Source organism: Schistocerca americana, chromosome 3 (genome assembly GCF_021461395.2).
Source record: "Schistocerca americana isolate TAMUIC-IGC-003095 chromosome 3, iqSchAmer2.1, whole genome shotgun sequence".
NCBI lineage: Eukaryota > Metazoa > Arthropoda > Insecta > Orthoptera > Acrididae > Schistocerca > Schistocerca americana.
Genome location: NC_060121.1, coordinates 52,989,999 through 53,134,177, shown reverse-complemented (window position 1 = coordinate 53,134,177; position 144,179 = coordinate 52,989,999). Strand labels below are relative to the sequence as shown.

Below are 144,179 nucleotides of genomic sequence, written 5' to 3'. Positions count from 1 at the left end.
ACTAATGTTTAGATCAGTCACCGTATTTCATAGTCGTGGCTCATATTAAAAGCATCATCCTTCGATGAATATTGTAGTAACATGGTTCACGTTTTCCATCGCACTTCACATAGAGTAGACCGGGAACCGTCTCCTAGGCATGCCCAATGTGAACTGACTGGGCACGTCCCGTGCTGCCTGAGTTGTTGTTCTGCTGGCAGAGGTCGCTGACAAATTCTTGCATGCCCTCTGGTGGACGGGACTCTACTTATGGCAACTACCGTCCGTGACACGCTGTGCCGAAGTGCGCCTCCCGCGATCTTTCTGGTGGCTACTGCACTCCTTGTTTGGAGGGTGAAGCCACTGTGATCCACTGTGTCGGAAGGTGGAGTGTCGTGCAGGAGCGATGACCTCCACGTCCATTAGAATGCTGGAGTCGAGGGGATCTGCCAACCCTCGAGCCGGAACCTTCGAATACGGTTGGAAGTGACCCACACAAAGAGGCCCCCGTTGTCCCACCACCAGAGCCCAGGACAGAACCGGAGACAAGCCATCGAAATCTGGATCCTGGTCCACCTCAGGAGGGGCAAGACACAGTGGCGGCGACGATGGGGAATGGACGACCACAGGTGATCCATCGTCCTGAGAAACCAGGCCTGTGACGGGGGCCGGCTCTCACTGGGGATCTCGAATGATGGCGATGCCGGTGCTGGAGCTACTGGAGGCTGCCAAGGCTGAGAACCATCAAAGTGCGGCAGAGTCGCAGGGGGGAGAGGCGGTAGCGTCCACTGAGAAACCAACACGGGTGCTGGCAATGGAGAAGCCAGTGCCCAAGGTGTTGGAGGGTGGGTGCCCAAACGTGGACCTAGCTGTTTTTTGTGACGACGTACCTCCCAGTCCCCTGCCTGCAAGGTATAGAGATGGCGGCTATTTCGGCGCAGGACCATCCTCGGTATCCAATGTGGATTGCGAGCAAACCCACGTGCCCAGGCCAACATACCCGGTGGAAAGCCGGGTACTCCGGTTTGTGAAGACTGGTGAGGACCAGGCCAGAGGAGGTGCAGCAGAGACCTAGGTTTGCGCCCATGGAGGAGCTCTGCTGGGATGCATTCTCCCTTTCGTAGAACAAAATAATTACGAAGAGGGTCCGAGGCCCGGCCTGGAGGTTGGGATGACCAACCCCGCTGAATGAGGTGAACTACTTGCTGGAGAACTGGGTCAGCTGCCGTTTCCCTGGCAACTCTAGAACTAGCGATCTGGAAGCCATCAACCGCTTGGCGGGACACCACATCCAAATGAAAACACCTAATCTCCTCTCGATAGAACTTAGGATCCGGGCACACCGGAAGATGAGAAAGAGCGTCTGCGATGGCATGCTGCCCGGTAGGGCGAAAATGAATGTCCTAATGGTACTTAGAGAGGAACAAGGCCCAGTGCTGTAGTCCTTGGGCTGCCCCATCCGGAATCTGAGAGGCGGGGCCAAATAATGATATTAATGGCTTATGGTCAGTGATTCACTGAAACTTCGTGCCATACAAGAAAGGCTGAGACTTGGTAACAGCATAGACAGTGGCCAAAACATCTTTTTCCACCTGGGAGTAATGGGCCTGCATGGGACTAAGAGTTTTAGACACAAACGCCAGTGGCTGCTTGGAACCATCCGCATTGCGATGGGACAGGACCACCCTCACCCCATACTGCGAAGCATATGTAGCCAGGACCAAAGGTTTATGGGGGACAAATGTAGCCAAACACGACGCTGACATGAGGAGGCCCTTCAATGACGTAAACGCTCACTCACATGCAGTCTACCGATCAAAATGAACACCTTTGCACAGAAGGCAGTACAGGCAGTGGGCTATGGTGGAGGCTCTGGGAATGAACCAGTGGTGATAGGCAATCTTGTCTAAAAATCTTGTAACTCCTTCAGCGAAGCAGGCCCCCGAAGGTCAACGATATCTTGGACTAAAACTTCCTAGCGGCTGGACACCATGCCAAGAGATGGTGTAGACCACATACTCAATGGATGGTTGGAAGAAGTTTGACTTACGAAGGTTGAAACGCAAGCCCACGGACCGGAATTTGAGAAAGAGGGTGGGGAGGTTGTGCAAGTGTTCCGTCGTGCTGCGGCCTGTGATAATTACATCGTCCAGGTAATTAATACAATGAGGGATTGTCAATGTGACTTGCTCAAGATAACGTTTGAATATCGCTGGGGCACTGGATATTCTGAAGGCCAACTGCTGGTATTGGTAAAGGCCAAACGGGGTGTTGACGATCGCCAGCCGTTTGGAGTCCTCATAAAGTGGTATCTGATGATAAGCCCGAAAGATTGATTTTCGAAAAATATTGGCCTCCGGCAACGGCAGAGAACAATTCATCAGCACAAGGTAAAGGATAGGTGTCCACCACCAATTGGGAATTAATGGTGGCCTTGAAACCGCCACAAAGGCGTAATTTTCTCGAGGGTTTCCTGACAATAACTAGGGGTGAAGCCCACTCACTAGAAGAAATGGGAAGAACAACTGCAAGGCTGTCAGCCGGTGTAGCTCTTCTTTTATCTGAGTGCGGAGAGCCAAGGGGATCTGCCTCGCGCCTAGAAAATGCAGGTGAGCCTACGCCTTCAATGTTAAGTGAGGTTCAAAGTCTGAAACACAATCCAGGCCCTCCTCAAAGATATCCTGCAAGTCCGAGATCAAAGATTCCAATGATTGATAGGGAAAGTCTTCGGAGACCAACTGTATGGTGTCAGCGATAGAAAAACCGAAAGCTTGAAAGGCATCCAAGCCAGAAAGGTTAGCGGAGCTCGCAACACTGACAAAATAAAAGTAAATGAATTGTAAGTCGGTAGTGAATTGACCCAGTAGGGGAATGAACTGTTTACCATAACCGCGTGGACGCCGGTAAACTGGCGCCAACGGGGGTGACCGAAGGTCAGAGAAAGTCTGTGCATTCAACAAAGAAACTGCCGCCCCCGTATCTACTTGCAGTTATAGTCGGCGAGATCGAACTGACACCTCGGTAAAGAGTTTGTGTTCCGATGCGTCCAGAGCCTGACCCAATGAAACTTCCTGAATGTCAACGTCCATGTCCGCTATACCCGCTTCCTTTGATTCTTTTGAGGCTGAGCGGCAAACTTTAGCAATGTGTCCTTTTTTATTACATGTGTGAGAAACGGCCCGACGCTAGGGGCACTCTGACCGATCATGATGTATATAGCACAACGCACAGGACGGTAACAGGGGCCGGCGGCCGGTTGTTGTTGTTGTTGTTGTTGTTGTTGTGGTTGTTGATGGTGGTTGTTGTTGTTGTCAGTGTGGTTGTTGTCAGTGGCTGAAAAGGAGAAAAATGAAGACTGGGTGTGATGGTGGAATGGGGGCTGATCAGTGCTGGAAGAAGAAGGTATGGATGTATGAGAAAAGTGAAAAACTGAGGTGCAGGTCAGGAGGGTCTTACGAACATAGAATATGTTGCAGGGAGGGTTCCCACCTTCATATTTAGAAAAAGCTGGTGTTTGTGGGCATGATCTGTATGTCTCAGGCAGTGAAGATGTCATTGGAATGAAGGATGTCCTGTTGGGCAGTCTGCCCAGCAGCAGGGTATAAAAATTTTTTCTTGCCCTGTTGGTAGGATGCCGATTATGTGGACAGCCAGCTTGTTTGTTGTCATGCCAACATAGAATGCAGCACAATGGTTGCATCTTAGCTTATATATCACATGACTGGTATCGCAGGTAGCCATGCCTTTGTTGGGATAGCTGGTGAATGGGACCGGACTGGAGCAGTTGGTGGTGGTGGTGGTGGTGGTGGTGGTGGTGGTGGTAGGATGTATGGGACAGGTCTTGCATCTAGGTCTGTTACATGGATATGAATGATGGCGTAATGGGTTGAGAATACTTCCTAAACACTCATCTCGTTCAGGTTCACTGAAGACATCTTTGTGATCCGTATCAAGATTGAAGACGCCCTATTCACATCCCACCGAACCTCAACAGCTTCTCCCCCTTTGCTTCACCTGGATCTTCTCAAGACAACAAGCCACCTTCATAGAAGTTGACATCCACCTCAAAGATGGCTTCTTCACTGCTTCTGCCCATATCAACCTACTAACCACAAGTGATGCCTCCATTTTGACTACTGCCATCCATTCCATACCAAGAAGTTCCTTCCATACAGCCTATCCACCCACAGTTCTCACATCTACAGTGATTAGCATTACGCTACGAAATATACTGCGGGTCTCAATAAAGCTTACAAAAACAAATCTCCTGTGCCTTGTATTTGCAGTCTCCCACAACCCCCAAGTCTCTCTGTCTGGCCACAGGGGAGCATTCCTTTCGTAACTCAGTACCACCCAGAACTGGAACAGCTGAATTAGTCACCACCAAGGTTTTGGCTACCCATCATTGTGTTCTGAAATTTGACATGCCATGCCTGCTATCCTTCCCACCCCTCCCACAGTGGTTTTGCTCCATCCACCAAACCTACACTATATAATTGGCCATCTGAAAACAACTCCTGTTCCCAACACCTTACATCATGGTTCATATCCCTATAACAGAACTAAATGCAAGACCTGTCCCATACATTCTTCCACTGTCACCTACTCCAATCAGGTCACATACATCACCTACCCACCAAAGACAGGGGTTCCTGTGAAACCAGTCATGTGATTTACAAAGTAAACCGCAACCACTGTGCAGCTTTCTGCATGGGACTGACAAGCAACAAGCTGTCTGTCTGCAGGATTGACCACTGACAAACTGTGGCCAGTAAACAATGGGACCACCTTGTTGCTGAGCATGCTGCCCAACATGACATCATTCATTTCAATGACTGCTTGACAGCCTGTGCCATTATGGATTCTTCTCACCAACACCAGATTTTCTGAACTGCACAAGTGGGAACCCGGCCTGCAGTATATTCTTTGTTCCCATAACCCTCCCGGCCTCAACCTTGCTTAGTCAGTTTCCTCATGCATTCTGAAACTTCCCTGTCTCCATAGAAGAAATGTTTTCACACATGTGGAGATAATGGCTGGTAATGAGTATCCAATGATAATGTATGTACAGTATCACTGTCCCTTTGTTCATAAAATATTTCCCATTAAGATTTTTGCTACAGTTTGTTCCCAGACCAATATGTTTTTGTTTTATTTATTTATTTATTTATTTATTTATTCATTCTGTGTGATCTGATGGTACGCAGTGTGTTGCAGGTGTCAGAAAATGACAGTTAACATTGTTAAAATATATTAACATGGGCCCATAGTATCCTAATGTATTATATTGCTCAATGTTTTCAATTTAATAGAAATGGCAAGATTACTGTTCTAAGTATTCATTTACAGAGTAAAAACAGTGACACAATAAATATGACTTCACAGCTTTGCTAAATTTTATGTTGTCCCCAATGGACTTAATATTTGTGGGAAGATTGTTGAACAGTTGGAGGCCCATGTGGAAGGCTCCCTTTTTAAACAGTTGGGTGTTTGTACGTATAACATGCAGATTTGCATTTTTCCTGGTGTTGTGTTCATGAATTTCTTTATTTTTTATGACTCTGGGGTCATTTGGCACTATGTGGTTTCTGAAAAATTTTAGAGGCTCGAGAATGTAGAGGCAAGGCAGTGTCCACCTTTCTCAAGATGGGTCTGCAGGAGTCTCTGGGTTTGCTCCCAGTAATAATCCTCATTGCTCTCTTCGGGATTCTGAATGTGCTCAGAGCAGTTGGAGAATTTCCCCAGAATATTACACCATATTTTAGGTGGGCTTGTATGTAATCGTAGTACATGCTGGTTAATGTTTTCTGGCTTGCACGATTTCAGTACACTCAATGCATAACAGCCAGTAATAATCCTGGCATTTACCTCTCCTGTATGTGTATTCCATTTCAGGTTATCTTGAACCCACAGACCCAGGAATTTGAAAGCATTGTTGGTATCTTTTGGCTGATTATATACAGTGACAAATGACTGACAGGAATTTGCATTTTGTGTTGTGTGAAAGTTCATGGAATCTGTCTTTTTGGTGTTAATAGTTAATATGTTGATTTTAGCCCATATGCTGAGGTGTTTAGTGGCCAAGTTCACAGCTTTTTGCACAGCCTCTGTATTCTCCCCTTTGAGAAGTACAGTTGTGTCCTCAGAAAATATTATTATTTTGTGTGCATCAACATTCAGGCTAAAGTCATTAATACACAGGAGGAAAAGTAAAGGTCCCTATACTGAGCCCTGTGGAACACCTTGCTTTACAGTTTTATTACTTGATAGTATTTCGGTTATTAAGTTGCTTTGTCTGTTAGTGTATTTCATGCTGACTCTCTGCATCCGATTGGTTAGGAATGTAGCAGTCGAGTTGTTTGCAATTCCTCTGATACCACAGTGTTCTATTTTTTCCAGTAATATTTTGTGGTCAACAGTGTCAAAAGCCTTTGACAGATCCAGAAATATGCCTGTTATGGGTTGTTTTCTATCTAACAGTTCTAATAGCGTATTTATGCAATCATATACTGCAGTGTAAGTAGATTTGTTGCTTCAGAACCCTTGTTGAGCCAAACGTAATAAATATATATATTTTTTTCAATGAAGTTCGTTTTTTGGCACATTATTTTTTCAAAAACTTTAGAAAAGCAGGATGAGATTGAGATAAGCCTGCAGTTATTCATATCTTTATCATCACCTTTTTTGAAGACAGGAATTACTTTAGAAAGTTTCAGAGCTTCAGGGAAGATACGTGCCTGTAAAGAACAGTCACAGAGGCGAGTTAATGGTTCAGCAATTGTGTGTTCACAATTTTTGATTACAGCTGCTGGGATACCATCAATTCCAGCTGAATATGAAGTTCTTAACTCTCTGAGGTCTTTTGCAACATCATTTTCAGTGACTTTTGTAATGAAAGTTGACTCTGCGCATGTGTGATATTTTTGGTTTGCTGGTTGGTAATTTGTGTTAGGATTATTTTCGACCAATTTTTCAGCTATGCTCATAAAGAAATTGTTGAAAGAGTTCACAACAACTTCGGGATTAGATATAGATTCATTGTTGAGTTTGATTTCTATGTTTGTGTGTGAAGCTTTCATTTCCCCTCTTTCCCATTTTATGATATTCCACATTGCTTTTACTTTATTGCTGGATTTGTCAATGTACTCATCATTTTGCATCTTTTTAGCTTGTCTTATCACTCTATTTAGGATACATATGTAGTTTTTATAATATTCTGTTAGTTGGGGGAGTCGCTACTTCGTTTACATAACATATGGAGTATTCTTTTATGTTTGCAAGAGATTTTTATAGCTGGTGTAATCCAACTCTTATTTCTATTATTATTATCTTCACTTTCTCAGACGTTAAGTCCGGTTGAAAATGGAGTGACGCGGACCTTCATCAAGCGTCACTTCCTTTTAACTGTACGGTATGTGTTATATTGCATTAGGGAACTTTCGGGTAATAGAACATGTATCAATAATTACGGATTTCTGTAATTGTATATATAAGTTTGGATGTAGCTGTATTGCATTGATGTACTGGTGGATATTGTGTGGTATGACTCCTGTAGTTGATAGTATAATTGGTATGCTGTCAACTTTATCCTGATGCCACATGTCTTTGACTTCCTCAGCCAGTTGGATGTATTTTTCAATTTTTTCTCCTGTTTTCTTTTGTATATTTGTTGTATTGGGTATGGATATTTCGATTAGTTGTGTTAATTTCTTCTTTTTATTGGTGAGTATGATGTCAGGTTTGTTATGTGGCGTTGTTTTATCTGTTATAATGGTTCTGTTCCAGTATAATTTGTATTCATCATTCTCCAGTATATTTTGTGGTGTATACTTGTATGTAGGAACGTGTTGTTTTAAAAGTTTATGTTGTAAGGCAAGCTGTTGATGTATTATTTTTGCGACAGTGTCATGTCTTCTGGGGTATTCTGTATTTGCTAGTATTGTACATCCGCTTGTGATGTGATGTACTGTTTCTATTTGTTGTTTACAAAGTCTGCATTTATCCGTTGTGGTATTGGGATCTTTAATAATATGCTTGCTGTAATACCTGGTATTTATTGTTTGATCCTGTATTGCAATCATGAATCCTTCCGTCTCACTGTATATATTGCCTTTTCTTAGCCATGTGTTGGATGCGTCTTGATCGATGTGTGGCTGTGTTAGATGATACGGGTGCTTGCCATGAAGTGTTTTCTTTTTCCAATTTACTTTCTTCATATCTGTTGATGTTACGTGGTCTTAAGGGTTGTAGAAGTGGTTATGAAATTGCAGTGGTGTAGCCGATGTATTTATATGAGTGATTGCCTTGTGTATTTTGCTTGTTTCTGCTCGTTCTAGAAAGAATTTTCTTAAATTGTCTACCTGTCCATAATGTCGTTTTTTTTTATGTCGATAAATCCCCATCCTCCTTCCTTTCTGCTTAATGTGAATCTTTCTGTTGCTGAATGTATGTGATGTATTCTAAATTTGTGGCATTGTGATTGTGTAAGTGTATTGAGTGCTTCTAGGTCTGTGTTACTCCATTTCACTACTCCAAATGAGTAGGTCAATATTGGTATGGCATAAGTATTTATAGCTTTTGTCTTGTTTCTTGCTGTCAATTCTGTTTTCAGTATTTTTGTTAGTCTTTGTCTATATTTTTCTTTTAGTTCTTCTTTAATATTTGTATTATCTATTCCTATTTTTTGTCTGTATCCTAGATATTTATAGGCATCCGTTTTTTCCATCGCTTCTATGCAGTCGCTGTGGTTATCCAATATGTAATCTTCTTGTTTAGTGTGTTTTCCCTTGACTATGCTATTTTTCTTACATTTGTCTGTTCCAAAAGCCATACTTATATCATTGCTGAATCCTTCTGTTATCTTTAGTAATTGGTTGAGTTGTTGATTTGTTGCTGCCAGTAGTTTTAGATCATCCATGTATAGCAAATGTGTGATTTTGTGTGGGTATGTTCCAGTAATATTGTATCCATAATTTGTATTATTTAGCATGTTGGATAGTGGGTTCAGAGCAAGGCAGAACCAGAAAGGACTTAATGAGTCTCCTTGGTATATTCCATGCTTAATCTGTATTGGCTGTGATGTGATATTATTTGAATTTGTTTGGATGTTAAATGTGGTTTTCCAATTTTTCATTACTATGTTTAGGAACTGTATCAATTTACGATCTACTTTGTATATTTCCAATATTTGTAGTAACCATGAGTGGGATACACTATCAAAAGCTTTTTGGTAATCAATGTATGCGTAGTGTAGCGACCTTTGTTTAGTTTTAGCGTGATATGTCACCTCTGTATCTATTATCAGTTGCTCTTTACATCCTCGTGCTCCTTTGCAACAGCCTTTTTGTTCTTCATTTATAATTTTGTTCTGTGTTGTATGTGTCATTAATTTCTGTTTAATGACTGAAGTTAATATTTTGTATATTGTTGGTAGGCATGTTATGGGGTGATATTTAGCTGGGTTCGCTGTGTCTGCTTGATTTTTAGGTTTCAGATATGTTATTCCGTGTGTAAGTGTATCAGGGAATGTGTATGGGTCTGCAATGTAACTGTTAAATAATTTAGTTAGATGTGAATGTGTTGAGGTGAACTTCTTTAACCAGAAATTTGCTATTTTATCATTTCCAGGGGCTTTCCAATTGTGAGTAGAATTAATTGCTTGGGTGACTTCATGTTGCAAAATTATCACTCCAGGCATTTGTGGTATCATCTTGTATGTGTCTGTTTCTGCTTGTATCCATCGTGCATGCCTGTTATGTTGTACCGGGTTTGACCATATGTTGCTCCAGAAGTGTTCCATGTCTGTTATGTTTGGTGGATTGTCTATTTTAATGTGTGTGTTATCTATTGTCTGGTAAAATTTCTTTTGGTTTGTGTTGAATGTTTGGTTTTGTTTCCCTCTATTTTCACTTTTTCTGTATCTTCTGAGTCGTTTGGCTAATGCTTGTAATTTCTGCTTCTTTTCGTCTAATTGCTCTGTCGCTTCTTGTTGTGAGATTTTACCTAACCTTTTTCGTTTTTTTTCTGAGATTTCATTTCTTATAAATTGTGTTAGCTGTCCGATGTCTTTTCTCAGTTTTTCTATTTTGATCTGTAGCCTGTGTTGCCATGCTGGTTTTGTGGGTTTCTTCAGTGTGTTGGTTGGTTCTGATCTCTGCCTAGTGTGTATATTTAGTGTAGTGAGTGCTCCTATATAAACCAGTAGTTGTAACTCTTCCATAGTTGTGTTTTCATTTATTTTGTTGTGTATGATTGTGTTGATAGTTTTTATTGTTGTTTCGACTTGTGGGTTATTTGGTGGTCTATGCAAGAATGGTCTAATGTCTGTATTTGTGTCTTTGTATTCTATATATGTTAGCTGAAATTTTTCTTCTATATCTAACATCTGTGTCACTTAGTGTTCTATTTGTGCTTGTTCTGGTGGCTGTCTTAAGATTTCGTTTTCCTCTGATTGTTTAATTTGTGCGTGGTGTTCTTTGTTTGTTTGCTCTGGGATGTTTGAGTCCATTAGTGTATTTTCTTCTTCTTCTCATTGCACATTATTTTGTTCCAGTATTTGTTGCACTTGTTGTTTGATGTTTTCTAATTCTGACTGGGGTATCCTGTTATTTTTTATTATTACACGGATCTGATCAGCTAGTCGTCGTTCTGTAAAAAATTGTAATTCTGGGTATCTGGTAATAAATGTTGTGTATACTTGTGATCTGTATCCAGTTGTGTTGGTTCCTAGGTTTGTTGCTTGGTAATAACAGAACATGAGGTGTCAATTAACTTCATCTGACCATCTCATCCTCTGTCTTTGTTTTCCTTCTAGGGTGGTTGCAGGAAGCATATCCTGCAAAACACCTCTATTTGGATTTAAATCATTTTCCAGTTGGCTAGCAGTGTCGTTACCATTGTGGGCGGGCATAAGGTTCAAGCGTCGTCCCCGACCATGACAGCGCTTGTCCGAGGCTTCTTTAGTTCTGTCCTGAACCAAGTAATCACACTAAAAGGGGGGTTAGCCCTATTAGTGGTTTGTTCTTTTCGTTGCCTTTTATGACTGGCAGAAGATACCGGAGGCCTATTCTTTTATTATTATTATTATTATTATTATTATTATTATTATTATTATTTATTCTTACTGGATTTTGTGGAAAGGCCTCTTCAAAGTGGTGGATCATTTTGTCAAGAAACATGTTGAAATTCATGTTGACATCATTGGCTGTGTACATATCTGTCCACTTTTCTTTACTAAGGAGGGCATTTAGCTTGTTAAATTTCTCTTGGGTGAAAAACCTTAAAGTTTTAGGTGCGATTGGGTTTGAGGTATCTTTGCTAACATCGACCTTTAGAATGACAGCTTGGTGGTTGCTGAATCGTGCATTGTATACTCGTAGAGTTGGGTTAAGTTTATTTCTATTAGCAAAAATTTAATCTAGAGCTGTCTTGGATGTGGGTGTTATTCTAGTGGGCTCATTTACAAGGTCATGCAGATTAAAAGTTTTTGCACAGTTAATCAATGTTTCCCTGTGTCTGTTGTGGGTGAGAAAGTCTATATCAAAGTCACCACACACAATCTCAATTCCACTGATTTATTGTGGATAGAAACAAATCCATTTGTAACAGAAAATCATTAATACTACTGGAAGGGGGATGGTAAATAGTAGCTACAATTAGATTTAGATCTGTAAGCTTTATGGCTGCACATTCAAAGATCTTGTCTGTTCCTATTTCCTTTAGGGTAGGAAGTGGGCTATATTCAATGTGTTGATTGATGAAGATGGCAAACACACCATGTCCATCATCTGATCTGGAGTGGTGTTAACCCAATTTAAATTTGGTAGTGAGATTAATTTAACTACGTCAGTGCAGAGCCAGTGCTCTGCTAGGCATACTACTGAGATATCACTGAGTTCACTGGTCAGCAAAATGCTTATGTCATCAGTTTTGTTGCTCAAGGATTAGACATTGTGATAACAGATATTCAGGTCTGAGTGGGGTTTACTCAGGGGGGCTTGAAGTCATATTTACTGTGTCACTGACCTTTAGTTTAAATTGTGCTGTATTCTAGGTATGTTGACTTCTGAGCAGCTGTGCTGGTTCTGTTGTTTGTCCTTGGCAGCCGACTCATCTTCCAGGTGGGCCTGAAAAGTGTCCACATGCACTTCACACTGCTGAGGCATCACATTGACATTTTGGAGGGATGTCTTCATAATGTTCACCATCACATTATTGATCCTTTCCGGTTCCTGACATTTTTGAGGAGTCAGGGGGTTTGTGTTTCATCTCTGTGACTTTGTGACCCATTTGTCTAGTGTAGTTTGCACAGTATGACCACTATTACTCTTTTTATTTCCCATCTTGTTTGTCTTTATCCAATTGCTTATTAGCATCTGTTTATGGTTTCTGACTTTTGGTTTCTTATTGTCCCCCATAGTTGTCAGGAAGGCCAGTCTATTGCAGATAATCTCCTTGCCACATTTGTTTAGGTGTAAACCATGTGTTGTGAAGTGGTTTCTGGCTAGTCTCTCTATTTCAAAGTTCATAGCAATTCTTTTTTTGAATGCATGTTTTGCTAAATTCCGTGCCTGTATCAGGTGGAGGTTTGCAGTATTAATTTTACTATTTAAATTTTGAACATCATATCTCCTGGGTATAGGCTGGATAATGATATTCATTTTGTGACTTACAGCGAGTTTTGGTGCCAATGGTTCTACCACATGCTTCAACATTAGATTGAGAAGTTTGTGTATGTTGTTAGAACCTGTAACATGCGCGTGGGGCACACAATACTCATTAAAGCCTGTACTATGGTAAGTGAGCGGGCTTCACCTTACGAGACAGGATTTTCGTATAGATACTGACCGCGTGTACCTGAATGGTGGCAAATCAGACTTACACCCACTCTGTAATATCAATGATCCGTCAAGTAAGTTCAAAATGGAATTACATGTCAGTATGGAACAAAAGTAATACTGAAGATGCTACCAATTTGATGATAATACGGTCGCCAGCCTAATTAGGCATTAACTGAGCTTCTTCCCTGTAGAAGTTGCTGTATATTCATGCAAAACAACACACAGTAACACTGCATAATATAGTAAAATTTTAGAACCAGAAAATCTATTGAACTGATAGTTTCACATTCTGTACTGACATGGAAAGACCATAAATACATAACACCACACTATAATGTATACTACAAGACTTTATACTGTCTATTAAACTGATTAAAATCGGGCATAGATTACCCTAGAAATAGCACTTTCGAGCCACACACAAAATGTCAATTTTAATAAATATAAAACACTGATAAATTTAGGCTTTTATATTGACTTTAACTTTTGCTGGTCAAACCAATTTAGTAGACTTCAAAATTCAAATGAATAAAAAGTGGGGGGGGGGGGGGGCAGTGGGGGGGGGGGGGGGGGGGAGTGGGGGGGGGCATGAAACTGTTTTGATCACTATATTAAAATATTGATTACTGAAATTATCATGCGTTCAAGATTTTCAGTATATGAGTTAGTACACTTTTTATCTTACTTGCTTCTCATTTAAATACCTTTATATCTGTCTCAAAATAATTAAACTTCATTACTATTTCAATATTAAAGTTATCTTTCAACTTCGTTAGACCTTTGTTATTCTTTTACTGGTTCATTAACAAAACAGTTCTTTAAACACCATTCTAACATAACTAGGTCTGCAAGTAATTATTATTAACACAAAATTTAATTTTTCATTTTGGGACACTCGGATTCCACATTTGGAAAGGACCCTGTCTAGGTTAGTTGTGAGGATAATTAAATGAGGAGAAAGTTCTGGTAAAATTTAGATTATTATTGAATAGGTCCATACAAATACACTACTAAAAGTTTCAGCCTGCTTGTATCAATGCGTCGGTTGGCGGGCAGCGAGATGGCGAGCCACAGAGCACACATACAACCACAGCTATGGCTCTTGACGTATCGGCACTGTAATTCTTCTTAGCGTCACAATACTTTTCCATTTAGTGCCTATGGAATTTTTTCATGCTGTGTGGGCTTTGGAACAGTATACCCGAGGCTCAGTGAAACTATATCTTCCAGGGGAGCCTCCTCGCTACAGAAGGTGTTGCTCAGACCAATGTCAAACTCCAACTACTACTGAGCCCATTGTGCCGTGCAGTGCCCACGTGCATTTTCCCGCGCTTGCCTGCCATTCACCTTTCACCGCTCCCTTACAGACGTAGTATTCACCCGAGGTTTTTCATTCTACAAATACTAACACATTGCTTACGTATGGACCAGACACACAGTTACCATTTTAAACATCTTACAACAGTCTCAATATTTGTTACACTTCAATTCAGTCACAATATTGCTTCACATTTGACATAAACATTAATATTCACATTGAAACTCGTTTACAGTTTTCCTAACACAATGACATGAAACAAAAAAGAAATGAAATCAGAACATCAATTACACTAGTTTATTGAAAAATCAGAAGAAAAAAATTACTTATGTACAATAGTACAGCGTCGTTGTTGTTACAATCCCCCTATTACAATCAAAGTATCACGTGTACTGAAGTTTCTTATCAAATTTTCTGTGTTCTTTATCACCTCTTTTAGTGGGGCGCCAGGTTTTACTATGCCTTTCACCTTATATGAGGGCCCTAGTTTGTCTTGCAGTATTTGAGCACAGGCCCCTCCATCACTGTCACTTAATATTAGTACTTTCATTTTTTCCGAGATTTTCTTGCTATATAACGTTCTGGAATTTTTCGTTTTTGTCCAGCCACAGCTTGAGAAATTCTGTTTGTCGGTGGGTTACTCATACACTTTGTGGCAGATTGTTCACTTTGGGTTAAATTCTGTGTAAGATAGTGTGCAATATAAATTGACATTGCTAGCATCTTGCACCAGGTGGTTATCAGAAGTTACACTTTTAAAATCACTTTCTGGATCCATTTCACATAGGTCAACCCCCACATTAGCTTTGTTTTCCATTGCAGTTTGTTTACATGCAGATTTTATAGAGCTATTATCACACGTGGTGCTAGACAACACACGATTTCTGAGCATTGCATTCTGAAAATGATTTACAGCTTGATTATTGCTTGTAGTATGCTGTCCTGTCAAATGCCAGTTTTTCTTACCGATATGTACATTTGGGGTGCGGATAACGAGTTCATTGTTTGTGGTTTTATTGGTTACTGCCACTTCAAGTTCATTACACTTCACAAATAGTTCATGATACTTCACCAGTAGGCTTTTATCCTTGAGGTTGAGGTCCATTGTTTCTTGTTTCAATGATGTAATTATGTGGTCCTGCATTTTTAGACTATTGTTTACTTTGGATTCAGTTGCTAGTATGATGCACTGGTTGCATGTCCACTGTTTTTCTCTGTTAAAGTATTTCAGATTAACTTTGACACATTTTTTGTGGTACCAGTAATTACTGCCGAAATATGTTGGAACAGTTTGTATTCCTGCTTCACGCCCCTACAAGAAGTCTGGCAGATAACTGCCATTGGCCACCTACACTCATGGTCATATGTCCCACCTCTTGTGGATGATCCATGCACAAGGAGAGAAATGTTGCTCAGGTAGCCATAACGTTGGTACTTCGTTGCAACACAGAAGGCACATGATAATGTTGTGCAAGTGAAGCAGCTTCCTAGTGCAAGCAACATAAAAATAGTTCTTATATGCTCTAAGGTTGTCACTAATATGAGAATCATTCTTTAAGGTGTCAGGTGAGCACTGCAAGTTGGACTGGTGAAGTCCTCGATTCCAATGTTGATGTTGTGCTCAGAGGAAAAGTTGTCTATACAGCAGCAAAAAATATGACAACTGTCATCCTCATGGAGGTGATGGCAGTGCCATCCAGGAGGCACAGACCTGGAAGAATAATACAGGAATCAGGCCACATCATCATTGAAGGAGGATGGTGAGATGGAATGACACAGAGATAAGGGCTACCCAATGGAACACAAGACACTGGTAATACGTTTCCAGAGACAAAGAAGTAATGAAAATAGCACAAGAAGAGAGATGTTCCTGAGTAGCCAAGGGGAACAGAGAGTCATTGCAACACATTTTGTGTGTAACAACATGAAACAGGTTTCTAGTGAAGACAAGGTAGCCGGCCGAAGTGGCCGTGCGGTTAAAGGCGCTGCAGTCTGGAACCGCAAGACTGCTACGGTCGCAGGTTCGAATCCTGCCTCGGGCATGGATGTTTGTGCTGTCCTTATGTTAGTTAGGTTTAACTAGTTCTAAGTTCTAGGGGACTAATGACCTCAGCAGTTGAGTCCCATAGTGCTCAGAGCCATTTGAACCATTTGAAGAAAAGGTAGAGAATGCCCTGATCCAGTGAAAGATATTTGCTACTATGATAACTATTCTTGAATCTCCAGTACAGCCCTCAGTCTGTAACAACTGAGAAGCACTGCTGTAGGCACCTAAAGTGTAGGTTGCACTGGTGACACAAATATTCAGGGCTGCTTTCTTATTAAAATAGCCATGGCACTCTGAAGTAGATAGTTGATGTAGAGTTTGTGACTTGGGTTGGCTGGTAAGCCACTGTGCTGTGATCAATGAAGGCTGTGCAGTGCAGGAGTACTGGAAAATTGTCCAGTGTTATGGGCCCCTGTACACAAACTATGCAGTGTCTGTCATGGGCAAGATGAGCTGCACTGAGTTTGTTCCAAGCCTCGTAACATGACAGCAACAGAGCCCTTTGTTGAATTTCACAATATGGCATTGTAAGGTACCATCCAGATGGTACACCACCCACTTCCACCTCATTCCTATTATGTCTACTGCTCCATCCTGTTGCCATACCCATCAAAGTTCTTCCTGCCTCACCTCTACGAAGAAAGCACCTGAGAAATACCCCACATCATCCGCCATGCATGTACCCATCTCTAAGTGAAGAAAGGAGGGTTGCATTGTATTTGTTTGATGTAGCACTTTGACTGCATGAACAGCAAAAATGTGGTAAGTGACAACCATTTGTGCTATTACTCTGTGTGGGGTATCCCTGAGAAAAATTGATGATAATTTTAAATTTGGGGATGAAGTTTTCTGCATGTAACTAAGTGCTCTCATTGTAAAATACTGGACGAATATAATGTTTGCAAATGCCTGCAGTGAGTGAGGCTTTGTACACAGTCATACACACAGTTCCTAACTGTTACACATGCCACAGTGAGTTAATCCTGTAACATAAAGTTGTATGTTTCAATAAGCACGTTACTACAGGATTGTAAAATTAGGTCAACAATTATGTGAAATTTTGACAGTAAAAATTTATTTGCCCCTGGCAGTCTTCAGAGAGCAGCCACCAACTGGAATAAAGTTTTGACTTTCTGGAACTCAGTTAGTAATGTTCTCTGTTGTACATATTTGAGTAGATAAGATGCTCAGTTATTCACTGATCAATAGGCACTCTAAAAGAATGAAATAATTCTGTTCCTTATCATGTCACATTGTAACATTCTTAGTTAATCACATGTTTGTTTTACCTTTGCAGATAAAGTAGTTTTTATATTAACACGCAATTTCTTTTCTTGTCAATCAGGCCTCATTGAGGAGCAAGGCCCACCTCCTATTGCTCAGGTGAGTGAAAGTAGAGGGTAGCACCCGTGAGAATGGCAGAGTTCAGGTGAGTTTCACCAGTAGCAAAACAAGTATGGTTTTGATGCATGTAATAAACACCACACTGTTTCCTGGCTCTCCTCATCAGCCCAGGATTTTCATCCCTTCTGTGAGCTGCCCTTCACAACCCCATTTTAATTAATAAACTTCTTTCTGTGTATCCTATTCGTCTCCACTTCATCCTCATTGTTTTTTGCACTCCACTCCACTCCTTCCTGGCCCCCATAACCTTTGCAACTTCATTTACACTGTTAACCAAAATGTTATCTCAAGTCCATTATCACAATAAAATTGTCTACTGAACAATCCAGAAAATTTCTCAAACAATATTTACATACTAGTGACAGCTCAACTTCATGTTTGTGTCCTGATGTAATGGCAGTTGTCACTGTGCTAGCAGATGTTGAGGCTAGGTACATCAATGACCCAGAATGAGGTAGCATGGAATAAACAACTCAAATCAGCAGGTACGGTGAAGCCTCATAAAGCAACTATTGTTGTCCCAGTCTGTGGAAATTCTTCATACATCTGCAACAGTGTTCATCCACAAGAGAAAAAATTCCTGAAGTGAATAAAAGTGTAAACCCATTATATGAACTATAAGATGACATTATTGCTGCAGCCATCATTCATCGGTACTATAGACATTGCGAAATATGTAACTGTAACCAAGTGATAGGTTACACCACAGTAGGTATGATATCTACAGTTGTCTAAAATATTTAGATGTTGCAATTACACATCAAGTACCTTTCTAAAATGATAGTAGAGTAACTCTTCTTGCTGTTATCATAGCCAGACAAAGTTAAAAAAATCTTCAAGAATATTTTTGTGGCTGTTAAATAGATAACTTGTGCACTTCATAGAGAGGTCTTCTTGTCTCTGGGTGTCAAGACTTTAACATATGTAGCTTAGTAATTCAATAAAACTAACTTCGTGTTTGGTATCTCATGTACCACAGATTGTGCTGAGTGAAGTAAAAGTAAGTGTGTAGCTACTTTTGCTTTTTGGGATTTGCTTCCAGTAATATTCAGATAGGTCTCTGACACATGAAATAGAATCAAATGAAAATCTTTCGATAGTCATCCAAATCTTGTACTGACTTCTGTATGCTGATAGGTGTCCATCGTGCAATGACTATACAATCAACGTGCATGCTGTCTGTCATAAGAATTTGACTGTACAGTGTCTGCCACAAGGAGTGAAACTCTGAGGGCAAGGGCTCATTCCACATTAACTTATGCTGCCATAGACATTGCAAAAATATCTTAAATGTAATCACAGTGGAACTAATTCATCCAAAAGGACCAAAAATGTTTGATGTGTCACACAGTAGTGTGTGTTTTGTGAATCTGTAGATATTAGGTGCTGGTTTGACATTGTTTACAATTTTAAAATGATCATCAGCTGGTTGCTAGAATAAACCTGGAGTTCTAATATCCTCATCATTATCAAGCAGAAAAGTAGTTGCGTTTCTTGCACCACTCATTGGGTATTTTTGAATAGTTTGGCACTGTTGCTGTATCATTTCCTTGGTGAACATCCGCTTCTGATCAGTATCTTCAGGAGATATTGTTGGAGCTCAATTTCAGCCCTTACTGTATCACAACCTGAGATACAGTGGTCCACGTAGAAATGATTATTGAGAATGTTTGCTGCTTCACTCTGCTCACTCTCTTTGCGAGCTATTCGTAACAGACACTGTGCTGCAACGAAGGGTTCACAAGTCATTGTGTATTCCTGAAATGAAGCAGATCTATCACTCCCCCACAATATTCATGGAAAGTGTGATCTTTAATTGCTACCAGAGCTTGTCGATACATAATTTCCATGTCCACTGTGAAGGCAATGCATTGCATGTGGAAGTATAATCTTAAAGAGTACAAATTATATTTCATGTTTGGTCCTACCATTGGGAGACTGTTTAGTGACAAATTAGTATTCCATTTGGCAAGTCAATCAAACATTAGTGTTGCTTTAGTAGTTGAGCTTGTTTTTTAAAGATAGCTGATGTGGCGTGTTATCTGTCATGACTACTATTACCATATGTCTTAAATATTCATACTTCCTGAAACTTCCTGGCAGATTAAAACTGTGTGCTCGACCGAGACCCGAACTCGGGACCTTTGCCTTTCGCGGGCAAGTGCTCTACCAACTGAGCTACCGAAGCACGACTCGCGCCCGGTACTCACAGCTTTACTTCTGCCAGTACCTCGTCTCCTACCTTCCAAACTTTACAGAAGCTCTTCTGCGAACCTTGCAGAACTAGCACTCCTGAAAGAAAGGATACTGCGGAGACATGGCTTAGCCACAGCCTGGGGGATGTTTCCGGAATGAGATTTTCACTCTGCTGCAGAGTGAAAATCTCATTCTTCATACTTCCTCATAAACTCTGTGTAGCTTTCCACAATCTTTGATTATCTTGCTAGTGTCTGTTCAGTTTAAGAGAATCATTTTGATTCATTGTGGAAAGAATGGCATAACAAACGCACCTCTTCCTGAAATGGATGACGAACAATGAATCTATCTTTTGAATCTTCAGTTGTGTGTTCCAGGAAGTGTGAGTCACATCGCTGCTCTTCTTCTGTAATAAAGACATTGATACCTCACAACTAGGTTTGGAGCAGCTTTAAGGAAAAGAAATGGAATGTGGACTCACATATTTTGTCCCTTGTTATTTTATGTAATAAACTTAATTACTCAATAAATTCACCAAAAAGAGCAGACTAATGGTTCCTGCCCAGAGGTCACGCTCTACCACAGCATGTGTCAAATCAGCAACTTCACTTCCCTAGAGCCACCACAGTGCGACTAGTGGGGGCAGCAGACAGCCAGTCAATCTGTGTGCCACATGACGATGGAAGCGCCACCATGGCAAAATGCAAACATACCTCTGCTCTAGGCCCAGGGAAGTAGAACACATCATTTTCTGCTGACACATATCAATGGAAACAGTAATCTACACAAATAAAGCTTCACCTAATAAGGGCCAGGAAGTAGAAAATATGAATGACTGGCACAACTGACTAGCGATACAAATTAACACTCCTTAAAATTTGTATTATTCAGAGGCAAAGATTTCAGCAAGTGCTGATACATTAGCTCAAGCAAACACATGTACCGAGATTGATTTTCCTCTGACACAGATTGTGTTAGAGTAGGTTCCTTTCATGAGACAAACAATCAGTTTGCACACAATGTCCGTATGTCTTCACGCAGGTTGCCACTATTGGTCCTCATGTGATCCAGCTCAGTTTGCCCTCACCGATTCGAACTTCAGCGGCATCTCAGGACACACATGCACAATTACGCGTGTGCATCAATCAAAGATCTTAGCTTGCGACACCCGATCGAATCAATATCGTCAACCTAAGTAGTTAGTGATACCAGTAGAATGCTGTGCCACTGAGATTAGAGATACTGTGGTTCAGACATGATTTGATCCTTCTGTCATTCACAGTTTCTTCAAGAAAGTCAGTGTAAGTTTTCACAGAGCACAACACAAATGGCTACCTTGACAAAATTCTGTGCTCTACCATTTGATACTGCTTTGACATACATAACCCAACACAGTTCTTTCTTGAAACACAGGATGATCAGTTCCTATGGAGATAGTCCTTGCCTTCTGAATGTACAAACAAACTTCTGGTCCCAGCAATATGTCGATCTTGCAAGGTGACCAAAATTCTGGATCAACAATTTTTATACTCATCAAATTCGACACATTGGGATCGAGATGAGATCTCAGTTATCTTCAGGAACATTAAACAGACAGAAGGTATAATGAAGACGTCGACTTGAACAGAGATGCGCTGTTTTGTTTCTGGTATGTTTCCATCTGTTCCTTGAATGGGTGCTCTACTTAGCCATTTGTGAAGTCAGAGGCACTATGCGCATGCATCAGATATAAATTGTGTCTGCAAGTCAGAAGCTGAGAGAGCATATGTTTTTCATGTGCCACTGCTATCTTATAACCATATTGTCATTGTTATAAGCAGCACTTGTATGCCAGGGATGACTTAAGTGAGCAATAACACAATGTACTTGATGGATAAACACCATTGTGTTTGTGTTTTATGTCACTAGGACAATCCTACCTTGTTCCATTTTGTGTGTTTTATTTCTGTGTGGTGTCATTTTTGACAAGCATGACAGCATACAGATGTGCAACTAGAAGTGCTACGAACACCCTTAAAGCAATTGGGGAAACAGTTTGTTGTGCATCACATTAGGTTTTTTGTTCACTACACACACCTTGCCTGAATTTTCTGCACTTCTGCAAAGTATGAAGCACGTGGCACATGAAAAATGCAGCACTAGCAGGGACTAGATTCATCTCAAATGCCCCATGTGCTTGGCGTTGCAGGTGGTCTGCTGTTTATTTACATATGTGCAGTGCCATATTGGTCAGTAGCCTTCACGATTTCAGATTTTCTTTTACTGTAGAGAAAAGCCTATCTCTTTCCTAATGTCGGAAAGCTTTTGAAACTCCGGTGGGATTTAAATTCTGTTCTTACAGACTGGTCAACATTTTCTACAGATAAATGAGATATAATTATGTCTTGCAAGGATACAAATAGTTGTAATGCCATCAGCTCATGAACATTGCTTGAAGTAGTCCATGAAGTTTACTTGCACCTTTCCAGTCACTAAAGGGAGCACCAATAGGTTTTTCAGATGTGCTGACAGAATCAATCTAGGATTATTCTATGTATTGCATACCGTATCAACAGCTGCATTAAAATTAGTGCTAGTCACCGGAAGATGGGTGATCATATTGTGAGCAGCACATATTACTGAACTAAGCAAATGGTTATTTAGCAGTGTCCTATAATTCCTCATTATTAACCAGAAGACTCATAAATGTACAAAAATGCCTGAACTGCTTTACATAACGTTTGAATGATGGCAGTTTTATGATGGGCAACTTGATGGTACATTCTGATGCAGTAAAGTCAGATCCCTCACTGGGGTCTCACAGTTGTTTATTGACTTCACACGTGGTGCACATGGGGCAATACAGCCAGTTCTTCTTTACTGGCTGCATTTGTCACCCTGCTCTCCCTCTCTATCCTTGTTTATTTCCTGTTGCCCCCTCCTTACCCTTTCTCCGTGTTCCGATTCAAATTGACATGGCTATGCACCTGCTTTCTTGTATTGTTTACATTTTTGTTCCTTCTTCCTGTTCATTCATCTTCTTGGTGTTTAGGTCCCCACTTGAGGTTTGACCTCCACTTCAAAATTTCCTGTTTTTTAGTGTGAGCCACTTGGGGAACAACTCCCTCCCTGGCATCTGTGGTGTGGATTCCTCCCCCCTTCTCCGTCATTCCCTCACCCTTCCACCCTCTAGCCTCCTTCCACCCTCAAGCCCCCTTCCACCCTCCTAAGTCACCAGAGGGTTGAGGCTATTACGTACCCATATGGCTGAGCCCCCTGAAAACACAGGGATCGCACTCCTGATTCCTGACTCTCCATGTATGGCAAGTTGTGTTTGCTTGCCTTCTCAGAGCATTGGAACCCCCGGCAGTGGCTGCCATACCAGATTGCCCTCGCTGTGGCTCAGTGGCACCCTTGTGGAGAGCCCCTGGTCAGAGTGGCTGGTATTGGTGGGATGCTTGACACATGAAGTGTATTTAGATGCAAAGTTCTTTCTGATCTCAGAAGGAAATTTCTATGAATTGTGAACAATTATTGAATGCAACTTCATATTACACAGCAACTTTTCCTTCCCTGACTACACCATTGGAGTAGGGCCAGGCTTCCCTACCTTTTTTTCACATTTGATAGAGTGATGCTTCTGTCAACGACCAGTAAGACAACACATTCTGAACACAATGCATTGTTACCAATGTGATCATTATGACCACACTCGTATGTCCTGGTGACACGCAGCCAACTGTGTAACCTGGCTGTCACCTCCTCCCTGCTGCAAAAGATGTAATGGTGACCATGCCAACTCCTCCTGAGTTGGTCTCGTGTACCTCGATGATCGGGTGTCCAGGAAATCTGGGACAAGGAAGTAAGCCTGTGTTCTACCATCAGGCAGTTACAGTACTGTTCTTGCTACATCTCAGTTCATGAAGGACATGGACATCCAGACACGTGATGAGAAATACAGCACTGTGGTTGTAAAATCACCCAGTGTCGTAGTAGCAGCCCCGTCTTCTTCTACTCCTCCAACTCCCCCTCCCCCTCCTCCTCCTCCCCCTCCTCCTCGTCGTCACCCTCCTCCTTGTCGTCACCCTCCTCCTCGTCGTCACCCTCCTCCTCGTCGTCACCCTCCTCCTCGTCGTCACCCTCCTCCTCGTCGTCACCCTCCTCCTCGTCGTCACCCTCCTCCTCGTCGTCACCCTCCTCCTCGTCGTCACCCTCCTCCTCGTCGTCACCCTCCTCCTCGTCGTCACCCTCCTCCTCATCGTCACCCTCCTCCTCGTCGTCACCCTCCTCATCGTCGTCACCCTCCTCCTCGTCGTCACCCTCCTCCTCCTCCTCGTCGTCACCCTCCTCCTCCTCCTCGTCGTCACCCTCCTCCTCCTCCTCCTCCTCCTCCTCCTCGTCACCCTCCTCCTCCTCCTCCTCCTCCTCGTCGTCACCCTCCTCCTCCTCCTCCTCCTCGTCGTCACCCTCCTCCTCCTCCTCCTCGTCGTCACCCTCCTCCTCCTCCTCCTCCTCCTCCTCGTCGTCACCCTCCTCCTCCTCCTCCTCCTCCTCCTCCTCCTCCTCCTCCTCCTCCTCCTCCTCCTCGTCGTCACCCTCCTCCTCCTCCTCGTCGTCACCCTCCTCCTCCTCCTCCTCCTCCTCGTCGTCACCCTCCTCCTCCTCCTCCTCCTCCTCGTCGTCACCCTCCTCCTCCTCCTCCTCCTCCTCCTCGTCGTCACCCTCCTCCTCCTCCTCCTCCTCGTCGTCACCCTCCTCCTCCTCCTCCTCCTCGTCGTCACCCTCCTCCTCCTCCTCCTCCTCGTTGTCACCCTCCTCCTCCTCCTCCTCCTCGTCGTCACCCTCCTCCTCCTCCTCCTCCTCGTCGCCCTCCTCCTCCTCCTCCTCCTCGTCGCCCTCCTCCTCCTCCTCCTCCTCGTCGCCCTCCTCCTCCTCCTCCTCCTCCTCGTCGCCCTCCTCCTCCTCCTCCTCCTCCTCGTCGCCCTCCTCCTCCTCCTCCTCCTCCTCGTCGCCCTCCTCCTCCTCCTCCTCCTCCTCGTCGCCCTCCTCCTCCTCCTCCTCCTCCTCCTCCTCGTCGCCCTCCTCCTCCTCCTCCTCCTCCTCGTCGCCCTCCTCCTCCTCCTCCTCCTCCTCCTCCTCGTCGCCCTCCTCCTCCTCCTCCTCCTCCTCGTCGCCCTCCTCCTCCTCCTCCTCCTCCTCCTCGTCGCCCTCCTCCTCCTCCTCCTCGTCGCCCTCCTCCTCCTCCTCCTCGTCCTCGTCGCCCTCCTCCTCGTCCTCGTCGTCCTCCTCCTCGTCCTCGTCGCCCTCCTCCTCGTCCTCGTCGCCCTCCTCCTCGTCCTCGTCGCCCTCCTCCTCGTCCTCGTCGCCCTCCTCCTCGTCCTCGTCGCCCTCCTCCTCGTCCTCGTCGCCCTCCTCCTCGTCCTCGTCGCCCTCCTCCTCGTCCTCGTCGCCCTCCTCCTCGTCCTCGTCGCCCTCCTCCTCGTCCTCGTCGCCCTCCTCCTCGTCCTCGTCGCCCTCCTCCTCGTCCTCGTCGCCCTCCTCCTCGTCCTCGTCGCCCTCCTCCTCGTCCTCGTCGCCCTCCTCCTCGTCCTCGTCGCCCTCCTCCTCGTCCTCGTCGCCCTCCTCCTCGTCCTCGTCGCCCTCCTCCTCGTCCTCGTCGCCCTCCTCCTCGTCCTCGTCGCCCTCCTCCTCGTCCTCGTCGCCCTCCTCCTCGTCCTCGTCGCCCTCCTCCTCGTCCTCGTCGCCCTCCTCCTCGTCCTCGTCGCCCTCCTCCTCGTCCCCGTCGCCCTCCTCCTCGTCCCCGTCGCCCTCCTCCTCGTCCCCGTCGCCCTCCTCCTCGTCCCCGTCGCCCTCCTCCTCGTCCCCGTCGCCCTCCTCCTCGTCCCCGTCGCCCTCCTCCTCGTCCCCGTCGCCCTCCTCCTCGTCCCCGTCGCCCTCCTCCTCCTCCTCCTCGTCCCCGTCGCCCTCCTCCTCCTCCTCCTCGTCCCCGTCGCCCTCCTCCTCCTCCTCCTCCTCCTCGTCGCCCTCCTCCTCCTCCTCCTCCTCCTCCTCGTCGCCCTCCTCCTCCTCCTCCTCCTCCTCCTCGTCGCCCTCCTCCTCCTCCTCCTCCTCCTCCTCGTCGCCCTCCTCCTCCTCCTCCTCCTCCTCCTCGTCGCCCTCCTCCTCCTCCTCCTCCTCCTCCTCCTCGTCGCCCTCCTCCTCCTCCTCCTCGTCCCCGTCGCCCTCCTCCTCCTCCTCCTCCTCCTCCTCCTCCTCCTCCTCCTCCTCCTCCTCGTCCCCGTCGCCCTCCTCCTCCTCCTCCTCCTCCTCCTCCTCCTCCTCGTCCCCGTCGCCCTCCTCCTCCTCCTCCTCCTCCTCCTCCTCCTCCTCCTCGTCCCCGTCGCCCTCCTCCTCCTCCTCCTCCTCCTCCTCCTCCTCCTCCTCCTCCTCCTCGTCCCCGTCGCCCTCCTCCTCCTCCTCCTCCTCCTCCTCCTCCTCCTCGTCCCCGTCGCCCTCCTCCTCCTCCTCCTCCTCGTCCCCGTCGCCCTCCTCCTCCTCCTCCTCCTCCTCCTCCTCCTCCTCGTCCCCGTCGCCCTCCTCCTCCTCCTCCTCCTCCTCCTCCTCCTCCTCGTCCCCGTCGCCCTCCTCCTCCTCCTCCTCCTCCTCCTCCTCCTCCTCGTCCCCGTCGCCCTCCTCCTCCTCCTCCTCCTCCTCCTCCTCCTCCTCGTCCCCGTCGCCCTCCTCCTCCTCCTCCTCCTCCTCCTCCTCCTCCTCGTCCCCGTCGCCCTCCTCCTCCTCCTCCTCCTCCTCCTCCTCCTCGTCCCCGTCGCCCTCCTCCTCCTCCTCCTCCTCCTCCTCCTCCTCGTCCCCGTCGCCCTCCTCCTCCTCCTCCTCCTCCTCCTCCTCCTCCTCCTCGTCCCCGTCGCCCTCCTCCTCCTCCTCCTCCTCCTCCTCCTCCTCCTCCTCGTCCCCGTCGCCCTCCTCCTCCTCCTCCTCCTCCTCCTCCTCCTCCTCCTCGTCCCCGTCGCCCTCCTCCTCCTCCTCCTCCTCCTCCTCCTCCTCCTCCTCGTCCCCGTCGCCCTCCTCCTCCTCCTCCTCCTCCTCCTCCTCCTCCTCCTCCTCCTCCTCCTCCTCCTCCTCGTCCCCGTCGCCCTCCTCCTCCTCCTCCTCCTCCTCCTCCTCCTCCTCCTCCTCCTCCTCGTCCCCGTCGCCCTCCTCCTCCTCCTCCTCCTCCTCCTCCTCCTCCTCCTCCTCCTCCTCCTCGTCCCCGTCGCCCTCCTCCTCCTCCTCCTCCTCCTCCTCCTCCTCCTCCTCCTCCTCGTCCCCGTCGCCCTCCTCCTCCTCCTCCTCCTCCTCCTCCTCCTCCTCGTCCCCGTCGCCCTCCTCCTCCTCCTCCTCCTCCTCCTCCTCCTCCTCGTCCCCGTCGCCCTCCTCCTCCTCCTCCTCCTCCTCCTCCTCCTCGTCCCCGTCGCCCTCCTCCTCCTCCTCCTCCTCCTCCTCCTCCTCCTCCTCGTCCCCGTCGCCCTCCTCCTCCTCCTCCTCCTCCTCCTCCTCCTCCTCCTCCTCCTCCTCGTCCCCGTCGCCCTCCTCCTCCTCCTCCTCCTCCTCCTCCTCCTCCTCCTCCTCCTCCTCGTCCCCGTCGCCCTCCTCCTCCTCCTCCTCCTCCTCCTCCTCCTCCTCCTCCTCCTCCTCCTCGTCCCCGTCGCCCTCCTCCTCCTCCTCCTCCTCCTCCTCCTCCTCCTCGTCCCCGTCGCCCTCCTCCTCCTCCTCCTCCTCCTCCTCCTCCTCCTCCTCGTCCCCGTCGCCCTCCTCCTCCTCCTCCTCCTCCTCCTCCTCCTCCTCCTCGTCCCCGTCGCCCTCCTCCTCCTCCTCCTCCTCCTCCTCCTCCTCCTCCTCGTCCCCGTCGCCCTCCTCCTCCTCCTCCTCCTCCTCCTCCTCCTCCTCGTCCCCGTCGCCCTCCTCCTCCTCCTCCTCCTCCTCCTCCTCCTCCTCGTCCCCGTCGCCCTCCTCCTCCTCCTCCTCCTCCTCCTCCTCCTCCTCGTCCCCGTCGCCCTCCTCCTCCTCCTCCTCCTCCTCCTCCTCCTCCTCGTCCCCGTCGCCCTCCTCCTCCTCCTCCTCCTCCTCCTCCTCCTCGTCCCCGTCGCCCTCCTCCTCCTCCTCCTCCTCCTCCTCCTCCTCCTCCTCGTCCCCGTCGCCCTCCTCCTCCTCCTCCTCCTCCTCCTCCTCCTCCTCCTCCTCCTCCTCGTCCCCGTCGCCCTCCTCCTCCTCCTCCTCCTCCTCCTCCTCCTCCTCGTCCCCGTCGCCCTCCTCCTCTTCCTCCTCCTCCTCCTCCTCCTCCTCGTCCCCGTCGCCCTCCTCCTCCTCCTCCTCCTCCTCCTCCTCCTCCTCGTCCCCGTCGCCCTCCTCCTCTTCCTCCTCCTCCTCCTCCTCCTCCTCCTCCTCCTCCTCGTCCCCGTCGCCCTCCTCCTCCTCCTCCTCCTCCTCCTCCTCGTCCCCGTCGCCCTCCTCCTCCTCCTCCTCCTCCTCCTCCTCCTCCTCGTCCCCGTCGCCCTCCTCCTCCTCCTCCTCCTCCTCCTCCTCCTCCTCCTCCTCCTCGTCCCCGTCGCCCTCCTCCTCCTCCTCCTCCTCCTCCTCCTCGTCCCCGTCGCCCTCCTCCTCCTCCTCCTCCTCGTCCCCGTCGCCCTCCTCCTCCTCCTCCTCCTCCTCCTCGTCCCCGTCGCCCTCCTCCTCCTCCTCCTCCTCGTCGCCCTCTTCCTCCTCCTCGTCCTCGTCGCCCTCTTCCTCCTCCTCCTCCCCCTCTTCGTCCTCGTCGCCCTCTTCCTCCTCCTCCTCGTCGCCCTCTTCCTCCTCCTCCTCGTCGCCCTCTTCCTCCTCCTCCTCCCCCTCCTCCCCCTCTTCCTCCTCGTCCTCCCCCTCCTCGTCCTCGTCGCCCTCTTCCTCCTCCTCCTCCCCCTCCTCGTCCTCGTCGCCCTCTTCCTCCTCCTCCTCCCCCTCCTCGTCCTCGTCGCCCTCCTCCTCCTCCTCCTCCGCCTCCTCCGCGTCCCCCTCCACGTCCGCCTCCCCGCCCCCCCTCGCCCCCCCTCGCCGCCCCCACCTCCCCGTCCCCCCCCCAGCTGTCCACACCCCTCCTCTACAGCTGTGCAAACAAGGCACAAACTTTTGACTCACAGGTGAAAGTCATTTGCTACACAACTGACGGGCCAGGAAGGATAGAAGGAACACTCTCATGAAAACTTTCCATGTTCCTCCAAACAACAAACATCTGAGTCTTCCTCTACCAACCAGAAAGGCAAACGATCTGCTTGTTTATCAGCTCGGAGATCCTCCTTGGTGGTGTCATTACATGATATCCTTGGCTGACTGACCTCCTTGTTGCCGGTATGCACCTCCAGCAATTTTTCTGCTCTGGATTCCAAGGACGGACAGAATAGACAGAATGAGAATGCCGACATAGAGGCAGAATCTCCAGCCTCTGTGACCTGCGCCAGTGAGCCTTCGAAAGCTGCTACTCAATAGCCACTGAGGTGATACCCCTCCATTTTGTCCCTTTTCCACTTTCCTAATCGTGGCACTCTTCCAGTGGAATTTTTGTGGCCTTTGATCCAACAAAGAGGAATTATGGCTGCTCTTGGAATCATAGTCTCTACTTGTTCTCTGCTTCCAGGAAACAAAATTGCATGCTCACGACCTGCGTTGAACTCTCTCGTTTATTTCCAGTCTGCTTTGACATCTGCCCAATCTCACACCATCACCCAGGGACAGATTCTATGTCACGCAGTGGAGTCATGCTGTTTATTAAGGATGAAGTTCATAGTCTTCCTGACTACCTAACTTCAAGCTAATCCTGTCTGCCTTTTACTTCCTCACCTCGACTTTTCCATTTCTACTGTTTACATCCCTAAGTCACTGGACAGTCAGCTTCCAGCTTACTGGCCAACTCCCTCACTCGTTTCTGCTGCTCCCCTTGGGACTCTCCCAGAATCTGTCAGAAAGGTGCCCTCTTCATTGTCCTCCTGTCACCCTAACCTCATTTGGCTTACTGTGGGAGTACCCACATTTCTTTCACACTCCATGCACTCCTACCCCCATCTGGACCTCTCCTGCACTGCCGAATTTGCCCTGATGATGATCTCATCATTATGTATGGTACGAAATCAAGCGACCATTTCCCATTTGCTATCCATTTTCGGACTCCCACCTCACCTACATGCACACCCAAATGACATCTTTCTAAGGATGATGAGAGATTTAATGCTCCCTGGCACCCTTGGAGAAACAGTATTTCCCCAGTTATAAATGTAATCATTACTGCCAACAATGTTCCATTCTTGCACCTCAACTTTACCGTGCAATGTAACAGTCCCTCAGTTGACTGAGCCATGTTGGGACTCAACTCACATGCAGAGATGTGCTCTCCATGTTTTTAACCATCATTCTATGATGACAAACAATGTTCATTATAAACAATTGCACACACAGTGTCGTCGCACCCTTCAGGATAGCAAAAAAACTGACTGGATTTAATTTACTAGTTCTTTTAACAGTTCCACTCCCCTTCTGTTGTTGTGGACCAACCTTAGATAGCTCTCTGGCACCAAGACCCTTCCACAAATTCCTGTCCTGATAGCAGCAGATGCAGCCTTGACAGACCCAATCACTATCTCCATGATCTGTGATTTTATAATTGTCTGTTATTCATTTCCCTTTCCGTGATCCTTTTGACTACTACACCAGGTCATAGTTGAAGGGTGTTTGATCCAGCAAACTATGTTGTACCTCTGTGTTGGTCTCTGGCAGTATCCTTACAGCAGCCTTCAAACATCCAGCAGCTATGGTCTGCATTCCCACCCTGTCGACTTGCATTTTGTGGTCATCTTTGTCCTACTCTGTGACCGTGGCTGTCTGTGGCAGCTGGCAGCTCTAGTGAATTTATAGTGTTAAGTTCAATTAAAATTCAATTATTTTGTGATTCTTAACTTGGATCATTATGCTGTTTTCATCACTCTCACATTAATAAAATTCCATATATATCTACTTGTCACTGCAACTTATTCGTAATCTCTATCAATATTTAATTTACCAACTTACTAACACTTAGATGAGCATGTGCAGTGAGATGACATACCACTGCCACATGTCAAGGTGTTTGATTTACACTTAAATTAAGCTGATGTAATGTTATTCAGGCTTTTAATTTTTTTCCAGGAGCCACAAGAGGTGCAGGCAGAGGAGGTAGCAGCAGGTGAGATTTTCACTTTCTTCAGTAGCTTAATTACGTGTTAAAGTTATCACTTTAATGTTGTCTTGTGTGGCACACATTTTTCCATCTTTTTCTTTGACATTAATTCTTCATTGGTGGTGTGCTAAAGTACATCAGTGAAACAGTTGTTCAGAATTTTATGCTTGAACCTGACACTGGATATTAATTACGTAGTACATAATTCATACTGAAAATTGGCAGTGCCTTTGTAACTACAAGAGATTGGTCACAAATGTGCAGTTGTGTTTCAAATGTGTACTGTGGTAGATTGTGTGGAAAATGTGATAAAAAAGAAAGAAGACAAAGTTTTAAGTACCAAATTTACATTTAAAAATACGTCATTGTAACAGTGAGAAAAGTGAGTAACCAAAGTGAGGGTTGTAGGAACATAGAGTATAATGCCTGGAGGGTTGTCACCTTCACAATTTGGAAAAACTGGTGTTTGATGGCATGATCTGTATGTCTCGGGCAGTGAAGCAGTCATTGAAATGAATGATGTCGTGTTGGGCAGCCTGCAAACTTGTTTCTTGCCCTGTTTGTAGGTGGCCCTTTATGTGGACAGACAGCTTGTTTGTTGTCATGCCATCATAGAATGCAGCACAATGGTTGCAACTTAGCTTATATATCATGTGAGTGGTTTCACAGGTAGTCCTGCCCTTGATGGGATAGCTGGTGAATGGGACCGGACTGGAGCAGTAGGTGGTGGTGGTGGTGGTGGTGGTGGTGGTGGTGGTGGTGGTGGTAGGATGTATGGGACAGGTCTTGCATCTAGGTCTGTTACATGGATATGAGTGATGGGGTAATGGGTTGAAAATCCTTCCTAAACACTCATATCATTCAGATTCACTGAAGACATCTTTGTGATCTGCATCGAGATTGAAGACACCCTATTCACATCCCACCCAACCTCAACAGCTTCTCCCCCATTGCTTCACCTGGACTTCTCAAGCCAACAAGCCACCTCCATAGATGTTGACATCTACTTCAAAGATGGCTTCTTCACTGCTTCTGTCCATATCAAACCTACTAACCACAAGTGATGAGTCCATTTTGACAACTGCCACCCATTCCATACCAAGAAGTTCCTTCCATACATCCTATCCACCCACAGTTCTCACATCTACAGGGATGAACATTGCTCCTTGAAATAAACTGGGGGTCACAATAAAGTATACAAAAAGAAATCTCCTGTGCCTTATATTTGCAGTCTCCAACAACCCTCCAAGTCTCTCTGTCTGACTACAGGGGAGCATTCCCCTCATAATTAAGTACCAACCACAACTGAATTACATTCTCCACTAAGATTTGACTACCCGTCATTGTGTTCCGAAATTTGAAATGCCATGCCTACTATCCATCCCACCTCACCCACAGTGGTATTGCTCTGTCCACCAAACTTATATATAATTGGCAATTTGAACACAATGCCTGCTCCCAACCCATTACATCATGGCTCATATCCCTATAACAGAACTAAATGCAAGACCTGTCCCATAATTCCTTCCACCGTCACCTATTCCAATCATGTAACATACATCACCTACCCACCAAAGCCATGGTTTCCTGTGAAACCAGTCAAGTGATTTACAAAGTAAACTGCAACCACTGTACAGCTTTCTGCATGGGACTGACAAGTAACAAGCTGTCCATCTTCAGGAATGACCACTGACAAACTGTGGCCAGTAAACAAGTGGACCACCCTGTTGCTGAACATACTGTCGAACTTGACATCATTCATTTCAATGACTGCTTGACTGCCTGTGCCATTATGGATCCTTCTCACCAACCCCAGCTTTTCTGAACTGCAGAAGTAGGAAGCCTGCCGGCAGTATATCCTTTGTTCCCATAACCCTCCCAGCCTCAACCTTGCGTAGTCAGTTTCCTCACCCATTCAGGCCATTCCCTGTCTCCATAGAAGAAATGTTTTCACACATGTGGAGAGAATGGCTGATAATAAGTATCCAAAGATAATGTATGTACAGTATCGCTGTCCCTTTGCTCATAAAATATTTCCCATTAAGAAATTCACTACAGTCTTTTCCCCAGAACAATCTGTTTGTATTCCTGCCTCACCTCTCTACAGGGAGTCTCGCAGGGAACTGCCATCTACCACCACACTCATGGTCATATGTCCCACCTATTGTTGATGATCCACGCACAAGGAGAGAAATGTTTCTCAGTTAGGCATAATGTTAGAACTTTGTTGCGACACAGAAGGCACATGATAAAGTTGTGCAAATGAAGCAGCTTCCTGGTGCAAGCAACATAAAAATAGTTCTTATATGCTCTAAGGTTGTCACTAATATGAGAATCATTCTTTAAGGTGTTAGGTGAGCACTGCAAAGTTGCACTGTTGATATCCTAGATTCCTATGTTGTTGTTGTGCTCAGAGGAAAAGTTTTCTATACAGCAGCAAAAAATATAACAACTGACATTCTCATGGAGGCAATGGCAGTGTTAAGGAGGCACAGACCAGGCAGAATAATATAGGAATCGGGCCACATCATCATTGAAGAAGAATAGTGAGGTGGAATGACACAGAGGTAAAGGCTACCCAACGGAACACAAGACACTGGTAATAAGTTTCCGGAGACAAAGAAGTAACAAAAATAGCACAAGAAGAGAGATGTCCCTCAGTAGCCAAGTGGAATAGAGCTTCATTGCAACACAGTTTGTGTGTAACAACATGCAGCTAATGAAACAGATTTCTAGTGAAGGCAAGGTAGAGAATGCCCTGTTCCACTGAAAGATATTTGCTACTATGATAACTATTCTTGAATCTCCAGTTCAGCCCTCAGTCTGTAACAACTGAGAAGCACTGCTGTAGGCACCTAAAGTGTAGGTTGCGCTGGTGACACCAATATTGAGGGCTGCATTCTTATTAAAATAGCCATGGCACTCCGAAGTAGATAGTTGATGTAGAGTTTGTGACTTGGGTTGGCTGGTAAGCCACTGTGCTGTGATCAATGACGGCTGTGCAGTGCAGGTCCAGTGTTATGGGCCCCTGTACAAAAACTATGCAGTGGCTGACATGGGTAAGATGAGCTGCACTGAGTTTGTTTTAGGCCTCTTAACATGCCAGCAACAGAGAGCCCTCTGTTGAATTTCACAAGATGGCATTGTAAGGTACCATCCAGATGGTACACCACCCACTTCCACCTCAATGCTATTATGTCTCCTACTCCATCCTGTTGCCATACCCATCAAAGTTCTTCCCCCCTCAGCTCTATGAAGAAAGCACCTGAGAAATACCCCACATCATCTGCCGTGCCTTCTTGTGGCTGTATATACCCATCTGTAAGTAAATAAAGAAGGGTTGCATTGTATTTGTTTGATGTGGCTGTTTGACTGCACGAACAGGTAACTGTGGTAAGTGATAAACAAATTTTTCTATTACCTTGTGTGGGGTATCCCTGAGAAAAATTCATGAAATTTGAGATTTGGGGGTGAAATTTTCTGCGAGTAACTAAGTGCTCTCATTGTAAAATACTGGACGAATGTAATGTTTGCATATGCCTGCAGTGAGTGAGGCTTCGTATACAGTCATACACACAGTTCCAAACTGTTACACTTGCCACTGTGAGTTAATCCCGTAACATAAAGTTGTATGTTTCAATAAGCACGTTACTACAGGATTGTAAAATTTGGTCAATAATTATGTGAAATATTGACAGTAAAAATGTATTTGCCCCTGGCAGTCTTCAGATAGCAGCCACCAATTGGAATAAAGTTTTGGATTTCTGGAACTCAGTTAGTAATGTTCTCTGTTGTACATATTTGAGTAGATAAGATGCTCAGTTATTCACTGATCAGAAGCACTCTAAAAGATTGAAATAATTCTGTTCTTTATCATGTCACATTGTAACATTCTTAGTTAATCACATGTTTGTTTTACCTTGGCAGATAAAGTAGTTTTTATATTAACACGCAATTTCATTTCTTGTCAATCAGGCCTCGTTGAGGAGCAAGGCCCGCCTCCTATTGCTCAGGTGAGTGAACGTAGAGGGTAGCACCCGTGAGAATGGCAGAGTTCAGGTGAGTTTCACCAGTAGCAAAACAAGGTGCTCACAAATTTCATCAGTCCAGGGTTTTCAGCCCTTCTGTGAGCTGCCCTTCACAACACCATTTTAATTAATCAACTTCTTTCTGTGTATCCTATTCATCTCCACTTCATTCTCATTGTTTTTTGCACTCCACTCCACACCTTCCTGGCCCCCATAACCTTTGCAACTTCATTTACACTGTTACCCGAAATGTTATCTCAAGTCCATTATCACAATAAAATTGTCTACTGAACAATCCAGAAAATTTCTCAAACAATATTTACATACTAATGACAGCTCAACTTCATATTTGTGTCCTGATGTAATGGCAGTTGTCACTGTGCTAGCAGATGTAGAGGATAGGTACATCAATGAACCACAATGAGGTAGCATGGAATAAACAACTCATATCAGCAGGTACGATGAAGCCTCATAAAGCAACTATTGTTGTCCCAGTCTGTGGAAATTCTTCATACATCTGCAACAGAGTTCATCCACAAGAGAAAAAATTCCTGAAGTGAATAAAAGTGTAAACCCATTATATGAACTATAAGATGACATTATTGCTGCAGCCATCATTCATCTGTACTACAGACATTGCGAAATATGTAACTGTACCCAAGTGATAGGTTACACCACAGTACGTATGATATCTACAGTTGTCTAAAATATTTAGATATTGCAATTACACATCAAGTACCTTTCTAAAATGATAGCAGAGTCACTCTTCTTGCTTTTATCATAGCCAGACAATGTTAAAAAATCTTCATAGAATATTTTTGTGGCTGTTAAATAGCTATGTTGTGCACTTCATAGGGAGGTCTTCTTGTCTCTGGGTGTCAAGACTTTAACACATGTAGCTTAGTAGTTCAATAAAACTAACTTCGTGTTTGGTATCTCATGTACCACAGATTGTGCTGAGTGAAGTAAAAGTGAGTGTGTAGCTACTTTTGCTTTTTGGGATTTGCTTCCAGTAATATTCAGGTAGGTCTCTGACACAAGAAATAGAATCAAATGAAAATCTTTCGATAGTCATCCAAATCTTGTACTGACTTCTGTATGCTGATAGGTGTCCGTCGTGCAATGACTATACAATCAACGTGCATGCTGTCTGTCAGTAGAATTTGACTGTACAGTGTCTGCCACAAGGAGTGGAACTCTGAGGGCAAGGGCTCATTCCCCATTAACTTATGCTGCCATAGACATTGCAAAAATATCTTAAATGTGATCACAGTGGAACTAATTCATCCAAAAGGACCAAAAATGTTTGATGTGTCACACAGTAGTGTGTGTTTTGTGAAGCTGTAGATATTAGGTGCTGGTTTGACATTGTTTACAATTTTAAAATGATCATCAGCCGGTTGCTAGAGTAAACCTGAAGTTGTAATATCCTCATCATTATCAAGCAGTAGAAGTAGTTGTGTTTCTTGCACCACTGAGGGGATATTTTTGAACAGTTTGGCACTGTTGTTGTACCATTTTCATAGTCAACATCCACTTCTGATCAATATCTTCAATAGATATTGTTGGAGCTCAGTTTCAGCCCTTACTGTATCGCAACCTGAGATACAGTGGTCCATATAGAAATGATTAGTGAGAATGTTTGCTGCTTCACTCTGCTCACTCTCTTTGCAAGCTAATCGTAATAGACACTGTGCTGCAAGGGAGGGGGCACATATCATTGTGTATGTGATTTTCTTTCATTGGTATTCCTGAGGTGGTGCAGATCTATCAATCATCCACAATATACATTGGAATGTGGGATCTTCAATTACTACAGGAACCTGGCTATATATATTCTCCATGTCTACTGTGAAGGCAATGTGTTGCATGTGGAAGCATAATCTTATGGAGTGCAATTAATATTTCATGGTTGGTCCTACCATTGTAAGACTGTTGTGTGACAAATTCGTATTCCATTTGGCAACGCAATCAAACACTACTCTTGCTTTGGTAGTTGAGTTGGCTTTTTTAAGAACAGCTGATGTGGCATGTAATATTAAATGGCATGTATCATGACCACTATTACCATATGTCTTAAATATTCATACTTCCTCATAAACTCGGTATAGCTTTCCACAAACTTCGATTATCTTGCTAGTTTCTGTTCAGTTTAAGAAAATTATTTTACTACATTGTGGAAGGAATTGCATAACAAACTCAGCTGTTCCTGAAATGGAAGACGAACATTTAATATATCTGTTGAATCTTTAATTGCGTGTTCCAGGAATTGTGAATCACATTGCTGCTCTTCTTCTGTCATAAAGACATTGATACCTCATAACTTGGGTTGGAACAGCTTTAAGGAAAAGAAATGGAATGTGGACTCACATATTTTGTCACTTGTTATTTTATGTAATACACTTCATTACTTACAAACATTATTATTATTATTATTATTAGTATTATTACTATTACTATTATTACTACAAATTAATAAATTTCTTACAGTCATGATACTCACAGTCATAACTTGAACAGGCTTAATTAATTAGAAGCCATATTTTGTCAATTGTACCATTGCAAACGGGGCAGGAAATTGGAAGTGCACAGGTCACAAAACAAAGAAAGGTCACACCAATTGGGCAGGTTCAACAAAAATATTATGAGTCAAATGAATTACATTGAAAGCATTAAATGTGCTGATAACTTGCATCTTTTGTAACTGTTAGACTCCTGAATAACATTCATCCAAATTCAGGAAGATTCGCAAGTCACACCACTGATTGTAGCTGTTGGAAGGCCTCTTAGCAATGTTTAACACTTTACAAAAAGGAAGAACAACCCTTAAGCAGTAACCCATGCATTGCAAACAAACATTAAAAATGACCTTTAATAAATATACAACTGTCCAAATTTCAGAACAAACAGAGAGCTACAGCAGAGCGCTATCAGAGTCAACAAGAAACAAGCAGCCAAATTTCCCAAGTGGAGTTAATTAATGACTACGCACCAGGGTAACGGTCGACAGTTTATACTTTTAACTAGCATGGTTTAAACTTAGCGTGTTGTTTACCGAGTAAGGTGGCGCAGTGGTTAGACACTGGACTCGCATTCGGGAGGACGACGTTTCAATCCCGCATCCGGCCATCCTGATTTAGGTTTTCCGTGATTTCCCTAAATCACTCCAGGCAAATGCCAGGATGGTTCCTTTGAAAGGGCACGGCCGACTTCCTTCCCCATTTTCCCTAATCCGATGAGACCGATGACCATGCTGTCTGGTCTCCATCCCCAAGCAACCAACGAACAAACCAACTTAATGTGTTGAGATTTAGTAGTAAGAGATAAAGGTTTAAGCGAGCAGTGAAGGGAATAATGAGGAGGAACCTCAGGCTTGGAAAATCTGCCTTAATCTCCCGATCTCAATAAATTCACCAAAACAAGCAGACTACTGGTTCCTGCCCAGAGGTGACACTCCACCATGTCACATGTTAAATGAGCAACGTCACTTCCCTCGTCCCACAAAGGTGCGACTGGCAGGGGCATCAGACTGCCAGTCTATATGAGTGCCATGTGATGATGGAAGTGCCGCCATGGAAAAATGCAAACATACCTCTACTCTGGGCCCAGGGCACTGAAACACATCATTTTCTGCTGACACACATCAATGGGAACAGTAATCTGCACAAATACAGCTTCATACAATAAAGGCCAGAAAGTAGAAAATGTGAACGTATGGCACAACTGACTAGAGATACAATTTAATACTCCTTAAAATTTGTATTATTCAGAAGCAAAAATATCAGCACTTGTTGATACATTAGCTGAAGCGTACACATGTACCGAGATTGCTTTGCCTCCGACACAGTATACTCCTACACTTTCATGATGCATGACCCGGAACACAAATTACAATTAATAACATTGACGGATGGTCGTGCACTGAAACACTCATAGGTGCATTAATATTACAGATGCAATTCCAGATAATACAGACATGACCTAACTAAAAAATATAACATATCAACTCGAAACTTGACTCAGTTGCGAAGGAGCAGTGCCTTGCAGGATTCCAGCCAGGGTATTATTGCATCTTACCCCCACATCCCATGAGTAATGGACCTTGACATTGCTGGGGAGGCTTGCGTGCCTCAATAATACAGATAGCCATACCGTAGGAGCAACCAAAACGGAGGGATATCTGTTGAGAGGCCAGTCAAACGTGTGGTTCCTGAAGAGGGGCAGCTGCCTTATCAGTAGTTGCAGGGGCAACAGTCTGGATGATTGACTGACCTGGCCTTGTAACACTAACCAAAATGGCCTTACTGTGCTGGTGCTGGTGCTGGTACTGCGCATGACTGAAAGCAAGGGGAAATTACAGCCGTAAATTTTCCCGAGGGCATGCAGCTTTACTGTATGATTAAATGATGATGGCGTCCTCTTGGGCAAAATATTCCAGAGGTAAAATAGTCCCCCATTTCTATCTCAGGTCAGGGACTACTCAAGATGATATTGTTATCAGGAGAAAGAAAACTGGCGTTCTATGGATCGGAGCATGGAATGTCAGATCCCTTAATCGGGCAGGTAGGTTAGAAAATTTATAAAGGGAAATGGATAGGTTAGACTTAGATATAGTGGGAATTAGTGAAGTTCAGTGGCAGGAGGGACAAGACTTTTGGCCAGGTTAATACAGGGTTATAAATACAAAATGAAATATAGGTAATGCAGGAGTAGGTTTAATAATGAATAAAAAGATGGGAGTGTGGTTAAGCTACTACAAACAGCATAGTGAATGCATTATTGTGGCCAAGATAAACACAGTCCATGCCTACTACAGTAGTAAACGTTTGTAAGCCAACTAGCTCTGCAGATGATGAAGAAATTGATGAAATGTATGATGAGATAAAAGAAATTATTCATGTAGTGAAGGGAGACGAAAATTTGATAGTGATGGGTGACTGGAATTTGATAATAGGAAAAGGGAGAGAAGGAAATATAATAGGTGAATATGGATTGGGGGTAAGAAATGCAAGAGGAAGCCGCCTGGTAGAATTTTGCACAGAGCATAACTTAATTATAGCTATCACTTGGTTCAAGAATCATAAAAGAAGGTGGTATACTTGGAAGAATCCTGGAGATACTAGAAGGTATCAGATAGATTATATAATGGTAAGACAGAGATTTAGGAACCAGATCTTAAATTGTAAGACATTTCCAGGGGCAGATGTGGATTCTGACCACAATCTATTGGTTATGAACTGTAGATTAAAACTGAAGAAAATGCAAAAAGGTGGGAATTTAAGGAGGTGGGACCTGGATAAACTAAGAGAACAAGATGCTGTACAGAGTTTCAGGGAGAATATAACGGAACAACTGACAGGAATGGGGGAAAGAAATACAGTAGAAGAAGAATGGTTAGCTTTGAGACATGAAGTAGTGAAGGCAGCAGAGGATCAAGTAGGTAAAAAGACGAGGGCTAGTAGAAATCCTTGGGTGACAGAAGAAGTATTGAATTTAATTGATGAAAGGTAAAAATATGAAAATGCAGTAAATGAAGCAGGCAAAAAGGAATACAAAGGTCTCAAAAATGAGATTGACTGGAAGTGCAAAATGTCTAAGCAGGCAATCCATAGAGGACAAATGTAAGGATATAGAGGCTTATCTCACTAGGGATAAGATAGATACTGCCTACAGGTAAATTAAAGAGACCTTTGGAGAAAAGAGAACCACTTGTATGAATATCAAGAGCTCAGATGGAAACCCAGTTCTAAGCAAAGAAGTGAAAGCGGAAAGCTGGAAGGAGTATATCGAGGGTCTATACTAGGGCGACGTACTTGAGGACCAATATTATGGAAATGATAGAGGATGCAGATGAAGATGAAATGGAAGATACGATACTGCGTGAAGAGTTTGACAGAGGACTGAAAGACCTTAGTCGAAACAAGGCCCTGGGAGTAGACAACATTCCATTAGAACTACTGACAGCCTTGGGAGAGCCAGTCCTGACAAAACTCTACCATCTGGTGAGCAAGATGCACGAGACAAGCAAAATACCCTCAGACATCAAGAAGAATATAATAATTCCAATCCCAAAGAAAGCAGGTGCTGACAGATGTGAAAATTACCAAACAATCAGTTTAATAAGTCACGGATGCAAAATACTAACATGAATTCTTTACAGATGAATGGAAAAACGTAGAAGCTGACCTCGGGGAAGATCAGTTTGGATTCCTTAGAAATGTTCGAACATGTGAGGAAATACTGACCCTATGACTTTTCTTAGAAACTAGATTAAGGAAAGGCAAACCTACATTTCTAGCATTTGAAGCTTTTGACAATGTTTACTGGAACACTCTTTCAAATTATGAAGGTGGCAGGGGTAAAATACAGTGCGCGAAAGGCTATTTACAATTTGTACAGAAAACAATGGCAGTTATGAGAGTTGGTGGACATGAAAGGGAAGCAGTGGTGGCGAAGGGAGTGAGACATGGTTATAGCCTCTCTCAGATGCTATTCGATCTGTATATTGAGCAAGCAGTAAAGGAAACAAAAGAAAAGTTTGGAGTAGGTATTAAAATGCATGAAGAAGAAATAAAACTTTTGAGGTTCACCGATGACATTGTAATTGTGTCAGACAGCAAAGAACGTGGAAGAGCAGTTGAATGAAATGGACAGTGTCTTAAAAGGAGGGTATAACATGACCATCAAATAACCAAAACGAGGATAATGGAATGTCGTCGAATTAAGTCAGGTGATGCTCAGGGAATTAGGTTAGGAAATGACACTTAAAGCAGTAAAGGAGTTATGCTATTTGGGTAGCAAAATAACTGATGATGGTCGAAGTAGAGAGGATATAAAATGTAGACTGGCAATGGCAAGGAAAGCGTTTCTGAAGAACAGAAATTTGTTAACATCGAGTATAGATTTAAGTGTCAGGAAGTCGTCTCTGAAAGTATTTGTATGGAGTATAGCCATGTATGGAAGTGAAACATGAACAATAAATAGTTCAGTCATAAAGAGAATAGAAGCTTTTGAAATGTGGTGCTACAGAAGAATGCTGAAGATTAGATGGGTAGATCAAATAACTAATGAAGTGGTATTGAATAGAATGGGGAGAAGAAGAGTTTGTGGTACAACTTGACTAGAAGAAGGGATCAGTTGGTAGGACATGTTCTGAGGCATCAAGGGATCACAAATTTAGCATTTGAGGGCAGTGTGGAGGGTAAAAATCGTAGAGGGAGACCAAGAGATGAATACACGAAGCAGATTCAGAAGGATGTAGGTTGCAGTAGGTACTGGGGGATGAAGGAGCTTGCACAGGATAGTGGCATGGAGAGCTGCATCAAACCAGTCTCAGGACTGAAGACCACAACAACAACAACACCCACATTTGATCATCGAGGAGCCATGATTTAAGCTTGTAGAGTAAGCCAGTAACTTGCCAATCAGGTTGCAAGCAATGTCTGTATGTCTTCACACAGGTGATGGCTATCAGTCCTCATGTGATCCGGCCCAGTTTGCCCTCACCGATTCAACCTTCAGCGGCATCTCAGGACCTGCATCAGACAGAGAGAGTCCCCCAAAAGCAACAACTTGCCCACTACTTACCCTCCTGCCAAATTTTCTCCAGGCTCTACTTAACTGACACACATGCATAAATGCACAATTGCAGGTGTGCATTGATGAAAGATCTCAGTTAGTAACACAAAATTGAATCCATATCGGCAACCTAAGTATTTAGTGATGCCAGTGGAATGCTGTGCAACCGACGTTAGAGATACTGACGCTCAGACATGATTTGATCCTTCTGTGCTCCACAATTTTTTCAAGATAGTCAGTGTAAGTTTTCACAGAGCACAACATGAATGGCTACCTTGACAAAATTTTGTATTCTCCCATTTGATACAGCTTTGACATACATAACCCAATACAGTTCTGTCTCTTGAACTGCATGATGATCAGATCCTGTGGAGAGAGTCCTTGCCTTCTGAATGTACAGACAAACTTCTGCTCCCAACATCATGTTGATCTTGCAAAGGTGACCAAAATTCTGGATCGACAAGTTTTATACTCATCAAATCCAACATATTGGGATCGAGACAAAATGTGGGTTATCTTCAGCAACATTAAACAGACAGAAGGTAAGATGAAGACATTTCTACAGGAGTTGATTTGAACAGAGATGCACTGTTTTGTTTCTGGTATGTTTCCATCTGTTCCTTGAATGGGTGCTCTACTGTGCACATGGTTGAGATATAAATCGTCCCTGCGAGTCAGAAACTGGGAGAGCATAAGTTTTTCATGTGCCACTGCTATCTTTTAACCATATTGTCACTGTTGTAAGCAGCACTTGTTTGCCAGGGATGACTTAAGTGAGCAATAACTCAATCTACTTGATTGATGTATACCATTGTGTTTGTTTGTGTTTGTGTTTTATGTTACTAGAACAGTCATACCTTGTTCCATTTTGTGTGTTTCATTTAGTGTGCTGTCATTTTTGACAAGCATGACAGCATACAGATGTGCAACTAGAATCCCTATGAACAACCTTCAGGCAATTGCGCAAACAATATGTTGGGCATCACATTAGGTTTGTGTTCACTACACGTGGCTTGCCTGAATTTTCTGCACTTCTGCAAAGTATGAGGCAAGCGGCACATGACAAATGCAGTACTAGCAGGGACTAGCTTCATCTCAAATGACCTATGTGCTTGGCGTTGCAGGTGGTCTGCTGTTTGTTCCCACATGTGCTGTGTCATGTTGGTCTGTAGCCTTCATGATTTCAGAATTGCATTGGTTTTAGAGAAAATAATATCTCTCTGCTAATGTTAGAATACTGGTCAACATTTTTTACAAAGAGATGAGGTATAGTTATGTCTTGCAAGGATACATTTGCTAGTAATGTCATCAGCACAGGAACATTGCTTGAAGTAGTCCATGAAATTCATTTGCACCTTACCCAGTCACGAAAGGGAGCACCAACAGCGTTTTCAGATGTGATAACAAAATCAATCTAGGGTTATTGTATGTGTTGCAAACATTATCAGAAGCTGCATTAAAATTAGTGCTAGTCACCGGAAGATGGGCGATTATATTGTGAGCAGCGCATAGTACTGAACTAAGCAAATGGTTATTAAGCAGTGTCCTATAAATCCTCATTATTTACCACAAAAATGCCTGAACTGCATTACACTACTTTTGAATGTTGGCAGTTTAATGATGGGCAACTTGGTGGTACATTCTGATGCACTCAAGTCAGATCCGTCACTGGGGTCTCACAGTTGTTTAGTGACTTCACACGTGGTGTACATGTGGCATTGCATCCAGTTCTTCTTTACTGGCTGCATTTGTCACCCTGCTCTCCCTCCTCATCCTTGCTCATTCTCCGTTGCCCCCTCCTTCCCCTTTCTCAGCGTTCTGATTCAAATCGACATGGCTAGCCACCTGCTTTCCTGTATTGTTTCCAATTTTGTTCCTTCTGCCTGTTCAGTCATCCGTTTTGGTGTTAGATCCCCACTTGAGGTTTGACCTCCACTTCAATATTTCCTGTATTTTAGTGTGAGCCACTTGGGGAACCACTCCCTCCCTGGCATCTGTGGTGTGGATTCCTCCCCCCCCCCCCCCCTTTGTTCCAGCGCCCTTCCCACCTGTAGCCCCCTTCCACCCCGCTAAGTCACCAGAGTGATGGGGCTGTTACGAATCCGTATGGCTGAGCCCCATGACAACACAGGGATCACACTCCTGATTACTCAGTTGTTCCCTCCACATGTATGGCTAATAGTGTTTGCTTGCTTTCTTGGAGCATCAGAACTCGCAGCAATGGCTGCAGTGCCAGACGGCCCTTGCTGTGTCTGGATGGCACCCTGGAGGGGAGCCCCTGGTCAGAGTGGCTGGTATTGGGGGGATGCTTGACACATGAAGCGTATTGAGCTGCAAAATTCTGGCCGATCTCCAATGCCGTTTCTGTGAATGGTAAACAATCATTGAATGCTACTTCATATTACACAGCAACTTTTCCTTCCCTGGCTACACTGTTGGAGAGGGCCAGTCTTGGCTTCTTTTTTTCACTTTTGATACAGTGATGCTTCAGTCAAAGATCAGTAAGACAACACATTCTGAACACAATGCACTGCTACCAGTGTCATCATTATGACCACACTCGAAATTCCTGGTGACACCCAGCCAACTGTGTATCCTGGCTGCCTCCTCCTCCCTGCTGCAAAAGTTGTAATGGTGACCATGCCACCTCCTCTCTCATGTACCTTGATGATGATTGGGCAGCCATGAAATCTGGGTCAAGGATAAAGATGCCTTACCAGGTCACTTGCAAATTGTCCGCTTGATAGTAACCCTGTGTTCCACCATCAGGCAGTTCCAGTACTGTTCTCGCTATATGTCAGTTCATGAAGGACATTGACATTGAGACATGTGATGAGAAATACAGCACTGTGGTTGTAAAATCACCCAGTGTCATAATAGCAGCCCCGTCTCCTCCTCCTCCTCTCCAGCTGTGCAAACAAGCCGCAAAGTCACCTGCTACACAACTGACAGGCCAGGAAGGATAGAACGAACACTCCCATGAAAACTTTCCATGTTCCTCCAGCCATCAAACCTTGCAGGTACCGGTCGGGGTTGGCCCATGCTCTTCCCAAGGGAAGTGGCGGGTTCAGCAGCGTTCGCGGCGGATATGGCGGAGGGTCAATGTGGAGGCTGGCCATGTGGCATCACCCGCTCCGCCTGAGAGTCGACTTGTGGCCGCTTCTTCAGCAAGGCCCAAGCTGGCACATGGGGGAGCGGTTTATTAGTTATTGGGAGCTCCAACATTAGGTGTGTGATGGAGCCCCTTACGGAAATAGTGGAAAGGTCGGGGAAGAAGGCCAGTGTTCACTCTGTCTGCTTGCCGAGGGGTCTCATCCGAGATGTGGAGGAGGCCCTGCCTGCAGCGATAGAGAGCACTGGGTGCACCCGACTGCAAATAGTTGCTCATGTCGGCACCAATGACTCCTGCCGTCTGGGTTCAGAGGTCATCCTCAATTTGTACAGGCGGTTGGCAGAATTGGTGAAGGCCGAAAGCCTCGCTCGTGGGGTGGAATCTGAGCTAACTATTTGTAGTATTGTTCCCAGAACTGATCGCGGTCCTCTGGTTTGGAGCCAAATAGAAGGCTTAAACCAGAGGCTCAGACGATTCTGTGGAGATCTGCGGGTGCAAATTTCTTGACCTCCGCTATCGGGTGGAGAAATGTAGGGTCCCTCTGAATAGGTCAGGTGTGAACTGCATGCAGGAAGCGGCTACAAGTGTAGTGGAGTATGTGTGGAGTGCTCATGTCGGTTTTTTAGGTTAGACAATTCCCTCTCTAGGCCCGAGAAGATGCCTACTGAGATGCGGCAAGGTAGGAGTAGGTAAAATGCAACAGGGAATAACTACATTAATGTGCTAATAGTAAACTGCAGGAGCATCTATAGAACAGTCGTAGAACTGCTCTCATTAATAAATGGTCACAATGCCCACATAGTACTAGGGACAGAATGTTGGCTGAAACCAGATGTAAACAGTAATGAAATTCTAAACTCAGATTGGAATGTATACCACAGAGACAGGCTGGAGAGTGATGGGGGAGGCGTGTTTATAGTGATAAGAAGTGCAATAGTATCGAAAAAATTAACGGAGATCCGAAATGTGAAATAATATGGGTGAAGTTCACAGTTAAAGCAGGTTCAGACATGGTAATTGGATGCCTCTATAGCCCCCCTGGCTCAGCAGCTGTTGTGGCTGAGCACCTGAAGGATAATTTAGAAAATATTTCGAGTAGATTTCCCCACCATGTTATAGTTCTGGGTGGAGATTTTAATTTGCCAGATATAGACTGGGAGACTCAAACGTTCATAACGGGTGGCAGGGACAAAGAATCCAGTGAAATTTTTTAAGTCCTGTATCTGAAAACTGCCTTGGGCAGCTAAACAAAGAACGAACTCGTGGCAATAACATACTACACCTTCTGGTGACTAACAGATACGAACTATTTGAAACAGTTAACGCAGAACAGGGAATCAGCGATCATAAAGCGGTTACTGCATCAATGATTTCAGCTGTAAATAGAAATATTAAAAAAGGTAAGAAGATTTATCTGTTTAACAAAAGTGACAAAATGCAGATTTCAGAGTACCTGATGGCTCAACACAAAAGTTTTCATTTAAGTACTGATAGCGTTGAGGATCAGTGGACAAAGTTCAAAACCATTGTACAATATACGTTAGATGGCTATGTGCCAAGCAACATCACAAGAGATTGAAAAGAGTCACCATGGTACAACAACCATGTTAGATAAGTGCTGTGGAAGCAAAGGGAACTTCACAGCAAACGTAAAGATAACCAATACCTTGCAGAAAAACAAAAATTACGCGAAGCGAAATGTAACGTGAGGAGGACCATGCGAGAGGCCTTCAATGAATTCAAAAGTAAAGTTCTATGTACTAACTTGGCAGAAAATCATAAGAAATTTTGGTCTTATGTGAAAGCGGTAGGTGGATCAAAACAAAATGTCCAGACACTCTGTGACCAAAATGGTACTGAAACAGAGGATGACAGATTAAATCCCAAAATACTAAATGCCTTTTTCTAAAGCTGTTTCACAGAGGAAGACTGCACTGTAGTTCCTTATCTACATTGTCGCACAGGTGACAAAATGGTAGATATCGAAATAGATGACAGAGGGATAGAGAAACAATTAAAATAGCTCAAAAGTGGAAAGGCCACTGGACCTGATGGAATACCTTTTCGATTTTACACAGAGTACGCGAAGGAACTTGCTCCCCTACTTGCAGCGGTGTACCGTAGGTCTCTAGAAGAGCGTAGCATTCCAAAGGATTGGGAAAGGGCACAGGTCATCCCTGTTTTCAAGAAGGGAGGTCGAACAGATGTGCAGAACTATAGACCTATATCTCTTACGTCGATCAGTTGTACAATTTTGGAACACGTATTATGTTCGAGTATAATGACTTTTCTGGAGTCTAGAAACTACTCTGTAGGAATCAGCATGGGTTTCAAAAAAGGCAATCGTGTGAAACCCAGCTCGTGCTATTCATCCACGAGACTCAGAGGGCCATAGACACGGGTTCCCAGGTAGATGCCATGTTTCTTGACTTCCGCAAGGTGTTAGATACAGTTCCCCACAGTCGTTTAATGAAAAAAAGTAAGAGCATATGGACTATCAGATCAATTGTGTGGTTGGATTGAAGAGTTCCTAAATAACAGAACACAGCATGTCATTCTCAATGGAGAGAAGTCTTCCGAAGTAAGAGTGATTTCAGGTGTGCGGAAGGCAAGTGTCGTAGGACCATTGCTATTCACAATATACATAAATGAACTTGTGGATGACATCAGATTCACTGAGGCTTTTTGCGGATGATACTGTGGTATATCGAGAGGTTTTAACAATGGAAAATTGTACTGAAATGCAGGAGGATCTACAACGAATTGATGCATGGTGCAAAGAATGGCAATTGAATCTCAATGTAGACAAGTGTATAGTGCTGCGAATACATAGAAAGAAAGATCCTGTATCACTTAGGTGCTATATACCAGATCAGCAACTGGAAGCAGTTAATTCCATAAATTATCTGGGAGTACACATAAGGACTGATTTAAAATGGAATGATCATATAAAGATGATCGTCGGTAAAGCAGATGCCAGACTGAGATTCACTGGAAGAATCCTAAGGAAATGCAATCCGGAAACAAAGGAAATAGGTTACAGTATGCTTGTTCACCCACTGCTTGAATACTGCCCAGCAGTGTGGGATCCATACCAGATAGGGTTGATAAAAGAGATAGAAAAGATCCAACGGAGAGCAGTGCGCTTTGTTACAGGATCATTTAGTAAACGTGAAAGTGTTACGAACATGATAGATGAACTCCAGTGGAAGAATCTGCAGGAGAGATGCTCAGTAGCGTGGTATGGGCTTTTGTTGAAGTTTCAAGAACATACCTTCACCAAGGAGTCAAGCAGTATATTGCTCCCTCCTACGTATATCTTGCAAAGAGACCATGAGGATAAAATCAGAGAGGTGAGAGCCCACACAGAGGCATACCGACAATCCTTCTTTCCACTAACAATACGAGACTGGAATAGAAGGGAGAACCGATAGAGGTACTCAAGGTACCCTCCGCCACACACTGTCAGGTGGCTTGCGGAGTTTGGATGTAGATGTAGATGTACAAGAGTCTTCCTCTGCCAACCAGAAAAGCTCCAAGAAATCAAAGAAAGGCAAATGATCTGCTTCTTTATCAGCTCGGGGGTCCTCCCTGATGGTGTCGGCACATGATATCCATTGCTGGCTGACCTCCTTGATGCCGGTATGCACCTCCAGCCATTTTTCTGCTCTGGATTCCAAGGACGGACAGAATGGTAATGCTGACACCTCTGTAGATCTCCTAGAGGCGGAATCTCCAGCCTCTTTGCCCTGTAGCAGTGAGCTGCCACTCAATATCCACTGAGGCGACACCCCTCCATTATTTCCCTTTTCCCATTTCCTAATTGTTGCACTCTTCCAGTGGAATGTTTGTGGCCTTTGATCCAACAAAGAGGATTTATTGCTGCTCTTGGAATCACAGCCTCTACCTGTTTTCTGCTTTCAGGAAACAAAATTGCATGCTCACGACCTGCTTTGAACTCTCTCATTTATTTCCAGTTTGCTTTGACATGCCCCCAACCTCACACCATCACCCATTGACAGATTCCACATCATGCAGTGGAGTTGTGCTGCTCATTGAGGATGATGTTCATAGTCTTCCTGACAACCCACCTTCAAGCTATTCCTGTCTGCCTTTTACTTCCTCTCCTGGACTTAACCATTTGCACTGTTTACATCCCTCAGTCACTGGACAGTCTACATCCATTTGCTATCCATTTTCTGTCTCAACCCCACCTAAATGCAAACCCAAATGACAGTTTACTAAGGATGACTAGAGATTTTATGCTCCGTGGCACCCTTCGAGAAACATAATTTTCCCAGTTAGAAATGTAATCGTTACTGCCAACAATGTTCCATTCTTTCTCTTCATCTTTACCATGCCATGTCACAGTCACTCGATTGACTGAAACATGTTGTGGCTCAACTCACATGCAGAGATGTGCGCTCCATCATTCTACACTCCTGGAAATGGAAAAAAGAACACATTGACACCGGTGTGTCAGACCCACCATACTTGCTCCGGACACTGCGAGAGGGCTGTACAAGCAATGCTCACGCGCACGGCACAGCGGACACACCTGGAACCGCGGTGGTGGCCGTCGAATGGCGCTAGCTGCGCAGCATTTGTGCACCGCCGCCGTCAGTGTCAGCCAGTTTGCCGTGGCGTACGGAGCTCCATCGCAGTCTTTAACACTGGTAGCATGCTGCGACAGCGTGGACATGAACCGTATGTGCAGTTGACCGACTTTGAGCGAGGGCGTATGTGGGCATGCGGGAGGCCGGGTGGACGTACCGCCTAATTGCTCAACACGTGGGGCGTGATGTCTCCACAGTACATCGATGTTGTCGACAGTGGTCGGCGGAAGGTGCACGTGCCCGTCGACCTGGGACCGGACCGCAGCGATGCACGGATGCACGCCAAGACCGTAGGATCCTACGCAGTGCCGTAGGGGACCGCACCGCCACTTCCCAGCAAATTAGGGACACTGTTGCTCCTGGGGTATCGGCGAGGACAATTTGCAACTGTCTCCATGAAGCTGGACTACGGTCCCGCACACCGTTAGGCCGTCTTCCGCTCACGCCCCAACATCGTGCAGCCCGCCTCCAGTGGTGTCGCGACAGGCGTGAATGGAGGGACGAATGGAGACGTGTCGTCTTCAGCGATGAGAGTCGCTTCTGCCTTGGTGCCAATGATGGTCGTATGCATGTTTGGCGCCGTGCAGGTGAGCGCCACAATCAGGACTGCATACAACCGAGGCACACAGGGCCAACACCCGGCATCATGGTGTGGGGAGCGATCTCCTACACTGGCCGTACACCACTGGTGATCGTCGAGGGGACACTGAGTAGTGCACGGTACATCCAAACCGTCGTCGAACCCATCGTTCTACCATTCCTAGACCGGCAAGGGAACTTGCTGTTCCAACAGGACAATGCACGTCCGCATGTATCCCGTGCCACCCAACGTGCTCTAGAAGGTGTAAGTCAACTACCCTGGCCAGCAAGATCTCCAGATCTGTCCCCCATTAAGCATGTTTGGGACTGGATGAAGCGTCGTCTCACGCGGTCTGCACGTCCAGCATGAACGCTGGTCCAACTGAGGCGCCAGGTGGAAATGGCATGGCAAGCCATTCCACAGGACTATATCCAGCATCTCTACGATCGTCTCCATGGGAGAATAGCAGCCTGCATTGCTGCGAAAGGTGGATATACACTGTACTAGTGCCGACATTGTACATGCTCTGTTGCCTGTGTCTATGTGCCTGTGGTTCTGTCAGTGTGATCATGTGATGTATCTGACCCCAGGAATGTGTCAATAAAGTTTCCCCTTCCTGGGACAATGAATTCACGGTGTTCTTATTTCAATTTCCAGGAGTGTATGATGGCAAACAACATTCATTATAAACAGTTGCACACACACAGAGTCTTCGCACCCTTCAGGATAGCAAAAAACTGGCTGGATTTAATTTACTAGTTCTTTTAACAGTTCTACACCATTTTCTGTTGTGTGGTCCAATATCATATTTAATTTACCAACTTACTAACACTTAGATGAGCATGTGCAGTGAGATGACATACCACTGCCACATTTCGAGGTGTTTGATTCACACTTAAATGAATTGATGAAAATTATTCAATTTTTTTAATTTTTTTCCAGGAGCCACAAGAGGTGCAGGCAGAGGAGGTAGCAGCAGGTGAGATTTTCACTTTCTTCAGTAGCTTAATTACATGTTAAAGTTATCACTTTAATGTTGTCTTGTGTGGCATACATTTTTTCATCTTTTTCTTTGACATTAATTCTTCACTGGTGGTGTGCTAAAGTATATCAGTGAAACAGTTGTTCAGAATTTTATGCTTGAACCTGACACTGGATATTAATTACGTAGTACATAATTCATACTGAAAATTGGCACTGCCTTTGTAACTACAAGAGATTGGTCACAAATGTGCAGTTGTGTTTCAAATGTATGCTGTGGTAGATTGTGAGGGAAATGTGATAAAAAAGAACGAAGACAAATTTTTAAGTACCAAATTTACATTTAAAGGTGAGTCATTGTAAAGGTTAGCTAACATTACAAATTGGAACACTGCAATAAGAAGTAAGGTTTAGATCAGTCCCCTTATTTCATTGTCGTGGCTCATATTAAAAGCATCATCCTTCAATGAATAATGTAGTAACATGGTTCACGTTTTCCATCGCACTTCACATAGAGTCGACCGGGAACTGTCTCCTAGGATTGCCCGATGTGAACTGACTGGGCACGTCTCATGCTGCCTGAGTTGTTGTCGTTCTGAGGCAGAGGTCGCTGCCAAATTCTTGCATGCCCTCTGGTGGACAGGACTCTACTTGCGGCAACTACTGTCCGTGACATGTTGGGCTGATGTGCGCCTCCCACGATCTTTCTGGTGGTTACTGCACTCCTCCTTCGGGGAGGTGAAGCCACTGTGTTGGAAGGTGGAGCGCTGTGCAGGAGCGATGACCTCCACATGCATCAGACTGCTGGAGTCGAGGGGATCTGCCAGCCCTTGAGCCGGAAACTTCGAATATGGCTGGAAGTGATCCACACAAAGAGGCCCCCGTCATCCCACCACAGGAGCCCAGGGCAGAAGGGGAGACAAGCCGTCGATCTCCGGATCCTGGTCCACCTTGGGAGGGGCAAGACCCAGTGGCAGGGACAATGGGGAATGGACGTCGACAGGTGAACCAGCATCCTGAAAAACCGGGCCTACAATGGGGGCCGGCTCTCGCTGGGGATCTCGAACGATGGCGATGCCAGTGCTGGAGCTACTGGAGGCTGCCAGGCTGAGAACCATCACAGTGTGGCTGAGTCACAGGGGGGAGTGGCGGTAGCATCCCCTGAGAACCCAACACGGGTACCGGCAAAGGGGAAGCCGGTGCCTGAGGGGTTGGAGGGTGAATGCCCAAATGTGGACGTAGCTGATTTTGGTGCCAACGTACCTCCCAGTTACCCGCCTGCAAGGTATAGTGCTGGCAGTCATTTCGGCTCAGGACCATCACTGGTATCCAATGTGGATTGCGACCAAACTCACGTGCCCAGATCAACATACCCGGTAGAAAGCCAGGTACTCTGGTTTGCAAACACTGGCAAGGACCAGGCCAGAGGAGGTGCAGCAGAGTCTTAGGTTGTCGCCCGTGGGGGAGCTCTGCAGGGCTGTGTTCCCCCTTTGGTGTGGTCCGGTATGCCGTCAGGAAAAATGTCAATGCTTCCTCCACAGGAAATTCGTGCACATACTTTTTCATCTGCGTCTTAAATGTGCACACCATGCACTTGACTTCCCCATTTGATTGTGGATGAAAGGGGGGAAAGCAAATGTGCCGAATACTGAAGCGCCTACAAAAATCCTGGAAGGTCTGCGAAATAAACTGAGGTCCATTGTCCGAGACTAGGGTTACTGGTAGACCTTCCACAGAAAAGATTTTTGTCAGTGCCTGGATTGCAACTTCTGAAGTGGTTGAGGAGCAGCAAACCACATATGGGAATCGGGAATAAGCATCAATGACAATGAGCCAAAAGCCATTGAGAAACTGGCCCACAAAGTCGATGTGAACAAATTCCCATGCCTGGGTTACAGGTGGCCATGAAGGGAACGCTGACCAGGGAGATGCCGGTTGGCTTGCACACAGGGAACAGGTGGCCACCAAGTGCTCAATTTCTCTGTCAATACTGGGCCAGTACACATGACTGCAAGTCAAAGTTTTAGTACGGAAACACCCCAGTGCCCCTCATGTAATAACGTGAAGACTTCCCTTTGCAAAATTGCAGGAGAAACCACGCAACGAGCTGTATCATCAGTAGCCAGAAGGAGAACTCCTTCTAAGACAGAGAGGTGGTCTTGCTAAACAAAATAATTACGAAGATGGTCCGAGGCCCGGCCTGGAGGTCAGGATGAGCACCTCTGCTGAATGAGGTAAACTACTTGCCGTAAAACTGGGTCAGCTGCCGTTACCCCGGCGACTCTAGAACTAGTGATCGGGAAGGCATCAACCGCTTGGCGGGACGCCACATCCAAATGAAAACACATTATCTCCTCTTGATTGAACTTAGGATCTGGGCCCACCGGAAGATGGGAAAGTTCATCTGCATTGGCGTGCTGTCCAGTAGGGCAAAAATGAATGTCATCATTGTACTTCAAGAGGAACTAGGCCCAGATCTGTAGTCTGTGGGCTGCCCTATCCAGAATCTGAGAGGCGGGGACAAATAACGATACTAATGGCTTATGGTCAGTGATTAACTGAAACTTCGTGCCTTGCAAAAAAGGGTGAAACTTGGTAACAGCATAGGCAATGGCCAAAGCCTCTTTTTCCACCTGGGAGTAATTGGCCTGCACAGGACTAAGAGTTTTAGACGCCAACGCCAGTGGCTGCCAGGACCACCCCCACCCCATATTGCAAAGCATCTGTAGCCAGGACCAATGGCTTATGTGGGTAAGAAGTATCCAAACACGGCACTGACATGAGGAGGTTTGCCCGCATCTCGTGGTCGTGCGGTAGCGTTCTCGCTTCCCACGCCCGGGTTCCCGGGTTCGATTCCCGGCGGGGTCAGGGATTTTCTCTGCCTCGTGATGGCTGGGTGTTGTGTGCTGTCCTTAGGTTAGTTAGGTTTAAGTAGTTCTAAGTTCTAGGGGACTTATGACCACAGCAGTTGAGTCCCATAGTGCTCAGAGCCATTTGAACCATTTGAGGAGGCCCTTCAACAAGGTGAACGCTCACTTGCATGCAGGTGACCAATCAAAAGCAATACCCTAGCACAGAATGCATTACAGGGGGCGGGCTATGGTGGAAGCCCTGGAAATGAACCGGTGGTAATAGGCAATCTTGCCTAAAAAAGCTTGTAACTCCTTCAGCGAAGCGGGCCACAGAAGGTTGACAATACCTTGGACTAAACTTCCTAGCGGCTGGAAGCTGTGGCGAGAGATGTAGCCCACATATTCAATGGACAGTTGGAAGAAGTTTGACTTGCGCAAGCCCACGGAACTGAATTTGAGAAATACGGTGTGAAGGTTGTGCAAGTGTTCTGATGGTTTCCTGACAATAACGAGGGCAAAGCCCACTCACAAGAAGAAATGGGAAGAACAACCGCGAGGGCTGTCAGCCGGTCGAGCTTTTTTTTAACCTGAGTGCGGAGAGCCAAGGGGATCTGCCTCGGGCGTAGAAAATGCAGGCGAGCCTACGCCTTCAATGTTAAGTGAGCTTCAAAGTCTGAAACACAACCCAGGCCCTCCTCAAAGATATCCAGAAAGTCCGAGATCAAAGATTCCAATGATTGATAGGGAACATCTTCGGGGACCAACTGTATGGTGTCAGCGATAGAAAAACCGAAAGTTTGAAAGGCATCCAAGCCAAAAAGTTTAGCAGATCTCCCAACACTGACAAAACAAAAGTAACTGAATTGTAAGTCGGTAGTGAATTGAACCAGTAGGGCAATGAGCTGTTTACCATAACCGCTTGGACGCCGGTAAACTGGCGCCAACGGGGGTGACCCAAGGTCGGAGTAAGTCTGTGCGTTCAACAAAGAAACTGCCGCCCCCGTATCTACTTGCAGTTATAGTCGGCGAGATCGAACTGACACCTCGGTAAAGAGTTTGTGTTCCGATGCGTCCAGAGCCTGTCCCAATTAAACTTCCTAAAAGTCAACGTCCATGTCCGCTGTACCCACTTCCTTTGATTCTTTTGAGGCTTAGCGGCAAACTGTAGCAATGTGTCCTTTTTTATTACATCTGCGACAAACGGCCCAACGCTGGGGGCACTCTGACCGATCATGATGTATATAGCACAACGCACAGGATGGTAATGGGCCGGCGGCCAGTTGTTGTGGTTGTTGCTGTTGTTGCTGCTGCTGCTGCTGCTGCTGCTGCTGCTGCTGTTGTTGTTGTTGGTGGTGGTGGTGGTGGTGGTGATGGTGGTGGTGGTGGTGGCGGCTGAAAAGGAGAAAAATGAAGACTGGGTGTGATGGTGGAATGGGGGCTGAGGGGGGCTGAGCAGTGCTGGAATAAGAAGGTATGGATGTATGAGAAAAGTGAATAACTGAGGTGGAGGTCAGGAGGGTCTTAGGAACATAGAATATTTTGCAGGGAGGGTTCCCACCTTCACATTTAGAAAAATCTGGTGTTTGTGGGCATGATCTCTATGTCTCAGGCAGTGAAGATGTCATTGGAATGAAGGATGTCCTGTTGGGCAGCCTGCCCAGCAGCAGGGTATAAAATTTTTTTCTTGCCCTGTTTGTAGGATGCTGTTTATGTGGACAGACAGCTTGTTTGTTGTAATGCCAACGTAGAATGCAGCACAATGGTTGCATCTTAGCTTATATATCACATGACTGGTATCGCAGGTAGTCCTGCCCTTGATGGGATAGCTGGTGAATGGGACCGGACTGGAGCCATAGGTAGTGGTGGTGGTGGTGGTGGTGGTGGTGGTGGTGGTGGGATGTATGGGACAGGTCTTGCATCTAGGTCTGTTACATGGATATGAATGATGGGGTAATGGGTTGAGAATACTTCCTAAACACTCATCTCGTTCAGGTTCACTGAAGACATCTTTATGACCCGTATCAAGATTAAAGACGCCCTATTCACATCCCACCGAACCTCAACAGCTTCTCCCACTTTGCTTCACCTGGATCTTCTCAAGCCAACAAGCCACCTTCATAGAAGTTGACATCCACTTCAAAGATGGCTTCTTCACTGCTTCTGTCCATATCAACCTACTAACCACAAGTGATGCCTCCATTTTGACTACTGCTATCCCTTCCATACCAAGAACTTCCTTCCATACAGCCCATCCACCCACAGTTCTCACATCTACAGTGATTAGCATTACGCCACGAAATATACTGCGGATCTCAATAAAGCTTACAAAAACAAATCTCCTGTGCCTTGTATTTGCAGTCTCCCACAACCCCCAAGTCTCTCTGTCTGGCCACAGGGGAGCATTCCCCTCGTAACTCAGTACCACCCAGAACTGGAACAACTGAATTAGTCGCCACCAAGGTTTTGGCTACCCGTCATTGTGTTCTGAAATTTGAAATGCCGTGCCTGCTATCCTTCCCACCCCTCCCACAGTGGTTTTGCTCCATCCACCAAACCTACACTATATAATTGGCCATCTGAACACAACTCCTTCTCTCAACACCTTACATCATGGTTCATATCCCTATAACAGAACTAAATGCAAGACCTGTCCCATACATTCTTTCACTGTCACCTACTCCAATCAGGTCACATACATCACCTACCCACCAAAGACAGGGGTTCCTGTGAAATCAGTCATGTGATTTACAAAGTAAACTGCAACCACTGTGCAGCTTTCTGCATGGGACTGACAAGCAACAAGCTGTCTGTCTGCAAGATTGACCACTGACAAACTGTGGCCAGTAAACAATTGGACCACCCTGTTGCTGAGCATGCTGCCCAACATGACATCATTCATTTCAATGACTGCTTGACAGCCTGTGCCATTATGGATTATTCTCACCAACACCAGATTTTCTGAACTGCACAAGTGGGAACCCGGCCTGCAGTATATCCTTTGTTCCAATAACCCTCCCGGCCTCAACCTTGCTTAGTCAGTTTCCTCACGCATTCTGAAACTTCCCTGTCTCCATAGAAGAAATGTTTTCACACATGTGGAGATAAAGGCTGGTAATGAGTATCCAACGACAATGTATGTACAGTATCACTGTCCCTTTGTTCATAAAATATTTCCCATTAAGATTTTTGCTACAGTTTGTTCCCAGACCAATCTGTTTTTGTTTTATTTATTTATTTGTTCTGTGTGATATGATGGTACGCAGTGTGTTGCAGGTGTCAGAGAGTGTCAGTTAACATTGTTAAAATATATTGACATGGGCCCATAGTATCCTAATGTATTATATTGCTCAATGTTTTCAATTTAATAGAAATGGCAAGATTACTGTTCTAAGTATTCATTTACAGAGTAAAAACAGTGACACAATAAATATGACTTCACAGCTTTGCTAAATTTTATGTTGTCCCCAATGGACTTAATATTTGTGGGAAGATTGTTGAACAGTTGGAGGCCCATGTGGAAGGCTCCCTTTTTACACAGTTGGGTGTTTGTACGTATAACATGCAGATTTGCATATTTCCCGGTGTTGTGTTCATGAATTTCTTTATTTTTTATGACTCTGGCGTCAGTTGGCACTATGTGGTTTCTGAAAAATTTTAGAGGCTCGAGAATGTAGAGGCAAGGCAGTGTAAGGATGTCCACCTTTCTGAAGATGGGTCTGCAGGAGTCTTTGGGTTTGCTCCCAGTAATAATCCTCATTGCTCTCTTCGGGATTCTGAATGTGCTCAGAGCAGTTGGAGAATTTCCCCAGAATATTACACCATATTTTAGGTGGGCTTGTATGTAATTGTAGTACACGCTGGTTAATGTTTTCAGGCTCGCACGTTTTCAGTACACTCAATGCATAACAGCCAGTAATAATCCTGGCGTTTACCTCTCCTGTATGTGTATTCCATTTCAGGTTATCTTGAACCCACAGACCCAGGAATTTGAAAGCATTGTTGGTATCTTTTGGCTGATTATTTACAGTGACAAATGACTGAGAGGAATTTGCATTTTGTGTTGTGTGAAAGTTCATGGAATCTGTCTTTTTGGTGTTAATAGTTAATATGTTGATTTTACCCCATATGCTGAGGTGTTTAGTGGCCAAGTTCACAGCTTTTTGCACAGCCTCTGTATTCTCCCCTTTGAGAAGTACAGTTGTGTCCTCAGCAAATATTATTATTTTGTGTGCATCAACATTCAGGCTCAAGTCATTAATACACAGGAGGAAAAGTAAAGGTCCCTATACTGAGTGCTGTGGAACACCTTGCTTTACAGTTTTATTACTTGATAAAATTTCGGTTATTAAGTTGCTTTGTCTGTTAGTGTATTTCATGCTGACTCTCTGCATCCGATTGGTTAGGAATGTAGCAGTCGAGTTGTTTGCAATTCCTCTGATGCCACAGTGTTCTATTTTTTCCAGTAATATTTTGTGGTCAACAGTGTCAAAAGCCTTTGACAGATCCAGAAATATGCCTGTTATGGGTTGTTTTCTATCTAACAGTTCTATAGCGTATTTATGCAATCATATACTGCAGCGTAAGTAGATTTGTTGCTTCAGAACCCTTGTTGAGCCAAACGTAATAAATATATATATTTTTTTCAATGAAGTTCGTTTTTTGGCACATTATTTTTTCAAAAACTTTAGAAAAGCAGGATGAGATTGAGATAAGCCTGCAGTTATTCATATCTTTATCATCACCTTTTTTGAAGACAGGAATTACTTTAGAAAGTTTCAGAGCTTCAGGGAAGATACGTGCCTGTAAAGAACAGTCACAGAGGCGAGTTAATGGTTCAGCAGTTGTGTGTTCACAATTTTTGATTACAGCTGCTGGGATACCATCAATTCCAGCTGAATATGAAGTTTTTAACTCTCTGAGGGCTTTTGCAACACAATTTTCAGTGACTTTGGTATTGAAAGTTGACTCTGCGCATGTGTGATATTTTTGGTTTGCTGGTTGGTAATTTGTGTTAGGATTATTTTCGACCAATTTTTCAGCTATGCTCATAAAGAAATTGTTGAAAGAGTTCACCACAACTTCGGGATTAGATATAGATTCATTGTTGAGTTTGATTTCTATGTTTGTGTGTGAAGCTTTCATTTCCCCTCTTTCCCATTTTATGATATTCCACATTGCTTTTACTTTATTGCTGGATTTGTCAATGTACTCATCATTTTGCATCTTTTTAGCTTGTCTTATCACTCTATTTAGGATACATGTGTAGTTTTTATAATATTCTGTTAGTTGGGGGAGTCGCTACTTCGTTTACATAACATATGGAGTATTCTTTTATGTTTGCAAGAGATTTTTATAGCTGGTGTAATCCAACTCTTGTTTCTATTATAATTATTATTTCTTTACTTTCTCAGACGTTAAGTCTGGTTAAAATTGGGACATGACGTGGACCTTGATCTAGCGTGACTTCCTTTTAACCGTACGGTATATGTTATATTGCCTTTAGGAACTTTCGGGTAATTGAACATGTATCAATAATTACGGATTTCTGTAATTGTATATATAAGTTTGGATGTAGCTGTATTGTATTGATGTACTGGTGGATATTGTGTGGTATGACTCTGTATTGATGTACTGGTGGATATTGTGTGGTATGACTCCTGTAGTTGATAGTATAATTGATATAATGTCAATCTTATTCTGATGCCACATGGCCTTGACTTCCTCAGCCAGTTGGATGTATTTTTCAATTTTTTCTCCTGTTTTCTTTTGTATATTTGTTGTATTGGGTATGGATATTTCGATTAGTTGTGTTAATGTCTTCTTTTTATTGGTGAGTATGATGTCAGGTTTGTTACGTGGTGTTGTTTTATCTGTTATAATGGTTCTGTTCCAGTATAATTTGTATTCATCATTCTCCGGTACATTTTGTGGTGCGTACTTGTATGTGGGAACGTGTTGTTTTATAAGTTTATGTTGTAAGGCAAGCTGTTGATGTATTATTTTTGCTGCATTGTCATGTCTTCTAGGGTTTTCTGTATTTGCTAGTATTGTACATCCACTTGTGATGTGATATATTGTTTCTATTTGTTGTTTGCAAAGTCTGCATTTATCTGTTGTGGTATTGGGATCTTTAATAATATGCTTGCTGTAATATCTGGTGTTTATTGTTTGATCCTGTATTGCAATCATGAATCCTTCCGCCTTTTCTTAGCCATGTGTTGGACGCGTCTTGATCGATGTGTGGCTGTGTTAGATGATACGGGTGCTTGCCATGAAGTGTTTTCTTTTTCCAATTTGCTTTCTTCGTATCTGTTGATGTTACGTGGTCTAAAGGGTTTTAAAGGTGGTTATGAAATTGCAGTGGTGTAGCCGATGTATTTATATGAGTGATTGCTTTGTGTATTTTGGTAGTTTCTGCTTGTTCTAGAAAAAATTTTCTTAAATTGTCTACCTGTCCATAATGTCGGTTTTTTATGTCCCCTTCCTCCATCCTTTCTGCTTAATGTGAATCTTTCTGTTGCTGAATGTATGTGATGTATTCTATATTTGTGGCATTGTGAACGTGTAAGTGTATTGAGTGCCTCTAGGTCTGTGATACTTCATTTCACTACTCCAAATGAGTAGGTCAATATTGGTATAGCATAAGTATTTATAGCTTTTGTCTTGTTTCTTGCTGTCAATTCTGTTTTCAGTATTTTTGTTAGTCTTTGTCTATATTTTTCTTTTAGTTCTTCTTTAATATTTGTATTATCTATTCCTATGTTTTGTCTGTATCCTAGATAATTATAGGCATCTGTTTTTTCCATCGCTTCTATGAAGTCACTGTGGTTATTCAATATGTAATCTTCTTGTTTAGTGTGTTTTCCCTTGACTATGCTATTTTTCTTACATTTGTCTGTTCCAAAAGCCATACTTATATCATTGCTGAATCCTTCTGTTATCTTTAGTAATTGGTTGAGTTGTTGATTTGTTGCTGCCGGTAGTTTTAGATCATCCATGTATAGCAAATGTGTGATTTTGTGTGGGTATGTTCCAGTAATATTGTATCCATAATTTGTATTATTTAGCATGTTGGATAGTGGGTTCAGAGCAAGGCAGAACCAGAAAGGACTTAATGAGTCTCCTTGGTATATTCCACGCTTAATCTGTATTGGCTGTGATGTGATGTTACCTGAATTTGTTTGAATATTAAGTGTGGTTTTCCAGTTTTTCATTACTATGTTTAGAAACTGTATCAATTTAGGACTTCCTTTGTATATTTCCAATATCTGTATTAACCATGAGTGGGGTACACTATCAAAGGCTTTTTGGTAATCAATGTATGTGTAGTGTAGTGACCTTTGTTTAGTTTTAGCTTGATATGTCACCTCTGTATCTATTATCAGTTGCTCTTTACATCCTCGTGCTCATTTGCAGCAGCTTTTTTGTTCTTCATTTATATTTTGGTTCTGTGTTGTATGTGTCATTAATTTCTGTGTAATGACTGAAGTTAATATTTTGTATATTGTTGGTAGGCATGTTATGTGGCGATATTTTGCTGGGTTTGCTGTGTCTGCTTAATCTTTAGGTTTCAGATAAGTTGTTCCATGTGTAAGTGTATCAGGGAATGTGTATGGGTCTGCAATGTCACTGTTCAATAATTTAGTTAGATGTGAATGTGTTGAGGTGAACTTTTTTAGTCAGTAATTTACTATTTTATCATTTTCAATTGTGTGTAGAATTAATTGCTCGGGTGACTTCATGTTGCAAAATTATCACTTCAGGCATTTGTGGTATTATCTTGTATGTGTATGTTTCTGCTTGTATCCACCGTGCATGCCTGTTATGTTGTACCGGGTTTGACCATATGTTGCTCCAGAAGTGTTCCATGTCTGTTATGTTTGGTGGATTGTCTATTTTAATGTGTGTGTTATCTATTGTCTGGTAAAATTTCTTTTGGTTTGTGTTGAATGTTTGGTTTTGTTTCCCTCTATTTTCACTTTTTCTGTATCTTCTGAGTTGTTTGGCTAATGCTTGTAATTTCTGCTTCTTTTCGTCTAATTGCTCTGTCGCTTCTTGTTGTGAGATTTTGCCTAACCTTTTTCGTTTTTTTTCTGAGATTTCATTTCTTATAAATTGTGTTAGCTGTCCGATGTCTTTTCTCAGTTTTTCTATTTTGATCTGTAGCCTGTGTTGCCATGCTGGTTTTGTGGGTTTCTTCAGTGTGTTGGTTGGTTCTGATCTCTGCCTAGTGTGTATATTTAGTGTAGTGAGTGCTCCTATATAAACCAGTAGTTGTAACTCTTCCATAGTTGTGTTTTCATTTATTTTGTTGTGTATGATTGTGTTGATAGTTTTTATTGTTGTTTCGACTTGTGGGTTATTTGGTGGTCTATGCAAGAATGGTCTAATGTCTGTATTTGTGTCTTTGTATTCTATATATGTTAGCTGAAATTTTTCTTCTATATCTAACATCTGTGTCACTTAGTGTTCTATTTGTGCTTGTTCTGGTGGCTGTCTTAAGATTTCGTTTTCCTCTGATTGTTTAATTTGTGCGTGGTGTTCTTTGTTTGTTTGCTCTGGGATGTTTGAGTCCATTAGTGTATTTTCTTCTTCTTCTCATTGCACATTATTTTGTTCCAGTATTTGTTGCACTTGTTGTTTGATGTTTTCTAATTCTGACTGGGGTATCCTGTTATTTTTTATTATTACACGGATCTGATCAGCTAGTCGTCGTTCTGTTAAAAATTTTAATTCTGGGTATCTGGTAATAAATGTTGTGTATACTTGTGATCTGTATCCAGTTGTGTTGGTTCCTAGGTTTGTTGCTTGGTAATAACAGAACATGAGGTGTCAATTAACTTCATCTGACCATCTCATCCTCTGTCTTTGTTTTCCTTCTAGGGTGGTTGCAGGAAGCATATCCTGCAAAACACCTCTATTTGGATTTAAATCATTTTCCAGTTGGCTAGCAGTGTCGTTACCATTGTGGGCGGGCATAAGGTTCAAGCGTCGTCCCCGACCATGACGGCGCTTGTCCGAGGCTTCTTTAGTTCTGTCCTGAACCAAGTAATCACACTAAAAGGGGGGTTAGCCCTATTAGTGGTTTGTTCTTTTCGTTGCCTTTTATGACTGGCAGAAGATACCGGAGGCCTATTCTTTTATTATTATTATTATTATTATTATTATTATTATTATTATTATTATTATTATTATTTATTCTTACTGGATTTTGTGGAAAGGCCTCTTCAAAGTGGTGGATCATTTTGTCAAGAAACATGTTGAAATTCATGTTGACATCATTGGCTGTGTACATATCTGTCCACTTTTCTTTACTAAGGAGGGCATTTAGCTTGTTAAAGTTCTCTTGGGTGAAAAACCTTAAAGTTTTAGGTGCGATTGGGTTTGAGGTATCTTTGCTAACATCGACCTTTAGAATGACAGCTTGGTGGTTGCTGAATCATGCATTGTATACTCGTAGAGTTGGGTTAAGTTTATTTCTATTAGCAAAAATTTAATCTAGAGCTGTCTTGGATGTGGGTGTTATTCTAGTGGGCTCATTTACAAGGTCATGCAGATTAAAAGTTTTTGCACAGTTAATCAATGTTTCCCTGTGTCTGTTGTGGGTGAGAAAGTCTATATCAAAGTCACCACACACAATCTCAATTCCACTGATTTATTGTGGATAGAAACAAATCCATTTGTAACAGAAAATCATTAATACTACTGGAAGGGGGATGGTAAATAGTAGCTACAATTAGATTTAGATCTGTAAGCTTTATGGCTGCACATTCAAAGATCTTGTCTGTTCCTATTTCCTTTAGGGTAGGAAGTGGGCTATATTCAATGTGTTGATTGATGAAGATGGCAAACACACCATGTCCATCATCTGATCTGGAGTGGTGTTAACCCAATTTAAATTTGGTAGTGAGATTAATTTAACTACGTCAGTGCAGAGCCAGTGCTCTGCTAGGCATACTACTGAGATATCACTGAGTTCACTGGTCAGCAAAATGCTTATGTCATCAGTTTTGTTGCTCAAGGATTAGACATTGTGATAACAGATTTTCAGGTCTGAGTGGGGTTAACTCAGGGAGGCTTGAAGTCATATTTACTGTGTCACTGACCTTTAGTTTAAATTGTGCTGTATTCTAGGTATGTTGACTTCCGAGCAGCTGTGCTGGTTCTGTTGTTTGTCCTTGGCAGCCGACTCATCTTCCAGGTGGGCCTGAAAAGTGTCCACATGCACTTCACACTGCTGAGGTATCGCATTGACATTTTGGAGGGATGTCTTCATAATGTTCACCATCACATTATTGATCCTTTCCGGTTCCTGACATTTTTGAGGAGTCAGGGGGTTTGTGTTTCATCTCTGTGACTTTGTGACCCATTTGTCTAGTGTAGTTTGCACAGTATGACCACTATTACTCTTTTTATTTCCCATCTTGTTTGTCTTTATCCAATTGCTTATTAGCATCTGTTTATGGTTTCTGACTTTTGGTTTCTTATTGTCCCCCATAGTTGTCAGGAAGGCCAGTCTATTGCAGATAATCTCCTTGCCACATTTGTTTAGGTGTAAACCATGTGTTGTGAAGTGGTTTCTGGCTAGACACTCTATTTCAAAGTTCATAGCAATTCTTTTTTTGAATGCATGTTTTGCTAAATTCCGTGCCTGTATCAGGTGGAGGTTTGCAGTATTAATTTTACTATTTAAATTTTGAACATCATATCTCCTGGGTATAGGCTGGATAATGATATTCATTTTGTGGCTTACAGCAAGTTTTGGTGCCAATGGTTCTACCACATGCTTCAACATTAGATTGAGAAGTTTGTGTATGTCGTTAGAACCTGTAACGTGCGCGTGGGGCACACAATACTCATTAAAGCCTGTTCTATGGTAAGTGAGCGGTGTTCTCCTTACGAGACAGGATTTTTGTATAGATATTGACCACGTGTGCCTGAATGGTGGCAAATCAGACTTACACCCACTCTGTAAAATCAATGATCCGTCAAGTAAGTTCAAAATGGAATTACACGTCAGTATGGAACAAAAGTAATACTGAAGATGCTACCAATTTGATGGTAATATGGTCGCCAGCCTAATTAGGCATTAACTGAGCTTCTTCCCTGTACAAGTTGCTGTATATTCATGCAAAACAACACACAGTAACACTGCATAATATAGTAAAACTTTAGAACAAGAAAATCTATTGAACTGATAGTTTCACGTTCTGTACTGACATGGAAAAACCATAAATACATAACACCACACTATAATGTATACTACAAGACTTTATACTGTCTATTAATCTGATTAAAATCAGCCATAGGTTACCCTAGAAATAGCACTTTTGAGCCACACACAAAATGTCAATTTTAATAAATATAAAACACTGATAAATTTAGGCTTTTATATTGACTTTAACTTTTGCTGGTCAAACCAATTTAGAACACTTCAAAATTCAAATGAATAAATATGGGGGTGGGGTTTAGGGGGGGGGGGGAAGGGGGGGGCATGAAACTGTTTTGATCACTATATTAAAATATTGATTACTGAAATTATCATGGGTTCATGATTTCCAGTATATGAGTTGCTACCCTTTTTATCTTATTTGCTTCTCTTTTAAATATGTTTATATCTGTCTCGAAATAATTAAACTTCATTACTATTTCAATATTAAAGTTATGTTTCAACTTTGTTAGACCTTTGTTATTCTTTTACTGGTTCATTAACAAAACAGTTCCTTAAACACCATTCTAACATAACTAGGTCTGCAAGTAATTATTATTAACACAAAATTTAATTTTTCATTTCTGGACACTCGGATTCCACATTTGGAAAGGACCCCGTCTAGGTTAGTTGTGAGGATAATTAAATGAGGAGAAAGTTGTGGTAAAATTTAGGTTATTATTGAATAGTTCACTCTCGGGTCCATACAAATAGAGTACTAAAAGTTTCAGCCTGCTTGTATCGATGCGTCGGTTGGCGGGCGGCGAGATGGCAAGGCACAGAGCACACATACAACCACAGCTACGGCTCTTGACGTATCGGCACTTTAATTCTTCTTAGCGTCACAATACTTTTCCATTTAGTGCCTGTGGAATTTTTTCATGCTGTGTGGGCATTGGAACAGTATACCCGAGGCTCAGTGAAACTATGTCTTCCAGGGGAGCCTCCTCGCTACAGAAGGTGTTGCTCAGACCAATGTCAAACTCCAACTACTACTGAGCCCATTGTGCCGTGCAGTGCCCACGTGCATTTTCCTGCGCTTGCCTGCCATCCACCTTTTACCGCTCCCTTACAGACATAGTATTCACTCGAGGTTTTTCATTCTACATATACTAACACATTGCCTACGTATGGACCAGACACACAGTTACCATTTTAAACATCTTACAACGGTCTCAACATTTGTTACACTTCAATTCTGTCACAATATTGCTTCACATTTGACATAAACATTAATATTCACATTGAAACTCGTTTACAGTTTTCCTAACACAATGACATGAAACAAAAAAGAAATGAAATCAGAACATCAATTACACTAGTTTATTGAAAAATCAGAAGAAAAAAATTACTTATGTACAATAGTACAGCGTCGTTGTTGTTACAATCCCATATTACAATCAAAGTATCACGTGTACTGAAGTTTCTTATCAAATTTTCTGTGTTTTTTATCACCTCTTTTAGTGGGGCGCCAGGTTTTACTATGCCTTTCACCTTATATGAGGGCCCTAGTTTGTCTTGCAGTATTTGAGCACAGGCCCCTCCATCACTGTCACTTAATATTAGTACTTTCATTTTTTCCGAGATTTTCTTGTATGTAACGTTCTGGAATTTTTCGTTTTTGTCCAGCACGTATATTGGTGCTTGAGAAATTCTGTTTGTCGGTGGGTTACTCATACACTTTGTGGCAGATTGTTCACTTTGGGTTAATTTCTGTGTAAGATAGAGTGCAATATAAATTGACATTGCTAGCATCTTGCACCAGGTGGTTATCAGAAGTTACAATTTTAAAATCACTTTCTGGATCCATTTCACATAGGTCTACCCCCACATTAGCTTTGTTTTCCATTGCAGTTTGTTTACATGCAGATTTTACAGAGCTATGATCACACGTGGTGCTAGACAACACACGATTTCTGAGCATTGCATTCTGAGCATGATTTACAGCTTGATTATTTCTTGTAGTATGCTGTCCTGTCAAACGCCAGTTTTTCCTACCGATATGTACATTTGGGGTGCGGATAACGAGTTCATTGTTTGTGGTTTTATTGGTTACTGCCACTTCAAGTTCATTACACTTCACAAATAGTTCATGATACTTCACCAGTAGGCTTTTATCCTTGAGGTTGAGGTCCATTGTTTCTTGTTTCAATGATGTAATTATGTGGTCCTGCATTTTTAGACTATTGTTTACATTGGATTCAGTTGCTAGTATGATGCACTGGTTGCATGTCCACTGTTTTTCTCTGTTAAAGTATTTCATATTAACTTTGACACATATTTTGTGGTACCAGTAATTACTGCCGAAATATGTTGGAACAGTTTGTATTCCTGCTTCACGCCCCTACAAGAAATCTGGCAGGTAAATGCCATTGGCCACCTACACTCATGGTCATATGTCCCACCTCTTGTGGATGATCCATGCACAAGGAGAGAAATGTTGCTCAGGTAGCCATAACGTTGGTACTTCGTTGCAACACAGAAGGCACATGATAATGTTGTGCAAGTGAAGCAGCTTCCTGGTGCAAGCAACATAAAAATAGTTCTTATATGCTCTAAGGTAGTTACTAATATGAGAATCATTCTTTAAGGTGTCAGGTGAGCACTGCAAGTTGGACTGGTGAAGTCCTCGATTCCAATGTTGATGTTGTGCTCAGAGGAAAAGTTGTCTATACAGCAGCAAAAAATATGACAACTGTCATCCTCATGGAGGTGATGGCAGTGCCATCCAGGAGGCATAGACCTGGAAGAATAATACAGGAATCAAGCCACATCATCATTGAAGGAGGATGGTGAGATGGAATGACACAGAGATAAGGGCTACCCAATGGAACACAAGACACTGGTAATAAGTTTCCAGAGACAAAGAAGTAATGAAAATAGCACAAGAAGAGAGATGTTCCTGAGTAGCTAAGGGGAATAGAGTCATTGCAACACATTTTGTGTGTAACTACATGAACAGGTTTCTAGTGAAGACAAGGTAGAGAATGCCCTGATCCAGTGAAAGATATTTGCTACTATGATAACTATTCTTGAATCTCCAGTTCAGCCCTCAGTCTGTAACAACTGAGAAGCACTGCTGTAGGCACCTAAAGTGTAGGTTGCACTGGTGACACAAATATTCAGGGCTGCTTTCTTATTAAAATAGCCATGGCACTCTGAAGTAGATAGTTGATGTAGAGTTTGTGACTTGGGTTGGCTGGTAAGCCACTGTGCTGTGATCAATGAAGGCTGTGCAGTGCAGGAGTACTGGAAAATTGTCCAGTGTTATGGGCCCCTGTACAGAAACTATGCAGTGTCTGTCATGGGCAAGATGAGCTGCACTGAGTTTGTTCCAAGCCTCGTAACATGACAGCAACAGAGCCCTTTGTTGAATTTCACAATATGGCATTGTAAGGTACCATCCAGATGGTACACCACCCACTTCCACCTCATTCCTATTATGTCTCCTGCTCCATCCTGTTGCCATACCCATCAAAGATCTTCCTGCCTCACCTCTACGAAGAAAGCACCTGAGAAATACCCCACATCGTCCGCCATGCATGTGCCCATGTCTAAGTGAAGAAAGAAGGGTTGCATTATATGTGTTTGATGTAGCACTTTGACTGCATGAACAGCAAAAATGTGGTAAGTGACAAACATTTGTGCTATTACACTGTGTGGGGTATCCCTGAGAACAACTGATGATAATTTGAAATTTGGAGATGAAGTTTTCTGCATGTAACTAAGTGCTCTCATTGTAAAATACTTGACGAATATAATGTTTGCATATGCCTGCAGTGAGTGAGGCTTCGTATACAGTCATACACATAGTTCCTAACTGTTACACTTGCCACAGTGAGTTAATCCTGTAACATAAAGTTGTATGTTTCAATAAGCACGTTATTACAGGATTGTAAAATTTGGTCAGCAATTATGTGAAATGTTGACAGTAAAAATTTATTTTCCCCTGGCAGTCTTCAGATAGCAGCCACCAACTGGAATAAAGTTTTGCCTTTCTGGAACTTGGTTAGTAATGTTCTCTGTTGTACATAATTGAGTAGATAAGATGCTCAGTTATTCACTGATCAATAGGCACTCTAAAAGAATGAAATAATTCTGTTCTTTATCATGTCACATTGTAACATTCTTAGTTAATCACATGTTTGTTTTACTTTTGCAGATAAAGTTGTTTTTATATTAACACGCAATTTCTTTTCTTGTCAATCAGGCCTCGTTGAGGAGCAAGGCCCGCCTCCTATTGCTCAGGTGAGTGAAAGTAGAGGGTAGCACCCGTGAGAATGGCAGAGTTCAGGTGAGTTTCACCAGTAGCAAAACAAGTATGGTTCTGTTGCATGTAATAAACACAACTCTGTTTCCTGGCTCTCCTCATCAGCCCAGGGTTTTCAGCCCTTCTGTGAGCTGCCCTTCACAACCCCATTTTAATTAATAATCTTCTTTCTGTGTATCCTATTCATTTCCGCTTCATTCTCATTGTTCTTTGCACTGCACTCCACTCCTTCCTGGCCCCCACAACCTTTGCAACTTCATTTACACTGTTAACCGAAATGTTATCTCAAGTCCATTATGACAATATAATTGTCTACTGAAATATCCAGAAAATTTCTCAAACAATATTTACATACTAATGACAGCTCAACTTCATGTTTGTGTACTGATGTAATGGCAGTTGTCACTGTGCTAGCAGATGTAGAGGATAGGTACATCAATGAACCAGAATGAGGTAGCATGGAATAAACACCTCAAATCAGCAGGTACGGTGAAGCCTCATAAAGGAACTATTGTTGTCCCAGTCTGTGGAAATTCTTCATACTTCTGCAACAGAGTTCATCCACAAGAGAAAAAATTCCTGAAGTGAATAAAAGTATAAACCCATTATATGAACTATAAGATGACATTATTGCTGCAGCCATCGTTCATCGGTACTATAGACATTGCGAAATATGTGACTGTAACCAAGTGATAGGTTACACCACAGTAGGTATGATATATACAGTTGTCTAAAATATTTAGATATTGCAATTACACATCAAGTACCTTTCTAAAATGATAGCAGAGTCACTCTTCTTGCTGTTATCATAGCCAGACGAAGTTCAAAAAATCTTCATAGAATATTTTTGTGGCTGTTAAATAGATATCTTGTGCACTTCATAGAGAGGTCTTCTTGTCTCTGGGTGTCAAGACTTTAACACATGTAGCTTAGTAATTCAATAAAACTAACTTCATGTTTGGTATCTCATGTACCACAGATTGTGCTGAGTGAAGTAAAAGTAAGTGTGTAGCTACTTTTGCTTTTTGGGATTTGCTTCCAGTAATATTCAGATAGGTCTCTGACACATGAAATAGAATCAAATGAAAATCTTTCGATAGTCATCCAAATCTTGTACTGACTTCTGTATGTTGATATGTGTCCCTCGTGCAATGACTATACAATCAACGTGCCTGCTGTCTGTCATAAGAATTTGACTGTACAGTGTCTGCCACAAGGAGTGAAACTCTGAGGGCGAGGGCTCATTCCACATTAACTTATGCTGCCATAGACATTGCAAAAATATCTTAAATGTGATCACAGTGGAACTAATTCATCCAAAAGGACCAAAAATGTATGATGTGTCACACAGTAGTGCGGTTTTGTGAAGCTGTAGATATTAGGTGCTGGTTTGACATTGTTTACAATTTTAAAATGATCATCAGCTGGTTGCTAGAATAAACCTGAAGTTGTAATATCCTCATCATTATCAAGCAGAAAAAGTAGTTGTGTTTCTTGCACCACTCAGGGGGAATTTTTGAATAGTTTGGCACTGTTGCTGTATCATTTCCTTAGTGAACATCCACTTCTGATCAGTATCTTCAGGAGATATTGTTGGAGCTCAATTTCAGCCCTTACTGTATCACAACCTGAGATACAGTGGTCCATGTCGAAATGATTATTGAGAATGTTTGCTGCTTCACTCTGCTCACTCTCTTTGCGAGCTAATCATAATAGACACTGTGCTGCAACGAAGGGTTCACAAGTCATTGTGTATTCCTGAAATGAAGCAGATCTATCACTACCCCACAATATTCATTGGAAAGTGTGATCTTTAATTGCTACCAGAGCATGTCGATACATATTTTCCATGTCCACTGTGAAGGCAATGCATTGCATGTGGAAGTATAATCTTAAAGAGTACAAATTATATTTCATGTTTGGTCCTACCATTGGAAGACTGTTTAGTGACAAAATCGTGTTCAATTTGGCAAGTCAAACAAACATTAGTCTTGCTTTAGTAGTTGAGCTTGTTTTTTAAAGATAGCTGATGTGGCGTGTTATCTGTCATGACTACTATTACCATATGTCTTAAATTTTCATACTTCCTCATAAACCCTGTGTAGCTTTTCACAAACTTTGATTATCTTGCTAGTGTCTGTTCAGTTTAAGAGAATCATTTTGATTCATTGTGGAAAGAATGGCATAACAAACTCAGCTCTTCCTGAAATGGAAGACGAACAATGAATCTATCTTTTGAATCTTCAGTTGTGTGTTCCAGGAAGTGAGAGTCACATCGCTGCTCTTCTTCTGTAATAAAGACATTGATACCTCACAACTAGGTTTGGAGCAGCTTTAAGGAAAAGAAATGGAATGTGGACTAGCATATTTTGTCCCTTGTTATTTTATGTAATAAACTTAATTACTCAATAAATTCACCAAAAAGAGCAGACTAATGGTTCCTGCCCAGAGGTCACGCTCTACCACAGCATGTGTCAAATGAGCAACTTCACTTCCCTAGAGCCACCACAGTGCGACTAGTGGGGGCAGCAGACAGCCAGTCAATCTGTGCGCCACATGATGATGGAAGCGCCACCATGGCAAAATGCAAACATACCTCTGCTCTAGGGCCAGGCAAGTAGAACACATCATTTTCTGCTGACACATATCAATGGAAACAGTAATCTGCACAAATAAAACTTCACACAATAAGGGCCAGGAAGTAGAAAATATGAATGACTGGCACAACTGACTAGCGATACAAATTAACACTCCTTAAAATTTGTATTATTCAGAGGCAAAGATTGCAGCAAGTGCTGATACATTAGCTCAAGCAAACACATGTACCGAGATTGATTTTCCTCCAACACAGATTGTGTTAGAGTAGGTTCCTTTCATGAGACAAACAATCAGTTTGCACACAATGTCCGTATGTCTTCACGCAGGTTGCCACTATTGATCCTCATGTGATCCGGCTCAGTTTGCCCTCACCGATTCAAACTTCAGCGGCATCTCAGGACACACATGCACAATTACGCGTGTGCATCAATCAAAGATCTTAGCTTGCGAAACCCGGTCGAATCAATATTGTCAATGTAAGTAGTTAGTGATACCAGTAGAATGCTGTGCCACTGAGATTAGAGATACTGTGGTTCAGACATGATTTGATCCTTCTGTTATTCACAGTTTCTTCAAGAAAGTCAGTGTAGGTTTTCACAGAGCACAACACGAATGGCTACCTTGACAAAATTCTGTGCTCTACCATTTGGTACTGCTTTGACATACATAACCCAACACAGTTCTTTCTTGAAACACAGGATGATCAGTTCCTATGGAGATAGTCCTTGCCTTCTGAATGTACAAACAAACTTCTGGTCCCAGCAATATGTCGATCTTGCAAGGTGACCAAAATTCTGAATCAACAATTTTTATACTCATCAAATTCGACACATTGGGATCGAGATGAGATGTCAGTTATCTTCAGGAACATTAAACAGACAGAAGGTATAATGAAGACGTCGACTTGAACAGAGATGCGCTGTTTTCTTTCTGATATGTTTCCGTCTGTTCCTTGAATGGGTGCTCTACTTAGCCATTTGTGAAGTCAGAGGCACTATGCGCATGCATCAGATATAAATTGTGTCTGCAAGTCAGAAGCTGAGAGAGCATAAGTTTTTCATGTGCCACTGCTATCTTATAACCATATTGTTATTGTTGTAAGCAACACTTGTATGCCAGGGATGACTTAAGTGAGCAATAACACAATGTACTTGATGGATAAACACCATTGTGTTTGTGTTTTATGTCACTAGGACAATCCTACCTTGTTCCATTTTATGTGTTTTATTTCTGTGTGGTGTCATTTTTGACAAGCATGACAGCATACAGATGTGCAACTAGAAGTGCTACGAACACCCTTAAAGCAATTGGGCAAACAATTTGATGTGCATCACATTAGGTTTTTTGTTCACTACACACACCTTGCCTGAATTTTCTGAACTTCTGCAAAATATGAAGCAAGTGGCACATGAAAAATGCAGCACTAGCAGGGATTAGATTCACCTCAAATGCCCCATGTGCTTGGCGTTGCAGGCGGTCTGATGTTTATTCCCATATGTGCTGTGCCATATTGGTCTGTAGCCTTCACAATTTCAGATTTGCTTTTATTGTAGAGAAAAACCTATCTCTTTCCTAATGTCGGAAAGCTTTTGAAACTCCGGTGGGATTTAAAATCTGTTCTTACAGACTGGTCAACATTTTCTACAGATAAATGAGATATAATTATGTCTTGCAAGGATACAAATAGTTGTAATGCCATCAGCTCATGAACATTGCTCGAAGTAGTCCCTGAAGTTTACTTGCACCTTTCCAGTCACTAAAGGGAGCACCAATAGGTTTTTCAGATGTGCTGACAGAATCAATCTAGTATTATTCTATGTATTGCATACTGTATCAAAAGCTGCATTAAAATTAGTGCTAGTCACTGGAAGATGGGTGATCATATTGTGAGCAGCACATATTACTGAACTAAGCAAATGGTTATTTAGCAGTGTCCTATAATTCCTCATTATTAACCAGAAGACTCATAAATGTACAAAAATGCCTGAACTGCTTTACATAACGTTTGAATGATGGCAGTTTTATGATGGGCAACTTGATGGTACATTCTGATGCAGTAAAGTCAGATCCCTCATTGGGGTCTCACAGTTGTTTATTGACTTCACACGTGGTGCACATGGGGCAATACAGCCAGTTCTTCTTTACTGGCTGAATTTGTCACCCTGCTCTCCCTCTCTATCCTTGTTTATTCCCTGATGCCCCCTCCTTACCCTTTCTCAGTGTTCCGATTCAAATTGACATGGCTATCCACCTGCTTTCTTGTACTGTTTACAATTTTGTTCCTTCTTCCTGTTCATTCATCTTTTTGGTGTTTAGGTCCCCACTTGAGGTTTGACCTCCACTTCAAAATTTCCTGTTTTTTACTGTGAGCCACATGGGGAACAGCTCCCTCCCTGGCATCTGTGGTGTGGATTCCTCCCCCTTCCCCCCCTTCTCCGTCATTCCCTCGCCCTTCCACCCTCTAGCCTCCTTCCACCCTCTAGTCCCCTTCCACCCTCCTAAGTCACCAGTGGGATGAGGCTATTATGTACCGATATGGCTGAGCCCCCTGAAAACACAGGGATCACACTCCTGATACCTGACCTCTTGACTCTCCATGTATGGCAAGTTGTGTTTGCTTGCCTTCTCGGAGCATTGGAACCCCCGGCAGTGGCTGCCATACCAAATGGCCCTCGCTGTGGCTCAGTGGCACCCTTGTGGAGAGCCCCTGGTCAGAGTGGCTGGTATTGGTGGGATGCTTGACACATGAAGTGTATTTAGATGCAAAGTTCTTTCTGATCTCAGAAGGAAATTTCTATGAATTGTGAACAATTATTGAATGCAACTTCATATTACACAGCAACTTTTCCTTCCCTGACTACACCATTGGAGTAGGGCGAGGCTTCCCTACCTTTTTTTCACATTTGATTGAGTGATGCTTCTGTCAACGACCAGTAAGACAACACATTCTGAACACAATGCATTGTTACCAATGTGATCATTATGACCACACTCGTATGTCCTGGTGACACGCAGCCAACTGTGTAACCTGGCTGTCACCTCCTCCCTGCTGCAAAAGATGTAATGGTGACCATGCCAACTCCTCCTGAGTTGGTCTCGTGTACCTCGATGATCGGGTGTCCAGGAAATCTGGGTCAAGGAAGCAAGCCTGTGTTCTACCATCAGTCAGTTACAGTACTGTTCTTGCTACATCTCAGTTCATGAAGGACATGGACATCCAGACACGTGATGAGAAATACAGCACTGTGGTTGTAAAATCACCCAGTGTCGTAGTAGCAGCCCCGTCTCCCCCCGTCTCCCCCCCCCGTCTCCCCCCGTCTTCCCCCCCGTCTCCCCCCGTCTTCCCCCCCGTCTCCCCCGTCTTCCCCCCCGTCTCCCCCCGTCTCCCCCCGTCTCCCCCCCCCCGTCTCCCCCCCGTCTCCCCCCCGTCTCCCCCCCCGTCTCCCCCCCCGTCTCCCCCCCCGTCTCCCCCCCCGTCTCCCCCCCCCGTCTCCCCCCCCGTCTCCCCCCCCGTCTCCCCCCCCGTCTCCCCCACCGTCTCCCCCCCCGTCTCCCCCCCCGTCTCCCCCCCCGTCTCCCCCCCCGTCTCCCCCCCGTCTCCCCCCCTCGTCTCCCCCCCGTCTCCCCCCCCGTCTCCCCCCCCGTCTCCCCCCCGTCTCCCCCCCGTCTCCCCCCCCGTCTCCCCCCCAGTCTCCCCCCCCGTCTCCCCCCCCGTCTCCCCCCCCCCGTCTCCCCCCCCGTCTCCGCCCCCCCCGTCTCCGCCCCCCCCGTCTCCGCCCCCCCCGTCTCCGCCCCCCCCGTCTCCGCCCCCCCGTCTCCGCCCCCCCCGTCTCCGCCCCCCCGTCTCCGCCCCCCCGTCTCCGCCCCCCCCGTCTCCGCCCCCCCGTCTCCGCCCCCCCGTCTCCGCCCCCCCGTCTCCGCCCCCCCCGTCTCCGCCCCCCCCGTCTCCGCCCCCCCCGTCTCCGCCCCCCCCGTCTCCGCCCCCCCCGTCTCCGCCCCCCCCGTCTCCGCCCCCCCCGTCTCCGCCCCCCCCGTCTCCGCCCCCCCCGTCTCCGCCCCCCCCGTCTCCGCCCCCCCCGTCTCCGCCCCCCCCGTCTCCGCCCCCCCCGTCTCCGCCCCCCCCGTCTCCGCCCCCCCCGTCTCCGCCCCCCCGTCTCCGCCCCCCCGTCTCCGCCCCCCCCGTCTCCGCCCCCCCCGTCTCCGCCCCCCCCGTCTCCGCCCCCCCCGTCTCCGCCCCCCCCGTCTCCGCCCCCCCCGTCTCCGCCCCCCCCGTCTCCGCCCCCCCCGTCTCCGCCCCCCCCGTCTCCGCCCCCCCCGTCTCCGCCCCCCCCGTCTCCGCCCCCCCGTCTCCGCCCCCCCCGTCTCCGCCCCCCCCGTCTCCGCCCCCCCCGTCTCCGCCCCCCCCGTCTCCGCCCCCCCGTCTCCGCCCCCCCGTCTCCCCCCCCTCCGTCTCCCCCCCTCCGTCTCCCCCCCTCCGTCTCCCCCCCTCCGTCTCCCCCCCTCCGTCTCCCCCCCTCCGTCTCCCCCCCTCCGTCTCCCCCCCTCCGTCTCCCCCCCTCCGTCTCCCCCCCTCCGTCTCCCCCCCTCCGTCTCCCCCCCTCCGTCTCCCCCCCTCCGTCTCCCCCCCTCCGTCTCCCCCCCCCTCCGTCTCCCCCCCCCTCCGTCTCCCCCCCCCTCCGTCTCCCCCCCCCTCCGTCTCCCCCCCCTCCGTCTCCCCCCCCCTCCGTCTCCCCCCCCCCTCCGTCTCCCCCCCCCCTCCGTCTCCCCCCCCCTCCGTCTCCCCCCCCCCTCCGTCTCCCCCCCCCCTCCGTCTCCCCCCCCCTCCGTCTCCCCCCCCCTCCGTCTCCCCCCCCTCCGTCTCCCCCCCCCTCCGTCTCCCCCCCCCTCCGTCTCCCCCCCCCTCCGTCTCCCCCCCCTCCGTCTCCCCCCCCTCCGTCTCCCCCCCCTCCGTCTCCCACCCCGTCTCCCCACCCCGTCTCCCCACCCCGTCTCCCCACCCCGTCTCCCCACCCCGTCTCCCCACCCCGTCTCCCCACCCCGTCTCCCCACCCCGTCTCCCCACCCCGTCTCCCCACCCCGTCTCCCCACCCCGTGCAAACAAGGCACAAACTTTTGCCTCACAGGTGAAAGTCATCTGCTACACAACTGACAGGCCAGGAAGGATAGAAGGAACACTCCCATGAAAACTTTCCATGTTCCTCGAAACATCAAACATCTGAGTCTTCCTCTACCAACAAGAAAGGCAAACGATCTGCTTGTTTATCAGCTCGGAGATCCTCCTTGCTGGTGTCATGACATGATTTCCTTGGCTGACTCACCTCCTTGTTGCCGGTATGCACCTCCAGCAATTTTTCTGCTCTGGATTCCAAGGACAGACAGAATAGACAGAATGAGAATGCCGACACCTCTGTAGACCTCATAGAGGCAGATTCTCCAGCCTCTGTGACCTGCACCAGTGAGCCTTCGAAAGCTGCCACTCAATAGCCACTGAGGTGATACCCCTCCATTTTGTCCCTTTTCCACTTTCCTAATCGTGGCACTCTTCCAGTGGAATTTTTGTGGCCTTTGATCCAACAAAGAGGAATTATGGCTGCTCTTGGAATCATAGTCTCTACTTGTTCTCTGCTTCCAGGAAACAAAATTGCATGCTCACGACCTGCGTTGAACTCTCTCGTTTATTTCCAGTCTGCTTTGACATCTGCCCAATCTCACACCATCACCCAGGGACAGATTCTATGTCATGCAGTGGAGTCATGCTGATTATTAAGGATGAAGTTCATAGTCTTCCTGACTACCCAACTTCAAGCTAATCCTGTCTGCCTTTTACTTCCTCACCTCGACTTTTCCATTTCTACTGTTTACATCCCTAAGTCAATGGACAGTCAGCTTCCAGCTTACTGGCCAACTCCCTCACCCGTTTCTGCTGCTCCCCTTGGGGCTCTCCCAAAACCTGTCAGAAAGGTGCCCTCTTCATTGTCCTCCTGTCACCCTAACCTCATTTGGCCTACTGTGGGAGTACCCACATTCCTTTCACACTCCATGCACTCCTACCCCCATCTGGACCTCTCCTGCACTGCCGAATTTGCCCTGATGATGATCTCATCATTATGTATGGTACGAAATCAAGCGACCATTTCCCATTTGCTATCCATTTTCGGTCTCCCACCTCACCTACATGCACACCCAAATGACATCTTTCTAAGGATGATGAGAGATTTAATGCTCCCTGGCACCCTTGGAGAAACAGTATTTCCCCAGTTATAAATGTAATCATTACTGCCAACAATGTTCCATTCTTGCACCTCAACTTTACCGTGCAATGTAACAGTCCCTCACATGTTGGGACTCAACTCAAATATAGAGATGTGCTCTCCATGTTTTTAACCATCATTCTATGATGACAAACAATGTTCATTATAAACAATTGCACACACAGTGTCGTCGCACCCTTCAGGATAGCAAAAAAACTGGCTGGATTTAATTTACTAGTTCTTTTAACAGTTCCACTCCCTCTTCTGTTGTTGTGGCTCAACCTCAGATAGCTCTCTGGCACCAAGACCCATTCACAAATTCCTGTCTTGATAGCAGCAGATGCAGCCATGACAGAGCCAATCACTATCTCTATGATCTGTGATTTTATAATTGTCTGTTATTCATTTCCCTTTCCGTGATCCTTTTCATTACTACACCAGGTCATAGTTGAAGGGTGTTTGATCCAGCAAACTATGTTGTACCTCTGTGTTGGTCTCTGGCAGTATCCTTACAGCAGCCTTCAAACATCCAGCAGCTATGGTCTGCATTCCCACCCTGTCGACTTGCATTTTGTGGGCATCTTTGTCCTACTCTGTGACCGTGGCTGTCTGTGGCAGCAAGCAGCTCTAGTGAATTCATAGTGTTAAGTTCAATTAAAATTCAATTATTTTGTCACTCTTAACTTGGATCATTATGCTGTTTTCATCACTCTCACATTAATAAAATTCCACATATATCCACTTGTCACTGCACCTGATTCGTAATCTCTATCAATATTTAATTTACCAACTTACTAACACTTAGATCAGCAAGTGCAGTGAGATGACATACCACTGCCACATTTCAAGGTGTTTGATTTACACTTAAATTAAGTTGATGTAATGTTATTCAGGCTTTTAATTTTTTTTCCAGGAGCCACAAGAGGTGCAGGCAGAGGAGGTAGCAGCAGGTGAGATTTTCCCCTTCTTCAGTAGCTTAATTACACATTAAAGTTATCACTTTAATGTTGTCTTGTGTGGCACACATTTTTTCATCTTTTTCTTTGACATTAATTCTTCATTGGTGGTGTGCTAAAGTACATCAGTGAAACAGTTGTTCAGAATTTTATGCTTGAACCTGACACTGGATATTAATTACGTAGTACATAATTCATACTGAAAATTGACAGTGCCTTTGTAACTACAAGAGATTAATCACAAATGTGCAGTTGTGTTTCAAATGTGTACTGTGGTAGATTGTGTGGAAAATGTGATTAAAAAGAAAGAAGACAAATTTTTAAGTACCAAATTGACATTTAAAAATAAGTCATTGTAAAGGTGAGAAAAGTGAATAACCAAAGTGAGGGTTGTAGGAACATAGAGTATAATGCCTGGAGGGTTGTCACCTTCACAATTTGGAAAAACTGGTGTTTGTTGGCATGATCTGTATGTCTCAGGCAGTAAAGCAGTCATTGAAATGAATGATGTCGTGTTGGGCAGCCTGCAAAATTGTTTCTTGCCCTGTTTGTAGGTGGCCCCTACGTGGACAGACAGCTTGTTTGTTGTCATGCCATCATAGAATGCAGCACAATGGTTGCAACTTAGCTTATATATCATGTGAGTGGTTTCACAGGTAGTCCTGCCCTTGATGGGATAGCTGGTGAATGGGACCGGACTGGAGCAGTGGGTGGTGGTGGTGGTGGTGGTGGTGGTGGTGGTGGTGGTGGTAGGATGTATGGGACAGGTCTTGCATCTAGGTCTGTTACATGGATATGAGTGATGGGGTAATGGGTTGAAAATCCTTCCTAAACACTCATATCATTCAGGTTCACTGAAGACATCTTTGTGATCTGCATCGAGATTGAAGACATCTTTGTGATCTGCATCGAGATTGAAGACACCCTATTCACATCCCACCCAACCTCAACAGCTTCTCCCCCTTTGCGTCACCTGGACTTTCTCAAGCCAACAAGCCACCTTCATAGAAGTTGACATCTACTTCAAAGATGGCTTCTTCACTGCTTCTGTCCATATCAAACCTACTAACCACAAGTGATGAGTCCATTTTGACAACTGCCACCTATTCCATACCAAGAAGTTCCTTCCATACAGCCTATCCACCCACAGTTCTCACATCTACAGGGATGAACATTACTTCTTGAAATAAACTGGGGGTCTCAATAAAGTATACAAAAAGAAATCTCCTGTGCCTTATATTTGCAGTCTCCAACAACCCTCCAAGTCTCTCTGTCTGACTACAGGGTAGCATTCCCCTCATAATTATGTACCAACCACAACTGAATTACATTCTCCACTAAGGTTTGACTACCTGTCATTGTGTTCCGAAATTTGAAATGCCATGCCTACTATCCATCCCACCTCACCCACAGTGGTATTGCTCTGTCCACCAAACTTATATATAATTGGCAATTTGAACACAATGCCTGCTCCCAACCCATTACATCATGGCTCATATCCCTATAACAGAACTAAATGCAAGACCTGTCCCATAATTCCTTCCACCGTCACCTACTCCAATCATGTAACATACATCACCTACCCACCAAAGGCATGGTTTCCTGTGAAACCAGTCAAGTGATTTACAAAGTAAACTGCAACCACTGTACAGCTTTCTGCATGGGAGTGACAAGTAACAAGCTGTCCGTCTTCAGGAATGACCACTGACAAACTGTGGCCAGTAAACAAGTGGACCACCCTGTTGCTGAACATACTGTCGAACTTGACATCATTCATTTCAATGACTGCTTGACTGCCTGTGCCATTATGGATCCTTCTCACCAACCCCAGCTTTTCTGAACTGCAGAAGTAGGAACCCTGCCTGCAGTATATCCTTTGTTCCCATAACCCTCCCAGCCTCAACCTTGCGTAGTCAGTTTCCTCACCCATTCAGGCCCTTCCCTGTCTTCATAGAAGAAATGTTTTCACACATGTGGAGAGAATGGCTGATAATAAGTATCCAAAGATAATGTATGTACAGTATCGCTGTCCCTTTGCTCATAAAATATTTCCCATTAAGAAATTCACTACAGTCTTTTCCCCAGAACAATCTGTTTGTATTCCTGCCTCACCTCTCTACAGGGAGTCTCGCAGGGAACTGCCATCTACCACCACACTCATGGTCATATGTCCCACCTATTGTTGATGATCCACGCACAAGGAGAGAAATGTTTCTCAGTTAGGCATAATGTTAGAACTTTGTTGCGACACAGAAGCACATGATAAAGTTGTGCAAGTGAAGCAGCTTCCTAGTGCAAGCAACATAAAAATAGTTCTTATATGCTCTAAGGTTGTCACTAATATGAGAATCATTCTTTAAGGTGTTAGGTGAGCACTGCAAAGTTGCACTGTTGATATCCTAGATTCCTATGTTGTTGTTGCGCTCAGAGGAAAAGTTTTCTATACAGCAGCAAAAAATATAACAACTGACATTCTCATGGAGGCAATGGCAGTGTTATCAAGGAGGCACAGACCAGGCAGAATAATACAGGAATCGGGCCACATCATCATTGAAGAAGAATGGTGAGGTGGAATGACACAGAGATAAAGGCTACCCAACGGAACACAAGACACTGGTAATAAGTTTCCAGAGACAAAGAAGTAACAAAAATAGCACAGGAAGAGAGATGTCCCTCGGTAGCCAAGTGGAATAGAGCTTCATTGCAACACAGTTTGTGTGTAACAACATGCAGCTAATGAAACAGATTTCTAGTAAAAGCAAGGTAGAGAATGCACTGTTCCACTGAAAGATATTTGCTCCTATGGTAACTATTCTTAAATCTCCAGTTCAGCCCTCAGTCTGTAACAATTGAGAAGCACTGCTGTAGGCACCTAAAGTGTAGGTTGCACTGGTGACACCAATATTGAGGGCTGCATTCTTATTAAAATAGCCATGGCACTCCGAAGTAGATAGTTGATGTAGAGTTTGTGACTTGGGTTGGCTGGTAAGCCACTGTGCTGTGATCAATGAAGGCTGTGCAGTGCAGGAGTACTGGAAAATTGTCCAGTGTTATGGGCCCCTGTACACAAACTATGCAGTGGCTGACATTGGTAAGATGAGCTGCACTGAGTTTGTTTTAGACCTCTTAACATGCCAGCAACAGAAGCCCTCTGTTGAATTTCACAAGACGGCATTGTAAGGTACCATCCAGATGGTACACCACCCACTTCCACCTCATTCCTATTATGTCTCCTACTCCATCCTGTTGCCATACCCATCAAAGTTCTTCCCTCCTCAGCTCTATGAAGAAAGCACCTGAGAAATACCCCACATCATCTGCCGTGCCTTCTTGTGGCTGTATGTACCCATCTGTAAGTAAATAAAGAAGGGTTGCATTGTATTTGTTTGATGTGGCTGTTTGACTGCACGAACAGGAAACTGTGGTAAGTGATAAACAAATTTTTCTATTACTTTGTGTGGGCTATACCTGAGAAAAATTCATAATAATTTGAAATTTGGGGGTGAAATTTTCTGCAAGTAACTAAGTGCTCTCATTGTAAAATACTTGATGAATATAATGTTTGCATATGCCTGCAGTGAGTGAGGCTTCGTATACAGTCATACACACAGTTCCAAACTGTTACACTTGCCACAGTGAATTAATCCTGTAAAATAAAGTTGTATGTTTCAATAAGCACGTTACTACAGGATTGTAAAATTTGGTCAATAATTATGTGAAATATTGACAGTAAAAATGTATTTGCCCCTGGCAGTCTTCAGATTGCAGCCACCAACTGGAATAAAGTTTTGGATTTCTGGAACTCGGTTAGTAATGTTCTCTGTTGTACATATTTGAGTAGATAAGATGCTCAGTTATTCACTGATCAGAAGCACTCTAAAAGATTGAAATAATTCTGTTCTTTATCATGTCACATTGTAACAATCTTAGTTAATCACATGTTTGTTTTACCTTGGCAGATAAAGTAGTTTTTATATTAACACACTATTTCTTTTCTTGTCAATCAGGCCTCGTTGAGGAGCAAGGCCCGCCTCCTATTGCTCAGGTGAGTGAAAGTAGAGGGTAGCACCCGTGAGAATGGCAGGGTTCAGGTGAGTTTCACCAGTAGCAAAACAAGGTGTCCACAAATTTCATCAGCCCAGGGTTTTCAGCCCTTCTGTGAGCTGCCCTTCACAACACCATTTTAATTAATCAACTTCTTTCTGTGTATCCCATTCATCTCCACTTCATTCTCATTGTTTTTTGCACTATACGCCTTCCTGGCCCCACAACCTTTGCAACTTCATTTACACTGTTAACTGAAATGTTATCTCAAGTCCAATATCACAATAAAATTGTCTACTAAACAATCCAGAAAATTTCTCAAACAATATTTACATACTAATGACAGCTCAACTTCATGTTTGTGTCCTGATGTAATGACAGTTGTCACTGTGCTCGCAGATGTAGAGGCTAGGTACATCAATGAACCACAATGAGGTAGCATGGAATAAACAACTCAAATCAGCAGGTACGGTGAAGCCTCATAAAGCAACTATTGTTGTCCCAGTCTGTGGAAATTCTTCATACTTCTGCAACAGAGTTCATCCACAAGAGAAAAAATTCCTGAAGTGAATAAAAGTGTATACCCATTATATGAACTATAAGATGACATTATTGCTGCAGCCATCATTCATCGGTACTACAGACATTGCGAAATATGTAACTGTACCCAAGTGATAGGTTACACCACAGTAGGTATGATATCTACAGTTGTCTAAAATATTTAGATATTGCAATTACACATCAAGTACCTTTCTAAAATGATAGCAGAGTCACTCTTCTTGCTTTTATCATAGCCAGACGAAGTTCAAAAAATCTTCATAGAATATTTTTGTGGCTGTTAAATAGATATCTTGTGCACTTCATAGAGAGGTCTTCTTGTCTCCGGGTGTCAAGACATTAACACATGTAGCTTAGTAATTCAATAAAACTAACTTCGTGTTTGGTATCTCATGTACCACAGATTGTGCTGAGTGAAGTAAAAGTAAGTGTGTATCTACTTTTGCTTTTTGGGATTTGCTTCCAGTAATATTCAGATAGGTCTCTGACACATGAAATAGAATCAAATGAAAATCTTTCAATAGTCATCCAAATCTTGTACTGACTTCTGTATGCTGATCGGTGTCCCTCGTGCAATGACTATACAATCAACGTGCCTGCTGTCTGTCATAAGAATTTGACTGTACAGTGTCTGCCACAAGGAGTGGAACTCTGAGGGCAAAGGCTCATTCCACATTAACTTATGCTGCCATAGACATGCAAAAATATCTTAAATGTGATCACAGTGGAACTAATTCATCCAAAAGGACCAAAAATGTTTGATGTGTCACACAGTAGTGTGTGTTTTGTGAAGCTGTAGATATTAGGTGCTGGTTTGACATTGTTTACAATTTTAAAATGGTCATCAGCTGGTTGCTAGAATAAACCTGAAGTTGTAATATCCTCATCATTATCAAGCAGTAAAAGTAGTTGTGTTTCTTGCACCACTGAGGGGATATTTTTGAATAGTTTGGCACTGTTGTTGTACCATTTTCATAGTGAACATCCACTTCTGACCAATATCTTCAAGAGATATTGTTGGAGCTCAGTTTCAGCCCTTACTGTATCACAACCTGAGATACAGTGGTCCATATAGAAATGATTAGTGAGAATGTTTGCTGCTTCACTCTGCTCACTCTCTTTGCAAGCTAATCGTAATAGACACTGTGCTGCAAGGGAGGGGGCACAAATCATTGTGTATGTGATTTTCTTTCATTGGTATTCCTGAGGTGGTGCAGATCTATCAATCATTCACAATATTCATTGGAATGTGGGATCTTCAATTACTACCAGAACCTGTCTATACATATTCTCCATGTCTACTGTGAAGGCAATGTGTTGCATGTGGGAGCATAATCTTATGGAGTGCAAATAATATTTCATGGTTGGTCCTACCATTGTAAGACTGTTGTGTGACAAATTTGTATTCCATCTGGCAACACAATCAAACACTACTCTTGCTTTGGTAGTTGAGTTGGCTTTTTTAAGAACAGCTGATGTGGCATGTAATATTAAATGGCATGTGTCATGACTACTATTACCATATGTCTTAAATATTCATACTTCCTCATAAACTCGGTGTAGCTTTCCACAAACTTTGATTATCTTGCTAGTTTCTGTTCAGTTTAAGAAAAGAATTTTACTGCATTGTGGAGAGAATTGCATAACAAACTCGGCTGTTCCTGAAATGGAAGACGAACATTTAATATATCTGTTGAATCTTTAATTGTGTGTTCCAGGAATTGTGAATCACATTGCTGCTCTTCTTCTGTCATAAAGACATTGATACCTCATAACTTGGGTTGGAACAGCTTTAAGGAAAAGAAATGGAATGTGGACTCACATATTTTGTCACTTGTTATTTTATGTAATACACTTCATTACTTACAAACATTATTATTATTATTATTATTATTATTATTATTATTATTATTACCTTCACTTTCTCAGACGTTAAGTCCGGTTGAAAATGGAGTGACGCGGACCTTGATCAAGCGTCACTTCCTTTTAACTGTACGGTATGTGTTATATTGTATTTAGGAACTTTCGGGTAATTGAACATGTATCAATAATTACGGATTTCTGTAGTTGTATATATATGTTTGGATGTAGCTGTATTGCATTGATGTACTGGTGTATATTGTGTGGTATGACTCCTATAGTTGATAGTATAATTGGTATGATGTCAACTTTATCCTGATGCCACATGTCTTTGACTTCCTCAGCCAGTTGGATGTATTTTTCAATTTTTTCTCCTGTTTTCTTTTGTATATTTGTTGGATTAGGTATGGATATTTCGATTAGTTGTGTTAATTTCTACTTTTTATTGGTGAGTATGATGCCAGGTCTGTTATGTGGCATTGTTTTATCTGTTATAATGGTTCTGTTCCAGTATAATTTGTATTCATCATTCTACAGTATATTTGGTGGTGTATACTTGTATGTAGGAACGTGTTGTTTTAAAAGTTTATGTTGTAAGGCAAGCTGTTGATGTATTATTTTTGCGACATTGTCACGTCTTCTGGGGTATTCTGTATTTGCTAGTATTGTACATCCACTTGTGATGTGATATACTGTTTCTATTTGTTGTTTGCAAAGTCTGCATTTATCCGTTGTGGTATTGGGATCTTTAATAATATGCTTGCTGTAATACCTGGTGTTTATTGTTTGATCCTGTATTGCAATCATGAATCCTTCTGTCTCACTGTATATATTGCCTTTTCTTAGCCATGTGTTGGATGCGTCTTGATCGATGTGTGGCTGTGTTAGATGATACGGGTGCTTGCCATGAAGTGTTTTCTTTTTCCAATTTACTTTCTTCGTATCTGTTGATGTCATGTGATCTAAAGGGTTGTAGAAGTGGTTATTAAATTGCAGTGGTGTAGCCGATGTATTTATATGAGTGATTGCCTTGTGTATTTTGCTTGTTTCTGCTCGTTCTAGAAAGAATTTTCTTAAATTGTCTACCTGTCCATAATGTAGGTTTTTTGTTGATAAATCCCCTTCCTCCTTCCTTTCTGCTTAATGTGAATCTTTCTGTTGCTGAATGTATGTGATGTATTCTATATTTGTGGCATTGTGATCGTGTAAGTGTTTTGAGTGCTTCTAGGGACTGTGTTTCTCCATTTCACTACTCCAAATGAGTAGGTCAATATTGGTATGGCATAAGTATTTATAGCTTTTGTCTTGTTTCTTACTGTCAATTCTGTTTTCAGTATCTTTGTTAGTCTTTGTCTATATTTTTCTTTTAGTTCTTCATTAATATTTGTATTATCTATTCCTATTTTTTGTCTGTATCCTAGATATTTATAGGCATCCGTTTTTTCCATCGCTTCTATGGAGTCACTGTGGTTATTCAATATGTAATCTTCTTGTTTAGTGTGTTTTCCCTTGACTATGCTATTTTTCTTACATTTGTCTGTTCCAAAAGCCATACTTATATCGTTGCTGAATCCTTCTGTTATCTTTAGTAATTGCTTGAGTTGTTGATTTGTTGCTGCCAGTAGTTTTAGATCATCCATGTATAGCAAATGTGTGATTTTGTGTGGGTATGTTCCAGTAATATTGTATCCATAATTTGTATTATTTAGCATGTTGGATAGTGGGTTCAGAGCAAGGCAGAACCAGAAAGGACTTAATGAGTCTCCTTTGTATATTCCACGCTTAATCTGTATTGGCTGTGATGTGATATTATTTGAATTTGTTTGGATATTAAGTGTGGTTTTCCAATTTTTCATTACTATGTTTAGGAACTGTATCAATTTACGATCTACTTTGTATATTTCCAATATTTGTAGTAACCATGAGTGGGGTACACTATCAAAAGCTTTTTGGTAATCAATGTATGCGTAGTGTAGCGACCTTTGTTTAGTTTTAGCTTGATATGTCACCTCTGTATCTATTATCAGTTGCTCTTTACATCCTCGTGCTCCTTTGCAACAGCCTTTTTGTTCTTCATTTATAATTTTGTTCTGTGTTGTATGTGTCATTAATTTCTGTCTAATGACTAAATTTAATATTTTGTATATTGTTGGTAGGCATGTTATGGGGCGATATTTTGCTGGGTTCGCTGTGTCTGCTTGATCTTTAGGTTTCAGATATGTTATTCCGTGTGTAAGTGTATCAGGCAATGTGTATGGGTCTGCAATGTAACTGTTAAATAATTTAGTTAGATGTGAATGTGTTGAGGTGAACTTCTTTAACCAGAAATTTGCTATTTTATCATTTCCAGGGGCTTTCCAATTGTGAGTAGAATTAATTGCTTGGGTGACTTCATGTTGCAAAATTATCATTTCAGGCATTTGTGGTATCATCTTGTATGTGTCTGTTTCTGCTTGTATCCATCGTGCATGCCTGTTATGTTGTACCGGGTTTGACCATATGTTGCTCCAGAAGTGTTCCATGTCTGTTATGTTTGGTGGATTGTCTATTTTAATGTGTGTGTTATCTATTGTCTGGTAAAATTTCTTTTGGTTTGTGTTGAATGTTTGGTTTTGTTTCCTTCTATTTTCACTTTTTTTTTATCTTCTGAGTCGTTTGGCTAATGCTTGTAATTTCTGCTTCTTTTCGTCTAATTGCTCTGTCGCTTCTTGTTGTGAGATTTTGCCTAACCTTTTTTGTTTTTTTTCCGAGATTTCATTTCTTATAAATTGTGTTAGCGGTCCGATGTCTTTTCTCAGATTTTCTATTTTGATCTGTAGCCTGTGTTGCCATGCTGGTTTTGTGGGTTTCTTCTGTGTGTTGGTTGGTTCTGATCTCTGCCTAGTGTGTATATTTAGTGTCATGAGTGCTCCTATATAAACCAGTAGTTGTAACTCTTCCATAGTTGTGTTTACATTTAAATTGTTGTGTATGATTGTGTTGATACTTTTTATTGTTGTTTCGACTTGTGGGTTATTTGGTGGTCTATGCAAGAATGGTCTAATGATGTATTATTATTATTATTATTATTATTATTATTATTATTATTACTACTATTATTACTACAAATTAATAAATTTCTTACAGTCACGATACTCACAGTCAAAACTTGAACAGGCTTAATTAATTAGAACCCATATTTTGTCAAATGTGCCATTGCAAACGGGGCAGGAAATTGGAAGTACACAGGTCACAAAACAAAGAAAGGTCACACCAATTGGGCAGGTTCAACAAAAATATTATCAGTCAAATGAATTACATTGAAAGACATTAAATGTGCTGAAAACTTGCAGCTTTTGTAACTGTTAGACTCCTGAATAACATTCATCCAAATTCAGGAAGATTCGCAAGTCACACCACTGGTTGTAGCTGTTGGAAGGCCTCTTAGCAATGTTTAACACTTTACAAAAAGGAAGAACAACCCTTAAGCAGTAACCCATGCATTGCAAACAAACATTAAAAATGACCTTTAATAAATATACAACTGTCCAAAATTCAGAACAAACAGAGAGCTACAGCAGAGAGCTATCAGAGTCAACAAGAAACAAGCAGCCAAATTTCCCACGTGGAGTTAATTAATGACTACGCACCAGGGTAACGGTCGACAGTTTATACTTTTAACTAGCATGGTTTAAACTTAACGTGTTGTTTACCGAGTAAGGTGGCGCAGTGGTTAGACACTGGACTCGCATTCGGGAGGACGACGTTTCAATCCCGCATCCGGCCATCCTGATTTAGGTTTTCCGTGATTTCCCTAAATCACTCCAGGCAAATGCCAGATTGGTTACTTTGAAAGGGCACGGCCGACTTCCTTCCCCATTTTCCCTAATCCGATGAGACCGATGACCATGCTGTCTGGTCTCCATCCCCAAGCAACCAACGAACAAACCAACTTAATGTGTTGAGATTTAGTAGTAAGAGATAAAGGTTTAAGCGAGCAGTTAAGGGAATAATGAGGAGGAACCTCAGGCTTGGAAAATCTGCCTTAATCTCCCGATCTCAATAAATTCACCAAAACAAGCAGACTACTGGTTCCTGCCCAGAGGTGACACTCCACCATGTCACATGTTAAATGAGCAACGTCACTTCCCTCGTCCCACAAAGGTGCGACTGGCAGGGGCATCAGACTGCCAGTCTATATGAGTGCCATGTGATGATGGAAGTGCCGCCATGGAAAAATGCAAACATACCTCTACTCTGGGCCCAGGGCACTGAAACACATCATTTTCTGCTGACACACATCAATGGGAACAGTAATCTGCACAAATACAGCTTCATACAATAAAGGCCAGAAAGTAGAAAATGTGAACGTATGGCACAACTGACTAGAGATACAATTTAATACTCCTTAAAATTTGTATTATTCAGAAGCAAAAATATCAGCACTTGTTGATACATTAGCTGAAGCGTACACATGTACCGAGATTGCTTTGCCTCCGACACAGTATACTCTTACACTTTCATGATGCATGACCCGGAACACAAATTACAATTAATAACATTGACGGATGGTCATGCACTGAAACACTCATAGGTGCATTAATATTACAGATGCAATTCCAGATAATACAGACATGACCTAACTAAAAAATATAACATATCAACTCGAAACTTGACTCAGTTGCGAAGGAGCAGTGCCTTGCAGGATTCCAGCCAGGGTATTATTGCATCTTACCCCCACATCCCATGAGTAATGGACCTTGACATTGCTGGGGAGGCTTGCGTGCCTCAATGATACAGATAGCCATACCGTAGGAGCAACCAAAACGGAGGGATATCTGTTGAGAGGCCAGTCAAACGTGTGGTTCCTGAAGAGGGGCAGCTGCCTTATCAGTAGTTGCAGGGGCAACAGTCTGGATGATTGACTGACCTGGCCTTGCAACACTAACCAAAATGGCCTTACTGTGCTGGTGCTGGTTTTGCACATGACTGAAAGCAAGGGGAAATTACAGCCGTAATTTTTCCCGAGGGCATGCAGCTTTACTGTATGATTAAATGATGATGGCCTACTCTTGGGTAAAATATTCCAGAGGTAAAATAGTCCCCCATTTCTATCTCAGGTCAGTGACTACTCAAGAAGATGTTGTTATCAGGAGAGAGAAAACTGGCATTCTATGGATCGGAGCATGGAATGTCAGATCCCTTAGTCGGGCGTGTAAGTTAGAAAATTTATAAAGGGAAATGGATAGGTTAGACTTAGATATAGTGCGAATTAGTGAAGTTCAGTGGCAGGAGGGACAAGACTTTCGGCCAGGTGAATACAGGGCTATAAATACAAAATCAAATAGGGGTAATGCAGGAGTAAGTTTAATAATGAATAAAAAGATGGGAGTGTGGTTAAGCTACTACAAACAGCATAGTGAATGCATTATTGTGGCCAAGATAAACACAGTCCATGCCTACTACAGTAGTAAAAGTTTGTAAGCCAACTAGCTCTGCAGATGATGAAGAAATTGATGAAATGTATGATGAGATAAAAGAAATTATTCATGTAGTGAAAGGAGCCGAAAATTTGATAGTGATGGGTGACTGGAATTTGATAGTAGGAAAAGGGAGAGAAGGAAATATAATAGGTGAATATGGATTGGGGGTAAGAAATGCAAGAGGAAGCCGGCTTGTAGAATTTTGCACAGAGCATAACTTAATCGTAGCTATCACTTGGTTCAAGAATCATAAAAGAAGGTTGTATACTTCGAAGAATCCTGGAGATACTAGAAGGTATCAGATGGATTATATAATGATAGGCCGGAGATTTAAAAACCAGGTTTTAAATTGTAACATTTCCAGGGGCAGATGTGGATTCTGACCACGATCTATTGGTTATGAACTGTAGATTAAAACTGAAGAAAATGCAAAAAGGTGGGAATTTAGGTGGTTGGACCTGGATAAACTAAAAGAACAAGACGTTGTACAGAGTTTCAGGGAGAATATAACGGAACAATTGACAGGAATGGGGGAAAGAAATACAGTAGAAGAAGAATGGGTAGCTTTGAGACATGAAGTAGTGAAGGCAGCAGAGGATCACGTAGGTAAAAAGATGAGGGCTAGTAGAAATCCTTGGGTGACAGAAGAAGTATTGAATTTAATTGATGAAAGGTAAAAATATGAAAATGCAGTAAATGAGGCAGGCAAAAAGGAATACAAACGTCTCAAAAATGAGATTGACAGGAAGTGCAAAATGGCTAAGCAGGTAATCCATAGAGGACAAATGTAAGGATATAGAGGCTTATCTCACTAGGGGTAAGATAGATACTGCCTACAGGTAAATTAAAGAGACCTTTGGAGAAAAGAGAACCACTTGTATGAATATCAAGAGCTCAGATGGAAACCCAGTTCTAAGCAGAGAAGGGAAAGCAGAAAGGTGGAAGGAGTATATAGAGTGTCTATACAAAGGCGACATACTTGAGGACCAATATTATGGAAGTAGTAGAGGATGCAGATGAAGATGAAATGGAAGATATGATACTGCGTGAAGAGTTTGACAGAGCACTGAAAGACCTTAGTCGAAACAAGGCCCTGGAGTAGACAACATTCCATTAGAACTACTGACAGCCTTGGGAGAGCCAGCCCTGACAAAACTATACCATCTGGTGAGCAGGATGCACGAGACAGGCAAAATACCCTCAGGCTTCAAGAAGAATATAATAATTCCAATCCCAAAGAAAGCAGGTGCTGACAGATGTGAAAATTACCGAACAATCAGTTTAATACATCTACATCTACATCTACATCTACATTGATACTCCGCAAGCCACCCAACGGTGTGTGGCGGAGGGCACTTTACGTGCCACTGTCATTACCTCCCTTTCCTGTTCCAGTCGCGTATGGTTCGCGGGAAGAACGACTGTCTGAAAGCCTCCGTGCGCGCTCTAATCTCTCTAATTTTACATTCGTGATCTCCTCGGGAAGTATAAGTAGGGGGAAGCAATATATTCGATACCTCATCCAGAAACGCACCCTCTCGAAACCTGGCGAGCAAGCTACACTGCGATGCAGAGCGCCTCTCTTGCAGAGTCTGCCACTTGAGTTTATTAAACATCTCCGTAACGCTATCACGGTTACCAAATAACCCAGTGACGAAACGCGCCGCTCTTCTTTGGATCTTCTCTATCTCCTCCGTCAACCCGATCTGGTACGGATCCCACACTGATGAGCAATACTCAAGTATAGGTCGAACGAGTGTTTTGTAAGCCACCTCCTTTGTTGATGGACTACATTTTCTAAGCACTCTCCCAATGAATCTCAACCTGGTACCCGCCTTACCAACAATTAGTTTTATATGATCATTCCACTTCAAATCGTTCCGTACGCATACTCCCAGATATTTTACAGAAGTAACTGCTACCAGTGTTTGTTCTGCTATCATATAATCATACAATAAAGGATCCTTCTTTCTATGTATTCGCAATACATTACATTTGTCTATGTTAAGGGTCAGTTGCCACTCCCTGCACCAAGTGCCTATCCGCTGCAGATCTTCCTGCATTTCGCTACAATTTTCTAATGCTGCAACTTCTCTGTATACTACAGCATCATCCGCGAAAAGCCGCATGGAACTTCCGACACTATCTACTAAGTCATTTATATATATTGTGAAAAGCAATGGTCCCATAACACTCCCCTGTGGCACGCCAGAGGTTACTTTAACGTCTGTAGACGTCTCTCCATTGATAACAACATGCTGTGTTCTGTTTGCTAAAAACTCTTCAATCCAGCCACACAGCTGGTCTGATATTCCGTAGGCTCTTACTTTGTTTATCAGGCGACAGTGCGGAACTGTATCGAACGCCTTCCGGAAGTCAAGAAAAATAGCATCTACCTGGGAGCCTGTATCTAATATTTTCTGGGTCTCATGAACAAATAAGGCGAGTTGGGTCTCACACGATCGCTGTTTCCGGAATCCATGTTGATTCCTACATAGTAGATTCTGGGTTTCCAGAAATGACATGATACGCGAGCAAAAAACATGTTCTAAAATTCTACAAGAGATCGACGTAAGAGATATAGGTCTATAGTTTTGCGCATCTGCTCGACGACCCTTCTTGAAGACTGGGACTATCTGTGCTCTTTTCCAATCATTTGGAACCCTCCGTTCCTCTAGAGACTTGCGGTACACGGCTGTTAGAAGGGGGGCAAGTTCTTTCGCGTACTCTGTGTAGAATCGAATTGGTATCCCGTCAGGTCCAGTGGACTTTCCTCTATTGAGTGATTCCAGTTGCTTTTCTATTCCTTGGACACTTATTTCGATGTCAGCCATTTTTTCGTTTGTGCGAGGGTTTAGAGAAGGAACTGCAGTGCGGTCTTCCTCTGTGAAACAGCTTTGGAAAAAGGTGTTTAGTATTTCAGCTTTACGCGTGTCATCCTCTGTTTCAATGCCATCATCATCCCGTAGTGTCTGGATATGCTGTTTCGAGCCACTTACTGATTTAACGTACGACCAGAACTTCCTAGGATTTTCTGTCAAGTCGGTACATAGAATTTTACTTTCGAATTCAATGAACGCTTCACGCATAGCCCTCCTTACGCTAACTTTGACATCGTTTAGCTTCTGTTTGTCTGAGAGGTTTTGGCTGCGTTTAAACTTGGAGTGGAGCTCTCTTTGCTTTCGCAGTAGTTTCCTAACATTGTTGTTGTACCACGGTGGGTTTTCCCCGTCCCTCACAGTTTTACTCGGCACGTACCTGTCTAAAACGCATTTTACGATTGCCTTGAACTTTTTCCATAAACACTCAACATTGTCAGTGTCGGAACAGAAATTTTCGTTTTGATCTGTTAGGTAGTCTGAAATCTGCCTTCTATTACTCTTGCTAAACAGGTAAACCTTCCTCCCTTTTTTTATATTCCTATTAACTTCCATATTCAGGGATGCTGCAACGGCCTTATGATCACTGATTCCCTGTTCTGTACATACAGATTCGAAAAGTTCGGGTCTGTTTGTTATCAGTAGGTCCAATATGTTATCTCCACGAGTCGGTTCTCTGTTTAATTGCTCGAGGTAATTTTCGGATAGTGCACTCAGTATAATGTCACTCGATGCTCTGTCCCTACCACCCGTCCTAAACATCTGAGTGTCCCAGTCTATATCTGGTAAATTAAAGTCTCCACCTAAGACTATAACATGCTGAGAAAATTTATGTGAAATGTATTCCAAATTTTCTCTCAGTTGTTCTGCCACTAATGCTGTTGAGTCGGGAGGTCGGTAAAAGGAGCCAATTATTAACCTAGTTCGGTTGTTTAGTGTAACATATGCAAAATACTAACATGAATTCCTTACAGATGAATGGAAAAACGTAGAAGCCGACCTCGGGGAAGATCAGTTTGGATTCCTTAGAAGTGTTTGAACATGTGAGGAAATACTGACCCTTCGACTTTTTTAAGAAACTAGATTAAGGAAAGGCAAACCTACATTTCTAGCATTTGTAGCTTTTGACAATGTTTACTGGAACACTCTTTCAAATTATGAAGGTGGCAGGGGTAAAATACAGTGCGCGAAAGGCTATTTACAATTTGTACAGAAACCAGATGGCAGTTATGAGAGTTGGTGGACATGAAAGGGAAGCAGTGGTTGGGAAGGGAGTGAGACATGGTTATAGCCTCTCTCAGATGCTATTCGATCTGTATATTGAGCAAGCAGTAAAGGAAACAAAAGAAAAGTTTGGAGTAGGTATTAAAATGCATGAAGAAGAGATAAAACTTTTGAGGTTCACCGATGACATTGTAATTGTGTCCGACAGCAAAGAACTTGGAAGAGCTGTTGAATGGAATGGACAGTGTCTTAAAAGGACGGTATGACATGACCAATAAATAACCAAAACGAGGATAATGGAATGTAGTCGAATTAAGTCGGGTGATGCTCAGGGAATTAGGTTAGGAAATGACACTTAAAGCAGTAAAGGAGTTCAGCTATTTGGGTAGCAAAATAACTGATGATGGTCTAAGTAGAGAGGATATAAAATGTAGACTGGCAATGGCAAGGAAAGCGTTTCTGAAGAAGAGAAATTTGTTAACATCGAGTATAGATTTAAGTGTCAGGAAGTCGTTTCTGAAAGTATTTGTATGTAGCATAGCCATGTATGGAAGTGAAACATGGACAATAAATAGTTTAGATATAAAGAGAATAGAAGATTTTGAAATGTGGTGCTACAGAAGAATGCTGAAGATTAGATGGGTAGATCAAATAACTAATGAAGCGGTATTGAATAGAATTGGGGAGAAGAAGAGTTTGTGGTACAACTTGACTAGAAGAAGGGACTGGTTGGTAGGACATGTTCTGAGGCATCAAGGGATCACAAATTTAGCATTTGAGGGCAGTATGGAGGGTAAAAATCGTAGAGGGAGACCAAGAGATGAATACACGAAGCAGATTCAGAAGGATGTAGGTTGCAGTAGGTACTGGGGGATGAAGGAGCTTGCACAGGATAGAGTGGCATGGAGAGCTGCATCAAACCAGTCTCAGGACTGAAGACCACAACAACAACAACACCCACATTTGATCATCGAGGAGCCATGATTTAAGCTTGTAGAGTAAGCCAGTAACTTGCCAATCAGGTTGCAAGCAATGTCCGTATGTCTTCACACAGGTGACGGCTATCAGTCCTCATGCCTCATGTGATCCATCCCAGTTTGCCCTCACCGATTCAACCTTCAGCGGCATCTCAGGACCTGCATCAGACAGAGAGAGTCCCCCAAAAGCAACAACTTGCCCACTATGTACCCTCCTGCCAAATTTTCTCCAGGCTCTACTTAACTGACACACATGCATAAATGCACAATTGCAGGTGTGCATTGATCAAAGATCTCAGTTAGTAACACAAAATTGAATCCATATGGGCAACCTAAGTATTTAGTGATGCCAGTGGAATACTGTGCAACTGACGTTAGAGATACTGAGGCTCAGACATGATTTGATCCTTCGGTGCTCCACAATTTTTTCAAGATAGTCAGTGTAAGTTTTCACAGAGCACAACACGAATGGCTACCTTGACAAAATTTTGTGTTCTCCCATTTGATACTGCTTTGACATACATAACCCAACACAGTTCTGTCTCTTGAACTGCATAATGATCAGATCCTATGGAGAGAGTCCTTGCCTTCTGAATGTACACACAAACTTCTGCTCCCAACATCATGTCGATCTTCCAAAGGTGACAAAAATTCTGGATTGACAAGTTTTATACTCATCAAATGCAACATATTGGGATCGAGACGAAATGTGGGTTATCTTCAGCAACATTAAACAGACGGAAGGTAAGATGAAGACATTTCTACAGGAGTTGATTTGAACAGAGATGCACTGTTTTGTTTCTGGTATGTTTCCATCTGTTCCTTGAATGGGTGCTCTACTGTGCACATGGTTGAGATATAAATCGTCCCTGCGAGTCAGAAACTGGGAGAGCATAAGTTTTTCATGTGCCACTGCTATCTTTTAACCATATTGTCACTGTTGTAAGCAGCACTTGTTTGCCAGGGATGACTTAAGTGAGCAATAACTCAATCTACTTGATTGATGTATACCATTGTGTTTGTTTGTGTTTGTGTTTTATGTTACTAGAACAGTCATACCTTGTTCCATTTTGTGTGTTTCATTTAGTGTGCTGTCATTTTTGACAAGCATGACAGCATACAGATGTGCAACTAGAATCCCTATGAACAACCTTCAGGCAATTGCGCAAACAATATGTTGGGCATCACATTAGGTTTGTGTTCACTACACGTGGCTTGCCTGAATTTTCTGCACTTCTGCAAAGTATGAGGCAAGCGGCACATGACAAATGCAGTACTAGCAGGGACTAGCTTCATCTCAAATGACCTATGTGCTTGGCGTTGCAGGTGGTCTGCTGTTTGTTCCCATATGTGCTGTGCCATGTTGGTCTGTAGCCTTCATGATTTCAGAATTGCATTGGTTTTAGAGAAAATAATATCTCTCTGCTAATGTTAGAATACTGGTCAACATTTTTTTACAAAGAGATGAGGTATAGTTATGTCTTGCAAGGATACATTTGCTAGTAATGTCATCAGCACATGAACATTGCTTGAAGTAGTCCATGAAATTCATTTGCACCTTACCCAGTCACGAAAGGGAGCACCAACAGCTTTTTCAGATGTGATAACAGAATCAATATAGGGTTATTGTGTGTGTTGCAAACATTATCAGAAGCTGCATTAAAATTAGTGCTAGTCACCGGAAGACGGGCGATTATATTGTGAGCAGCGCATAGTACTGAACTAAGCAAATGGTTATTAAGCAGTGTCCTATAAATCCTCATTATTTACCACAAAAATGCCTGAACTGCATTACACCACTTTTGAATGTTGGCAGTCTAATGATGGGCAACTTGATGGAACATTATGATGCACTCAAGTCAAATCCGTCACTGGGGTCTCTCAGTTGTTTAGTGACTTTACACGTGGTGTACATGTGGCATTGCATCCAGTTCTTCTTTACTGGCTGCATTTGTCACCCTGCTCTCCCTCTTCATCCTTGCTCATTCTCCATTGCCCCCTCCTTCCCCTTTCTCAGTGTTCTGATTCAAATCGACATGGCTAGCCACCTGCTTTCCTGTGTTGTTTCCAATTTTGTTCCTTCTGCCTGTTCAGTCATCCGTTTTGGTGTTAGGCCCCCACTTGAGGTTTGACCTCCACTTCAACACTTCAATATTTCCTGTATTTTAGTGTGAGCCACTTGGGGAACAACTCCCTCCCTGGCATCTGTGGTGTGGATTCCTCCACCTCCCTCCCACCCCCTTCGTTCCAGCGCACTTCCCCCCTGTAACTCCCTTCCACCCTGCTAAGTCACCAGAGTGATGGGGCTGTTACGTACAGATATGGCTGAGCCCCATGACAACACAGGGATCACACTCCTGATTACTCAGTTGTTCCCTCCACATGTATGGCTAATAGTGTTTGCTTGCTTTCTTGGAGCATCAGAACTCGCGGCAATGGCTGCTGTGCAAGACGGCCCTTGCTGTGTCTGGATGGCACCCTGGAGGGGAGCCCCTGGTCAGAGTGGCTGGTATTGGGGGGATGCTTGACACATGAAGCGTATTGAGCTGCAAAATTCTGGCCGATCTCCAATGGCCGTTTCTGTGAATGGTAAACAATCATTGAATGCTACTTCATATTACACAGCAACTTTTCCTTCCCTGGCTACACGGTTGGAGAGGGCCAGTCTTGGCTTCTTTTTTTCACTTTTGATACAGTGATGCTTCAGTCAAAGATCAGTAAGACAACACATTCTGAACACAATGCACTGCTACCAGTGTCATCATTATAACCACACTCGAAATTCCTGGTGACACCCAGCCATTTGTGTAACCTGGCTGCCTCCTCCTCCCTGCTGCAAAAGTTATAATGGTGACCATGCCACCTCCTCTTCTCATGTACGTTGATGATGATTGGGCAGCCATGAAATCTGGGTCAAGGAAAAAGATGCCTTACCAGGTCACTTGCAAATTGTCGGCTTGATAGTAACCCTGTGTTCTACCATCAGGCAGTTCCAGTACTGTTCTCGCTATATGTCAGTTCATGAAGGACATTGACATCGAGACATGTGATGAGAAATACAGCACTGTGGTTGTAAAATCACCCAGTGTCATAATAGCAGCCCCGTCTCCTCCTCCTCCTCTCCAGCTGTGCAAACAAGCCGCAAAGTTTTGCCTCACAGGAGAAAGTCACCTGCTACACAACTGACAGGCCAGGAAGGATAGAACGAACACTCCCATGAAAACTTTCCATGTTCCTCCAGCCATCAAACCTCGCAGGTACCGGGCGGGGTTGGCCCACGCTCTTCCCAAGGGAAGAGGCGGGTTCAGCAGCGTTCGCGGCGGACGTGGCGGAGGGTCAATGTGGAGGCTGGCCATGTGGCATCACCCGCTCTGCCTGAGAGTGGACTTGTGGCCGCTTCTTCAGCAAGGCCCAAGCTGGCACATGGGGGAGTGGTTTATTAGTTATTGTGAGCTCCAACATTAGGTGCGTGATGGAGCCCCTTACGGAAATAGTGGAAAGGTCGGGGAAGAAGGCCAGTGTTCACTCTGTCTGCTTGCCGAGGGGTCTCATCCGAGATGTGGAGGAGGCCCTGCCTGCAGCGATAGAGAGCACTGGGTGCACCCGACTGCAAATAGTTGCTCATGTCGGCACCAATGACTCCTGCCGTCTGGGTTCAGAGGTCATCCTCAACTCGTACAGGCGGTTGGCAGAATTGGTGAAGGCCAAAAGCCTCGCTCGTGGGGTGGAATCTGAGCTAACTATTTGTAGTATTGTTCCCAGAACTGATCGCGGTCCTCTGGTTTGGAGCCAAATAGAAGGCTCAAACCAGAGGCTCAGACAATTCTGTGGAGATCTGCGGGTGCAAATTTCTCGACCTCCGCTATCGGGTGGAGAAATGTAGGATCCCTCTGAATATGTCAGGTGTGAACTACACGCAGGAAGCGGCTACAAGTGTAGCGGGGTATGTGTGGAGTGCTCATGTCGGATTTTAGGTTAGAGAATTCCCTCTCTAGGCCCGAGAAGATGCCTACTGAGATGCGGCAAGGTAGGAGTAGGCAAAATGCAACAGGGAATAACTACATTAATGTGCTAATTGTAAACTGCAGGAGCATCTATAGAACTGTCGTAGAACTGCTCTAATTAATAAACGGTCACAATGCCCACATAGTACTAGGGACAGAATGTTGGCTGAAACCAGATGTAAACAGTAATGAAATTCTAAACTCAGATTGGAATGTATACCACAGAGACAGGCTGGAGAGTGATGGGGGAGGCATGTTTATAGTGATAAGAAGTGCAATAGTATCGAAAAAAATTAACGGAGATCCGAAATGTGAAATAATATGGGTGAACTTCGCAGTTAAAGCAGGTTCAGACATGGTAATTGGATGTCTCTATAGCCCCCTGGCTCAGCAGCTGTTGTGGCTGAGCACCTGAAGGATAATTTAGAAAATATTTCGAGTAGATTTCCCCACCATGTTATAGTTCTGGGTGGAGATTTTAATTTGCCAGATATAGACTGGGAGACTCAAACGTTCATAACGGGTGGCAGGGACAAAGAATCCAGCGAAATTTTTTTAAGTCCTGTATCTGAAAACTGCCTTGGGCAGCTAAACAAAGAACCAACTCGTGGCAATAACATATTACACCTTCTGGTGACAAACAGATACGAACTATTTGAAACAGTTAACGCAGAACAGGGAATCATCGATCATAAAGCGGTTACTGAATCAATGATTTCAGCTGTAAATAGAAATATTAAAAAAGGTAAGAAGATTTTTCTGTTTAGCAAAAGTGACAAAATGCAGATTTCAGAGTACCTGATGGCTCAACACAAAAGTTTTCTTTTAAGTACTGAAAGCGTTGAGGATCAGTGGACAAAGTTCAAAACCATCGTACAATATACGTTAGATGACTATGTGCCAAGCAACATTACAAGAGATTGAAAAGAGCCACCATGGTACAACAACCATGTTAGATAAGTGCTGTGGAAGCAAAGGGAATTTCACAGCAAACATAAAGATAACCAATGCCTTGCAGAAAAACAAAAATTACGCGAAGCGAAATGTAACGTGAGGAGGACCATGCGAGAGGCGTTCAATGAATTCAAAAGTAAAGTTCTATGTACTGACTTGGCAGAAAATCATAAGAAGTTTTGGTCTTGTGTCAAAGCGGTAGGTGGATCAAAACAAAATGTCCAGACAATCTTACCAAAATGGTACTGAAACAGAGGATGGCAGACTAATGGCCGAAATACTAAATGTCTTTTCCCAAAGCTGTTTCACAGAGGAAGACTGCACTGTAGTTCCTTATCTACATTGTCGCACAGATGACAAAATGGTAGGTATCGAAATAGATGACAGAGGGATAGAGAAACAATTAAAATAGCTCAAAAGAGGAAAGGCCACTGGACCTGATGGAATACCAGTTCGATTTTATACAGAGTACACGAAGGAATTTGCTCCCCTACTTGCAGCGGTGTACCGTAGGTCTCTACAAGAGCGTAGCATTCCAAAGGATTGGAAAAGGGCACAGGTCATCCCAATTTTCAAGAAGGGAGGTCGAACAGGTGTGCAGAACTATAGACCTATATCTCTTACGTCGATCAGTTGTACAATTTTGGAACACGTATTATGTTCGAGTATAATGACTTTTCTGGAGCCTAGAAACTACTCTGTAGGAATCAGCATGGGTTTCGAAAAAGGCAATTGTGTGAAACCCAGCTCGTGCTATTCATCCACGAGACTCAGAGGGCCATAGACACGGGTTCCCAGATAGATGCCATGTTTCTTGACTTCCGCAAGGTGTTAGATACAGTTCCCCACAGTCGTTTAATGAAAAAAAGTAAGAGCATATGGACTATCAGACCAATTGTGTGTTTGGATTGAAGAGTTCCTAGATAACAGAACACAGCATGTCATTCTCAATGTAGAGAAGTCTTCTAAAGTAAGAGTGATTTCAGGTGTGCGGAAGGCAAGTGTCGTAGGACCGTTGCTATTCACAATATACATAAATGAACTTGTGGATGACATCAGATTCACTGAGGCTTTTTGCGGATGATACTGTGGTATATCGAGAGGTTTTAACAATGGAAAATTGTACTGAAATGCAGGAGGATCTACAGCGAATTGATGCATGGTGCAAAGAATGGCAATTGAATCTCAATGTAGACAAGTGTATCGTGCTGCGAATACATAGAAAGAAAGATCCTGTATCATTTAGGTGCTATATACCAGATCAGCAACTAGAAGCAGTTAATTCCATAAATGATCTGGGAGTACACATAAGGACTGATTTAAAATGGAATGATCATATAAAGATGATCGTCGGTAAAGCAGATGCCAGACTGAAATTCACTGGAAGAATCCTAAGGAAATGCAATCCGGAAACAAAGGAAATAGGTTACAGTATGCTTGTTCACCCACTGCTTGAATACTGCCCAGCAGTGTGGGATCCATACCAGATAGGGTTGATAAAAGAGATAGAAAAGATCCAACGGAGAGCAGTGCGCTTTGCTGCAGGATCATTTAGTAAATGTGAAAGTGTTACGAACATGATAGATGAACTCCAGTGGAAGAATCTGCAGGAGAGATGCTCAGTAGCTTGGTATGGGCTTTTGTTGAAGTTTCAAGAACATACCTTCACCGAGGAGTCAAGCAGTATATTGCTCCCTCCTACGTATATCTTGTGAAGAGACCATGAGGATAAAATCAGAGGGGTGAGAGCCCACACAGAGGCATACCGACAATCCTTTTTTCCACTAACAATACGAGACTGGAATAGAAGGGAGAACCAATAGAGGTACTCAAGGTACCCTCCGCCACACGCTGTCAGGTGGCTTGCGGAGTATGGATGTAGATGTAGATGTAGATATAGATGTAGAAGAGTCTTCCTCTGCCAACCAGAAAGGCTCGAAGAAATCAAAGAAAGGCAAATGATCTGCTTCTTTATCAGCTCGGGGGTTCTCCCTGATGGTGTCGGCACATGATATCCATTGCTAGCTGACCTCCTTGATGCCGGTATGCACCTCCAGCCATTTTTCTGCTCTGGATTCCAAGGACGGACAGAATGGTAATGCTGACACCTCTGTAGATCTCCTAGAGGCGGAATCTCCAGCCTCTTTGCCGTGTAGCAGTGAGCTGCCACTCGATATCCACTGAGGGGACACCCCTCCATTATTTCCCTTTTCCCATTTCCTAATTGTTGCACTCTGCCAGTGGAATATTTGTGGCCTTTGATCCAACAAAGAGGATTTATTGCTGGTCTTGGAATCACAGCCTCTACTTGTTTTCTGCTTCCAGGAAACAAAATTGCATGCTCACGACCTGCTCTGAACTCTCTCATTTTTTTCCAGTTTGCTTTGACATGCCCCCAACCTCACACCATCACCCATCGACAGATTCCACATCATGCAGTGGAGTTGTGCTGCTCATTAAGGATGACGTTCATAGTCTTCCTGACAACCCACCTTCAAGCTATTCCTGTCTGCCTTTTACTTCCTCTCCTGGACTTAACCATTTGCACTGTTTACATCCCTCAGTCACTGGACAGTCTACATCCATTTGCTATCCATTTTCTGTCTCAACCCCACCTAAATGCAAACCCAAATGACAGCTTTCTAAGGATGACTAGAGATTTTATGCTCCGTGGCACCCTTGGAGAAACATAATTTTCCCAGTTGGAAATGTAATCATTACTGCCAACATTGTTCCATTCTTTCTCTTCATCTTTACCATGCCATGTCACAGTCACTCGATTGACTGAGACATGTTGTGACTCAACTCACATGCACAGATGTGCTCTCCATCATTCTATGATGGCAAACAACATTCATTATAAGCAGTTGCACACACACAGTGTCTTTGCACCCTTCAGGATAGCAAAAAACTGGCCGGATTTAATTTACTGGTTCTTTTAACAGTTCTACACCATTTTCTGTTGTGTGGTCCAATATCATATTTAATTTACCAACTTACTAACACTTAGATGAGCATGTGCAGTGAGATGACATACCACTGCCACATTTCGAGGTGTTTGATTCACACTTAAATGAATTGATGAAAAATTATTCAGTTTTTTTAATTTTTTTGCAGGAGCCACAAGAGATGCAGGCAGAGGAGGTAGCAGCAGGTGAGATTTTCACTTTCTTCAGTAGCTTAATTACATGTTAAAGTTATCACTTTAATGTTGTCTTGTGTGGCATACATTTTTTCATCTTTTTCTTTGACATTAATTCTTCACTGGTGGTGTGCTAAAGTATATCAGTGAAACAGTTGTTCAGAATTTTATGCTTGAACCTGACACTGGATATTAATTACATAGTACATAATTCATACTGAAAATTGGCACTGCCTTTGTAACTACAAGAGATTGGTCACAAATGTGCAGTTGTGTTTCAAATGTGTGATGTGGTAGATTGTGAGGGAAATGTGATAAAAAAGAACGAAGACAAATTTTTAAGTACCAAATTTACATTTAAAAGTGAGTCATTGTAAAGGTTAGCTAACATTACAAATTGGGACACTGCAATAAGTACTAATGTTTAGATAAGTCCCCTTATTTCATTGTCGTGGCTCATATTAAAAGCATCATCCTTCAATGAATATTGTAGTAACATGGTTCACGTTTTCCATTGCACTTCACATAGAGTCGACCGGGAACTGTCTCCTAGGCATGCCCGATGTGAACTGACTGGGCACGTCCCATGCTGCCTGAGTTGTTGTTGTTGTTGTTGTTGTTGTTGTTGTTCTGCTGGCAGAGGTCGCTGCCAAATTCTTGCATGCCCTCTGGTGGACAGGACTCTACTTGCGGCAACTACTGTCCGTGACATGCTGTGCTGATGTGCGCCTCCCGCGATCTTTCTGGTGGTTACTGCACTCCACCTCCTTCGGGGGGGTGAAGCCACTGTGATCCACTGTGTTGGAAGGTGGAGCATTGTGCAGGAGCGATGACCTCCACATCCATCAGACTGCTGGAGTCGAGGGGATCTGCCAACCCTTGAGCCGGAACCTTCGAATACGGCTGGAAGTGATCCACACAAAGAGGCCCCCGTCATCCCACCACCAGAGCCCAGGGCAGAACGGGAGACAAGCCATCGAATTCCGGATCCTGGCCCACCTTGGGAGGGGCAAGACCCAGTGGCAGGGACAATGGGGAATGGACGTCGACAGGTGAACCAGCATCCTGAGAAACCGGGCCTGCAAGGGGGGCCGGCTCTCGCTGGGGATCTCGAACGATGGCGATGCCAGTGCTGGAGCTACTGGAGGCTGCCAAGGCTGAGAACCATCGCAGTGTGGCTGAGTCACAGGGGGGAGTGGCGGTAGCGTCCCCTGAGAAACCAACACGGGTACCGGCAAGGGGGAAGCCGGTGCCTGAGGGGTTGGAGGGTGGGTGCCCAAATGTGGACGTAGCTGATTTTGGTGCCAACGTACCTCCCGGTTCCCTGCCTGCAAGGTATAGTGCCGGCAGTCATTTCGGCTCAGGACCATCACTGGTATCCAATGTGGATTGCAACCAAACCCACGTGCCCAGATCAACATACCCGGTGGAAAGCCGGGTACTCCGGTTTGCGAACACTGGCGAGGACCAGGCTGGAGGAGGTGCAGCAGAGTCTTAGGTTGTCGCCCGTGGGGGAGCTCTGTAGGGCTGTGTTCCCCCTTTGGTGTGGTCTGGTATGCCGTGGGGAAAAATGTCAATGCTTCCTCCACAGAAAATTCGTGCACCTACTTTTTCATCTGCGTCTTAAATGTGCACACCATGAGCTTGACTTCCCCATTTGATTGTGGATGAAAGGGGTGAAAGCAAATGTGCCGAATACTGAAGCGCCTACAAAAATCCTGGAAGGTCTGCGAAATAAACTGAGGTCCATTGTCTGAGACTAGGGTGACTGGTGGACCTTCCACAGATAAGATTTTTGCCAGTGCCTGGATTGCAACTTCTGAAGTGGTTAAGGAGCAGCGAACCACATATAGGAATCGGGAATAAGCATCAATGGCAATGAGCCAAAAGCCATTGAGAAACGGGCCACAAAATCGATGTGAACACGTTCCCATGCCTGGGTTACAGGTGGCCATGAAGGGAACGCTGACCAGGGAGATGCCGGTTGGCTCGCACACTGGGAACAGGTGGCCACCAAGTGCTCAATTTCTCTGTCAATACTGGGCCAGTACACAAGACTGCGAGCCCAAGTTTTAGTACGGGAAACACCCCAGTGCCCCTCATGTAATAACGTGAAGACTTCCCTTTGCAAACTTGCAGGAACAACCACGCAACGAGCTGTATCATCGGTAGCTAGAAGGAGAACTCCTTCCAAGACAGAGAGGCAGTCTTGCTGAACAAAATAATTACAAAGAGGGTTCGAGGCCCGGCCTGGAGTTAGGGATGAGCACCTCTGCTGAATGAGGTGAAGTACTTGCCGGAGAACTGGGTCAGCTGCCGTTACCCCGGCGACTCTAGAACTAGTAATTGGGAAGCCATCAACCGCTTGGTGGGACGCCACATCCAAATGAAAACACATAATCTCCTCTTGATTGAACTTAGGATCCGGGCCACCCGGAAGATGGGAAAGTTCGTCTGCATTGGCGTGCTGTCCAGTAGGGCAAAAATGAATGTCATCATTGTACTTCAAGAGGAACTAGGCCCAGATCTGTAGTCTGTAGTCTGTGGGCTGCCCTATCCAGAATCTGAGAGGTGGGGACAAATAACGATACTAATGGCTTATGGTCAGTGATTAACTGAAACTTCGTGCCTTGCAAAAAAGGGTGAAACTTGGTAACAGCATAGGCAATGGCCAAAGCCTCTTTTTCCACCTGGGAGTAATTGGCCTGCATGGGACTAAGAGTTTTAGATGCCAACGCCAGTGGCTGCCAGGACCACACCCACCCCATATTGCAAAGCATCTGTAGCCAGGACCAATGGCTTATGTGGGTAAGAAGTATCCAAACACGGCACTGACATGAGGAGGCCCTTCAACAAGGTGAACGCTCACTTGCATGCAGGTGACCAATCAAAAGCAATACCCTAGCACAGAATGCAGTACAGGGGGCGGGCTATGGTGGAAGCCCTGGAAATGAACTGGTGCTAATAGGCAATCTTGCCTAAAAAAGCTTGTAACTCCTTCAGCGAAGCGGGCCGCGGAAGGTTGAGAATACCTTGGACTAAACTTCCTAGCGGCTGGAAGCTGTGGCGAGAGATGTAGCCCACATATTCAATGGACAGTTGGAAGAAGTTTGACTTGCGCAAGCCCACGGAACTGAATTTGAGAAATACGGTGTGAAGGTTGTGCAAGTGTTCTGATGGTTTCCTGACAATAACGAGGGCAAAGCCCACTCACAGGAAGAAATGGGAAGAACAACCGCGAGGGCTGTCAGCCGGTCGAGCTTTTTTTTAACCTGAGTGCGGAGAGCCAAGGGGATCTGCCTCGGGCGTAGAAAATGCAGGCGAGCCTACGCCTTCAATGTTAAGTGAGCTTCAAAGTCTGAAACACAACCCAGGCCCTCCTCAAAGATATCCAGAAAGTCCGAGATCAAAGATTCCAATGATTGATAGGGAACATCTTCGGGGACCAACTGTATGGTGTCAGCGATAGAAAAACCGAAAGTTTGAAAGGCATCCAAGCCAGAAAGGTTAGTGGAGCTCGCAACACTGACAAAATAAAAGTAACTGAATTGTAAGTCGGTAGTGAATTGACCCAGTAGGGGAATGAGCTGTTTACCATAACCACGTGGACGCCGGTAAACTGGCGCCAACGGGGTGACCCAAGGTCGGAGTAAGTCTGTGCATTCAACAAAGAAACTGCCACCCCCGTATCTACTTGCAATTATAGTCGGTGAGATCGAACCGACACCTCGATAAAGAGTTTGTGTGCCGATGCGTCCAGAGCCTGTCCCAATGAAACTTCCTGAATGTCAACGTCCATGTCCGCTGTACCTGCTTCCTTTGATTCTTTTGAGGCTGAGCGGCAAACTTTAGCAATGTGTCCTTTTTTATTACATGTGCGACAAACGGCCCAACGCTGGGGGCACTCTGACCGATCATGATGTATATACCACAACGCACAGGACGGTAATGGGCCGGCGGCCGATTGTTGTGGTTGTTGCTGGTGGTGGTGGTGGTGGTGGTGGTGGTGGTGGTGGTGGCTGAAAAGGAGAAAAATGAAGACTTGGTGTGATGGTGGAATGGAGGCTGAGCAGTGCTGGAATAAGAAGGTATGGATGTATGAGAAAAGTGAATAACTGAGGTGCAGGCTGGGAGGGTCTTAGGAACATAGAATATGTTGCAGGGAGGGTACCCACCGCCACATTTAGAAAAAGCTGGTGTTTGTGGGCATGATCTGTATGTCTTGGGCAGTGAAGCAGTCATTGGAATGAAGGATGTCGTGTTGGGCAGCCTGCCCAGAAGCAGGGTATAAAATTTTTTTCTTGCCCTGTTTGTAGGATGCCGATTATGTGGACAGAGAGCTTGTTTGTTGTCATGCCAACATAGAATGCAGCACAATGGTTGCATCTTAGCTTATATATCACATGACTGGTATCGCAGGTAGTCCTGCCCTTGATGGGATAGCTGGTGAATGGGACCGGACTGGAGCCGTAGGTGGTGGTGGTGGTGGTGGTGGTGGTGGTGGTGGTGGTGGTGGGATGTATGGGACAGGTCTTGCATCTAGGTCTGTTACATGGATATGAATGATGGGGTAATGGGTTGAGAATCCTTCCTAAACACTCATCTCGTTCAGGTTCACTGAAGACATCTTTGTGACCCGTATCAAGATTAAAGACGCCCTATTCACATCCCACCGAACCTCAACAGCTTCTCCCCCGTTGCTTCACCTGGACCTTCTCAAGCCAACAAGCCACCTTCATAGAAGTTGACATCAACTTCAATAATGGCTTCTTCACTGCTTCTGTCCATATCAACCTACTAACCTCAAGTGATGCCTCCATTTTGACTACTGCCATCCATTCCATACCAAGAAGTTCCTTCCATACAGCCTTCCACCCACAGTTCTCCAATCTACAGTGATTAGCATTACGCCACGAAATATACTGCGGGTCTCAATAAAGCTTACAAAAACAAATCTCCTGTGCCTTATATTTGCAGTCTCCCACAACCCCCAAGTCTCTCTGTCTGGCCACAGGGGAGCATTCCCCTCGTAACTCAGAACCACCCAGAACTGGAACAACTGAATTAGTCGCCACCAAGGTTTTGGCTACCCGTCATTGTGTTCTGAAATTTGAAATGCCATGCCTGCTATCCTTCCCACCCCTCCCACAGTAGTTTTGCTCCATCCACCAAACCTACACTATATAATTGGCCATTTGAACACAACTCCTTCTCTCAACACCTTACATCATGGTTCATATCCCTATAACAGAACTGAATGCAAGACCTGTCCCATACATTCTTCCACTGTCACCTACTCCAATCAGGTCACATACATCACCTACCCACCAAAGACAGGGGTTCCTGTGAAATCAGTCATGTGATTTACAAAGTAAACTGCAACCACTGTGCAGCTTTCTGCATGGGACTGACAAGCAACAAGCTGTCTGTCTGCAGGATTGACCACTGACAAACTGTGGCCAGTAAACAATTGGACCACCCTGTTGCTGAGCATGCTGCCCAACATGACATCATTCATTTCAATGACTACTTGACAGCCTGTGCCATTATGGATTATTCTCACCAACACCAGATTTTCTGAACTGCACAAGTGGGAACCCGGCCTGCAGTATATCCTTTGTTCCCATAACCCTCCCGGCCTCAACCTTGCTTAGTCAGTTTCCTCACGCATTCTGAAACTTCTCTGTCTCCATAGAAGAAATGTTTTCACACATGTGGAGATGATGGCTGGTAATAAGTATCCAACGATAATGTATGTACAGCATCACTGTCCCTTTGTTCATAAAATATTTCCCATTAAGATTTTTGCTACAGTTTGTTCCCAGACCAATACCACTGTCACTTTGTTCATAAAATATTTCCCATTAAGATTTTTGCTAGAGTTTGTTCCCAGACCAATCTGTTTTTGTTTTATTTATTTATTCATTCTGTGTGATCTGATGGTATGCAGTGTGTTGCAGGTGTCAGAAAATGTCAGTTAACATTGTTGAAATATATTAACATGGGCCCATAGTATCCTAATGTATTATATTGCTCAATGTTTTCAATTTAATAGAAATGGCAAGATTACTGTTCTAAGTATTCATTTACAGAGTAAAAACAGTGACACAATAAATATGACTTCACAGCTTTGCTAAATTTTATTTTGTCCCCGATGGACTTAATATTTGTGGGAAGATTGTTGAACAGTTGGAGGCCCATGTGGAAGGCTCCCTTTTTACACAGTTGGGTGTTTGTACGTATAACATGCAGATTTACATTTTTCCTGGTGTTGTAATCATGAATTTCTTTATTTTTTATGACTCTGGGGTCAGTTGGCACTATGTGGTTTCTGAAAAAGTTTAGAGGCTTGAGAATGTAGAGGCAAGGCAGTGTAAGGATGTCCACCTTTCTGAAGATGGGTCTGCAGGAGTCTCTGGGTTTGCTCCCAGTAATAATCCTCATTGCTCTCTTCGGGATTCTGAATGTGCTCAGAGCAGTTGGAGAATTTCCCCAGAATATTACACCATATTTTAGGTGGGCTTGTATGTAATCGTAGTACATGCTGGTTAATGTTTTCTGGCTTGCACGATTTCAGTACACTCAATGCATAACAGCCAGTAATAATCCTGGCATTTACCTCTCCTGTATGTGTATTCCATTTCAGGTTATCTTGAACCCACAGACCCAGGAATTTGAAAACAGTGTTGGTATCTTTTGGCTGATTATTTACAGTGACAAATGACTGAGAGGAATTTGCATTTTGTGTTGTGTGAAAGTTCATGAAATCTTTCTTTTTGGTGTTAATAGTTAATATGTTGAATTTAGCCCATACGCTGAGGTGTTTAGTGGGCAAGTTCACAGCTTTTTGCACAGCCTCTGCTTTCTCCCCTTTGAGACGTACAGTTGTGTCCTCAGCAAATATTATTATTTTGTGTGCATCAACATTCAGGCTCAAGTCATTAATACACATGAGGAAAAGTGAAGGTCCCAATACTGAGCCCTGTGGAACACCTTGCTTTACTGTTTTATTACTTGATAGTATTTCGGTTATTAAGTTGCTTTGTCTGTTAGTGTATTTCATGCTGACTCTCTGCATCCGATTGGTTAGGAATGTAGCAGTCGAGTTGTTTGCAATTCCTCTGATACCACAGTGTTCTATTTTTTCCAGTAATATTTTGTGGTCAACAGTGTCGAAAACCTTTGACAGATCCAGAAATATGCCTGTTATGGGTTGTTTTCTATCTAACAGTTCTAATAGCGTATTTATGCAATCATATACTGCAGTGTAAGTAGATTTGTTGCTTCAGAACCCTTGTTGAGCCAAACGTAATAAATATATATATTTTTTTCAATGAAGTTCGTTTTTTGGCACATTATTTTTTCAAAAACTTTAGAAAAGCAGGATGAGATTGAGATAAGCCTGCAGTTATTCATATCTTTATCATCACCTTTTTTGAAGACAGGAATTACTTTAGAAAGTTTCAGAGCTTCAGGAAAGATACGTGCCTGTAAAGAACAGTCACAGAGGCGAGTTAATGGTTCAGCAATTGTGTGTTCACAATTTTTGATTACAGCTGCTGGGATACCATCAATTCCAGCTGAATATGAAGTTCTTAACTCTCTGAGGGCTTTTGCAACATCATTTTCAGTGACTTTTGTAATGAAAGTTGACTCTGCGCATGTGTGATATTTTTGGTTTGCTGGTTGGTAATTTGTGTTAGGATTATTTTCGACCAATTTTTCAGCTATGCTCATAAAGAAATTGTTGAAAGAGTTCACCACAACTTCGGGATTAGATATAGATTCATTGTTGAGTTTGAGTTCCGTGTGTGTGTGTGTGTGTGTGTGTGTGTGTGTGTGTGTGTGTGTGTGAAGCTTTCATATCCTTTCTTTCCCTTTTTATGATATTCCACATTGCTTTTACTTTATTGCTGGATTTGACAATGTACGCATCATTTTGCATCTTTCTAGCTTGTCTTATCACTCTATTTAGGATACATGTGTAGTTTTTATAATATTCTGTTAGTTGGAGGAGTCGCTACTTCGTTTACATAACATATAGAGTATTCTTTTATGTTTGCAAGAGAGTTTTATAGCTGGTGTAATCCAACTCTTGTTTCTATTATTATTATTATTATTATTATTATTATTATTATTATTATTATTTATTCTTACTGGTTTTTGTGGAAAGGCCTCTTCAAAGTGGTTGATCATTTTGTCAAGAAACATGTTGAAATTCATGTTGACATCATTGGCTGTGTACATATCTGTCCACTTTTCTTTACTAAGGAGGGCATTTAGCTTGTTAAAGTTCTCTTGGGTGAAAAACCTTAAAGTTTTAGGTGCGATTGGGTTTGAGGTATCTTTGCTAACATCGACCTTTAGAATGACAGCTTGGTGGTTGCTGAATCATGCATTGTATACTCGTAGAGTTGGGTTAAGTTTATTTCTATTAGCAAAAATTTAATCTAGAGCTGTCTTGGATGTGGGTGTTATTCTAGTGGGCTCATTTACAAGGTCATGCAGATTGAAAGTTTTTGCACAGTGAATCAATGTTTCTCTGTGTCTGTTGTGGGTGAGAAAGTCTATATCAAAGTCACCACACATAATCACAACTTGTTTCCACTGACTTATTTTGGATAGAAACAAATCCATTTGTAACAGAAAATCATTATTACTACTGGAAGGGGGATGGTAAATAGTAGCTACAATTAGATTTAGATCTGTTAGCTTTATGGCTGCACATTCAAAGATCTTGTCTGTTCCTATTTCCTTTAGGGTAGAAAGTGGGCTACATTCAATGTGTTGTTTGATGAAGATGGCAAACCCACCATGTCCATCATTTGATCTGGAGTGGTGTTAACCCAATTTGAGTTTGGTAGTGAGATTAACTTAACTACATCAGTGCAGAGCCAGTGCTATGCTAGGCATACTACTGAGATATCACTGAGTTCACTGGTCAGCAAAATGCTTATGTCATCAGTTTTGTTGCTCAAGGATTAGACATTGTGATAACAGATTTTCAGGTCTGAGTGGGGTTAACTCAGGGAGGCTTGAAGTCATATTTACTGTGTCACTGACCTTTAGTTTAAATTGTGCTGTATTCTAGGTATGTTGACTTCCGAGCAGCTGTGCTGGTTCTGTTGTTTGTCCTTGGCAGCCGACTCATCTTCCAGGTGGGCCTGAAAAGTGTCCACATGCACTTCACACTGCTGAGGCATCACATTGACATTTTGGAGGGATGTCTTCATAATGTTCACCATCACATTATTGATCCTTTCCGGTTCCTGACATTTTTGAGGAGTCAGGGGGTTTGTGTTTCATCTCTGTGACTTTGTGACCAATTTGTCTAGTGTAGTTTGCACAGTATGACCACTATTACTCTTTTTATTTCCCATCTTGTTTGTCTTTATCCAATTGCTTATTAGCATCTGTTTATGGTTTCTGACTTTTGGTTTCTTATTGTCACCCATAGTTGTCAGGAAGGCCAGTCTATTGCAGATAATCTCCTTGCCACATTTGTTTAGGTGTAAACCATGTGTTGTGAAGTGGTTTCTGGCTAGTCTCTCTATTTCAAAGTTCATAGCAATTCTTTTTTTGAATGCATGTTTTGCTAAATTCCGTGCCTGTATCAGGTGGAGGTTTGCAGTATTAATTTTACTATTTAAATTTTGAACATCATATCTCCTGGGTATAGGCTGGATAATGATATTCATTTTGTGACTTACAGCAAGTTTTGGTGCCAATGGTTCTACCACATGCTTCAACATTAGATTGAGAAGTTTGTGTATGTCGTTAGAACCTGTAACATGCGCGTGGGGCACACAATACTCATTAAAGCCTGTACTATGGTAAGTGAGCGGGCTTTACCTTACGAGACAGGATTTTTGTATAGATATTGACCACGTGTGCCTGAATGGTGGCAAATCAGACTTACACCCACTCTGTAATATCAATGATCCGTCAAGTAAGTTCAAAATGGAATTACACGTCAGTATGGAACAAAAGTAATACTGAAGATGCTACCAATTTGATGATAATACGGTCGCTAGCCTAATTAGGCATTAACTGAGCTTCTTCCCTGTACAAGTTGCTGTATATTCATGCAAAACAACACACAGTAACACTGCATAATATAGTAAAATCTTAGAACAAGAAAATCTACCGAACTGATAGTTTCACGTTCTGTACGGACATGGAAAGATCATAAATACATAACACCACACTATAATGTATACTACAAGACTTTATACTGTCTATTAATCTGATTAAAATCAGTCATAGGTTACCCTAGAAATAGCACTTTCGAGCCACACACAAAATGTCAATTTTCTATAAATATAAATCATTGATTAATTTAGGCTTTTATATTGACTTTAACTTTTGCTGGTCAAACCAATTTAGAACACTTAAAAATTCAAATGAATAAATGTGGATGGGGGGGGGGGGGGAGGGGGAGTGGGTGAGGGGGGGGGGGGGGGGGGCATGAAACTGTTTTGATCACTATATTAAAATATTGATTACTGAAATTATCATGTGTTCAAGATTTCCAGTATATGAGTTACTACACTTTTTATCTTATTTGCTTCTCATTTAAATACCTTTATATGTGTCTCGAAATAATTAAACTTCATTACTATTTCAATATTGAAGTTATCTTTCAACTTCGTTAGACCTTTGTTATTCTTTTACTGGTTCATTAACAAAACAGTTCTTTAAAAACCATTCTAACATAACTAGGTCTGCAAGTAATTATTATTAACACAAAATTTAATTTTTCATTTCTGGACACTCGGATTCCACATTTGGAAAGGACCCCGTCTAGGTTAGTTGTGAGGATAATTCAATGAGGAGAAAGTTGTGGTAAAATTTAGGTTATTATTGAATAGTTCACTATCTGGTCCATACAAATACAGTACTAAAAGTTTCAGCCTGCTTGTATCAATGCGGCGGTTGGTGGGCAGTGAGATGGCGAGGCACAGAGCACACATACAACCACAGCTATGGCTCTTGACGTATTGGCACTTTAATTCTTCTTAGCGTCACAATACTTTTCCATTTAGTGCCTATGGAATTTTTCCATGCTGTGTGGGCATTGGAACAGCATACCCGAGGCTCAGTGAAACTACATCTTCCAGGAGAGCCCCTCACTCCAGAAGGTGTTGCTCAGACCAATGCCAAACTCCAACTACTACTGAGCCTGTTGTGCCGTGCAGTGCCCGCGTGCATTTTCCCGCGCTTGCCTGCCATCCATCTTTTACCGCTTTCTTACAGACATAGTATTCACCCGAGGTTTTGCCTTCTACATATCCTAACACATTGCCTACGTATGGACCGGACACACAGTTACCATTTTAAACATCTTACAACAGTCTCAACATTTGTTACACTTCAATTCTGTCACAATATTGCTTCACATTTGACATAAACATTAATATTCACATTGAAACTCATTTACATTTTTCCTAACACAATGACATGAAACAAAAAAGAAATGAAATCAGAACATCAATTACACTAGTTTATTGAAAAATCAGAAGAAAAAAATTACTTATGTACAATAGTACAGCGTCGTCGTTGTTACAATCCCCCTATTACAATCAAAGTATCACGTGTACTGAAGTTTCTTATCAAATTTTCTGTGTTTTTTATCACCTCTTTTAGTGGGGCGCCAGGTTTTACTATGCCTTTCACCTTATATGAGGGCCCTTGTTTGTCTTGCAGTATTTGAGCACAGGCCCCTCCATCACTGTCACTTAATATTAGTACTTTCATTTTTTCCGAGATTTTCTTGCTATATAACGCTCTGGAATTTCTTTCGTTTTTGTCCAGCACATATATTGGTGCTTGAGAAATTTTGTTCGTCGGTGGATTATTTATACGCTTTGTGGCAGATTGTTCACTATGGGTTAATTTCTGTGTAAGATAGAGTGCAATATAAATTGACATTGCTAGCATCTTGCACCAGGTGGTTATCAGAAGTTACAATTTTAAAATCACTTTCTGGATCCATTTCACATAGGTCTACCCCCACATTAGCTTTGTTTTCCATTGCAGTTTGTTTACATACAGATTTTACAGAGCTATGATCACACGTGGTGCTAGACGACACACGATTTCTGAGCATTGCATTCTGAGCATGATTTACAGCATGATTATTTCTTGTAGTATGCTGTCCTGTCAAACGCCAGTTTTTCTTACCGATATGTACATTTGGGGTGCGGATAACGAGTTCATTGTTTGTGGTTTTATTGGTTACTGCCACTTCAAGTTCATTACACTTCACTAATAGTTCATGATACTTCACCAGTAGGCTTTTATCCTTGAGGTTGAGGTCCATTGTTTCTTGTTTCAATGACGTAATTATGTGATCCTGCATTTTTAGACTATTGTTTACTTTGGATTCAGTTGCTAGTATGATGCACAGGTGGCATGTCCACTGTTTTTCTCTGTTAAATTATTTCCGGTTAACTCTGACAAATTTTTTATGGTACCAATAATTACAGTTAATACACAGAATACATCGCATAACTCATTTAGAACAAATTTTTCACTTATTACGGCCGAAATGTGTTGGAACTGTTTGTATTCCTGCTTCACACCCCTACAAGAAGTCTGGCAGGTAACTGCCATAGGCCACCTACACTCACGGTCATATGTCCCACCTCTTGTGGGTGATCCATGCGCAAGGAGGGAAATGTTGCTCAGGTAGCCATAACGTTGGTATTTCGTTGCAACACAGAAGGCACATGATAATGTTGTGCAAGTGATGCAGCTTCCTAGTGCAAGCAACATAAAAATAGTTCTTGTATGTTCTAAGGTTGTTTCTAATATGAGAATCATTTTTAAGGTGTCAGGTGAGCACTGCAAGTTGGACTGGTGAAGTCCTCGATTCCAATGTTGATGTTGTGCTCAGAGGAAAAGTTGTCTATACAGCAGCAAAAAACATTACAACTGCTATCCTCATGGAGGTGATGGCAGTGCCATCCAGGAGGCACAGACCTGGAAGAATAATACAGGAATCAGGCCACATCATCATTGAAGGAGGATGGTGAGATGGAATGACACAGAGATAAAGGCTACCCAATGGAACACAAGACACTGTTAATACGTTACCAGAGACAAAGAAGTAATGAAACTAGCACAAGAAGAGAGATGTTCCTGAGTAGCCAAGGAGAATAGAGAGTCATTGCAACACATTTTGTGTGTAACAACATGAAACAGGTTTCTAGTGAAGACAAGGTAGAGAATGCCCTGATCCAGTGAAAGATATTTGCTACTATGATAACTATTCTTGAATCTCCAGTTCAGCCCTCAGTCTGTAACAACTGAGAAGCACTGCTGTAGGCACCTAAAGTGTAGGTTGCACTGGTGACACCAATATTAAGGGCTGCATTCTTATTAAAATAGCCATGACACTCCGAAGTAGATAGTTAATGTAGAGTTTGTGACTTGGGTTGGCTGGTAAGCCACTGTGCTGTGATCAATGAAGGCTGTGCAGTGCAGGAGTACTGGAAAATTGTCCAGTGTTATGGGCCCCTGTACACAAACTATGCAGTCATGGGCAAGATGAGCAGCACTGAGTTTGTTCCAAGCCTCTTAAAATGACAGCATCAGAGCCCTTTGTTGAATTTCACAATATGGCATTGTAAGGTACCATCCAGAAGGTACACCACTCACTTCCACCTCATTCCTATTATGTCTCCTACTCCATCCTGTTGCCATACCCATCAAAGTTCTTCCTGCCTCACCTCCACGAAGAAAGCACTTGAGAAATATCCCACATCATCCGCCAAGCATTTACCCTTCTGTAAGTGAAGAAAGGAGGGTTGCATTATATTTGTTTGATGTAGCACTTTGATTGCATGAACAGCAAAAATGTGGTAAGTGATAACCATTCGTTCTATTACTTTGTGTGGGGTATCCCTGAGAAAAATTGATGATAATTTGAAATTGGGGGCGAAGTTTTCTGCATGTAACTAAGTGCTCTCATTGTAAAATACTGGACGAATATAATGTTTGCATATGCCTGGAGTGAGTGAGGCTTTGTATACAGTCATACACATAGTTCCTAACTGTTACATTTGCCACAGTGAGTTAATCCTGTAACATAAAGTTGTATGTTTCAATAAGCACATTACTACAGGATTGTAAAATTTGGTCAATAATTATGTGAAATGTTGACAGTAAAAATTTATTTGCCCCTGGCAGTCTTCATATAGCAGCCACCAACTGGAATAAAGTTTTGGCTTTCTGGAACTCGGTTAGTAATGTTCTCTGTTGTACATAATTGAGTAGATAAGATGCTCAGTTATTCACTGATCAATAGGCACTCTAAAAGATTGAAATAATTCTGTTCTTTACCATGTCACAATGTGACATTCTTAGTTAATCACATGTTTGTTTTACCTTTGCAGATAAAGTAGTTTTTATATTAACACACAATTTCTTTTCTTGTCAATCAGGCCTCGTTGAGGAGCAAGGCCCGCCTCCTATTGCTCAGGTGAGTGAAAGTAGAGGGTAGCACCCGTGAGAATGGCAGAGTTCAGGTGAGTTTCACCAGTAGCAAAACAAGTATGGTTTTGTGTCATGTAATAAACCCCACACTGTTTCCTGGCCCTCCTCATCAGCCCAGGGTTTTCAGCCCTTCTGTGAGCTGCCCTTCACAACCCCATTTTAATTAATAATCTCCTTTCTGTGTATCCTATTCATCTCCACTTCATTCTCATTGTTCTTTGCACTGCACTCCACTCCTTCCTGGCCCCCACAACCTTTGCAACTCCATTTACACTGTTAACCGAAATGTTATCTCAAGTCCATTATGACAATATAATTGTCTACTGAACAATCCAGAAAATTTCTCAAACAATATTTACATATTAATGACAGCTCAACTTCATGTTTGTGTCCTGATGTAATGGCAGTTGTCACTGTGCTCGCAGATGTAGAGGCTAGGTACATCAATGAACCAGAATGAGGTAGCATGGAGTAAACAACTCGAATCAGCAGGTACGGTGAAGCCTCATAAAGCAACTATTGTTGTCCCAGTCTGTGGAAATTCTTCATACATCTGCAACAGAGTTCATCCACAAGAGAAAAAATTCCTGAAGTGAATAAAAGTGTAAACCCATTATATGAACTATAAGATGACATTATTGCTGCAGCCATCATTCATCGGTACTATAGACATTGCGAAATATGTAACTGTAACCAAGTGATAGGTTACACCACAGTAGGTATGATACCTACAGTTGTCTAAAATATTTAGATGTTGCAATTACACATCAAGTACCTTTCTAAAATGATAGTAGAGTAACTCTTCTTGCTGTTATCATAGCCAGACAAAGTTAAAAAAATCTTCAAGAATATTTTTGTGGCTGTTAAATAGATAACTTGTGCACTTCATAGAGAGGTCTTCTTGTCTCTGGGTGTCAAGACTTTAACATATGTAGCTTAGTAATTCAATAAAACTAACTTCGTGTTTGGTATCTCATGTACCACAGATTGTGCTGAGTGAAGTAAAAGTAAGTGTGTAGCTACTTTTGCTAATGGGGTTTGCTTCCAGTAATATTCAGATAGGTCTCTGACACATGAAATAGAATCAAATGAAAATCTTTCGATAGTCATCCAAATCTTGTACTGACTTCTGTATGTTGATAGGTGTCCCTCGTGCAATGACTATACAATCAACGTGCATGCTGTCTGTCATAAGAATTTGACTGTACAGTGTCTGCCACAAGGAGTGAAACTCTGAGGGCAAGGGCTCATTCCACATTAACTTATGCTGCCTTAGACATTGCAAAAATATCTTAAATGTGATCACAGTGGAACTAATTCATCCAAAAGGACCAAAAATGTTTGATGTGTCACACAGGAGTGTGTGTTTTGTGAAGCTGTAGATATTAGGTGCTGGAATGACATTGTTTACAATTTTAAAATGATCATCAGCTGGTTGCTAGAATAAACCTGAAGTTCTAATATCCTCATCATTATCAAGCAGAAAAAGTAGTTGTGTTTCTTGCACCACTCAGGGTGCATTTTTGAATAGTTTGGCACTGTTGCTGTATCATTTCCTTAGTGAACATCCACTTGTGATCAGTATCTTCAGGAGGTATTGTTGGAGCTCAAATTCAGCACTTACTGTATCACAACCTGAGATACAGTGGTCCATATAGAAATGATTAGTGAGAATGTTTGCTGCTTCACTCTGCTCACTCTCTTCGCGGGCTAATCATAACAGATACTGTGCTGCAAGGAAGGGTTCACAAGTCATTGTGTATTCCTGAAATGAAGCAGATCTATCAGTCCTCCACAATATTCATTGGAAAGTGTGATCTTTAATTACTACCAAAGCATGTCGATACATATTTTCCATGTCCACTGAAAAGGCAATGCATTGCATGTGGAAGTATAATCTTAAAGAGTACAAATTATATTTCATGTTTGGTCCTACCATTGGAAGATTGTTTAGTGACAAATTCGTGTTCCATTTGGCAAGTCAATCAAACATTAGTCTTGCTTTAGTAGTTGAGCTTGTTTTTTAAAGATAGCCGATGTGGCATGTTATCTGTCATGACTACTGTTACCATATGTCTTAAATATTCTTACTCCCTCATAAACTCTGTGTAGCTTTCCACAAACTTTGATTATCTTGCTAGTGTCTGTTCAGTTTAAGAGAATCATTTTGATACATTGTGGAAAGAATGGCATAACAAACTCAGCTCTTCCTGAAATGGAAGACGAACAATGAATCTATCTTTTGAATCTTCAGTTGTGTGTTCCAGGAAGTGTGAGTCACATCGCTGCTCTTCTTCTGTAATAAAGACATTGATACCTCACAACTACGTATGGAGCAGCTTCAAGGAAAAGAAATAGAATGTGGACTCGCATATTTTGTCCCTTGTTATTTTATGTAATAAACTTAATTACTCAATAAATTCACCAAAAAGAGCAGACTAATGGTTCCTGCCCAGAGGTCACGCTCTACCACAGCATGTGTCAAATGAGCAACTTCACTTCCCTAGAGCCACCACAGTGCAACTAGTGGGGGCAGCAGACAGCCAGTCAATCTGTGCGCCACATGATGATGGAAGCGCCACCATGGCAAAATGCAAACATACCTCTGCTCTAGGGCCAGGCAAGTAGAACACATCATTTTCTGCTGACACATATCAATGGAAACAGTAATCTGCACAAATAAAGCTTCACACAATAAGGGCCAGGAAGTAGAAAATATGAATGACTGGCACAACTGACTAGCGATACAAATTAACACTCCTTAAAATTTGTATTATTCAGAGGCAAAGATTTCAGCAAGTGCTGATACATTAGCTCAAGCAAACACATGTACCGAGACGTCGACTTGAACAGAGATGCGCTGTTTTGTTTCTGGTATGTTCCGTATGTTCTGGTATGTTCCTTGAATGGGTGCTCTACTTAGCCATTTGTGAAGTCAGAGGCACTATGCGCATGCTTCAGATATAAATTGTGTCTGCAAGTCAGAAGCTGAGAGAGCATAAGTTTTTCATGTGCCACTGCTATCTTATAACCATATTGTTATTGTTGTAAGCAACACTTGTATGCCAGGGATGACTTAAGTGAGCAATAACACAATGTACTTGATGGATAAACACCATTGTGTTTGTGTTTTATGTCACTAGGACAATCCTACCTTGTTCCATTTTGTGTGTTTTATTTCTGTGTGGTGCCATTTTTGACAAGCATGACAGCATACAGATGTGCAACTAGAAGTGCTATGAACACCCTTAAAGCAATTGGGCAAACAATTTGTTGTGCATCACATTAGGTTTTTTGTTCACTACACACGCCTTGCCTGAATTTTCTGCACTTCTGCAAAGTATGAAGCAAGTGGCACATGAAAAATGCAGCACTAGCAGGGACTAGATTCATCTCAGATGCACCATGTGCTTGGCGTTGCAGGCGGTCTGATGTTCATTCCCATATGTGCTGTGCCATATGGGTCTGTAGCCTTCACAATTTCAGATTTGCTTTTATTGTAGAGAAAAGCCTATCTCTTTCCTAATGTCGGAAAGCGTTTGAAACTCCGGTGGGATTTAAATTCTGTTCTTACAGACTGGTCAACATTTTCTACAGATAAATGAGATATAATTATGTCTTGCAAGGATACAATTAGTTGTAATGCCATCAGCTCATTAACATTGCTTGAAGTAGTCCCTGAAGTTTACTTGCACCTTTTCAGTCACTAAAGGGAGCACCAATAGGTTTTTCAGATGTGCTGACAGAATCAATCTAGGATTATTCTATGTATTGCATACCGTATCAACAGCTGCATTAAAATTAGTGCTAGTCACCGGAAGATGGGTGATCATATTGTGAGCAGCACATATTACTGAACTAAGCAAATGGTTATTTAGCAGTGTCCTATAATTCCTCATTATTAACCAGAAGACTCATAAATGTACAAAAATGCCTGAACTGCTTTACATAACGTTTGAATGATGGCAGTTTTATGATGGGCAACTTGATGGTACATTCTGATGCAGTAAAGTCAGATCCCTCACTGGGGTCTCACAGTTGTTTATTGACTTAACACGTGGTGCACATGGGGCAATACAGCAAGTTCTTCTTTACTGGCTGAATTTGTCACCCTGCTCTCCTATCCTTGTTTATTCCCTGTTGCCCCCTCCTTACCCTTTCTCACTGTTCCGATTCAAATTGACATGGCTATGCACCTGCTTTCTTGTATTGTTTACAATTTTGTTCCTTCTACCTGTTCATTCATCTTTTTGGTGTTTAGGTCCCCACTTGAGGTTTGACCTCCACTTCAAAATTTCCTGTTTTTTAGTGTCAGCCACTTGGGGAACAACTCCCTCCCTGGCATCTGTGGTGAGGATTCCTCCCCCCCCCCCCTTCTCCGTCATTCCCTCGCCCTTCCACCCTCTAGCCTCCTTCCACCCTCCACCCTCCTAAGTCACCAAAGGGATGAGGCTATTATGTACCGATATGGCTGAGCCCCCTGAAAACACAGGGATCGCACTCCTGATTCCTGACCTCTTGACTCTCCATGTATGGCAAGTTGTGTTTGCTTGCCTTCTCGGAGCATTGGAACCCCCGGCAGTGGCTGCCATACCAGATGGCCCTCGCTGTGGCTCAGTGGCACCCTTGTGGAGATCCCCTGGTCAGAGTGGCTGGTATTGGTGGGATGCTTGACACATGAAGTGTATTTAGATGCAAAGTTCTTTCTGATATCAGAACGAAGTTTCTATGAATTGTGAACAATCATTGAATGCAACTTCATATTACACAGCAACTTTTCCTTCCCTGACTACGCCATTGGAGTAGGGCCAGGCTTCCCTACCTTTTTATCACATTTGATAGAGTGATGCTTCTGTCAACGACCAGTAAGACAACACATTCTGAACACAATGCATTGTTACCAATGTGATCATTATGACCACACTCGTATGTCCTGGTGACACGCAGCCAACTGTGTAACCTGGCTGTCACCTCCTCCCTGCTGCAAAAGATGTAATGGTGACCATACCAACTCCTCCTGAGATAGTCTCGTGTACCTCGATGATCAGGTGTCCAGGAAATCTGGGTCAAGGAAGTAAGCCTGTGTTCTACCATCAGGCAGTTACAGTACTGTTCTTGCTACATCTCAGTTCATGAAGGACATGGAAATCCAGACACGTGATGAGAAATACAGCACTGTGGTTGTAAAATCACCCAGTGTCGTAGTAGCAGCCCCGTCACCCCCTCCTCCCCCTCCCTCTCCCCTCCCTCTCCCCTCCCTCTCCCCTTCTCCCTCTCCCCTTCTCCCTCTCCCCTTCTCCCTCTCCCCTTCTCCCTCTCCCCTTCTCCCTCTCCCCTTCTCCCTCTCCCCTTCTCCCTCTCCACCCCCTCCCTCTCCACCCCCTCCCTCTCCACCCCCTCCCTCTCCACCCCCTCCCTCTCCACCCCCTCCCTCTCCGCCCCCTCCCTCTCCGCCCCCTCCCTCTCCGCCCCCTCCCTCTCCGCCCCCTCCCTCTCCGCCCCCTCCCTCTCCGCCCCCTCCCTCTCCGCCCCCTCCCTCTCCGCCCCCTCCCTCTCCGCCCCCTCCCTCTCCGCCCCCTCCCTCTCCGCCCCCTCCCTCTCCGCCCCCTCCCTCTCCGCCCCCTCCCTCTCCGCCCCCTCCCTCTCCGCCCCCTCCCTCTCCGCCCCCTCCCCCTGCGCCCCCTCCCCCTGCGCCCCGTCCCCCTGCGCCCCGTCCCTCTCCGCCCCGTCCCTCTCCGCCCCGTCCCTCTCCGCCCCGTCCCTCTCCGCCCCGTCCCTCTCCGCCCCGTCCCTCTCCGCCCCGTCCCTCTCCGCCCCGTCCCTCTCCGCCCCGTCCCTCTCCGCCCCGTCCCTCTCCGCCCCGTCCCTCTCCGCCCCGTCCCTCTCCGCCCCGTCCCTCTCCGCCCCGTCCCTCTCCGCCCCGTCCCTCTCCGCCCCGTCCCTCTCCGCCCCGTCCCTCTCCGCCCCGTCCCTCTCCGCCCCGTCCCTCTCCGCCCCGTCCCTCTCCGCCCCGTCCCTCTCCGCCCCGTCCCTCTCCGCCCCGTCCCTCTCCGCCCCGTCCCTCTCCGCCCCGTCCCTCTCCGCCCCGTCCCTCTCCGCCCCGTCCCTCTCCGCCCCGTCCCTCTCCGCCCCGTCCCTCTCCGCCCCGTCCCTCTCCGCCCCGTCCCTCTCCGCCCCGTCCCTCTCCGCCCCGTCCCTCTCCGCCCCGTCCCTCTCCGCCCCGTCCCTCTCCGCCCCGTCCCTCTCCGCCCCGTCCCTCTCCGCCCCGTCCCTCTCCGCCCCGTCCCTCTCCGCCCCGTCCCTCTCCGCCCCGTCCCTCTCCGCCCCGTCCCTCTCCGCCCCGTCCCTCTCCGCCCCGTCCCTCTCCGCCCCGTCCCTCTCCGCCCCGTCCCTCTCCGCCCCGTCCCTCTCCGCCCCGTCCCTCTCCGCCCCGTCCCTCTCCGCCCCGTCCCTCTCCGCCCCGTCCCTCTCCGCCCCGTCCCTCTCCGCCCCGTCCCTCTCCGCCCCGTCCCTCTCCGCCCCGTCCCTCTCCGCCCCGTCCCTCTCCGCCCCGTCCCTCTCCGCCCCGTCCCTCTCCGCCCCGTCCCTCTCCGCCCCGTCCCTCTCCGCCCCGTCCCTCTCCGCCCCGTCCCTCTCCGCCCCGTCCCTCTCCGCCCCGTCCCTCTCCGCCCCGTCCCTCTCCGCCCCGTCCCTCTCCGCCCCGTCCCTCTCCGCCCCGTCCCTCTCCGCCCCGTCCCTCTCCGCCCCGTCCCTCTCCGCCCCGTCCCTCTCCGCCCCGTCCCTCTCCGCCCCGTCCCTCTCCGCCCCGTCCCTCTCCGCCCCGTCCCTCTCCGCCCCGTCCCTCTCCGCCCCGTCCCTCTCCGCCCCGTCCCTCTCCGCCCCGTCCCTCTCCGCCCCGTCCCTCTCCGCCCCGTCCCTCTCCGCCCCGTCCCTCTCCGCCCCGTCCCTCTCCGCCCCGTCCCTCTCCGCCCCGTCCCTCTCCGCCCCGTCCCTCTCCGCCCCGTCCCTCTCCGCCCCGTCCCTCTCCGCCCCGTCCCTCTCCGCCCCGTCCCTCTCCGCCCCGTCCCTCTCCGCCCCGTCCCTCTCCGCCCCGTCCCTCTCCGCCCCGTCCCTCTCCGCCCCGTCCCTCTCCGCCCCGTCCCTCTCCGCCCCGTCCCTCTCCGCCCCGTCCCTCTCCGCCCCGTCCCTCTCCGCCCCGTCCCTCTCCGCCCCGTCCCTCTCCGCCCCGTCCCTCTCCGCCCCGTCCCTCTCCGCCCCGTCCCTCTCCGCCCCGTCCCTCTCCGCCCCGTCCCTCTCCGCCCCGTCCCTCTCCGCCCCGTCCCTCTCCGCCCCGTCCCTCTCCGCCCCGTCCCCCTCCGCCCCGTCCCCCTCCGCCCCGTCCCCCTCCGCCCCGTCCCCCTCCGCCCCGTCCCCCTCCGCCCCGTCCCCCTCCGCCCCCTCCCCCTCCGCCCCCTCCCCCTCCGCCCCCTCCCCCTCCGCCCCCTCCCCCTCCGCCCCCTCCCCCTCCGCCCCCTCCCCCTCCGCCCCCTCCCCCTCCGCCCCCTCCCCCTCCGCCCCCTCCCTCTCCGCCCCCTCCCTCACCGCCCCCTCCCTCACCGCCCCCTCCCTCTCCGCCCCCTCCCTCTCCGCCCCCTCCCTCTCCGCCCCCTCCCTCTCCGCCCCCTCCCTCTCCGCCCCCTCCCTCTCCGCCCCCTCCCTCTCCGCCCCCTCCCTCTCCGCCCCCTCCCTCTCCGCCCCCTCCCTCTCCGCCCCCTCCCTCTCCGCCCCCTCCCTCTCCGCCCCCTCCCTCTCCGCCCCCTCCCTCTCCGCCCCCTCCCTCTCCGCCCCCTCCCTCTCCGCCCCCTCCCTCTCCGCCCCCTCCCTCTGCGCCCCCTCCCTCTGCGCCCCCTCCCTCTGCGCCCCCTCCCTCTGCGCCCCCTCCCTCTGCGCCCCCTCCCTCTGCGCCCCCTCCCTCTGCGCCCCCTCCCTCTGCGCCCCCTCCCTCTGCGCCCCCTCCCTCTGCGCCCCCTACCTCTGCGCCCCCTCCCTCTGCGCCCCCTCCCTCTGCGCCCCCTCCCTCTGCGCCCCCTCCCTCTGCGCCCCCTCCCTCTGCGCCCCCTCCCTCTGCGCCCCCTCCCTCTGCGCCCCGTCCCTCTGCGCCCCGTCCCTCTGCGCCCCGTCCCTCTGCGCCCCGTCCCTCTGCGCCCCGTCCCTCTGCGCCCCGTCCCTCTGCGCCCCGTCCCTCTGCGCCCCGTCCCTCTGCGCCCCGTCCCTCTGCGCCCCGTCCCTCTGCGCCCCGTCCCTCTGCGCCCCGTCCCTCTGCGCCCCGTCCCTCTGCGCCCCGTCCCTCTGCGCCCCGTCCCTCTGCGCCCCGTCCCTCTGCGCCCCGTCCCTCTGCGCCCCGTCCCTCTGCGCCCCGTCCCTCTGCGCCCCGTCCCTCTGCGCCCCGTCCCTCTGCGCCCCGTCCCTCTGCGCCCCGTCCCTCTGCGCCCCGTCCCTCTGCGCCCCGTCCCTCTGCGCCCCGTCCCTCTGCGCCCCGTCCCTCTGCGCCCCGTCCCTCTGCGCCCCGTCCCTCTGCGCCCCGTCCCTCTGCGCCCCGTCCCTCTGCGCCCCGTCCCTCTGCGCCCCGTCCCTCTGCGCCCCGTCCCTCTGCGCCCCGTCCCTCTGCGCCCCGTCCCTCTGCGCCCCGTCCCTCTGCGCCCCGTCCCTCTGCGCCCCGTCCCTCTGCGCCCCGTCCCTCTGCGCCCCGTCCCTCTGCGCCCCGTCCCTCTGCGCCCCCTCCCTCTGCGCCCCCTCCCTCTGCGCCCCCTCCCTCTGCGCCCCCTCCCTCTGCGCCCCCTCCCTCTGCGCCCCCTCCCTCTGCGCCCCGTCCCTCTGCGCCCCGTCCCTCTGCGCCCCGTCCCTCTGCGCCCCGTCCCTCTGCGCCCCGTCCCTCTGCGACCCGTCCCTCTGCGCCCCGTCCCTCTGCGCCCCGTCCCTCTGCGCCCCGTCCCTCTGCGCCCCGTCCCTCTGCGCCCCGTCCCTCTGCGCCCCGTCCCTCTGCGCCCCGTCCCTCTGCGCCCCGTCCCTCTGCGCCCCGTCCCTCTGCGCCCCGTCCCTCTGCGCCCCGTCCCTCTGCGCCCCGTCCCTCTGCGCCCCGTCCCTCTGCGCCCCGTCCCTCTGCGCCCCGTCCCTCTGCGCCCCGTCCCTCTGCGCCCCGTCACTCTGCGCCCCGTCACTCTGCGCCCCGTCACTCTGCGCCCCGTCACTCTGCGCCCCGTCACTCTGCGCCCCGTCCCTCTGCGCCCCGTCCCTCTGCGCCCCGTCCCTCTGCGCCCCGTCCCTCTGAGCCCCGTCCCTCTGAGCCCCCTCCCTCTGAGCCCCCTCCCTCTGAGCCCCCTCCCTCTGAGCCCCCTCCCTCTGAGCCCCCTCCCTCTGAGCCCCCTCCCTCTGAGCCCCCTCCCTCTGCGCCCCCTCCCTCTGCGCCCCCTCCCTCTGCGCCCCCTCCCTCTGCGCCCCCTCCCTCTGCGCCCCCTCCCTCTGCGCCCCCTCCCTCTGCGCCCCCTCCCTCTGCGCCCCCTCCCTCTGCGCCCCCTCCCTCTGCGCCCCCTCCCTCTGCGCCCCGTCCCTCAAACAAGGCCCCCACAACCTTTGCAACTCCATTTACACTGTTAACCGAAATGTTATCTCAAGTCCATTATGACAATATAATTGTCTACTGAACAATCCAGAAAATTTCTCAAACAATATTTACATACTAATGACAGCTCAACTTCATGTTTGTGTCCTGATGTAACGGCAGTTGTCACTGTGCTAGCAGATGTAGAGGCTAGGTACATCAATGAACCACAATGAGGTAGCATGGAATAAACAACTCGAATCAGCAGGTACGGTGAAGCCTCATAAAGCAACTATTGTTGTCCCAGTCTGTGGAAATTCTTCATACATCTGCAACAGAGTTCATCCACAAGAGAAAAAATTCCTGAAGTGAATAAAAGTGTAAACCCATTATATGAACTATAAGATGACATTATTGCTGCAGCCATCATTCATCGGTACTATAGACATTGCGAAATATGTAACTGTACCCAAGTGATAGGTTACACCACAGTAGGTATGATATCTACAGTTGTCTAAAATATTTAGATATTGCAATTACACATCAAGTACCTTTCTAAAATTATAGCAGAGTCACTCTTCTTACTGTTATCATAGACAGACAAAGTTCAAAAAATCTTCAAGAATATTTTTGTGGCTGTTAAATAGATAACTTGTGCTCTTCATAGAGAGGTCTTCTTGTCTCTGGGTGTCAAGACTTTAACACATGTAGCTTAGTAATTCAATAAAACTAACTTCGTGTTTGGTATCTCATGTACCACAGATTGTGCTGAGTGAAGTAAAAGTAAGTGTGTCTCTACTTTTGCTTTTTGGGATTTGCTTCCAGTAATATTCAGATAGGTCTCTGACACATGAAATAGAATCAAATGAAAATCTTTCAATAGTCATCCAAATCTTGTACTGACTTCTGTATGCTGATAGGTGTCCTGCTGATAGGTGTCCCTCGTGCGATGACTATACAATCAACGTGCATGCTGTCTGTCATAAGAATTTGACTGTACAGTGTCTGCCACAAGGAGTGGAACTCTGAGGGCAAGGGCCCATTCCACATTAACTTATGCTGCCATTGACATTGCAAAAATATGTTAAATGTGATCACAGTGGAACTAATTCATCCAAAAGGACCAAAAATGTTTGATGTGTCACACAATAGTGTGTGTTTTGTGAATCTGTAGATATTAGGTGCTGGTTTGACATTGTTTACAATTTCAAAATGATCATCAGCTGGTTGCTAGAATAAACCTGAAGTTGTAATATCCTCATCATTATCAAGCAGTAAAAGTAGTTGTGTTTCTTGCACCACTGAGGGGATATTTTTGAATAGTTTGGCACTGTTGTTGTACCATTTTCATAGTGAACATCCACTTCTGACCAATATCTTCAAGAGATATTGTTGGAGCTCAGTTTCAGCCCTTACTGTATCACAACCTGAGATACAGTGGTCCATATAGAAATGATTAGTGAGAATGTTTGCTGCTTCACTCTGCTCACTCTCTTTGCAAGCTAATCGTAATAGACACTGTGCTGCAAGGGAGGGGGCACAAATCATTGTGTATGTGATTTTCTTTCATTGGTATTCCTGAGGTGGTGCAGATCTATCAATCATTCACAATATTCATTGGAATGTGGGATCTTCAATTACTACCAGAACCTGACTATACATATTCTCCATGTCTACTGTGAAGGCAATGTGTTGCATGTGGAAGCATAATCTCATGGAGTACAAATAATATTTCATGGTTGGTCCTACCATTGTAAGAGTGTTGTGTGACAAATTCATATTCCATTTGGCAACACAATCAAACACTACTCTTGCTTTGGTAGTTGAGTTGGCTTTTTTAAGAACAGCTGATGTGGCATGTAATATTAAATGGCATGTATCATGACCACTATTACCATATGTCTTAAATATTCATACTTCCTCATAAACTCGGTATAGCTTTCCACAAACTTTGATTATCTTGCTAGTTTCTGTTCAGTTTAAGAAAAGAATTTTACTGCATTGTGGAAGGAATTGCATAACAAACTCGGCTGTTCCTGAAATGGAAGACGAACAATTAATATATCTGTTGAATCTTTAATTGTGTGTTCCAGGAATTGTGAATCACATTGCTGCTCTTCTTCTGTCATAAAGACATTAATACCTCATAACTTGGGTTGGAACAGCATTAAGGAAAAGAAATGGAATGTGGACTCACATATTTTGTCACTTGTTATTTTATGTAATACACTTCATTACTTACAAACATAATTATTATTATTGTTATTATTATTATTATTATTATTATTATTACTATTATTACTATTATTACTACAAATTAATAAATTTCTTACAGTCACAATACCCACAGTCAAAACTTGAACAGGCTTAATTAATTAGAAGCCATATTTTGTCTATTGCACCATTGCAAACGGGGCAGGAAATTGGAAGTACACAGGTCACAAAACAAAGAAAGGTCACACCAATTGGGCAGGTTCAACAAAAATATTATCAGTCAAATGAATTACATTGAAAGACATTAAATGTGCTGATAACTTGCAGCTTTTGTAACTGTTAGACTCCTGAATAACATTCATCCAAATTCAGGAAGATTCGCAAGTCACACCACTGGTTGTAGCTGTTGGAAGGCCTCTTAGCAATGTTTAACACTTTACAAAAAGGAAGAACAACCCTTAAGCAGTAACCCATGCATTGCAAACAAACATTAAAAATGACCTTTAATAAATATACAACTGTCCAAATTTCAGAACAAACAGAGAGCTACAGCAGAGAGCTATCAGAGTCAACAAGAAACAAGCAGCCAAATTTCCCAAGTGGAGTTAATTAATGACTATGCACCAGGGTAACGATCGACAGTTTATACTTTTAACTAGCATGGTTTAAACTTAACGTGTTGTTTACCGAGTAAGGTGGCGCAGTGGTTAGACACTGGACTCGCATTCGGGAGGACGACGGTTCAATTCCGCATCCGGCCATCCTGATTTAGGTTTTCCGTGATTTCCCTATATCACTCCAGGCAAATGCCAGGATGGTTCCTTTGAAAGGGCATGGCTGACTTCCTTCCTCATCTTTCCCTAATCCGATGAGACCGATGACCACGCTGTCTGGTCTCCATCCCCAAGCAACCAACGAACGAACCAACTTAATGTGTTGAGATTTAGTAGTAAGAGATAAAGGTTTAAGCGAGTAGTTAAAGGTATAATGAGGAGGAACCTCAGGCTTGGAAAATGTGCCTTAATCTCCCGATCTCAATAAATTCACCAAAACAAGCAGACTACTGGTTCCTGCCCAGAGGTGACACTCCACCATGTCACATGTTAAATGAGCAACGTCACTTCCCTCGTCCCACAAAGGTGCGACTGGCAGGGGCATCAGACTGCCAGTCAAAATGGGTGCCATGTGATGATGGAAGTGCCGCCATGGAAAAATGCAAACATACCTCTACTCTGGGCCCAGGGCACTGAAACACATCATTTTCTGCTGACACACATCAATTGGAAGAGTAATCTGCACAAATACAGCTTCATACAATAAAGGCCAGGAAGTAGAAAATGTGAACGTATGGCACAACTGACTAGAGATACAATTTAATACTCCTTAAAATTTGTATTATTCAGAAGCAAAAATATCAGCACTTGTCGATACATTAGCTGAAGTGTACACATGTACCAAGATTGCTTTGCCTCCGACACAGTATACTCTTACACTTTCATGATGCATGACCCGGAACACAAATTACAATTAATAACATTGACGGATGGTCATGCACTGAAACACTCATAGGTGCATTAATATTACAGATGCAATTCCAGATAATACAGACATGACCTAACTCAAATATAACATATCAACTCGAAACTTGACTCAGTTGCGAAGGAGCAGTGCCTTGCAGGATTCCAGCCAGGGCATTATTGCATCTTACCCCCACATCCCATGAGTCATGGACCTTGACATTGCTGGGGAGACTTGTGTGCCTCAATGATACAGATAGCCATACCGTAGGAGCAACCAAAACGGAGGGATATCTGTTGAGAGGCCAGACAAGTGTGTGGTTCCTGAAGAGGGGCAGCTGCCTTATCAGTAGTTGCAGGGGCAACAGTCTGGATGATTGACTGATCTGGCCTTGTAACACTAACCAAAATGGCCTTACTGTGCTGGTGCTGGTACTGCGCATGACTGAAAGCAAGGGGAAATTACAGCCGTAATTTTTCCCTAGGGCATGCAGCTTTACTGTATGATTAAATAATGATGGCGTCCTCTTGGGTAAAATATTCCAGAGGTAAAATAGTCCCCCATTTCTATCTCAGGTCAGGGACTACTCAAGATGATATTGTTATCAGGAGAAAGAAAACTGGCGTTCTATGGATCGGAGCATGGAATGTCAGATCCCTTAATCGGGCAGGTAGGTTAGAAAATTTATAAAGGGAAATGGATAGGTTAGACTTAGATATAGTGGGAATTAGTGAAGTTCAGTGGCAGGAGGGACAAGACTTTTGGCCAGGTGAATACAGGGTTATAAATACAAAATGAAATATAGGTAATGCAGGAGTAAGTTTAATAATGAATAAAAAGATGGGAGTGTGGTTAAGCTACTACAAACAGCATAGTGAATGCATTATTGTGGCCAAGATAAACACACAGCCCATGCCTACTACAGTAGTAAACGTTTGTAAGCCAACTAGCTCTGCAGATGATGAAGAAATTGTTGAAATGTATGATGAGATAAAAGAAATTATTCATGTAGTGAAGGGAGCCGAAAATTTGATAGTGATGGGTGACTGGAATTTGATAGTAGGAAAAGGGAGAGAAGGAAATATAATAGGTGAATATGGATTGGGGGTAAGAAATGCAAGAGGAAGCCGGCTTGTAGAATTTTGCACAGAGCATAACTTAATCGTAGCTATCACTTGGTTCAAGAATCATAAAAGAAGGTTGTATACTTCGAAGAATCCTGGAGATACTAGAAGGTATCAGATGGATTATATAATGATAGGCCGGAGATTTAGGAACCAGGTTTTAAATTGTAACATTTTCAGGGGCAGATGTGGATTCTGACCACAATCTATTGGTTATGAACTGTAGATTAAAACTGAAGAAAATGCAAAAAGGTGGGAATTTAGGTGGTTGGACCTGGATAAACTAAAAGAACAAGACGTTGTACAGAGTTTCAGGGAGAATATAACGGAACAATTGACAGGAATGGGGGAAAGAAATACAGTAGAAGAAGAATGGGTAGCTTTGAGACATGAAGTAGTGAAGGCAGCAGAGGATCAAGTAGGTAAAAAGACGAGGGCTAGTAGAAATCCTTGGGTGACAGAAGAAGTATTGAATTTAATTGATGAAAGGTAAAAATATAAAAATGCAGTAAATGAAGCAGGCAAAAAGGAATACAAACGTCTCAAAAATGAGATTGACAGGAAGTGCAAAATGTCTAAGCAGGCAATCCATAGAGGACAAATGTAAGGATATAGAGGCTTATCTCATTAGGGGTAAGATAGATACTGCCTACAGGTAAATTAAAGAGACCTTTGGAGAAAAGAGAACCACTTGTATGAATATCAAGAGCTCAGATGGAAACCCAGTTCCAAGAAAAGAAGGGAAAGCAGAAAGGTGGAAGGAGTATATAGAGTGTCTATACAAGGGCGACATACTTGAGGACCAATATTATGGAAATAGTAGAGGATGCAGATGAAAATGAAATGGAAGATACGATACTGCATGAAGAGTTTGACAGAGCACTGAAAGACCTTAGTCAAAACAAGGCCCTGAAGTAGACAACATTCCATTAGAACTACTGACAGCCTTGGGAGAGCCAGTCCTGACAAAACTCTACCATCTGGTGAGCAAGATGCATGAGACAGGCAAAATACCCTCAGACTTCAAGAAGAATATAATAATTCCAATCCCAAAGAAAGCAGGTGCTGACAGATTTGAAAATTACCGAACAATCAGTTTAATAAGTCACGGATGCAAAATACTAACATGAATTCTTTACAGACGAATGGAAAAACGTAGAAGCCGACCTCGGGGAAGATCAGTTTGGATTCCTTAGAAATGTTCGAACATGTGAGGAAATACTGACCCTACGACTTTTCTTAGAAAAAAGATTAAGGAAAGGCAAACCTACATTTCTAGTATTTGTAGCTTTTGACAATGTTTACTGGAACACTCTCTCAAATTATGAAGGTGGCAGGGGTAAAATACAGTGCGCGAAAGGCTATTTACAATTTGTACAGAAACCAGATGGCAGTTATGAGAGGTGGTGGACATGAAAGGGAAGCAGTGGTTGGGAAGGGAGTGAGACATGTTTATAGCCTCTCTCAGATGCTATTCGATCTGTATATTGAACAAGCAGTAAAGGAAACAAAAGAAAAGTTTGGAGTAGGTATTAAAATGCATGAAGAAGAAATAAAACCTTTGAGGTTCACTGATGACATTGTAATTGTGTCAGACAGCAAAGAACTTGGAAGAGCAGTAGAATGGAATGGACAGTGTCTTAAAAGGAGGGTATAACATGACCATCAAATAACCAAAATGAGGATAATTGAATGTAGTCGAATTAAGTCGGGTGATGCTCAGGGAATTAGGTTAGGAAATGACACTTAAAGCAGTAAAGGAGTTATGCTATTTGGGTAGCAAAATAACTGATGATGGTCTAAGTAGAGAGGATATAAAATGTAGACTGGCAATGGCAAGGAAAGCGTTTCTGAAGAACAGAAATTTGTTAACATCGAGTATAGATTTAAGTGTCAGGAGGTCGTTTCTGAAAGTATTTGTATGGAGTGTAGCCATGTATGGAAGTGAAACATGGACAATAAATAGTTCAGTCATAAAGAGAATAGAAGGTTTTGAAATGTGGTGCTACAGAAGAATGCTGAAGATTAGATGGGTAGATCAAATAACTAATGAAGCGGTATTGAATAGAAGTGGGGAGAAGAAGAGTTTGTGGTACAACTTGACTAGAAGATGGGATCAGTTGGTAGGACATGTTCTGAGGCATCAAGGGATCACAAATTTAGCATTTGAGGGCAGTGTGGAGGGTAAAAATCGTAGAGGGAGACCAAGAGATGAATACACGAAGCAGATTCAGAAGGATGTAGGTTGTAGTAGGTACTGGGGGATGAAGGAGCTTGCACAGGATAGTGGCATAGAGAGCTGCTTCAAACCAGTCTCAGGACTGAAGACCACAACAACAACAACAACACCCACATTTGATCATCGAGGAGCCATGATTTAAGCTTGTAGAGTAAGCCAGTAACTTGCCAATCAGGTTGCAAGCAATGTCCGTATGTCTTCACACAGGTGACCGCTATCAGTCCTCATGTGATCCGGCCCAGTTTGCCCTCACTGATTCAACCTTCAGCGTTATCTCAGGACCTGCATCAGACAGAGAGAGTCCCCCAAAAGCAACAACTTGCCCACTATGTACCCTCCAGCCAAATTTTCTCCAGGCTCTACTTAACTGACACACATGCATAAATGCACAATTGCAGGTGTGCATTGATCAAAGATCTCAGTTAGTAACACAAAATTGAATCCATGTGGGCAACCTAAGTATTTAGTGATGCCAGTGGAATGCTGTGCAACCAACGTTAGAGATACTGAGGCTCAGACATGATTTGATCCTTCTGTGCTCCACAATTTTTTCAAGAAAGTCAGTGTAAGTTTTCACAGAGCACAACGCGAATGGCTACCTTGACAAAATTTTGTATTCTCCCATTTGATACAGCTTTGACATACATAACCCAATACAGTTCTGTCTCTTGAACTGCATAATGATCAGATCCTGTGGAGAGAGTCCTTGCCTTCTGAATGTACAGACAAACTTCTGCTCCCAACATCATGTCGATCTTGCAAAGGTGACCAAAATTCTGGATCGACAAGTTTTATACTCATCAAATCCAACATATTGGGATCGAGACGAAATGTGGGTTATCTTCGGCAACATTAAACAGACAGAAGGTAACATGAAGACATTTCTACAGGAGTCGATTTGAACAGAGACGCACTATTTTGTTTCTGGTATGTTTCCATCTGTTCCCTGAATGGATGCTGTACTGTGCACATGGTTGAGATATAAATCGTCCCTGCGAGTCAGAAACTGAGAGAGCATAAGTTTTTCATGTGCCACTGCTATCTGTTAACCATATTGTCACTGTAGTAAGCAGCACTTGTTTGCCAGGGATGACTTAAGTGAGCAATAACTCAATCTACTTGATTGATGTATACCATTGTGTTTGTTTGTGTTTGTGTTTTATGTTACTAGGACAGTCATACCTTGTTCCATTTTGTGTGTTTCATTTAGTGTGCTGTCATTTTTGACAAGCATGACAGCATACAGATGTGCAACTAGAATCCCTACGAACAACCTTCAGGCAATTGGGCAAACAATATGTTGGGCATCACATTAGGTTTGTGTTCACTACACGTGGGTTGCTTGAATTTTTTGCACTTCTGCAAAGTATGAGGCAAGTGGCACATGACAAATGCAGTACTAGCAGGGACTAGCTTCATCTCAAATGACCTATGTGCTTGGCGTTGCAGGTGGTCTGCTGTTTGTTCCCATATGTGCTGTGCCATGTTGGTCTGTAGCCTTCATGATTTCAGACTTGCATTTGTTTTAGAGAAAATAATACCTCTCTGCTAATGTCAGAATACTGGTCAACATTTTCTACAAAGAGATGAGGTATAGTTATGTCTTGCAAGGATACATTTGCTAGTAATGTCATCAGCACATGAACATTGCTTGAAGTAGTCCATGAAATTCATTTGCAATTTACCCAGTCACGAAAGGGAGCACCAACAGCTTTTTCAGATGTGATAACAGAATCAATCTAGGGTTATTGTGTGTGTTGCAAACATTATCAGAAGCTGCATTAAAATTAGTGCTAATCACCGGAAGATGAGCGATTATATTGTGAGCAGTGCATATTACTGAACTAAGCAAATGGTTATTAAGCAGTGTCCTATAAATCCTCATTATTTACCACAAAAATGCCTGAACTGCATTACGCCACCTTTGAATGTTGGCAGTTTAATGATGGGCAACTTGATCGTACATTCTCATGCACTCAAGTCAGATCCGTCACTGGGGTCTCTCAGTTGTTTAGTGACTTTACACGTGGTGTACATGTGGCATTGCATCCAGTTCTTCTTTACTGGCTGCATTTGTCACCCTGCTCTCCCTCTTCATCCTTGCTCATTCTCCATTGCCCCCTCCTTCCCCTTTCTCAGTGTTCTGATTCAAATCGACATGGCTAGCCACCTGCTTTCCTGTATTGTTTCCAATTTTGTTCCTTCTGCCTGTTCAGTCATCCGTTTTGGTGTTAGGCCCCCACTTGAGGTTTGACCTCCACTTCAACACTTCAATACTTCAATATTTCCTGTATTTTAGTGTGAGCCACTTGGGGAACAACTCCCTCCCTGGCATCTGTGGTGTGGATTCCTCCCCCCCCCCCCCCCCCCCTTCGTTCCAGCACCCTTCACCCCAGTAGCCCCCTTCCACCCCGCTAAGTCACCAGAGTGATGGGGCTGTTACGTACCCATATGGCTGAGCCCCATGACAACACAGGGATCACACTCCTGAATACTTAGTTGTTCCCTCCACATGTATGGCTAATAACAGGGAATAACTACATTAATATGCTAATAGTAAACTGCAGGAGCATCTATAGAACGGTCGTAGAACTGCTCTAATTAATAAACGGTCACAATGCCCACATAGTACTAGGGACAGATTGTTGGCTGAAACCAGATGTAAACAGTAATGAAATTCTAAACTCAGATTGGAATGTATACCACAGAGACTGGCTGGAGAGTGATGGGGGAGGCGTGTTTATAGTGATAAGAACTGCAATAGTATCGAAAAAAATGAACGGAGATCCGAAATGTGAAATAATATGGGTGAAGTTCACAGTTAAAGCAGGTTCAGACATGGTAATTGGATGTCTCTATAGCCCCCCTGGCTCAGCAGCTGTTGTGGCTGAGCACCTGAAGGATAATTTAGAAAATATTTCGAGTAGATTTCCCCACCATGTTATAGTTCTGGGTGGAGATTTTAATTTGCCAGATATAGACTGGGAGACTCAAACGTTCATAACGGGTGGCAGGGACAAAGAATCCAGTGAAATTTTTTTAAGTCCTGTATCTGAAAACTGCCTTGGGCAGCTAAACAAAGAACCAACTCGTGGCAATAACATATTACACCTTCTGGTGACAAACAGATACGAACTATTTGAAACAATTAACGCAGAACAGGGAATCATCGATCATAAAGCGGTTACTGAATCAATGATTTCAGCTGTAAATAGAAATATTAAAAAAGGTAAGAAGATTTTTCTGTTTTGCAAAAGTGACAAAATGCAGATTTCAGAGTACCTGATGGCTCAACACAAAAGTTTTCTTTTAAGTACTGAAAGCGTTGAGGATCAGTGGACAAAGTTCAAAACCATCGTACAATATACGTTAGATGACTATGTGCCAAGCAACATCACAAGAGATTGAAAAGAGCCATCATGGTACAACAACCATGTTAGATAAGTGCTGTGGAAGCAAAGGGAACTTCACAGCAAACATAAACATAAACAATGCCTTGCAGAAAAACAAAAATTGCGCGAAGAGAAATGTAACGTGGGGAGGACCATGCGAGAGGTGTTCAATGAATTCAAAAGTAAAGTTCTATGTACTGACTTGGCAGAAAATCATAAGAAATTTTGGTCTTGTGTCAAAGCGGTAGGTGGATCAAAACAAAATGTCCAGACACTCTGTGACCAAAATGGTACTGAAACAGAGGATGACAGATTAAATCCCAAAATACTAAATGTCTTTTTCCAAACCTTTTTCACAGAGGAAGACTGCACTGTAGTTCCTTATCTACATTGTCGCACAGGTGACAAAATGGTAGATATCGAAATAGATGACAGAGGGATAGAGAAACAATTAAAATAGCTCAAAAGTGGAAAGGCCACTGGACCTGATGGAATACCAGTTCGATTTTACACAGAGTACGCGAAGGAATTTGCTCTCCTAGTTGCAGCAGTGTACCGTAGGTCTCTAGAAGAGCGTAGCATTCCAAAGGATTGGAAAAGGGCACAGGTCATCCCCGTTTTCAAGAAGGGAGGTCGAACAGATGTGCAGAACTATAGACCTATATCTCTTACGTCGAACAGTTGTACAATTTTGGAACACGTATTATGTTCGAGTATAATGACTTTTCTGGAGCCTAGAAACTACTCTGTAGGAATCAGCATGGGTTTCGAAAAAGGCAGTCGTGTGAAACCCAGCTCGTGCTATTCATCCACGAGACTCAGAGGGCCATAGACACGGGTTCCCAGGTAGATGCCATGTTTCTTGACTTCCGCAAGGTGTTAGATACAGTTCCCCACAGTCGTTTAATGAAAAAAAGTAAGAGCATATGGTCTATCAGACCAATTGTGTGGTTGGATTGAAGAGTTCCTAGATAACAGAACACAGCATGTTATTCTCAATGGAGAGAAGTCTTCTAAAGTAAGAGTGATTTCAGGTGTGCGGAAGGGAAGTGTCGTAGGACCATTGCTATTCACAATATACATAAATGAACTTGTGGATGACATCAGATTCACTTAGGCTTTTTGCGGATGATACTGTGGTATATCGAGAGGTTTTAACAATGGAAAATTGTACTGAAATGCAGGAGGATCTATAGCGAATTGATGCATGGTGCAAAGAATGGCAATTGAATCTCAATGTAGACAAGTGTATAGTGCTGCGAATACATAGAAAGAAAGATCCTGTATCATTTAGGTGCTATATAGCAGATCAGCCACTGGAAGCAGTTAATTCCATAAATTATCTGGGAGTACACATAAGGACTGATTTAAAATGGAATGATCATATAAAGATGATCGTCGGTAAAGCAGATGCCAGACTGAGATTCACTGGAAGAATCCTAAGGAAATGCAATTCGGAAACAAAGGAAATAGGTTACAGTATGCTTGTTCACCCACTGCTTGAATACTGCCCAGCAGTGTGGGATCCATACCACATAGGGTTGATAAAAGAGATAGAAAAGATCCAACAGAGAGCAGTGCGCTTTGTTACAGGAAAGCGTTATGAACATGATACATGAACTCCAGTGGAAGAATCTGCAGGAGAGATGCTCAGTAGCTTGGTATGGGCTTTTGTTGAAGTTTCAAGAACATACCATCACCGAGGAGTCAAGCAGTATATTGCTCCCTCCTACGTATATCTTGCGAAGAGACCATGAGGATAAAATAAGAGAGGTGAGAGCCCACACAGAGGCATACCGACAATCCTTCTTTCCACTAACAATACGAGACTGGAATAGAAGGGAGAACCGATAGAGGTACTCAAGGTACCCTCCGCCACACACTGTCAGGTGGCTTGCGGAGTATGGATGTAGATGTAGATGTAGAAGAGTCTTCCTCTGCCAACCAGAAAGGCTCCAAGAAATCAAAGAAAGGCAAATGATCTGCTTCTTTATCAGCTCGGGGGTCCTCCCTGATGGTGTCGGCACATGGTATCCATTGCTGGCTGACCTCCTTGATGCCGGTATGCACCTCCAGCCATTTTTCTGCTCTGGATTCCAAGGACGGTCAGAATGGTAATGCTGACACCTCTGTAGATCTCCTAGAGGCGGAATCTCCAGCCTCTTTGCCGTGTAGCAGTGAGCTGCCACTCGATATCCACTGAGGTGACACCCCTCCATTATTTCCCTTTTCCCCTTTCCTAATTGTTGCACTCTTCCTGTGGAATGTTTGTGGCCTTTGATCCAACAAAGAGGGTTTATTGCTGCTCTTGGAATCACAGCCTCTACTTGTTTTCTGCTTCCAGGAAACAAAATTGGACGCTCACGACCTGCTCTGAACTCTCTCATTTATTTCCAGTTTGCTTTGACATGCCCCCAACCTCACACCATCACCCATTGACAGATTCCACATAATGCAGTGGAGTTTTGCTGCTCGTTAAGGATGATGTTCATAGTCTTCCTGACAACCCACCTTCAAGCTATTCCTGTCTGCCTTTTACTTCCTCTCCTGGACTTAACCCTTTGTACTGTTTACATCCCTCAGTCACTGGACAGTCTACATCCATTTGCTATCCATTTTCTGTCTCAACCCCACCTAAATGCAAACCCAAATGACAGCTTTCTAAGGATGACTAGAGATTTTATGCTCCGTGGCACCCTTCGAGAAACATAATTTTCCCAGTTAGAAATGTAATCATTTCTGCCAACATTGTTCCATTCTTTCTCTTCATCTTTACCATGCCATGTCACAGTCACTCGATTGACTGAGACATGTTGTGACTCAACTCACATGCAGAGATGTGCTCTCCATCATTCTGTGATGGCAAACAACATTCATTATAAACAGTTGCACACACACTGTGTCTTCGCACCCTTCAGGATAGCAAAAAACTGGCCGGATTTAATTTACTGGTTCTTTTAACAGTTCTACACCATTTTCTGTTGTGTGGTCCAATATCATATTTAATTTACCAACTTACTAACACTTAGATGAGCATGTGCAGTGAGATGACATACCACTGCCACATTTCGAGGTGTTTGATTCACACTTAAATGAATTGATGGAAAAATTATTCAGTTTTTTAATTTTTTTGCAGGAGCCACAAGAGATGCAGGCGGAGGAGGTAGCAGCAGGTGAGATTTTCACTTTCTTCGGTAGCTTAATTACATGTTAAAGTTATCACTTTAATGTTGTCTTGTGTGGCATACATTTTTTCATCTTTTTCTTTGACATTAATTCTTCACTGGTGGTGTGCTAAAGTATATCAGTGAAACAGTTGTTCAGAATTTTATGCTTGAACCTGACACTGGATATTAATTACATAGTACATAATTCATACTGAAAATTGGCACTGCCTTTTGTAATGGTCGCCTAGTCGTTGATATAGCTAATTGCTGTAATCACACTATTTCACTCCCATTTACGGATCTTGTTAGCACTTGATGTTAGGTTGGCGCCATTAAAATGCGTTGTAGTAATCGCTGCTGCTTGCTGGATCGCTGCTGTGTCTCGATGCTGATGCTGGCTCTAAATCTGGTTGTCTAGGGTTAAAAACATGGGGTCCCGTGTTTTTTATGTGCTTTTGATGATAAAGGACGAGCGAAACCAACAAATATGTAAACTTCAAATATTTATTACTCTGGTGGCCATCTTAATTCCACTGTCCACCAAAGACCATGACACAACACAAAATAGTACTTCCTTTACATGTTCCTTGCATTGTTTATCCACCTCAAACAATAACACACAAACACACTTTACCAAAGTGACATTTCGACTACCCCCTCGACCCTTCTTGCTGCTTGTATTTATAACATTGTCAAAGAACTGCTAAAAAGAGATATAGTTTATAAGTCACATGTACATCTGTTATCATAATTTGTGCAGATAAGTTATTAATTTGCATTGAGTGACATAATTTAACATGTTATGAAAATGACAGACAGGTTTGTTTACTTGACAGAATAATTCTCTGTTACAAAAAGGCCATTTTTTAGAAGTTTGTCAATTGACTTCTCTAATTTGCATAAATAAGTAAGTAACATGAATTATTAAAAATTACATTGGTTTTCGTCTAAAATAGGATTGACTACGTGAATACTGAGTGAAAACGCTCCTAGTGAACAAATAGGTTTCACTGGGTGATTTTTATTGAAGGAGATCCAAAATACCTAAGTTGGCTACTATTTTTCGTACTTCATATTAATTATTTAAGATAAACTTAGTGTTTTTACATGATGACATTTGCTGTATCAGTGATCAAGTGATATTAACTTTTGTGTGGGTCAGTTATTCAGTATAATTTAATGGGTTGACTGTTTATGGAGACATGTTGTGCAATCATTGTTAACATACACAATAACTCTTCTATAATCATAAATACTCGTTAAACTGGTTGAATGTGGAGGGTATCACATACTTCATTAAAGTAAAGCCATTAATATGTTCCGTTACACTTTGTAAC

The 144,179-nt window shown here is 44.1% G+C and overlaps 2 protein-coding genes across 2 annotated transcripts; one reads left to right on the top strand and one right to left on the bottom strand.

Annotated features, from left to right (window-relative positions):
- Positions 1-23,942: 23,942 nt before the first annotated feature.
- On the top strand, positions 23,943-31,024 carry LOC124605865 (serine-rich adhesin for platelets-like; the record flags this gene model as incomplete). Its single annotated transcript, XM_047137811.1, has 2 exons — positions 23,943-28,814; positions 30,947-31,024. Coding segments are annotated over 2 exons (4,950 nt in total), but the record flags the coding sequence as incomplete, so codon positions are not given.
- Positions 31,025-50,095: 19,071 nt separating this feature from the next.
- On the bottom strand, positions 50,096-129,232 carry LOC124605864 (uncharacterized PE-PGRS family protein PE_PGRS54-like). The gene is made up of 5 exons (XM_047137810.1): positions 127,623-129,232; positions 124,976-127,577; positions 109,067-109,131; positions 55,999-56,116; positions 50,096-50,137 (listed from the first exon to the last, which is right to left on the bottom strand). The coding sequence occupies exons 1-5, from the start codon at positions 129,230-129,232 to the stop codon at positions 50,096-50,098; spliced, it is 4,437 nt and encodes a 1,478-aa protein (XP_046993766.1).
- Between the last annotated feature and the right edge of the window lie 14,947 nt (positions 129,233-144,179).

Coding starts and splice junctions, on each gene's coding strand:
- LOC124605864 (XM_047137810.1), bottom strand. CDS start 129,232: ATGGAGTTGCAAAGGTTGTGGGGGCCTTGTTTGAGGGACGGGGCGCAG. Junction 127,578..127,622: donor CAGAGGGAGGGGGCGCAGAG/GTAGGGGGCGCA, acceptor GGGGGCGCAGAG/GGAGGGGGCGCAGAGGGAGG. Junction 109,132..124,975: donor AGGGGGTGGAGAGGGAGGGG/GTGGAGAGGGAG, acceptor TCTCCTTTTCAG/CCACCACCACCACCACCACC.